General features: G+C 38.5%; 1 protein-coding gene across 5 annotated transcripts; it reads right to left on the bottom strand.

Moving 5' to 3' along the window:
• Nucleotides 1-50019: 50019 nt before the first annotated feature.
• Nucleotides 50020-139436, bottom strand: Flrt2 (fibronectin leucine rich transmembrane protein 2). 5 transcript variants are annotated; one of them, XM_005321296.4, is made up of 2 exons: nt 138916-139436; nt 50020-57443 (listed from the first exon to the last, which is right to left on the bottom strand). In XM_005321296.4, exon 2 carries the CDS (start codon nt 57049-57051, stop codon nt 55069-55071), a length of 1983 nt encoding a protein of 660 aa, XP_005321353.1. In that variant the 5' UTR covers nt 57052-57443; nt 138916-139436; the 3' UTR covers nt 50020-55068. The 5 variants fall into 5 exon arrangements, with proteins under 5 accessions (XP_005321353.1, XP_005321352.1, XP_077906784.1 ...); XM_005321295.4 differs by having other exon boundaries at nt 138937-139436; XM_078050658.1 differs by having other exon boundaries at nt 139247-139436.
• Between the last annotated feature and the right edge of the window lie 4743 nt (nt 139437-144179).

The raw sequence follows: 144179 nt of genomic DNA, 5'->3' as shown, positions 1-144179 counted from the left end.
CATATTCACAAACCCTATTAGTATCTCTTCAAATTTCATAATATTTTGAATTTTAGAAAAATAATTCTGTACATAAGGCAAACATTCAATTCAGTGGGATTTGGAGCAAAAATTCTAAACATACACATTAATGTATCTGTAACAAAATAGACAAAGACCCCCCACTACGGGATAAATAAAGACCACCTCTAGCTTTATGACTGCTAATGACAGATTTTACTCACAGCTGAATTTTATGTTCAGAAATTTCTATTTCTATGGCTTTTTGGATTTTGGAATTCTCAGAAATCGATAACCTGGATTCATTAAGTCCTATTTGTTGTTTTTGCAAAATCCACAGAGGTTCCATTTTGAAAAACTTGTATTAAGTGTCTTCATGGGTATATTGTATAACTAGTAGGAGAGAATGAGCAACAACAAAAATTAATAACTGGCAATTCATCAAAATTAAAAACTGTTCTGCATCAAAGAACACTGTAAAGAGAATTAAAGACAATCCCTCAAAATGGGGGGAAACACTTACCAATCACATATGTGTTCAGTAAGTGTGTGTTTAGTATATGTGTGTAAATCAGTGTACAGAGTTTACTGCAGTGAAGGGCAATTTCTACATGATGCCTACCGACCAAAAAACACATTTGGCTTTACTCCTGCTCTCTGTCTACCAAGCTGTGTGTATGCTTTGAATCCTCATTTAGAGAAGATGGTGGCTATAACACCCTACAAAATGTATATCCAAGCAAGCTCTGCTCTATGTAGGTCTGTTCCTCCTACTTGAACTATGCTAGGTTATCTGTTAGTCCTTGTTGTTAGACTTAATTTTTAAATCTAATTTCTGTGTTACCTGCTGTCAAGGGCTTTTTTCTTTGGATGCTTTTACTTCTCAACTACATTCTTCTTGGAGCCTGTAACGTTTAGAATGCATGTAACCTCCCAGTTTTACTGTGCTTCTTGCCCATTCTGTTAGATGGTTACAAAACTCAGTTTGTTTTAGTAGTAATTTTCTGAGTGTACAGATGGATTTGGTGTGAGTAAGCTCACAGACCAGTATCCAATGTCCAATGAGAAAAAGTGGCCCTGGGTCTTGTGATTGTTGTCCGGATCATGAGTCAGTGCTCATGTGGACACAATGAGAAAAGTGTGAATTTTCAACCATTTCTCAGGTGGCACTGTCTCACCAACAGCCAGGTCAAAACCAGGTCAAAACCCAGGTCAATTTCTTTCTTTTTTTTTTTTTTCCACTAGATCCAGTTACCTTAAAATCACTAAAAATGTTTCCATAATACCAGCATTTATAGTTTAGATACATTTGAATGATGTCAAATTTCACAAATTAACTATTTGTGAAATTATAATGATTAAGAGAATAAACCCACATTTTAATATATGGATTGCATTTCAACTTAAAGATTTAGGAGGATGTGACTTTGGGCAAATTACCAATTTTTGCAATTATTTCTGTCAACCTAAAAAACAATATCACTTGTTCTAATGATAGCTTGGGTGTTTGAAATTTTATAAGTGCTGAAAAAATGAAAATGGAAATTTTCATAAATCATTTTTAAGAGCCTATTTTCTCTCATCAGAGAGATAAATTATCAGATGTTAATACAGTTCTTTCTGAAAGTCCCGGCAGCATCAATTTACTCTGAAGAAATCATCACTTCTGTAGATAGAAAGCATCATATCACTCTCAAATGACAATAGAAAACCTCTATTGATTTGGCTTCATTTTGCTACTGGTGATTCAGACACTTGAATCACCTTAATTACATTTCCACTGAAGACATAGGAAGAACGCAGAGGAGGCAGGAGCTGGATTCAAGAAGAATCTACTTTCTGAACACCAGCCATTGTGGCACATACCATGGCTGAAACCACACAATTCACATCAATGAATTCAATAGATTTGTCTCTGTAAAACACATCTGTGAATCCTAGTGCAGGTGTTTGATAGGTTTCTTTCCACTAATGAAATCTGCATGGAATGACAAAAAAAAATATTTTAAAAATTTTAAAAAAACTGCCTGAAGGTTTTGGGTTTACTGGTCAAATAGTCAAGGAGAGGCTAAGGACAATATGTCTATTTTATCTCATGTCCTATTCAAGTATCCCTTTAAGGAACTGAATTAAAGTATACCTTTAAGGAATTGAATATGTACTAGGAAAGAAACTTAAATCTCCACACAAAATTTAATTTCCTTCCTAGCACATATTTTCAGTTCCTAAAAGAGATACTTAAATTCTGTTCAACTGTGAGCAAGCTGTTTTCTAAATTATTTTAACAACTGTCAGTATTATTTCTTAATATAGTTTTATGCTATTGTCGAATTGATGTCCTTCATCCCCTTAAAATACCTCCAAAAAGCAAAAATAATTGTCAAACAAGTGCATGAATGAAGCTTGAGGAATACCTTCCACTTTTTGGACACAGAACTGTCATCACACCCTTCCAAAACACATTTTCACCTGCAAACACACACTCATGCATTCATCAAACTCATTTCTTGAAATGCTCTTGATAGCATTCATTCCACTTTAGACCACCTGTCAAAACAACCATTTAATTAGGTTAAGCTGTCTGGCTTTGTGAAAAGGTTTACTGTACTCAGTTGTCCCTACCATAAAATTAATAGTTTGACCAACTTCTAAGGAGATGGATTTTGCACTCGTGAAAGTCAAATTAAATCCACCTTTGCCAAATGGGGGAAACTAGTGTGTCTGAAACTTTGAAAGCAGCACTTCATTTATTATAATCTTTCTAGCGCCAAAGTACAAATTAGGTAGAACTGCAGCTGCAAGAAAGCCCAGGTTACAGCATACTGCTCTTGTGACCCTTTTAGTAGGCTATGCAGCTACAAGATGATGAACAGAGAGAATGAACCAAAGTCAGCACTGCCGAACCTCTGACCAAATTTGCAATAAGCAACCAATCATTCATTAAATCAATACTTCACAGACTCACATATTATACAGACTAGTGACTGCACATCATTTCCAGACCACAGCTCTGACAATATTTTCCAGGAATGAGGTTTGTTTCATTACTAAAACTCTGGAGAATAAAACTTGTTTTTTAAAAGGCTTATAGTTTTATTCAGGTCTTGCTAAAACTCCTTTTGGGTCAACATTCTTTAGTGGAATAGACAAGGAAATAATACTGAAAGCTATTCACTCCTGAAGACAGAGTGACTTGGAGTTTGGGTTTGGAATTTTGTTTTTCCCTCAACACATTGTATTCGTGGGTCCTTTATTGACTTGAAGATAAAATTGATTCATGATGCCAATTATTATTTAAAGTGTGTCAAGTTTTAAGAACTCTTAGGCGGGACTCAAGAGGGTCAGTAGAATTAATTAAGACAAACACTCTGCTATTTTACTAGAGTCAAAGGGACTCATCAGACAAGTTACAAAAGCACTATGTTTTTCCTTAAAACCTAGGAAGGTAAGAATTCAGTTGAGACAAAGATTTATTTATTGGTTATGCTCTCTTAACCTTTCATTTTTCTTCATTATGCAAATATAGGTGTTACTCTTGTTACTAAAACTAAATATGGTAATTATCTGCAATAATAGTTTTATTGAGTGTACTAGAAATAAAGAAACCAGATTTCTTGTTTCTTCCATTGGTTTTCCTAGATGGAGAATCATAAGGCAGTCATTCTTCCCTGAAGAGACTCCTATGATTTCTCCTTATCTACAAGTGTGATATTAAAAGGCCAGGAGCTCAGGAAGGAGATGTTTCTGTGGCTGTCCATAGTATCACACAATGTCTCTAAAACTAATTTTTTAAAAAAGCTCTTAATAACATTATTTTTAATGTTTCATTTACTAATGAATAACAATAAAGCAATTTCTGATATAACATGACATTTTAGTTTACAACAGTTCAAACTGAATCTAATAGAAAACATAATAAAATCATCAGATTATTTAACTACAATGAGCAAGTTTGGAATAAATAGGGGAAAATCATCAAAAGCAATTCCGACAAGTTTTATAGAAAAAGGAGCAAAGATATAAGTGGATATTGGACTAAAATGCAGTTAGAAGATAAATCAGCGAAAAAAATAGCCTCACATAGGAGTGACACAAGAAAGAGAAAAATTACATTAAATCAATATAGGTACAAACTATTAAGAAACGTGTGCACTGTCAAAAATATTCTATAGTAAACTAGATTTATGAATGAATAAGTGGAGTTTGAAAATAATACCTCCTATATTCTTATTTATAAAACATCCATGCTGTGCTTTCTATCTGGTACACTTCTGTGCTTTTTAAATGGGTAAATACATATGAATCACCCTGTAACTCTTCATATGACTTATCCTATGAAGCTGTAATCATTTTTTTTTTGGAGGGAGGGTACAGGAGATGGAACTCAAGGATGCTCAACCACTGAATCATATCCCCAGTACTATTTTGTGTTTTTTATATAGTGGCAGGGTCTCACTGAGTTGCTTAGCACCTTGCTTTTGTTAAGGCTGGCTTTGAACACACCATCCTCCTGCCTCAGCCTCCCAAGCCACTGAGATGACAGACATGTGCCACTGCACCTTGATACAAAGGAACCATGATGTCCAAGAATCATAGCTGGTAAACAATAAAGCCAAGATGTGAAATCACAATCTTGATTAAAGAGACCTTATGCTTGATTTTCATGGCATGCTGTAATGACCTTGGATAAGATAGCACCAAAGAATGACAACCTCTGTTGCATTTGGATTTCCAGTTTTCCCAGCACCATTTGTTGAAGAAGCTATCTCTTCTCCAATGCATGTTTTTGGCAACTTTGTCTAATATAAGATAATTGTGGGTTAGTCTCTGTGTCCTCTATTCTATACTATTGGTCGACCAGTCTGTTTTGGTGCCAATACCATGCTGGTTTTGTTACTATTGCTCTGTAGTATAATTTAAGGTCTGGTGTAGTGATGCCACCTGCTTCACTCTTCCTGCTATTCTGAGTCTCTTATTTTTTCAGGTGAATTTTATAACCGATTTTTCTATTTCTATGAGGAATGTCATTAAATCTGTATAGTGCTTTTGGTAGTATAGTCATTTTGATAATATTAATTAAACCCCTATCTCTCATCATGTACAAAACTCAACTCAAAATGGATCAAGAATCTAGGAATAAAACCAAAGACCCTGCATCTAATAGAAGAAAAAGTAGTGTCATCTCCATCATGTGTAATCTCCATCATGGGGGATTAGGCCCCAAGTTCCTTAATAAGACTCTTTTGGAGCAAGAATTAAAATCAAGAATTAATAAATGGGATGGACTCAAACTAAGAAGTTTCTTCTCAGCAAAAGAAACAATCTGTGAAGTGAATAGAGAGCCTACATCTTGGAAGCAAATCTTTATCACTCACACATCAGATAGAGCACTAATCTCTAGCATATATAAAGAACTCAAAAAGCTAAGCACAAAAAAAGTCAACAAATGGGCCAAAGACCTGAATAGACACTTCTTAGAAGATGATATACAATCCATCAACAAATATATGAAAAAGTGTTCATCATTGCTAGCAATAATAGAAATGCAAATCAAAACTACTTTAAGATTTCATCTCACTCAGGTCAGAATGGCAGCTATTAAGAAGACAACCAACAATAAGTGTTGGCAAGGATGTAGGGAAAATGGTACACTTGTCCACTGCTGGTGGGACTGCAAATTGGTACAGCCAATATGGAAAGCAGTATGGAGATTTCTTGGAAAATTGGGAATGAAATCATCATTTGACCCAGCTATTCCTCTCCTCAGTCTATACCCAAAGGATTTAAAAACAGCATACTACAGGGACACAGCCACATCAATATTTATAGCTGCACAATTCAAAATAGCTAAACTGTGGAACCAACCTAGATGCCCTTCAATAGATGAACAGATAAAAAATGTGGCATATATACACAATGGAATATTATTCGGCAATAAAAGAGAATAAAATCATGACATTTGCAGGTAAATGGATGGAGTTGGAGAATATAAGGCTAAGTGAAGTTATCCAATCCCAAAAGCCAAATGCTGAATGTTTTCTCTGATATAAGGAGGGTGATTCACAGTAAGGTTAGGGAGGGGGAGCATGGGAGGAATAGATAGACTCTAGTTATGGGAGGGAAGGGAGGGGGCATGGGATTAGAAATGATGGTGAAATGTGATGGATGTTATTATCCAAAGTATATTTATGAAGACACTAATTGGTGTGAATATACTTTGTATACAACCAGAGATATGAAAAATTATACTCTCTCTATATAATAAGAATTGTAATGCATTCCACTGTCATATATAAATAAAAAAGAATGGCAAACTCTTCTCCTAATTTAGAATCTAACAGTATGTTGAGACATATAATGTGTTTATGCTTTGTAAAAGACCTTTGAGACCATATTGATCAATAGAAGATGAGAGAAGTAGGCTATATGAGGAAGATGAGAAGATAAGCATCAATAAAAAGCTACAGAAAATGGTGATTCAAAGCTCTGGAAAAACCATTAAATATGTTTTAATACAGGAAACAAAAAATGTAAAATAATTTCCATATTTCTAACAATATAGGTTTTTCATAATGTTACAGGAGAACTCAAAAATAGAAAATCAAGGACATGAACTATTTTTAGACAATCTTCATTAATAAAATTAAATGAGGTGTCTACATATTATATGTTTCCACTAATTCTGATAATATTTTCATCTCTGGCTATGAAAATGAGCCACAGGTATTACTTTAACAAACATGCATGAAAAATCTACAAATAGAAAATGATTCTGCCTCAAATTCCACGAGAGGTTAGAGAAAAATAAGATTCAAAATGGCATGGAAATTTTAGTGTAGTTTCAAACAACAAGTTTCCTTTGCTTCATACATATGCATTTTTTGAACATTCATTTTTAACTTTATTTTTGATCGACACTAAATGATTATACATATTTATGGGTTACAGTGTGATATCTCAATACATGTGTACAATGTGCATAATCATATCAGGACATTTCACATATGTATTGCTACAGACATGATCATTTCTTTGTGGTCAGACATTCAAAATCATATTATCTAGCTAATTTATATAGGCAACAAATTATTGTGAATTATGTTCACTCTACTGTGCTATAAAATAACTAATTTCTCTTGGGATTTTTGTGAACATTAACCACCTTCTGCCTTCCCCACCCTTTCCAACCTCTGAATACCACTATTCCACTCTCCATTTCCATGAGCTCAAGTGTGCTTAGCTTCTGCATATTAGTGAGACCATGTGGTATTTGCCATTGTGTACCTGCCTTATTTCATGTATTATAATGTCCTCCAGGTGAATCCATGTTGCCACAAATGACAGAATTTCCTTATTTTATAACTGCGTAATATTCTATTGTGGATATATGCCACATTTTCTTAAATTTTGTTACCCACTGATGGATACTTAGGTTGATTCCACATCTTAGCTGTTCTCAATAGTGCAAAAAAAAAAAAACAAATTTTCTTAACATACCAATTAACTGTCCTTTCGATAATACTATGATGACTCATGTGGTAGTTTTATTTTTAATGTTTTTGAGGAACATCCATAATGGCTGTACTAATTTACATGATTTGGTTTGCTTTACAATTGCCAGAAATATTCTGAATTTTTCTATAAAAATGGAATTTTAGTCTATAGGTTTAGGCATGCACATTCAATTTGGTTGAACAAAAGAAACTTCAGAGCTTTTGAATTTAAATAAGAAATTTAAATTTAGGACATACACAATCCTTGTTTTGTTTGTTTGTTTTTTCAGAATAATTCTTATTGTTGCATAATATCTAAACTTCCTGGATGCATTCAGTGAAACTTTACTAGTTGCTACCTCCCAAATGTTGTGATAACTAAAAATAGCTCCCATAAATTTCCAAATGCAGCTACAAGGTGGTTTCTCCCTGTGTTAGCTTTCTATTGTTGTGACACAACATCTGAGATAAACAACTGAAAAGGTGGAAATATTTATTTTGGCTCACAGTTTCGGACATTTCAGTCCATGGTCACTTGAGCCTCTGTTGCTTTGGGCCTGTGGTAGTACATTATATCGTGGTGGGAATACATAGTGGAGTCAATGCTCACCCCACAGTGGCCAGGAGGTAAAGCATAAGAAGTCGTGAGATTTCTATCCCAAAGACCTGACTTCTTTCCACTAGGCTCCGTCTTCTAAAGGTTCCACCACCTCCCAGAAGCACCAGCAACTGAACATCCAGCCTTCCACACATGAGCCTTTGGGGAACATGCTACATCCAAATCACAGCCCTCCCTCAGTGAGTTTGATGATTTAAGACCTTGCACACAGAAGCATCAAAACGAAACTTCATTTAATCAAGTGGAATTGATTAAATAAAAAAATTTAAAAAGAAAATAATCTCCTTTTTTGACAATATGTATAATTAGACTGATGATGTATTTTTGAAAATAATAAAGATAAGCTTTCACTAAATAAAATAAATGAATTTTCATTTCTGCTTTTAGGCCATTGTCCACAATGAGAATATAGGAGAAATCATGCAATATATGGGCAATATAGAATTTTTCTTTCAATTTCACTGTAACAAATATAAATGCTAATGAAAATCTTACATGATGTCTAAACTAGGAATAAAATGAGAACAGACTGTGTGTATCAAACAAACAGACTATGTATTGGGGAAATACACTCTGAAACTTAAATTCTGGTTCTTATAGTCAAGAACACAAGTTTTCAAACAGAAATTCATGTTTGAATCCTACCAAAATATAAGGAGTGCCATGGAGCAAACTGAAAATTATTGCACTGAATTGAAGTCACGTTGTTCTTTATAAAATCATATTTCTATTTCTCACTAGCTACCTATACCTAGTGTTTCTGGAAAGAAGAGCATGATTTTGTTTAGTAAAATATTAACATTTCCCAAAAAACGACATGTTTAAGGGTTTGTTTCACAAAGGTTTTTTATTGGAAATATTCTGCTCTATGTGATATATTAAATGAAGTTTATTAAGATAGAATAGACAGTTGAATAAACAGCTAGGTAGATGTGCGTATGCATGTATGCCAATGCATATAATATACATGCAGTATAAATGCACAGTTCTGCACATGTGATAAGACAGAGTAAGAACAAAAGAGTGTATTCTAGGTTACTTCAAAGGCTAAAGCCAGACTTTACAAAATTATGATAATAGCTAGAATTTATCAAGAACTCTTCATATTTGATAGGCTCTATTCCAATAATATTCATACATTAACATTAATCAATGTATATACTCATAAGAATTTTTTAAAAGGGGGAGAGAGAGAGAGAAAGAGAGAGAGAGAGAGAGAGAGAGAGAGAGAGAGAGAACGAATCTTTTTTTTTTTTTTTTGTAGATGGACACAACACAATGCCTTTTATTTTTATGTGGTGCTGAGAATCGAACCTGGGTCCAGCCCATGCTAAGCGAGTGCTCTACCACTGAGCCAAAATCCCAGCCCTACCCATAAGAATTTTAAGATACAGATATTATTTTATCAGCATGCCTATCTTAAGAAACTCCAAAATAAAGATTTAAGTGCCAAGATTTTAATTCAAGCCTTTTGCTATGGTTTAGATCTGAAATATCCCCTCAAAGCTCATGTCTTGAAAGCATGATCCCCAATCCAGCAGGGTTCAGAGCTGGGACTTTTAGGCAATGGTTAGAGCTCTGACCTCAACAGTGGATTAATCTGTTTGCCAAATTTATCACTGATAGCTAAAGGAACTCTTGGATGGTAACTACAGGTCAGGTGGGGCATATCTGGAGGAAGTAGGACATTGTGTCATGACCTTGGACTCTATCTGTCTTTGGATCCTCAGGTTCCCTCACTCCTCTCTCTCTGCCAGGCTCTCACAAGTTCAGAAGTTTCCTTTAACTGTGTTATTCCACCATGCTTGTTCTTCCTTAAAGTCAGCAGATCATGGCCTGAACTCTCTGAAACTATAATCCAATATTAAATCTTTTTCTCCTCTAAGTTGTTCTTGTCAGGTATTTTGATCACAAGGATAAAAAAGTTGACTAACACAGCTGCAAAGTGTCCTCTTCTACACTAGAAGAGGAATAGCTTCCCTCTGCTATTTATCAAACATTAGTTCTCAGAACCATTCCACATATACATGATATACAGAACCTATGGCATCTAAGTTCAAGTTAAAGCCAAATGAGAAGGACCCTGCTTCATTCTTAACCCTGATATGGTAATGTGCCTTACAACTTGACACCAGATGCACCCCAGACTTTCAAGACCATTAAATTCTTTTGCCATAAACCATTTTGCAAAAACAGTGTTGCGTGAAACATGTTGTGAAAATGCTTCACAACTCTGCTTTTAAATAAAAATTTAAAATAAAGAGCATTAATAGGTCTTTTGCATTCTATATCTCACTCTTAAATTTTATCATCAATATTTGTGTTTTCAAGTATTTCATGAAAACCAAAGTTCATAAACTTATGAATCTGAAAATATTGATGGAATATATGTTTTATAATTACAAAACTGTGTTATAAGTATTTATACTTTAAACTCATTTACTATATCTTTTAAATACAAAAATCACCACAAAGATTCCCAATGACTTCAAAATTTTAAGTGATCCATGCTCAAAGTGGTATTTATTCTTTAAAAAATATTCAATGACACAATTATAATGGCTTTAGTGGAGATTAAATGAATGGATAAATTCAAATTTGTGCTTCTTTAATCAGCTTTGACCTTGCAGTACCTACATATGAAGTCAATATGTTAAAAATCAAACCGATTTTGAAGTACTCCACAATCTAGAAAAACATGATAAAATTTAATAATCTGAGATACATTTTAATGGATATGGTTATGAGAAGAGAGAGGAAGAAAGGGGTCAAACAATCTAGAAAAAAGGGTCCTACATACCCATTTTCAATATACCTCTCACATAAACTCCAAATGCTTTTATGTCTTAGACATAAACTCTAAAAAAATGCTTAAACTTTCCTGCCCTTAATTTTGTGCTTTTAAAACTTAAGTTTTAGAAAGACAATTGACTTTTCTCATGAACAATTTTGAAATACTTATTTCTTAAGTCAAATTCAGCAATTCTAGATGATTTTCATTCTAATGAGCATACATTATCAGTCAATCCATGAAAATTTATTAAGCACTTTCTATGTATCTAAAGCTATGCTGGAATTACAGCAGCGCATAAGTTTCACATGAAGCCCTTACCCATGCAGTTTTTACATTTTGCTGATTCCCATCTCTCATGGGCAGATAATTAAAAATGCTGAATTGAAATACATTCAGACATGCCTAAGTGATGCTCCAGACAACTCAAATTTTCTCAAGTATAACATGGTGAACATATGGCCTTCTGATATTAGGAACTGACATTTTTAAATTTTTTTCTAAAGCTAACTGGTGGTGTCGGCCTTACCAGAATTCACATTGTTTGCAGGTCTCTTCCCATCTGAGGACACAGAAAGATTAGATTTACACTTCCCTGACCTTGTAAATTTAAGTGTGATCATGGGACTTTTTAGTGAATTAAATGCCAGAGGGAAAGAGTGACAGATGCCGTTATCAGCAGAAACATCTTAGAGCTGGTATGTGATCTGTTGATAAGTTTTCCACCACTCCAGCATCATGAATCAAGCAAACTGAAATGCCACAAGATTATACAAAAGTTAAGTGGATAGTCACGCAGATCCTCTGAAGTCCTTCCATTAGTAGGAAAGTCACATTCTGTGTGAGCACTCACTGAACTATGGGTCTTTCCATAGCAAAACTTGGTCTCTCATGAGTGATGGAACTTGGAAAATTAACACCAAGCTCAGACTGGACTCGAGAAAATGAAGTTAAAGAGGAGGAGCCACTCAAAAATATCTTGTCTAATTAATCTCCAGAGCATGTCTACAGTCAGTTTTGATTTTATTTCCTATTAAAATATCCTGGAGATGGGGATATAGCTCAGTGGTAGAATGCTTACCTCGCATGTGTGGGAAATGGGTTCCTTCCTCAGCATATAAAATACATATAAATAAATAAATATCCTATTTCTTACTTCTTACCATATTGGTTTTTGCTATGTAAGAGGGAAAATTATATGGAATAATAAAGATATTTTTTTACCATAGACTATCTGTTGGAGATTATTTAATATTGATATATATCCAAAAGTAAACTTTCTGAAATTACATTCTTTGAGGACGTCTATGAATATTATCTAATATCTATTTTATTTTTATTTTTTTATTTTGTATGGGGGAAAATAAATTAAGTATTTTGAGCTCAGTTTTATTTCATCCTGAGTTTGGGTGGCACATAAAAATAATTATGAAACAGAAGACAATGCTAATACTGCTCTTGTAAGACTAACTCCACCTTCTGTAGGTCCCATGAATGCAGTGCTAACAGGTTGAGTGTGATATGTGGGATCTGAGACTGACAATCAGCTAGAAAACCAGGTGGACCTGCTGAAAGGATTGAATGTGAAAATCATTTCTCTCCCTTTAAGCAAATTCTGGCTAAAAGGGAACCCAACATTAGCACCCAAAACGACAAGGCAAAAATTTCTATCACCTCCTTCACTCCTTGGCTGGAACCACAGTCTGTCTTCCTTTCACACATCTTTTACGCACATGTATTGGAAAGTGTAACATTAATCCTCTCTGATCAGTATGTTACGGCCTATCGCTCTCTTGACTTTTTCTGCATAAAAATGGCCTTACTTGCCTAACTTATACCTTTCTTCCTACCGAGGGTTTATTTCCTGCTTATTTCTTACTGAATACACAATAAATTTCTCAAATTTTTTTTAAAACTCCCCTTATCATTTTTTTCATGAATCCCCATATCATTTTTTCAGTATCTACTTAGCAATTATTTTTTTATTTACTGTACATTTTAGACTCACTTTTGATTTTTGCTTTTTTAACGAAGGAAGCATTATTCTAACTTGTCTTATGTTTCATGTGCCAGTTACATGTCTTCCTAATGTACACACACACACAAAAAAAAAAAGTCTATGTAACCATAGAAATAGAATATGCTTTTACAGATGCTACCCACACTTTTGAGTACCTTAGAACACAATTATATAGCACATAATGTGGTGTTATCTCCACAGCAGGCATTTAAGAGTCTATTCGTGCTAATTTAGACTCTAAAAATATCCAAATTTTTTTTTCAAATTTCTACCTCTATTGATTTCATTTGTTTTGAATTAAAATCTTTTTACAAGTTAAAATGTATTTCATGCAAGTCAACGATAATTCTAAACTATATGAAGTAGAAAGTTAGATATTTACCACATAAAAACCACACATTCATAGGCTTTACTTTTTAATTGAAAACATGTAATGGCTGGTACAGCCAGGCGTTATTCAAAGCAACATTATCTTCTAGAGCCAAAAGAGGGGGCGGAAAACTCAAATGTCATCAAAGTACAAATGGATAAACAAAATGTGGTATCTACATACAATGGAGTACTGTATTAGCCTTATAGAAGGATGAAATTCTAATACATGCTATAACATGGATGAAACTTGATGACATTATGAAAGTGAAATGAGCCACACACAAGGACAAATATGGCATGGTTCCATTTATACAAGGAATCCAGAATATTCAAATTCATAGACATAGAAAATCAAATGGTGATTACCAAGAAGCAATAAAGAGTATTATTAATGACTCAATTTCTGTTAAGAATGATGAAAATGTTCTGGAGATGGATATACTAATGGTTGTACAACAATATGAACCTACTTAACAATATCAACTACTTAATGTCACTGAACTATATCCTTAAAAATGGCTAACATGGTAAATGCTGTTGTGTCTAGTTTGCTAGAATAAAAAATAAAATTTTTAAAAATATAATGCTTAATATCATGCTATATATGTTGAATGTCAGTGACCTACAAGTAACAGCTAGTAAATAATTAGTTCCTTACCTTTCATAGCAATGTCTTGCCATTTTTAAGCTTATATTGGTCATTTTTATTTATCCCAGTCTAATGGATACACTCTTTACAAATTTTTCTTGCATAATATTCTGAATTTACACCTATATAAGAACTAAAAAATCTATAAACCTCTGAACTTTTTCAAAGATTCTGATTATAAGTTAATCAGTTTAAGGTATCATTTTCTATAACTAAGTTCATTAACATCTTGTTACCAATGTCCTTGTGTTAAGTTTTACATTCATCCATCCAAACCCTTCAAAGAAGTAATTTTGTCATTGCCGTGAGAATATCTTGTTGAATTCAGCTTTAACAGTATCTGCAAAACACACTCCTAGAAATTTGTCCATTTTTATTCAAGGGAGAAATCATAAATTCCACATCAGGGGAACACATCCTTTCTATAGAATAAGGAGTCATTATTTCACATTGTTTTCCCCTCTTGCTAGTGGTCCCACCAACATTCATTGACCTCAGGTTCTGGAGTCTTTTTTACCTTATCTGAATCCATACAGAATAGACAGGAAATGCTTACACTTCTTAGAATTTACTTCCCCTTCTGAGAATGGAATCCAGGATTTTCCTTCAGAAATCCAACCCCACCTTCTAGCCTCCACTTCAGTCCGTTTGATTTTTGTATGAAAACTCCACCCCAGGATCCATGGGTAACATGTCACTCATAGCTAGCCATACTCTACCCTCCTGCCCACCACTGTGTTTCAATGGCCCAAATCTAGTCAATAAACTTATTTTATTAACTCAGCAAATTAATTCAGTGAAAGTACATCATAAAAAAATTTGTTAAACTCATTGGAAATAGAGAAAATCTTCCCTAAGAGTTGCTAAACTAGTATACTCTAAGCCAGACTTGGTAGTACCATATAAATAACATTTCTAGTCAAAGTCTTCCTGGGAAAGAAACTAAGTAGAAAAGCAGACCCCAGAAGATAGAAGTTTCTAGTTGACTATCTTTCAGAACCTAGACCCAGTTCTACTTTAACCTTGAACATTCATTTTTGAACAGTTCAATTACTTGAAATAGTATTTTCCTCTGTTTTTGCCTAAATAAAATTGTGAGGCAAGCGATGTGAAGTGTGTGTGGTGTGTGTGTGTGTGTGTGTGTGTGTGTGTGTTTTCTCTAAAAAGTGCAGATCTTTGTACCCCAGACTTTGGTTTATTGAATTAGAATCTCTGGGAAATGAGGACTGAGAATATGCAATATGTTATCATTCAATTGTCTAATAGTCACTGATATGAAATTTGTTTGTACCTGTCCATTTCCTTGTAGCATGTAGGATCCTAGAGTCTATTTTCATGCCTCATTCAAATTAATTACATGAATCCCTCACCTCTGCCTTCCTACTGTTTTGAAAATAAGCCTAACATTGATCTTGCCAATACGAAGAGTAACTACCATACCTTTGTATTTAATCAAAAGTTCAGGTCTTAGTCTGACTTGGCCCAGAAATTTCCCCCAGGAATCTTCTTCCTCAAAGAAAACGACATTCAACAATATTGAAACTGTAAAAACAGAAATTTAAAAGGGCCCTTAGCAATAATCCGAGCCTACTATGGATTCTTCAGTGCCTCCGTGTTGGTACTGTTAGGGATTCAGAGGATTCTTTGTGTCCTACGGCGAAGACATTCCAGTATTGTGAAAGAATTCTACAGTTGGAGCAGAAGGGGGCAACAAGCAATAAGAAGACAAATGCAATTCAAATGGATCCTGGACTGTTTTAATTGGCAGAAAATGAGAAGAAAATTTTTTTTAAAAAGTGCTAGTGTTTGCAATCTGGAGGACAAGAGTGAACATAATTGAAGTAGAGCTGGTTAGACAGTCCAGACAGTCTGGGTTCAAACGTGCTATGAACTGTAATTCCGTAGTCACATTGCTGGTGCCCAGTGGCTTTTCCCAGACTTCTGAGCTCTGGATGTTTCTTCCTGATTGTGCTCTGGTGGTCTGTTCGTTGGAGGTCTTTTTCTTCCCTTCAGTATGCTTTTTGACTTATTCTCCACTTCCCTGGTTGGTTCATTTACCCTAATTATGATTACCTGATAAAGAGTGGAGGTGACACTCCCAAACCACAAGTCCAAACAGTCCCATTAGGCAGGAAGCCCTGCCATTTGTGTGATTTAAAGAAAAAGGTGCATTTAACAGTGAAGGAACCAACACAGTCAGCCACAGACATTCCTTTCATCCCATCTATTTACTTCTCTTTGGTATCCAATATGATCTTCTAAGCAACAGGCAGTTATAAGAGCTAAATGATCCCCTGGTTTTTCAAATGGAAGTCAGATTTAGAAGGTGTTAGGTTTTCACAGAACAGCTAAATTCCTAGTTGTAAACTTTTCAATGATTAATCATGAAAGAGCTTTTTAAAAAGTAGTTCTTTTTGGAAGTATTAAATATCTACAGAGAATGTTTTGTTATTTAAAAATGTCTTAGAAAACACAGCATGGAAAACAGCTCATGAATTTAATTCTATGGCATCATTTTTTAAAAGACAGGTTAATAATAGAATGATATTGTCAAGAAAGATGGAATATTAAGAGTGTTTATGAATGTATGTTGCCGAATGAACATTCAGGGTTGATATTGAGATAAAATGCTGAGACTGGCAGAGCTTGAAAGAGAACAGTGAGCACAGCTGAGACCATTGATAGAGCACTTTGGACTCAACCACTCATGGTGCTATGTGCATGTTTAGGGATGGAAGGCCCTCAGCTGTTCCTCCACCCTGGACCAGAACTTGGGAATGAGTGGCTGGCTCTCTTCCAGTATGCTGGTGGTGAGGAGTTTCCTGCTTACTTATCTGAATCCTAGAACAGCTAAAAATGAAGTTCATCTCCTCTGATTTCATGGGGAGCCTCTTCCAAAGTGGAGAAATTAGAGATAGTCACGCTTTAAGGCTCCAAACACACACTTACTACCTTTCAACACATGTGCATGTTCATTGATTCTATTAGGAAGTTGATTTTTTTTCTTTGTGTTTTCTGACTTCATGAACATATGCATTACTTGAATTATAATATAACAGCATTCTTTGCTTTTGATGATGAAGTGGATACAATAGCCATGTCTTGCTAAAATAATCTCATCAACTCTATTTAGGATCATGTAAGCCACCTGCTAGTCCCTCAACAGCACAGCTATTATATGACAACGCAAGTGGGAGATTCAATTTCTGCATGTGCATGCACCTTGAGCTTCTCACTATTTGTACGAAATTCATGCTTCTTCCTATTTCCAGTTCAATTCCCTATTTTGATGAGGTTGATCCTTGTTTCACGATGTCTCCACATAGAGACATATGAAGTTCAACTTCCTTGGTAATTTCTCCTGCAGCTTTTTTTTGTTTTTATGCCTCCTGAATTTCCTAAGAACTGCATCATTGCTTTTTGTTTTCTTCTAAGAAAAGTTGAAAGTATGATATCTTTCAACAATAAAAGGGAAGTTGCAGTCAACAATTGGTCATGTCATTCTCTCCTCATAAAAAAAAGGGGACATTTGGTGAGCTATTATATACTAAGGGGTTGAATATGGACTACAAGTGTACTTTAAAATCTCCTTCAGATTATTAGATCCATGCTTTCTCTCTCCCAGATAGCATAGATAGTAGAGACCAGAGTCCTGTGAGCTTAGCAGATTTTGTCTAAGTGTGGCAAGAGGAGAGAGAAAACTTTCTTTAACTTAGAAAACTCAGTGAAACTTCAGAACTGTGATTTGGTTTCCAGAAACAAAATCAGGAATTGCAAAAGGAGATAATAATCTTGTCTCTTTCAACTGTGATTCACAAACTCTTATCTCTCCCACAAATATATCTCAAATGAAACTTTGAATGCAATGTTAGGAACTAAAATCAACCCATCTGTACCACTGCAGAGTGATCACAAACTTGGTTTGATGTAGTCAGACTTCAAGGTGATCAAAGTTAATAAAACTGGTCATGAGACATGGCCCATCTGGTAATTCTTGATAGTACCCATTGAGGGCATAACACTTCTGTGTCCCTCTTGCCAAAAATGCAAATCTGAATTCAATTGTAAGTGAACATCAGATAAACCAAAAATAAGGTAACAACTGTCTAGCCCTCTTCTAAAGGATGAAATTGTGAAAGACAACTAAGTTTAAAGGAAACAGAACAACCAGAAGCAACAGAGATTCCGGATTGAATCCTGGAACAGAAAGATACATGCTTGTGAAAGTCACTCTGTTCTGCTGACTACTGAATTGTATTTCTTCTTTGTTAATTTCTTAGTTTGGGTCATTACAACTATGGTTATGTAAGGATTTCATTATCTTTAAAAGCTTGGGAGTAGATACATAGGAGTTTTTGCACCCCGCTTGCAACTTGAATTTATTTCAAAATGAAAGTTATAAATTTTGCCAAGTTTAATAAAAGTTAATGATCACAACTGATCATATGAAACAAGATTACCCAGCAGAGTTAGAAAATAATTCATGGGGTTTAATCAGCTATCCTATTAAGCAGAGGATTATAGCCTGAAATGATTCAACAAGCAAACCTCCAAAAGTTGCCCAGCACAATACAGAGGAAGAGAATCAAGTTGGGGAAGACAGTCTTTGCCTTATAGGAGTATTATGCAAACAATACCAAAACCTAAACTCTTCCTTAAGAAAAAAGAGAGAGAAATATATTTGAAAATTTACAATAAGAAAACCACAGCAACGTAATTCAAATGTTTCCCAGTACAGCAAAAAATCATTTCAGATTTTTATCACTTATTAGGACTACTATTGGGAGGAGAAATTTTCAGTGCATTCAGAGGAGCCATTTAAAATGAATATATATTTATTGCAATGTGGCATGTGTAAAATTCTCATATGATATTCTAAAAGATTAATCACACCTTTCTTATAGTGGAGATTTTGACCTCTGTGTCATTTATGCACTCAAAGAACCACCATATGGGAAAGTGCTTTATATACCTTCAACTATGATAGCACTATGAAGCTATTTCCATTATTTTTATGTAACTGAGCTATATTCATGTTAGTGCATCCAAGGTAAAGTATTGTATCAAAATATTTAATTTGTATGTAGCATTTGTATGCCATTTATTTTATAGGGAAAAGTTTCCACTGAATTGTTCATGTGGAAAAATCTCCATGTTTCCAGAATCAACCTCAATACCTTCTCCAAGAAGTATTACTCATGTCCTAGAAGACAGTACACATTCTTCCAAGACCCTATTATTGTCCCTATGTTCATTTGTCAATCACAGACAAGACCCCATTGTACCACTGTTTTCTATTCCATGTACTTTTTCAGTAGACATTGACTGCTAACTGTAATGCCTAGTCCATTACATCACTTAATAAATATGTAAATAAATAATTCCACCTGTAAATCCAGGATTAAAATTGACTACCCAGAATGAATCACATAAAATGAGTAAAGTGATAAAAATTTGATTGTGACCTAAACCACGTTCATGGGGAATTGTTTATTTACATGCAGATAGGCTATAAAAAAGCAATTTGGGCATTGAAACCTTGAGGTCCAGATTTATTAACCACAGCAATCATAGAATATATGCTCCCCTGTCATTCTTCTTTGCTGTGGGCTAAAGCAAGTTGAATTTGTTTAAAAAAAAAAAAAAAACACCAAGACTCTCTAATGGCCCCCCAGCAATGAACATTTTGCATAAGGATTTACGGAACACTCAGCCTTCTCTCTGAATGAGATCTTTAAAGCACCATCAAGATCATACTGGTATTAGCAGAGCCTCTTCACTTTCCAGGTAGGTTGATGTGGGGAGGTTTTGTTCCATGGGTTGCCCAAAACACACATCTTTTATTTGTGTGCCTGTTGTCTGTCTTGGAAACCAGTGCCTGTAAAATGAAAGATTAATGAGCTCGTCTCTGCCCTGCTTTGGGCAATCACATCTATCCCTCATCCTTCTGTTTCCCCAGCCCTGACATTTAGCCTCTCCTTAGACTGCTATCTGATATTAAGGATTGCACTGGGTAATTTCCTCCAGCCAAAACAGGAGATTTAGAGGCACCGAGGAGTTCTGGAAATCTCTCCTGCATGTCACGAAAGCCTTCCTGTCCTGGCTTAACAGCCCAAGGGAGAGAAGAAATGAGTCACATTAGGGTGGTGGGGCTCTGCAAATAATAGGATCATAAGACCCACAGGAACAAAGAAGCTGGGTTTTCTTTGTGAGAATCACTATCATGACACCAGATAACTAACATTAGTTGGGATATTTCTTAAACCTTACTTGACTCACCTTACTTAATATGATATTAAGTTCAGCAGTCTAGTTTAAAAGAATTATTTCTTGAAAAAAAAAATAGCTGGTAATTGATATTCCTAACTCTTAACCTTGGCGGTAAAGAAGGTATTTTTGTTTTGTTTTGTTTTGTTTTAGGGCGAAGGTGTGGATGGGTTTTAGCTGACTTGAGCTTTTGTAATGCATGCACAGTATTTTCTTTATGTGCAGAAACCTTCAGGATCCTCTGTTCTTATCAAATGCCAGAGAAAGCAGCTCTACATATAAAAATTTATTATGTGACTTGCAACTGCCTTTCAGCTTATTGACACACACACACACACACACACACACACACACACACACTCTCTCTCTCTCTCTCTCTCTCTCTCTCTCTCTCTCTCTCTTTCTCTCCTTTTTCTTATATCACATAAACAGAACTTTGATCGAACTTTGCATGAGAGTCTACTTGATGAGTAAATTTTCTCCTGTGTTCTAGGCAAATAGAAGCTGGGAAACCTGAAGACACAGGATCTAACCTTAGGTACAATATTTCATCACCTTTGGGAAAAATCATTCAGCATCTTTGAGTCTCAAGTGTTGTTACTGGTAAAAATAGAAATAACACCCACTCCAAAAATCTTTGGTGAAGTTCAAATGAGATCCTACACTGGAAAGCCCTTTGGGAACTAAAATAGCATTGTACCACTCTTAGTGGCTATTGTCATTTCAGATTCACAAGTGCCCTTCTAGAATCTCCGTGTTTTCAAATGTCAGGATATTTTGAATTTTACTTTGTTTACTTAATTTTTTTTATGTGGTGCTAGGGATCGAACCCAGACCCTCACCTGTGCTAGGCAAGCGCTCTATCACTGAGCCACAACCCAGCAAGGGCTAGAATTAGGTTAGAATGATGTTGGTAGATTTCCAGGTGAGTGTTGGGGAAACTTAGAAGAATCCAGCTGATGGTATCACATTCACCAGGATATTTTGGATTTTAAAAAATAATTCAAGTGGCTGGGGTAGAGCTCAGTGGTACAGCAAGTGTCTAGCAGGGTTCCATCCCTTTGAGTTGCCACTGACAACTTACAGTGAAATCAATGAAAATAAAGTGATGCTAAATAAAGAATGTCTTCTGTAGCTCAGATTGATGAAATGCTTCCTGCCCCTCTCCTTGGTTTCCTTCATTTTAGGACAATTGTTCATGTACCAATGGTGGAGCATTTACTCCAGCAAAGAGGCCATCCGCCTTCTGCTTTCACTTTCCTCACCAAAGCATTGCTCCGTCTTCTGTTTAGACTTTTTGCCTCTATCCTCTATCATACATATAAAGCATTTCCAAATCGCCTTTCAAGGAAGCAGTTTGACATGCTAAATTAAACGGAGCTCCAGAGACGTTTGTTTTCAGCAGGAAAACAAACTCAACTAGACAAACAAAAAATGCCAAGCCCATCAGATCTTAAACCATATTTCTTTGTGTCTGCATGTTAAACGGCAATAATGTAAATGAATGGGAACTGCTTGGCGAGCTGTGAGAAAATAAGCTGCAAATTACAAAGCTGGTGAGTGAATGTTGAAATTGGTGGAATGTGATGATAACGCAATGGGTGGGGACCTGAGCCTTCATTAGAGATTCTCATTTCTCACTCATTTCATTCCCAGTTATAAAGTCCAGTGAAATGGATCTTAGTAATTGCAAAGTTGATTGCTACATCAGTTTAGGGGAAATGAAAACAGCTACTACTACTTCTCTCCCCTCCCCCCCTTCTCCCTTTCCCACTTTTCTGTTACATCCATAGTATTTTCAGAGAACTTTTCCAAACTATCAGAAGGATCAAACTCTTTAGTAATTTTGACATTTACTATGGTCTATGGGAGCTAGTGTAATTTTCTCTTTTAAAAAATGAGACATAATACCATCAACAGATGACAAATTAAAGCTGAAGCCTTGGTACTTAGGATATACAACTCTTCCTGCTGCTAAGAAATTTAAAGAAAGAAAGAAAGAAAAAGAAAATCTCTAGTTTTCTAAGTATCAACTCTTATCAGGAAACCAGAGAGGGCTGGGAGTTTATTGGATATTGCTGGTGTCAGGAAATAGACTACAAAACCTATCACATCACAGGTACTCATTAAACTGCATTCAAAGCTCTTTTTAAATTAAATTTATTACAATTTGATAACCACTTTAAGTAGATTTTATGGGATTGATCCAGTAGTCAGTTTTTCAAATTAAACCAGAGGAAACATCATGTTAGATGTTGACATCTGTTTCCTGTCATGCTCAGAAAGCACATAAAGAATTGGCTGGCTCATGGAAATCAAGGTACCGCTTAGGTTTTTCTCAAGAATGGCAAGATTTCAAAAAGACTGGCACAGGCCTCTTAAGGTCCATAAGGGAGGGGGGCGGGGAACAGGGAATAAACAAAGCTAGAGTTAGGGTTAGGGTTAGAACGATGTTGATAGATTTCCAGGTGAGTGTTGGGGAAACCTAGCAGAATCCAGCTAATGGTATCACATTCCCCAGGCCTGATTTCCACTCTGTATTTACAGGCTGGATCCCACTCTATATTCATAGTCAAGAAAAGCAAAGAAACATTTCCAAAAGAATGGCTATTGTAATAATAGTGGTGGATTGGACAAGGTCAGCTGATCAGTTTTTAGGACACAGTGAAGTTCCACAGGCTGTGTCTGACTTCATAGTCAAGCACAAGTGTTTCTTACTCCTTTGGTTTTCCCTGAATAGTGTAACTTTGACCTCTGCCACTTTGTTCTGTCTTGCCTGGGAGCAGCCTTCTTTTTATGAAAAATATGTCACCAAGAACATGTGATTCAGATTCATGTCCCAAATGTTGAGTATCTGTAATCCCACAGAGTCATGGTTTATTTTATGTACCAACTTGACAGGACCACCAGATGCTCATATAGTTGACTAAGAATTTCTCTGAGTGTGTCTGCAAAGGTGTTTCTGGATCAAATTAACATTTCAATTGGTGGAATGGGTGGGGGGTGCATAATCACTCTCCCTAATATGCACAGACCACATCTAATCAGTTGAAGGCCTGCATAAAACCAAAGGCTGAATAGAATAGAATTGCTCCTGCTTGAATGCTTGGGCTGAATCGCTGGTCTTTTCTGGGTTTTGGACTCAAACTGAAACATCAGTCCTTCTGTGTCTCAAGCCTGCCAACTTTTCTACTGAAATTTATGCTACTGATGTTTAATACTCAGACATTCAGATTTAGACTGGAATCTGGAATGACACTATTGGCTCTGCTGAGTTTGGACATTTCTGCCTCCATAACCATGAGAGCCAATTATTCCTTATGATTAGTGTCTACTTGTATTTGCAAAAATCTGTATGTAAGTCTATATGTATACATATTCTAAAGAGACACCTAATATAAATTAGATAAATAGCATAAATTATAAATGCATATATATATTGCATATAAGTGCATATATATATACACACACACATATATGTGTGTATATATATATATATATATATATATATATATATATATCCCATTGATTCTGTTTCTCTGAAGAACCCCAACATCTGATTAAAAATTTGGAATTAAATATGAGCTTCTTCTTTTTCTTTTTTTTTTGGGGGGGGGGCGGTGCTGGGAATTGAACTCAGGGCTTGTGCTTGCAAGGCAAGCACTCTAGCAACTGAATTATATCCCCAGCTTGTAAATGTGAGCTCTTAAGAGAGCATCGGTGGTATATGTTGAAAGACCATGTTTTATTATTGCTTTCAAAATTAAATGCTCACTATGAGTTTATATAATTATTTTGTGTATATATGTGTTGATAAACTCACAAAGAGATGCAAGAAATGAAAGGCAAACTGATGAGTCAGAGCCCTCATAATCTAATATTTCATAAAAGTCTCACCTCAGAACACTACTTTATTAGGAACTACATCTTCATCCCATGAGCTTTTGGGGGACACGTCAGATCCAAACCGTAACATAAATACATAAAATAGAAAGTCATTTGAGACCATTGTCAAAGTCGTTCTGTGAAGTGTGTGTGATAAAAAGCACCTATTGTAAAAGTGAGCTGTAAAAATGAAAGAAAACTAATGAAGTGAGAACATCAGATGCAGTTCCCCTTTTTCAAAAGGAGAATCTCTTTTATTAATCACCTTAGTCTCATTTATAGCAATAATTTGGTAGTTACATTCAGAAGAATTATCAAACAGGACATGTAATAATCAAACATTGATGTTCTTTATTTAATAGTGTTTTATAACTGGTTTATCCAAGTTGATAGAATGACCCATGGCAGACCAAAGTCAACCATTGTCTTGGCTTTTCTGATCCTCACCTAAACCCTCTCCATCATTTTGTGTTTTGATTCTTGATGCTTTACATATGTGCTTATTTGTCTTCTTCCCAAATCCTAGATAATCAGAAGCATAATCTCACATATCCCAACATAATCTGGTTAATAAGAAGATGGCTTGAACTCAGAGGCCCTGAGTCCGAATCTCATCTCCTTAGATCAGCAAACTTCAGTTTCTTCATCTGTCAAATAGTGTTGCTATCACATTCTTCCTACTGTGGATTTTATATGAGAATACATGTAATGCACATTACTATGCTTTAGAATGGCCTGGCCACAGGAACAGGTCCATAAATATTGATGTAATTATTTTTATAACACCTCGATCATTCTGCACAATACAATACAGCAATATGGTCAAAGGTTGATGGGTTTGAGGTTGCAAAGGGCTGGGTTGAAACCAGGCATAAGACTTTTCTAGCTGTAGAAATGCAGGCAAGACTTATCATGACAGGAGCAAGACATCCAGAACAAATGAGCAAATGAAGTTTGATGTTTGCAATATTCACTACACTCACTATTGGAAAATCCTCATCCATGCCTGCAATGACTGTGTCATTCTGCATTTAAAGTCTGTTTTCCCTTTTTATCTCAGTAGTCACAAGCAAGAGTTGATTTGCCTGTCACACCTCCTCCTTCCAAATCTCTGCTAGTAATGGTTGCTTTGGCAAAGACACAGCCTCCCAGGTGCAAGCAGAAAATTGCCTTATCCTTTGTGAATGAGCTTCTTTGTGTAAACAAAAGTAACAAGTGCTGAGAATGTCTCTCAGTGACAGAATCTACCTAAGCTACTCTGAAGGAGGGAGGGAGAGAAAGAAGGATGAGCTTTGCTACTGAGGACTTGGAAAGATTCTGAGTGGCACACCCTTCTCTATTATTCTCTTCCTGACTAAAACATTTTTTTATCATAATAATGGTGCTGAAAATTCCACCATTATGGCTGGGAGATCATATGGTACGAGTACTCAATTCATGTTACCATTCCAGTTCTCACAACATACTTTGTCCTTATTGAAAAGAATTTGCCAAAGAGCTATGGTAGCACCTCACAGACCCTAGGAAAGGGCAAGTGTGTGTGAAGAATCAAATAATTTTTTTCTTCATCTGATCTAAAAGCAATAAGTATTATCCTTTCAAAGTCCCCATACTGAACATTTGGTGTTAACTAGCCAGACTAGACCTTTGATTAACACTTCTATGAGAGAAGTATTATCATTAGTCCGTTGTGCAGATGAGAAAACTGAGTCAAGGAGAGGTCCAGTAATTTGCCCATACCAGTGATAAGAACCAGGCTTTGTTCCCTAATGCAGATCTTAGCACCTGAGTCTGGATTCTGCTATCTCTTACTGTGCTCTGTGTCACACTGCACTGTAAAGTTTACAAGATCATTTGCAACTAATATCTGATTATTCACTGATTTCCCATGCATTTTCCAAGCAGAGTGCTGTTTCACTTTGAAGGTCAAAGTCCATCAGGAAATGCCTGTTCTGATGGTTTTGATGCAGACACTAGCACCGTATGAAATTATTGGTGATATGAAACAGACAGCCCAGGGATTGAAAAGTATCCTAGACTTCCTTTTTTGCCTCCTTAATTCTTTAACCTTCAAGAAAAATGTATCCACATTTTCTGGGCTCTCAGAATTGTTCAAAGAGCAAAAGAAATCAAAGAGCAACTCAGAGGATACCAGGTTTCAGGGGGCATTTTGACTTTAAGACGCCACAAGGTGGGAGGCTTTACACTCATTTTCTGAGCTTGAGAACTTAAAATTTCTTTCTCCATCAGAACTTCATCTAATAAAACTACAGCCTCACACCCAAAGGAGTTCATTCCCTCTCCTTCTCCGACATGCCAGGAAGGAGTTTGCCTCCCCAATGCCAGCTGTTTCAGAGGCCTGGGGGCCTGCTTCACCTCTGGGGACATTAGCTTTAACCTTTCAATCTCTTTGATTTAATCATATAACCATGTAATTAAAATCTAATAGTCAAGTTTCAGGGGCAGGGAAGAGGCAAGGGCTGGGCCAGTTCCATTTAGCCCAAGCAGATGGCAGACACTGCTCCTGAAATAACATGCTCAGATTGCCTGTTGCTAACATTTGTGTAGAGTCCCTGTTAAACACACACAACAAAAAGGTACAGTCTGCATAAAGCAGGAGAGCTTCTTCACCTGCTTCCGTGAGATAAGGTGCAATGTATTTTTAATGCACGCTTTTATCTCTCCTTGGCAGTCAAGATGGTTTCCACGTGATAGCCAAGCCATAAGGCAAGCAAAGCTAATGGGTTTGATTTGTAGACAGCAGATGGACCCCCAGGTTCGAATTAATGCATTCTTTCTCTTCTGTTTCCTACAGCTTTTCAAATGTTGAGGAAGAGCTTTCAGGATTAAGTTTAAAGACACTTCTTCAATTTGTTTAGCTGTTGTTAATAGCCAGGTGTTCTTTCAACATCTGGTTGAAGTCTGTTTTATGATTGTGCCAGGAAGGCATCAGTACCATCTCCTACCTTGTTAAATTAACAATGTGTTCTCCAGGATATAGTAACTTAGAAGCTTCCATGCACTCTAAAACAGTATAAATTTTGTTGACAGAATGTGATAATATGAACTAAAATCTTGAAAATACCCAACTGGCCAATTTTACCACTTATTTGAAATATATAATCCAAAATAGGTATATATTATCTCATACGCGATACTAAAAACAATCATCTACATATCCTTACTTGACCCTGATTAAATACATGTTGGTAAATCCATAAGAGATTATTATATTTAAAAAGTATATTTCATAAAGAAAATGCTCAAGTAAGATTTAAGTGTATTATGTCAATTTTAAATTTTTTTAAAAAATATATGCATATATATATATACATATATTTATAACTGATATAATTACTTGGCTCTGGTTAGTGAGAATATGGCTAATTTTTTGTATCTATTTTTTGTGATTTTTCCAATAATAAGGATACATTAAAATTATCTATATAGAGAAACTTACTTACAAATCAACCCCATGGCATTTTCATAACTGTCATAAATCTGTTATTATTCATGAATCACAAACAAAAAAGCCAGTCTCTTCACTGCAGTCATTTTACCAGGAACTCAACAGGACACTTCTGACACAAATATAGATGGCAAGGAGTTATTTTTGCCAGTTTTTATTTTAATGCCCCATATATTTATGAAACAATTCTGATTTTTATCAGATGACCTTGAATCACAAGACAACAGATATCACTAACTCAATTATTACCAAGTAACATTGACTTGAGATGCCTTTGGAGATTGCATTTTTGAATCATATACTCTTAGCAACAAGAATGACAATGAAGATAGTCTCTTTTAATTGAATTTGAAGGAAAACAGGCAGTTTTCTACATTTCCCTCATTTATTTCTTAGAAAGCTGGCTACTTACCTGAGTCTCCATGTTTCTAATAGCAACATGCACGGAAGATTCCTACACATAGACTTAGCCTCAAAAACATTCTGCAACACAGGCCAGGAACAGAGCTTCAGAGAGCACAAAGGTTAAATGACTCAATCAAAGCACTCTGTGGCTGAGCTCTTAATGAAGTCCATGTCTCTGCATCTCAGAGCAGGCTCTCTCCAAGGTGGCTTTGGTGAAGGGCACACAGTCTCTGAATTTCTTTCAGGTTCTTCTAGGAAAATGAAGTCAGGTTGAGAAGCACTGTGCAGAAAGCTAATAGGTACTCTAGCAGAAGTATTTTTAGCTTTGCTAGAAGTTTTTCATTAAACCAAAATTGAGATTCTAGAGATCACTTGCCAGAGTGTTTGGTTTAAATACTTTTACAGAGCATCCTCAGTGACCTGCATAGAACCTCTAATATTCTTCATCCATGCATTACTAGCCAAATGACACTCTTTTGATGCTCCTGGAAGATTAGTCATCTAGGATGACCAAACTTTTGGTCATCTGCTACTTTTTCAAGTCATGTTATTCTCTTTGTGTGTAGGGTTTGCAACTTTGCTCAAAACATTGCATTTGCATATGTGGAAGTATCTTCAGCCACACTATCTAAGCCATACTCCCAAGCGGAAAAAACTTAAATTGTTTAAAAAAATGTATTCTGAGTTTAGATGCAAAACCATGAATATCTGGAGCTTATGTGATGCCTTGTAGGTAATGGCCACTACCCCAGCCATTGCATATCAGCTGACTTTGGTCACAAACTTGATTTTTCCTTAATTATTTTTCTATGCTTAAAGGCAACTTATATTCACAGCACAAATTATGATATTCCCAGCATAGAACAAATTAAAAGGCTAGAAATTCCACAGCTTCACAGTTAAATGATTTTTCAGTATTATTACATTGAATAATGGCCAAACATATAATATTAACTTCTCTTTCTATTGTTAAAAAGGGATTTTCAAAGGAGAAATTTTTTAAAATAATAAAGGGAAGTCATTAGTTATTTTCTAGATTTTTATAAATCACTGAAAATATTCTTATTCTTTTAAGCTATTATATATTTATTCTGAACAGCTTAACTAATATAGCTAAATAAGAATAAATGCAATGTGTTTAAATACCCCAGTTGACCTTCTAATCAGGGAGATTATGTTTAAGCTGCAGACTAAAAAACAGTCATAACTTCAATATTATAAAAGTTTTATAATATTTTGTTAGGTTTTATTTTTTTAAAAAGATGGATTTTTTATTTAATCAGATTAAGAACATTATAAGAAAAATTTCAAGAAAAAAATCTGTATCTCCAAAATATGTAAATACCACTTCAAGATGAAAAAGGCAAATTGCTTCTCAAGAAAAACTCACCTTGGAAATTCCTTAATTTAAAGAATGCATGTCAGGAAGTAAAAGTCTTTCTTCAACTTATTCAAAAAATTGCTCTACCACGTTGATGTTCCTGAGCAGCAGTAACATATTGCAATATATCTAAAGCATCTCACAGTATTATTTAAAGATTCTCCAAATAATTTATCAATTCAAATCATTAAAGCAGCCTCTGAGATGATAAAGTTACCAAAAGTAGAATTTTAATTGACTTTAAATAATATGCTTAGGAAAGAATCTTCAACAACATCAAATATACTTTTAAAAAAAACTTTGTTTTGCTTCATGTCAAAGGAATATTTGTTGCTCTCAGATCATTAATTTCTTTGCAAGTTGAGTTAATAAGAACTATCTGATCTATAGCATTCTCTTAGTGCTGTCTTGAATTCCATATTTAATACAGAAACTTTTGTAGATGTGGTAGCTCCCAGAGCCAGTAGGAAAGCATATGTAAGGGGGCAGGTGATGATCATCAATAATGTTTTTGAAGTTTCTTTTATTGTTCAGGAAAATGAGAAAGTGTTGATTAATTTTAGACCTTAAGTCAAATATGCATCCTGAGATTTTCAGGATTAGAAATATAACATATATCTTCCAAATCAGTTGAAGGAAGAAACAAAACCAATACATAAGAGACATAATTTGAGCATAGAGACATAGAATGGCTAAATAATAGCAGGAAGAGAATAATATGAAAATATTGACCAAAATTAAGTAAATCAATAACAATCAAAATGTGTTTAGAATAACTTAACAAAATTCATCTTTCTGAAAAATGAAGCAAGTCACACTTAATTATAGAGGGGATATCTCACCAAAACATATGCTTATAATAAAAATCTACCCATTTTATAACATAGAGTCAAAATATAAGACACAAATGGCAGAAATATATATGTATGTATATACATACATACTCACAACACATCATACCAATAAGCAGGCCAAAAATTAAAAAAAATGGAAGAGATAAAGTCAGGTAACATTAACTTAATATAATGGAGTTATATAGAATTCTGTAAACAACCACTTGTAAAAAGCACTAATTTCAAGCAAATGACCAATCAAATCAGAGCAATTAACAAGAACAAAAAATGTTATTTTCCACCAAAAAATAATGCTAATTAAGTCCTTTGACTTAAGTGAAAATAAATTGGAAATAATTAATAAAATATACCTATAATACAAAAAAAGAAAAAAAGAGAGAGAAACTTGTAGACCTTCTCCTAAATAAGTCTTGACTAATTAATCACCTGTCATCAATTGAATTAGAAAAGTTTTAAAGGTGAATATTCATTTAAAATTAGATAAATAGGGGCTGGGGATGTGGCTCAAGCTGTAATGTGCTCGCCTGGCATGCGCGGGGTGCTGGGTTTGATCTTCAGCACTACATTAAAAAAAAAATAAAATAAAATAAAGATGTTGTGTCACCAAAAACTAAAAAATAAATATAAAAAATTCTCTCTCTTTAAAAAAAATAAAAAGTAAATAAAATTAGATAAATATTTTGAGAGGCAGCTACATTAGTACACAAAGAGAAATTCATAGTTTTACATTAAAAAAACAAAATTAGTGCTGGGGTTGTGGTTCAGTGTCAGAGTGCTTGCTTCACATGCGTGGAACACTGGGTTCCATCCTCAGCACCACATAAATAAATAAAATAAAGGTATTTTATTTATCTATAATTATAAAAAAAGAAAAACAAAATTTTAAAAATTTACAGACTGTAACAAGCTGAAATTTACTATTTAGTATATGCATAAAACCTGAGTCAATAGGTTAAGAATGAACAGATAATAAGTAAGTAAAAAGAAGCTTAAATACAACAGATAAAAAGAAGCTTAAATGAACTCAAATCAAAATAAAATTAGATGCCATTTTCACCCCCAAAATAGATATACATTTAAATATTTACAATAGAAAACAGCAAGGATATGAACATGAGAATTTTCATATATTTCTGATAGCAAAGAAAATTGGTACATTCTGGAATATCTAGTTTGACAATATCTAGTTAAGCTAAAATGAAAAATTAATTTTCAATCTAAAAATCCAAATCCTAGATATATGGTAAGGGAATTTTCATATATAACATAAGCAAACACTGAAATATTGTTCATGCAAAGAGAGTTTAGAATCCTGAAAAAACTAAAACAGCTGAATGTTCATCCATATGATAAAGTAAAATTAAAAACCCTATTTATTTATACAATAAAATAACAAACTGTACTGAAAATGAATAAATTAAAGAAATGTGAGTACATTTTAAAAATTAAGCATAAAAGAACAAAATAAAGATTTATAAATGTTTAAAACCATTTATGTATAAATTTAAATGATATAAAACAATGACATACTGAACATAATAAATACTTCAGAAGCAAAAGAGAATAGTATGATGTAATTTTTGATATGAATAAAATTCTGAAACAAATTGATAACAGCTGATTGATGGGTACATGAATATTTCTTTTATTACTGTTTTTAGTTTTTGGTGTGATTAAAATACTTCTTAATAAAAATGAAAATAAATACAACAGGAATTGGGTAAACTCAAATAAATAAATGATAAGGCAGTAAAATCTATAATCACCTAGGACAGAATTACTACTACTTATTCAGAATATAACAAAGAATTCTATACCTGTGTGAGACATACAATAAGAAAACAACAGCGCAATTGTATTTGTTCAAACATTATCTTCTTTGAAGCTATTGACACAACTCAAGTAAAGATAAAATGAAAACACCCAACATTAACACAAAAATATTAATCATATAAAGGTCATGAAATTTTGTAATGAGAAAAATGATAAACAATGTAACAAATTTCAGTATAAAAGAATTTGCCTTAAAATCCTTTGCCTAAAATTAGTATGATAAAAACAGCCTTCTGGTTTTGACTCTGAGCTTTTTGTTTGTTAGAATCAGTTTGTCATTATCCTTGTATATTATTCAAAATTTAATCCAATATATTCTGTGTCACTGGTAACAAATGTGGTTAAGGAGTTCATCTGACAAAACATTTCGTACAATTCTGAATTACGTTCTGCCTCAAGACACACATATCCATCTTGGATCCTGATTATCCTCTTGATTTTCAAATTATTAAGGCTCATAAACCAAAAGACCAATGGCTTCAGGCAAGTTCTTCCAAAGAGCTATTAAATCATGAAAATTTGGGTCAAATGATTTCTATTCAAGTACATTGTTATCTAGAATAAATATATTGGGGCTTTCTAGAGGAAACTGTAGAATAAAAATCGAGTATTTCGTCTATTCCCAGGTTCTTAGATCACTTCTAAAAGTATACATGTATATTTATGATTCTGCAATCAGATTGTAGGGCATTCTGTTGCATATGCAGGGTATTATGTTGCATTGAGGTAACAGACATGTTCTCAGGAACAATATCAAAATTTCCCCAGAGCTTTGGAATTTTTATTGATATCTGTTATGGAGCATTTCCTGCAAAAGACAGTGGTGTAAATTCCAAGGAAGTGGTGAATTAGAAAGTCAAATTCTTTGCCTGCTTGCACATGGTTAGAATCCATTCATTCAAAAACATTTTACTTAGGTCCTCTTATATGTTGAACACGATGTCAGGGTCCAGTAAACAAACACATTCATGGACCTGACAGGGAGATAGACTTGGAACACACAGAGAAAAATGACCACTTAGAGTTGGTATCCTTAGTGCTTTTGTGCAGGTAGTTAAGGAGGCAGAACATCTTATTGTATCTAGTTCAGAAAATAAAATCTACCTTAGGCATTTAGGGAAATTATACACCTGGAAAATCAGAGGAAGAATTAAAGGCGCAAAGAAAGGTGACTGCCAATGGAAGTTTTAGGTTCAAAAGCCTATTTCAAAGATTGCTGTCCTTCGTAAGTCAGGAAAACACAGCTTCATTGCGCAGCCACGATCCCCACATCAAACACTCTTGATACTCATGTATCAGACAGCCTACTAACTGAAGCTATGCTGGAAGGATGGATCTGTCCCTTTTTGTCTTCGAAAATATGTAAGTGTATTTAAAGGTGACACCTTATTCCCACCCAGACCTTCAGCACCGAAGAAGAAGTCAAGGCGGTGTGGGAAATAATGTCGGGGCTCACAGATTGCTTAGTTTGGAATTGCATCCAGGATAGGGAGTGAGCTCGGGGTACCAAGTGATTATATCCAGGACAGCGCACTCTTAGACGACTCAAGACTTGTAACCTCATCAAAAAACAAACACCACTCTAGTTGACTAATATATAACAACTCTCCCTTTTGCAAAGAGATGTGTTTAGCACACTGTCATAGTTTCTATCTGGGATGTTCCTCAAAGTCCCAAGTTTGAAGATTTGGTTCCCAATGCAGCAATGTTCAGAGGTGGGGCTTTGGGGACTTGATTGGATCATGACGGCTCTGACATCTTCAGTGCATTACTCTATTGATAGCTGAATGAACTACTGGGAGGAGGTGAAAACTATAGGTGACAGGGTATGGTTAGAAGAAGTAAGGCACTAGGAGTGTGCCCTAGAAGGTCACTTCTTGTCCCGCCCACTTCCTCTGTCCCTTTCTCTCTTTCTGCTGTCCAGCTGCTATGAGCTGAGCAGCTTTCCACCACCCCACCCTTCTACACAGCAAATGGATGCTGAACCACAGGCAGAGAGCTCTAAAACCATGAGACAACATAAATCTTTCTTCCTTTAAGTTGTTCTCACCAGGTAGTTAGATCACATTAAGGAAAAGCTGATTAACATAGACTCCTTTTATCCTCTTTCTATTCCATTTTGCTTTTGACAGCAGCCTGCACTGTGACTGGTTATAGGTTTTGCCCAGTAGAAGGACACAAATTTTCATACCAAGGAGACTTTACTGCTAATGATCCTGCCTCTGTTAGGATCTTCTGTGTAATTGGACATTTCTAAAAAGTTGAAGAAATTAGAGGTGCTCCTGTAGAACCCTCTTTGTTCCACATATACAAATCCTCATCTGTGTAGAAACAACTCTATTCTCCTTAATAACAGGATGGATTCTGCCAGCTAATGTAGGTAACTTCTTTGTCTCTGGGTTCAGGGTCATGGAAAGACTAAATTATTCAGTGGTAATTTTAGTGTTCAAAGGAGGGGCATTGTTCCTTTGAGTACTAAGACGGAATCTAACACTTCTCCAGTTCAGATAGATGGAGAACTAAATATTATAAGTGATGCCCAGATAAAAAAATGAGTGTTGCCTCTTCCAGTACCACATCTTGGCTTTCAAAAGTATCTAAATAGTCATATGTTATATTGTCATATGTTACAACATTAAGTTCTGTAGCAGAGAACAAGAAAACAAAGTTTATAAGATGTGCTCAGTAAATTATATCTATGAAATACAGTAAGAATAGATAAAACAAGTATGTGCTTTGCATAATGAATATAGAAAAAAAAGCCAAGAGATGCCTAACATTCATAATATACTAAATATACATGAGGTACATGAGGCACCCAACATTCTTCATACATTAAATCCAAATGAACAATACAAGGTACTCAAAATATATGAAGGTATATAGCTCAACCACACATTAGTGAAAACCATCCCAAACACATATTCCCTCTGTAAATAGCAGATATCTGTAAAAAGCAAATAAATTCCATACTTGTTCGTCTAGTGATTAAAATGCTATATCTTGGCCAGGTGTGTATGCATGTCTCCCAGTGATCCCCAGTCAAGTGTATCAGTTCTAGGCCAATTTCATCTCTTAGGGCATGGTCTTAAACCTCATCTAATGTCCTCATAGCTGTGCTATCAGAAGAGAAGGCTGATTCAGTTAAGAGTCAAAACCTATAAATAGTCTTAACTGAAGATTCAGGTACTATAGTCCATCCAGCCCACATTCATCCTTTTCTAAAAAGAGTGTAAACCTACCTCTTCTTTCCCTTAAGTCTCATGATTTGTTTTTTTTTAAGAGAGAGAGAGAAGAAAGAGAGAGAGAGAGATTTTTTTAATATTTATTTTTCAGTTTTCGGTGGACACACATCTTTATTTTTTATGTGGTGCTAAGGATTGAACCCAGCATCCGGTCCATGCCAGGCGAGTGTGTTACTGCTTGAGCCACATCCCCAGCCCATCATGATTTGTTTTGAATTGATCCAATAAGTCACATGATTTGAACATCTTAATCTGGTCTATGAACCTCTCTGTGCAATAGCTTCTGGAATTGATTAAGGTAATTTCCATATGCCATTTAATGATGGGGGGCAGATTACCATGTATTATTCAATAATTGAGATCATTTTATTCTGAATAAGAGTCCACTTTAGTAATCCATTTTACTGTTTTAAAAGTCAAGTTGCCATTTTTTATTGCTGCATAGTACTCCATTGTGTATAGATGCCACATTTTTTTTTTATCCATTCATCTATTGAAGGGCATCTGGGTTGGTTCCACAGTCTAGCTATTGTGAACAGGGAAATGGATGGCACTAGAGGAGATTATGCTTAGTGAAGCTAGTCAATCCCTAAAAAACAAATACCAAATGTCTTCTTTGATATAATGAGAGCAACTATGAACAGAGCAGGGAGGAAGAGCAGGAAGAAAAGATTAACATTAAACAGAGACATGAGGTGGGAGGGAAAGGGAGAGAAAAGGGAAATTGCATGGAAATGAAGGGAGACCCTCATTGCTATACAAAATTACATATAAGAGGTTGTGAGGGGAATAGGAAAATAAACAAGGAGAGAAATGAATTGCAGTAGATGGGGTAGAGAGAGAAGATGGGAGGGGAGGGGAGGGGGATAGTAGGGGATAGGAAAGGTAGCAGAATACAACAATTACTAATTGGGCATTATGTAAAATTGTGGATGTGTAACCGACGTGATTCTGCAATTTGCATTTGGGGTAAAATTGGGAGTTCATAACCCACTTCAGTCTATTGTATGAAATATGATATGTCAAGAGCTTTGTAATGTTGTGAACAACCAATAAAAAATAAATAAATAAATAAATAAATAAATGTATGTCAACTTGCTTCAGGCAGTTTGTAGCACATGATAAGACCAGTAAATCCTACTGGCTGGAGTCCATCTTCTCTATCATTTTGATGCAAATAAATCCACTGTTCTATGTTGTAAAGCAATATTGTATGGATCACTCTGTCAGTTTTCCATTACTGTAACAAAATATCTGAGACAATCAACTTTTAAAGAAAACAGGGTTATTTGGGAGTCATAGTTTTGGATATTCAATCCATTATACATTTGGCTTCATTGTTTTCAGACCTGAGGCAAGGAAGCACATCATGACTGTAAATACATGATTGAACAAAACCATTCACTTCATGACCAGGAGGCCGAAGAAATAAAAAGGAAAATACTGGAGCCCTTGGAATCCCCTTCAAGATCCACCACCAAATCTTTCCACTAAGCCTCACTTAAAGTTTCTACCATCTTCCAATAGTGCCAAGTTAGGGACCAAGCCTTTAATACACAGACCTAACCCTAACCTGAACCCGAACCCTAACCCTAACTCTAATTCGTATTTAATGAGGTCATGAGAATTGGGCCTCAATGATAACATTATTGGCTTTATAAGAAGAGGAAGAGATACCTGAGCTAGCAAGCATGCTCTGTATTACCATGCGATGCCCTTGCCATGTAATGATGCAATAAAATGGTTCCTCACCAGATGCCACCACGATGTTCTTTGTCTTTCTAGACTCCAGAATTGTAAACTAAACATTCATTGTTTATAAATGACCTTATCTTAGGTATTTTGTTATAGCAAGAGAAAACAAACTAACCCCAAAATTTGTTGAAGGTGAAACTATTCTGTTAGTGTTCTTTGCTTATTGAGATTAAAATATTTTTCTAGATTGATTACTCCATATGAGATGTCACAATTCAGTTGATTTTGTTCCAGTAAAAAGCATAACTTCAACAAAGTAGCAACTGGAGTCAACATCTGAGCAGTCTTATCTTGATCTGCTATTCTCCAGAATAGCCAACTTCTTCGTGAATCAAAGATGCAAGACAAATAGGGATATCCTAGAAGCATCTCCTCCCAAACCTAAAGTCTGGAAATTTGGTGAGTGATGGGGATATTCTCTGATGATAACTAGTCACTCTTCAATGTGCCAAACCTGGGTCTTTTCTCAGTTATTCATTTCAGGCACAATTTAAATGAACTGAACATCTACTTTATTCATACGGTTGTGATAAGCAATTATGCAGTCTTTGAAAATATGTTCAACTATTTTCCTATTACTGTACTCTTGACACTTGTGATGAAAGCCATCTCCACCCTGTAAGTGGTGTTAGTATGGAAATTTGTCCTTTGTCACTCCAGAATTCCATCACTCCCACTTAAATAGAATACCCATTTTGAGGGCCATAGACATACCTTCATTTCTGTCAAAGAAAAATAGGATCCTTATGAATTTATTGATGAACACATTGGTGAAAGAATTACCCTTCAGAATCTTTTGGGAACTTTATTAAATAATAAAATAAGTCACATGATAAGCTATTCTAATGTTCCTAGTACACTATTATGGACTGCATATTTGTATCCCCTCAAAGTTCATATGTTGAAATTCTAACCTGTAATAGCATAGCATTTGGAGATGGAGTTTTTGGGAGGTAATTAGGCCACAAGGGTTGATTTCTTATTATCATATTAGTGCTTTATATGAAGGGATTAATAGAAACTCCCTTTTATGAGCTCTCTCTCTCCCTCCCCCTCTCTATTTCTGGGATATAGCATGAAGGCAGTTGTCTACAATCTAGGAAGTGGCCCTCATTAGACACCAAATCTCTGGGCACCTGATCTTCTTCTTTCCAGCTCCCAGAATTGTGAGAAATAAATGTTTTTGTTTAAGCCACCCCATACCCAGTGTATTGTATTATTGATATAGTAGCCTGAACTAATTTTCCCCATAAGTCTCAGATTCTATGATATGCCAAGAAATTTCTTGCATCTCAACTTCATTTAGTGTGGGCCGCCATTGAGTCCAGATTTCACTCACTCAATTTCCAAAGCAGAACAATGATAAACATTCTGAATTTGGGGGTGAGCACACTGACTGAAGAATCTCATACACACAGAGGAATTGGTTAACTTGGTACCATCTATGATTTTTTTTTCCTACATGGTGCAACTCTCTTCAAAGGCATTGCCATTGATATCTTCTGGGTTTCTAATAATAAAATAACAAACTTGCCATTTTCTGTTGTTTTAGCCTTTTCTTCCTGGGTCACACTCTGCATTGGATCCTCTACTAACACAGAGAGAACCAATTCTAAACCTAGAGCTGGATGGGCGGTGAGGGGAGCTGGTACTTCTCGTCCACTTGCTACCTTAGGTGAGTTAGTCTCTAAGAATGCAACCTACGCATCAAGGATGAAGGGCATCTGCTGGTGTAAAAGTTCAGTGAATTTCTCAGTTCAGTCTAAATCCATGTAGCATTCCTACTCTAATTATCTGGACTTCTCTTCTTTGTTAATCGATACCCTAACTTTCATGGAGTAGTCCTAGTAAGGCTCTGAATCAGCCACATTACAATTCAGCAACAAACAATATCAGACACTCTGTGCAAGTTTTTGTTTGTTAGTTCTTTTCTGACAGAAGCTCTGCAACTATAAGCGAAAAGATATTAAAAGTTAGTCATAGATGTTCCTTGGCTATCAAAATCTTGGCTTGAATAGCTCATTCATTGCAGGTAACCTCAGATAATAATTTCAGCAATACTTTTTTGTTCACTGCAAGCCATAAATTACCAATGATCCATGATGCACTGGCAGAATTATTCAACTAGGTTAGACAACGAATACCAAATGTATATTCTTTAGTAAATAAACCTGCAACCAGTTTTAGTGCCAAATACTTCTTACAATAAGATATTTAAAAAAGAAAGCAGAAATAATCTAATAATCTTGATTATTTCAAGCAAGAAAGGTTTTAATACAAGTATTATATGTGCATATGACTGGGGAAAGGACTGGGGGAAGAAATATCAAGGGCTATTTCTTAAGCTGTCACACCCAAGAACATACTGCTATGACCTTTGTCCAGAGATCATGTGTCTCCTGACCTCAGACCCTGAACATTGATCATTGCTAGGCCTGACTGTTTCTTGAGCCCAAGTCCAAATATTGACAGGAAGATAGCCCCAGTTCATCTCTGCTCTGAAAATTTGTACATGTGCATATAACTGGCAAAGCATAATTAATACGTAGAACACAAATGTAAAGCAGTGTGGAGAATGCAGTTCTTTCCAGAAAGGAAGGTATACAGAAGTAATTAGAAATAATTCATACAAATAAGCTATATCTGGGGCTTTGCCTAAAATCTTGACTTTTGCAGCATGCCACCCCATCATTAAATAGCATGATTTCTCCTTAATCCCCGGAGGCTGTTATGTTTTTAAAAGCCCTTCTCTTTTGTTAGATTTCATCTTAGAAGGTTTTAGCAGAAATAAGTCACAAACTAAATACTTTGTGGGAGTTATTAGAACAATTGCCACCCACATTATGGAGAACTGCACTAGATGTAGTACACACTTTATATGCATTTAAACTCATTTTGTACTTATACCAAATCTGCAAGGAAAATGTGTGCCTACAATTTCTGCAACTTGGCAAAGGTCATCTAGCTAGTGGAAAGACAGGACAGGATTTCCATACAGACAACTCAGCCATACTGCAGAAAAGCCCATGGGAGGATCTGCACGTTAGATATGTTTGTTTGCACTAAGCACTCCAGCTATTCAGGAGGGAGAAGAGGAGGTAGCTTCCAATGACATGTTTGCTAGAATGGTTTGAGCAGTTTCCTAACATCTAGTCAAGGCACTTAAATCTCTTTGCAGCAATGCTAAATTCTAGTACAGGGCATAGAGCCTAACCAGTACAAATCTAGTACACATATACAGCCATGGTAATATCACATGGGGACATTTATTGTAGCTCAGTGGTTGAGCTGTTGCCTTGCATGAATGAGGCACTGGGTTCGATCCTCAGCACCATGTAAAAATAAATAAAATAAAATAAAGATATTATGTTCATCCACAGCTAAAAAAAATATTTTTTAAAAACCAGGCAATTTGTGGCAGCAAATAGCTCTATAATGGCAGAGACTTTAGAGAACTTAGTCATTCTAGTTACTATTACTATAATCATTAAATTACTCTGTCTCTCCTTATTTGCTTCTGAAGAAAAGAATTTCAGACACTTTCCCAAGAAATAATCAATTAAAAAAACAAAGACCTTCAAGGATATCTAATACTATACAGATTTTGGTAACTAAATTTTACTTCACAAGGGAATCTTGGCCACAGTCGCTAATAAAGTAGTAATTGCGTGATTCGAAATGTAGTGAGCAAGTTGGAAAGTTCATTACTCCACTGAAGGTCTCATTGTCCTGAACAAAGTGTTCAGGTTGTTCATTTCAAGATTTCCTTTGTTTTATCTGCAAGTTCATGGAAAATTCCACATGAGTTAAGTAGTCAGGTAACTACAAGAAATCTAATAGTGAAGTCGTGTGGTACAGTTAGGGAAGCAAAAGGATTTGAAATCCTCAGCCCTGTGCTTCAAATCTCACTCCATTTCTTACTGTAAAATCTTAGTGTTTCCAGCGGCTTCAAATTTCCTATCTTTAAAATGGGTGATGCACTTGACAGCAGTTAAAGAGTCTATACATCAAAATTCTATTAACCCATACTCCCTCCCGTTTTGGCCCAAACCACATTCATGTGCATCATTTAAATTCATAGAACTAAAAGAACAATGAGGGATTATAACATGAAGTTATTTTTTACTTAACTTGGCTCACTATGTAAAGAAACCCTTTGGGCTCCATCTCACACTTTTGCATAATTATTGTTCAATCTCTGTTGAAATTTAAGACAGCTTGAGCAGAAGTGTGAAGGAGGATGTGGCAGGTTGGGTCCCAAGGAAGCAGACTCAGAAACAGAGATTAGCACCCAGGAGGGAAGGCTTGACTAACACCCCTGTGAAAGGCAGGGAAAGGAAGCAGGACCAGATGGAGGGAGAAGTCAGTCATGAAAAGATCCCAAGGAAGCCTCAACTGAGCCATCAGGAAGATGACATGGGCCCTTGGGGCTAATCTGAGCTGGTGTAAACTTCCCGTCCTACCTACCACCACATCCATCAGTCATCCAGAAAGAGTGTTCTGGGAAGAGTACAAACCTGATGAAATGCTCTGTTCAGCCTGAGCAATGTCCAAGGGAGCAACAGAAGGAGGCTTTCGAGCAGTGGCACTTCAGCATATCTGGGCAGGCCAAACATACAGGCAAAGTCGGCTGTCCTTGATGGTACCCTGAATTTGGGATTTCCCTTGGGATCTCTTCCTCCAAATGTCTCATGCTCAAGATTCTTCCATTTCTCCTTTGTTCATACTCCGTTGTCTTTTGCCCTTTATTGGTGACTGTTGTAACTGAATAAACCACACAGTGCCGACTCCCATCACTCCCATCAAGAAGGGGAACTGTTCCCTTCTTGAAAATCTAGGTAACAAGTATGTATATTTTGGTGATGGCATCAAAGAAATATGGGTCAGAGTGGGCATTGTAAGCAGAAGGGAGGACAACAGAGCTAAGATTCAGAATGACAGAGAATTCATGGTCCCTTTAAATGATACTGCTTTCACTGGTCCTTTTTAGAGGTAGTGTTAACTTTACAACATGAAAAATTTGAAGAAGCATGTGCCCTACCAGCTCTTCCAGACACATTCAGAGATACTTCAAAGGAATCTATTATGTTTTAAATCTGACTTGAAGTCACATGATAGATGAGCATACAAGATATGTCAGTAATACTCAAAGCCGCATCACTCCTGGTCATAGGAGAAGACAACTCTCTCTTTGGAAGGTCTCAGGGAATAGCAGACTGAGATGCTTACTCTACAGAAGCACAGAAAAGATCTTAGTTCTATCATAAGTGATGGCAGTGGAAAAGAAAGTTGCATGAAGTGAACTAAGGTGACGACTCTATATTAATAGACACTGTGCTGGTAGCCAAAAATGAATGCTCACACCAACACTATAGGAGGTGTTTTTATTATATATTTTTAAAGATATAAAACCAAACACTAAAGAGGCAAAGTTATACATCTGGGAAACACAGTTGGTAAGTGAACAAGTAAGTCCACATGAGAACAACTCCAAGGCCATTGCTATTTCCACTATGTTGTATGCCATGGTGAATCTTGAATAACTTTTCATGACAATGGTGAGAGTTTCTAGAACTTGGAGGGCTAATGTTATAAACTACTTGTTAATTCGCTTGGTAATTCCTTGTTCTGCAGATAATCTTTTCATATCTTCTGCATTATACCTGATTATTTAAATTTTTGTTCATGCCACAAATGATTTTTATGTATAAAGTGTTTATTCATGCGTCCACAAAATATATTGTTTATGTTTGGTTAAAAAGTTAGGTCATTTCACAATTTACTTGCCCACACTTCTGTCACCATCTTGTATAACATATTTGTATATTTTTTATTTTTTATTGTTTTTGTCTTACTTGTTAAAAGGTTAACAGTTTTGTATAAACTTTTTATTTAGGTCTTTTTCTCTTCCTTGTGTGCTTGTTGCTTACATTTCAGGTTATATTGGCTTTTCAAAATAGACTTGATTCATACTAATTCTTTCATTAGTGATAAGTTATTTCAAAAACATGTCCTTTGAAATTTTGATTTTCTCACTCTATGAAAAAATAGTTGAGATTAATAATTATGTGTTTTTTTCTCCCAGGTGACTTGATTTCCCTGAAGTTAAGCAGTACTGGTGACTTATTGAATTTCTTGGTAGAGCTTGATTGTTTGTAACAAAAATATAATTAAATACTTTTATCTGACTTATTTTGATAAACTCCTTTTAAAATACTATTTTGGTCCTTTTTTAGAGGTAGCATAATATTTATATAAATTTTTAAGAAAATAATCATTTTGCTAATTTTGTTACACTTTTTAAAATTTCTTTTACCGAATTAATGAAATTTTTAAAATTTTATAACAAGGGGCTAATTAATAAGAAAAATAATAGCTTGTAAAAGAATAGATAATAGTACTTCAATTTGAGTCCCAAGGATTACTTTCCAATTATATAATTAAAAGCCATCAATTGAAAATATCAATAATTAGGCTATTATAAATTATTGGAAAGGCTGTATTATATAAACATCCTTAATAAAACAATGTTTCATTGTTATATTCAGGTGTATGATATGATGAAAAAAAGTGTATATTGGAATCTATTCTTAGGCAACTATTTAAAAGTCTAAACATTTTGAAATTAACAACCCATTGTTATCTGTTAAGCAGTGTTTTATAAATGTATTAAAGATGTTGGAAATAAAAAATTATCTAATTGTCCTAAAAACTCATTCTCTAATTTTTTAAGATCATATTTGTACATTTTTTTTAATTCAGAGAAAGAAGTGTCTGAGTCAGTGTGAAATTGTGTTCTACTTCATCCCAAATATACCACACTTAACACTTAATATTTTCCTGGGTGTTCTCATAATTCCTATGCTTTTGAATATTTAATGTTTAATAGCTAGTACATAAAAGGCTTGCAAAGGTTGAAGATATATTCAATGTTCTAAGAAACAATTCTGCCTTATATAATTTTATTGTAAGGGATTCTGTGATCATTTTTATTGACATAAAGTATTTTATGAATATCCCTACTTGCTAATATAGTTTTCATTTCCCTGTTATGGGGAAAGGTATTTGAATTAAAAAGGAGTTTTGTTTCTTTCCACTTGCTACCAGTCCTGTTCATCTGTCATTTTTCAACCATAATGGGTTTCAATAAATGCATCATTGAAGACTTGACATATATAACTTCACTAATCCTTAGATATATTAATACCTCATTTCACCTAGGAGAAAACTGAGCCTTAGCATCATAAAATAAGACCACATAGGTACAAAACCACAGTTCTTCTTGACTCTATAGCTCCTCCTTTCCATGATCATGCATGTGACTTCCCAAACATGTCTAGTTTCAGGTTGTAATAACTAGTGTGAAGCATTTTGACTTTATAATAAAGTCAATGAAGCTGAGTTCGTGAATATTCCTACTATCTATTCAGTACAAATCTTCTTGAATTTTACAAGAACACAGGACACAAATCAGCTCAATAAACAAAAATTCAACTTCCTAGAAAACTAAGAAGTATGAAACAGAATTTAAAGTCCCAACAGACCTAATAAACTAACTAAACTTATAAACTTAGACTAATAAACTAACTCAACTAAACTCCCACATTTTTGACAAAAGGAACAAGCCAGAGAGCTAAATTATATTACCCAACATCAAAGAGAGAGCTGAGCTATGCAACCGAACTTTTTATACACCAATTCTGAATATTTTCACATAGTCGCTGACATGTATTCAACGCTTGGGGGTGTGCCAGCTATTGTGCTGTGCTGTTATTATGGAGGTATTATTGTTATTCCCTATTTAAAGACAAGAAAACTAAAGCATAAACGTTCTCAACACCCAAGGTTAGCGTGAGCTGGAGCAGTGATTTAAATCAAGTTCTAGGCATGTTTGATCCCAGAATTAAAGAGACCTGTCAGGTTTGAATGATATGCCTTCCCATCTAATAGGCGATGGTCCTATAGACACTGCCACCCTCTGTCCAATATGGTTGACTTCAACTGCAAAGCAATTCACTTCCTTGTTCCCCTTATCTCAGAAATAATAGTGAATCATGCTATTTTCCAACTAATGAGGGCTGATATTGAAAATATTTTTCAATAGAAACAGCTGGGGGCCAACCAATCAAAACAGACACTCCTCCAAACAGAACAGAGATTGGCTATAGACCACAGAATGCTGCTCTCCATTTATACTTGACAAATAAATACTCTGAAACCAATTAAACTGTGCAGTTAAGGACTAGAAGAGAAAATACTATTCCCCTCAGAATCCAGATATCTGAATTTCTACATTTATTGAGCAAGAGAAAGACAGAAAAATAAGGGGAATGGATGCTAATACAGACCACAATGACTGAGCTGCTTTAAGACTATTTTAACTCCCACAAACAGAAAGTGTGCAGGTAATAAAAGACAACATGATCTAGCTGAAGAGGATGTATGCTTCTTCATTACCAGATTACAAAATTAAGAATGGAACTATTGAAAAAAGCTACTGCAAAACAGGTGGTAGACTATAACATCTGCTTTGCATACTATAACATCTGCTTTGCATAGCCACAAAAATATTCTTCCTTTTGGTTGCTACCATGCCCACTGTGCAAGGTGCACTTACATGCCATGGTTGGTGGTATTATAGAATGAACCAACATCATGTCATTTAAAATTATAGATTTGGGAGGTGGAGGTCCTGGGTTTCATCACCAGCACTGAAAAAAATAAGTAAATAAATAAGATAATAGATTTTGGGGAGGGAGTGGGTACTGGGAATTGAACTCGGGCACTCAACTACTAAGCCACATCCCCAGCCCTATTTTGGATTTTATTTAGAGACAGTCTCTCACTGAGTTGCTTAGAACCTCGCTGTTGCCAAGGATGGCTTTGAACTTGTGATCATCTGCCTCAGCCTCCTGAGCCACTGGGATTACAAGATTACAGATTTTGGGAACAGAAATTTATTTCCCTGACTTTAAAAAATGTTTTGGTTTTCTACCCTCTGCTCAACAGTCATTCTCAGGGTCCTTTGGTACTCCCAATTCTTGAGCTGATTTTCCACAATAACCAAACCTATGTGTGCTCTGCAGATTAGAGAGGAATGATACTGTATTACAAAGGAGTTTGTTTTCTTTCTGTTCAACGAAGCTGTTCAATGGTCCCATTCATGAGACAAGAACGTGCTGCCGTTCTGTTATCATGTGGCACCTCACTTTCCTTACCTCTTCCTTAGCAAAAATAAAAAATAAAAATAATAGAGAAAATGAAAAACTGTCAGACTTGTTTTGGTAATTATTGTGCACAGTTATGTGGAGTTTTGGAAGCTAACTACCTTTAAATAAAAAAAAAAAAAACAACCTATACATAACTCTGATCTTAATACTCAAGAAGTTGACTTCCATGTTAAAAAGGTGACACTATGACACCATGTGTTTCTGAATTTGTCCTGTATGGAAAATACATCATGTTCATGTTATTTATGCGATGCTTCTCAGCATCAGATACTAGGCCAACCTCGCTCCATGCCTTTTATTTTTCCAGTCACCATGTGTTCAACATCATCGATCTCATTTATGGGAAAGGGAACTGATAATATTGAAGTGTAAGTCAATGCCAAAGTGAATTGTGTCTGGTCAGTTGCAGGGGCAAGTTTCCAAAGTAAATGTGAGTGAACTCAAGCGTGAGCTCTTCCTAACCACCCCTCTCCACTGCCTCCTGTAGGGGCTGTTATTTCTAGGACACACTATTCATTCCCAAATAGGATCACACAATGGGGACCTCTAAATGACACATGCTGCATTTTTATGTAGGCTATGGCAGTGAATAATAACTGTCTCTTTTGATTTTGCTGATGGAAACAAAAGAAACATCTCTCTCTGCTTTTTACATGTGAAGAATTCGTTTTGACTAACTAACTGTCAACATTTCTGACTTTATGTCTACCCATGCTTTGAGACTTTTCATGATGGTGACACTTTTTTTTTTTTTTTTACAAGGTGAATTTGTAAAGACACCTCTTTACGTGCCTTTCTGCAAACTGGCTCAGAGTTTTCAGGTTGTTCGTAACACATAAAAAGTAAGTTCTTCGCATTACTTCGGTAGCTCACTCTGCTCATCCCGTAGGTGTAGACACATCCCGATTCCTTCTAAAGCTTTCGAATCACACAAATGTGTGACCATCACATAAGCACAAACCCCAAACTTCTTTAAGATACATAATATGTAAAACTTCTTTAAGATACATCATATGAGTCATTTTTAGAAAATATGTTTTTTTTTTCCTTCTTGTAAAGTACACATTGGGGTGTTTAAATGATCCCACATAATTCAGAATTCCACAGATCTCAGAGGTTTTTTTAAAGTCACTTCACCCAAAGTGACTAGTGGGGGTGGCTGGTCTTCTAAAAGGGATTGGGCACTTTGCTCAGCATAGCATGAGGTGAAACAATCGATAGATACATTCCTCACCTCCAGGCCACCCAGAGTGTGAGTATGAAGTAAGCCCATAGAAAATTAAAATATGTAGGTGCTAAAAAAAATTCTGAAGTGATATTAACTGCATGGGGGGAGGGCTTGCTAAAATTGGCAGGTGAGGTTGAAACGGTTTTTCAAGGGGCATGTTTGACCTATATCTAAAATGAGCATGTCCCCAGGCAAAGGAGAATGTCAGATGATATTCCTTGAGTGAATGTACAGCACTCGTGATGGCTGCGAGACAAACTAAAAGCTTTCTGTGAATGTTCATTGTAAATGTAAGTCTTGTCTAGAGAATGTAACGAAGGTAGAGGCAGGACAGGTAAGGCATGCCAGGGAGCAGTTTGCATTCAGATGTGTCACACAAGGTGTTAAAATTCTATCTTGCAAGTGATGGTAATAGGATATTCTGAAAGCAAGACATCACATGCATCCAGTTTTAATAGATTTTCCTCTGTCCCAGGATGCAGGAAGGGCTAAAGTGGGAAAAGACTAAAGTCAGGAAACAGAGAAATCATACTTGAGAGGCCAAGGCAAGTGCTGAATCCTTGGTGGATTATTTAAACCAACATGTAAATGTTTGATGGAAGCATAGCTCAAGGGCTGCCTGGGCCACATGTGGAATATGTGGCTTCTAGGATGGATTTTGTTGATGCAGTTTAACTCCCCTGAAAAATTCTCTTATTCAGCCCCCAGACGTACCTAGCCCCAGTAAATATTTGCAGAATGAAAATAAAAGCAAACGAATAAAGGCCCATGTATTCAATGTAGGCATTTTAACCACATCTGAGCCAGCAGATGTTATATTTGATTCAAAGAAGACGGACCCAATATGGAGGTTTTTCATATCCCGGAAATCATAAGAGTCCTCCAAACATACACTGAAATTTTCACTTTGTTTAGACTTTGTACCAAGAGAGTAAATAAGTGGTATTATCATTGGGTATGCATGTTAAAAAGACATCTGGTTTGAGATATATCATTAAAAGTTCTGTGTCCTTAACTTTCAACACAACTCAAGAAAATAAAGCCCCAATAATATCTCCCAAAGCACTCCTTCTTTATTTGTACCACAGTGAGTATAAATCCTGAAGTCAGGGTCCTTCAGCTCTAACAAATTCTGACGTAAGTGCATCTTCAGCAGGATGTACGGTATACTTGGGGCAACCTCTCAAGTATGAAACAAATGATTACTCAAGTTGTCTCATAGTTCCATCTCTCTGTGGGTGGAGACATATTTTGTTTCCACCTGAAACCTTCAAATCGAGCATGAGGGCATTACACATTCAGAAAAAAAAAAAGGAATTTCTATAAAAAACTGGAATGAATGAAAAAGAGCTTTAAAAGCCAAGTATTTTTTGAGGTTTTCCCAGTGTTTCCTTGACTAGTCATAAAGAATAACTAATATTGCACCCTCGGAGAGAAATTATAGTTCCATATTCATATATCTTTAAACACTGACTAAGAATTTATCCCAAAGGCCAGTCTTAAGGCCATTCAATTTAGGGAAACTGCTAAATGTCCATGGAGACCTGCCTGGGGTTAGTTCCTGACTGTGCCATTTGCAGTATTTGTGGCTATGGACCAATCATTTAATGTCCCTGGGGCTGAGTTTTAAAATCTGAAAAATTAAGAGACCATACTTTACATGTTATTTTAATGACTAAATGCAAATGTGTATCAAAGCATTTTGGTTACATACTTTTGGATACATAGGTGCTTGATAATTGTCAGGTGCCATTATTATTCAAGATTAATTTTCCATTCTGGTGCATAATAGAGATCCAAGAGTTTGCATGTGTAATTACAAAATACAGTTCCTAATGTTTCAATTACTTTTACTTGGCATACATTTGAAAACTTTATTTGAAATTAGTTCTGATTTTGTCAATTTGATGTCACTTTGCATCACATATTAAAAGCAAAGATCAACCTATAAGGTAGATGCACCATCCACCTTCCCAACAGGTAGGAATCTATCTCTCTCTCATTATCCTGGACATGCTGCTAGTTAAGTAAAAAGAATGGCAGGTGATTGTATGTGTTCTGTGACATGAGGGCATCAGGCAAAAAATAAATTACAAAATCCATGTGTTCTTTACTTGGCAGAGTCTCATTTTTCTCTGAATTCTCAATAGAACCTAACAATACTATACATAGTAGATGAGGGGTAGGTAAATGCACTGGATGAACAGAAATATCTATGGACATGGTGGAGTAGAACTCGGGCTTGATTTGGCTAGCACTGCATTTGTTCTATGAAGCCTCTGAACTCAGCCTGGGGCCTGGAACAGAGGAGCAGGACCTTCATAAATTCTTTTAAATGAAAGTTACTCCTTGGCTAAGGGATCTAGTCTCCATACAGTAATGTCTTAACACTTGGCAAAACCAACCAAGAATAAAAAGGACATTAATTTACATAAAATATTCCCAGTGTAATAGGAGTCACCGATTACCACTCTCTTTCGTAGTTCATTTTCCAGCAGAGGTTCTACAAATAAGTGATACTAGTTAACTGAAATGTCAAAATTTTATTTCCTGATTCAATCTCTGTCAAATACATCAGTGGTGAAAATGGCCAAGAAGGTTAGGGAAAGGGGTTCTGGAACATTCCATGAGACTAATCCAGAATATCCAGAATTGAACTTGAACAGACACATTTTCATGAGTGTCCCATAGAAAAAGTATAGGTGATGAGCTCTGAGCGATTCTGAAGGAGAAAAGTACCATGAGGATTCTTAAAGAAAACTGACATTCAAACCCAATAGTGCACGTTAAGAGCAGATTATGAGGGAGAAGACTATTCTGACTGGATAACTACATTGTCATTATCTACCTCCTAAACAACATCATTTTCACAAACATAAAACAATACGCTCTGTATATGTGAGTATATGTTAAGGATACTTGTGAGAACACAAAATTTAGTTGGGAAATAGGAAAGAACATGAGGCTTTCACTAAACCCCTCACACACAAAAAAAAGAATCAAATGGCCCTTACACAAACGAGTTGTCTGCATGGTCGGAGAATGTGAAAATCCTATTACCTCTTCCATTCCTCCTTCCTCTTTTGCATTAACAATACAAGTACTGGCTGTATCCCAATGAACTGAGTAGATAAACACAATGTGGTTTTCTTTTAAAATAAGCCTTTACTGAACATATCAACAAGGTACTGTATATAGCGTGGAGTGAAGTTTGTAGTTAACAGAGTGTGTGACACGGTAGGTCTCAAGAGGATGTGGGATGCAGAATCTTCCAGCTCCTGGAAGTTCCTGGTCAGAGAGAACACGCTTCACACAAACCAGAAGCAAATCGACAAATGATTCAAACAATAACAAGTCATCAGATCGATTTCAGTGGATAGATCAGTCCTACAGGGGACAAGCAGTGCTGGTGACTCACCGTGCCTCAACTGATTACAAGTCTTACATCCTATGGACGCCTTCACAAATGCCCTCAGGTCTATGTGTATGCACGCACATGCATACTTCATACTGATTAAAAATGCCTGTCACAATGGCCTTGCTTTGTGCTCTTTGCGTGGGTGTGCAGTGAGAAAAAAAGAAATATAGCAAAAGAAGATTTGTTATAACAGCATCATCATCTGTGTAAAACACATTTTCCCCACAGCCAGAGAAAAGCATCCCCCATTGCCAGCAATTGTCTTTCAACCTTGCAGAGGGAACCAAAGAAGGATGTGAGCTACAGCTTCCTAACTTTAGTGTTTTGACATAAATAAAAGAGCATCAGGCAATATTTGACAAGATCAAGAACTGGAAGCTGTTCTGTGTATGTATCTTTTCCCTGTTGGGTACTCTTCTGCTTTGCTGTTCTGTGAATCTGAAAAGGAAAGTTATGAGCATGGGTGCTATTGTCATGCTCTAAAGTAAAGTGTAGTCTCCTTATTAGAGTTAGAGAAAAGTGCCATAAACAAAGACACTGAATGAAATGAGCCACTTCACAGTCAAATGTTGCAATGGACACTGCAGCTGGGTTTGCTGATCAAGTGAGGCACCTGCTCCCTGTGGACCACAAAGCTGCCCTGTGTTCTAAGTGGGAGCCTTGCTCACAACATGAAGAGAAGGAAGTTCTGACATGGTGAAATGGCTAAGACCATTATGATCAGCACTAGTAGGAAATGGAGCTGTGCTATGCACTACTTCAATAAGACTTTTTACCAGATCGGTCACATCTTAATTTTTGTTTGTAACTTGGGGGGAAAATATCTAATATAGTTTCAGTGAACATCTGGATAATTAGAAATTGCATCTTTTTTTCCCTAACACAAGAGATCGTTTTCCACCTTGTGCAAGGAAAATAGGGAACATCCTTGTGGTCTCTGCCTGTGAATGTCCCATGTGATGTGTGGGCAGTGCATCTGAGAGTGTTTGAGTGAAGCCCAAGGTCTCTCCATGATCAAAACATGTCCTCAAACAAGCAGATATGAGCAACTACCCAGGGTATGAATACCTGTTGATAATATTGTGTGACCATGGCTATGCCTTCTCCTTCTGAAATGTCCTCTGTACTGTGACATATTTCTGCACTCTGACAAGGCTGGATACTATCTGAGATCATCGCAGCTGGTGAGCATCAAGCTCTCTATAAGCCAGTGGACCTGGTCTTGGCCTGCACCCTTAACCTTGACTAATCACCTCAAAATACAAAATGACTAAACCAAAAGAGGAGAAAATACAGAGCAGATGTATCTGCAGATCGTACTCTGATGATGAAACAAGCCAGTGAAAGCATAATCCATCAGTGACGGTCATTCAACAATTTTTGTAAGATGCCTGAGATTTTACAGATTTTATGATGTACTTTCCATCCTGGTATAGGTGAGAGCCCCAGTTATGTTATTATAAATGGCAGGCTGATTGTAGTCGTAGCACTCTTGGTCATGATGTGCACAAGATCAAAATAAATCCTGTAACTAGATTTTCGCTCTTCAGTAGAGAAAATTCTGTCAGATCACCCTAACCATTTCACAGGACTAGATCTCCACTGTGCCACTTAAACCTGAAATAATTCTGTAAAATCCCCAAAGATATTACAAGAACCTCTCCATTCTTGTTCTTCCTGATCCAAAGCAAAGAGGTCTCAACAGCCAAAATTCCCACTGGGAGTTAAACATACAATACCAATAAATGAGAATGGTTTTGTGGATAACAGAAATAAAAGCCCTCAAAAGCCAGAGTACCATCATTTGAACAAACAGTTTTATCTACATAGCCAAGGGGAAGAGGCCAGTGGAAGGACATTATCCAGTTAAGTACAAAAAAAACCCCACGACAACGTCCTGATTTTAGTTAGCTTACTATTACACTGGTCACCTTCGCAGGTTGTCTTATCCCTTCACGGTATGGACCTATCTTTAAAAACACAACAGCGAAGACCCTCTAGCTAACAGACTAAAACGGAAACCAGAGTCACTTCAGAATTAATTTAAATTAATTCATAGCTAAATTCAGCTCTATTGACTGCACAGTTTCAAGTCTTGTGTCTACAACATTCTAGCTTCAGTTATATGTTCTGCTTATTCTGAGGGATGAGGGAGATTAAAACATATAAGTCAGGGTATATCGTTAAGGAAAATAAAGCTCTTACTATAAAGAAAAACTTGCATAGCGTTTTATACCTAAACTTTTACAAAGACGCATCACAGTTTTATTTTGCTTAAAAAGACAGAGAAAGCAAGATGAGTGTGACATTTACTTCATGAGTCCCTAAAATAATGGCCAGTGGTAACAGAAATCTACCACGCAGTGAAATGCCTAGACACGATCTTCCAAAATAATTTTCCAAGGATGCACTTTCTTTCAGATAATGCATGTGATCTATAGCCCTTCTACATCTAAGGAGTGGTGAAGATTAGAGTAAATGGTACGTGCTTGCTGAAGATGGACGTTGCTTCAAAAACATTTAGGATTAAGTGCAGATATCCCTCTCTATTCTATGCCCTCTGCTTGCTGCCCTGCTCTGCCAACATTCGGGGAAGCTCTTCTTCTCTGACTTGTTCATTTTTCATCGGTGGTCTTACAGAAGATTTACCATCCCTCCACAATTCCCAATTGGAGGAACTTCCACAATCGAAAAAGAACACATGAAATTTCAAGTGTTGAACGGGATCAAAGTCGGTCCGAGATGGAAACCTGGTATTGCTTTTAAAAATACGCATTCTTTTGGCCAGCTTTGATGTGTCCTTATAGAATTATTAGCAGTGAGAATTAATATGCATTTTAAAACATGTAAGTACATAAAGATATTTTGTGCAACCAGGACTGGCATTCATAATTCTCTTTGAAATACTGAGCAGAGGGGGACAAACAAAGGTGGCATAAACAACTTAATTACAAAAATAGATGCGAAATGATTGGAAGACAAGAATTTGAGAGGGGATAAAGGTATTAATTCAAGCTATTTCAACATGATACTAATAAAGTCAGTTGATAGAGTGTCATGGAACACTGATCAGTTGCTTTTGTCTAAATAGTATCAGTAATTTTTAAATAAGAAGTTGTTTTAATATATTTTAAACACTTTTTTTCTCATTGGTCTAAATATCATGTTGATATAGCCTCAGTGAAACTACCCAAATAATTCTCATTATCAAAAATAATTCCATTCAATATAATTCTTCCCATTATTTTATTAGGCTCTTCTAAAAAAGTATTCTAGAATATATCTCTGTTGAATGTGATTCAACCTGACATATGATTTGAATAGTGACACTTTTTAAGGGATTTTTTTTTTCTTGCTAGGACTGATCATACCGGTCCCTGAAGATGACTGAAATCATACTCAAGTCTCTAACTCTGTTATCACATAGGGCCAGGGAAGCATGAAGAGTGATTTTTAAGCTCCCACTCAGAAAGCCACCCCTGGGTTCTAAGGTCTTTTCAAATTGGCTCTTGATTTTCTAGATTGTGTCAGGCTGGGTTTACTTATCTCACAGGAACCGGCTTCCTTTTGATGCTTTCTAAACTTCCTGCACTGGGTCAACTCAGGGTAACTACCTCCTTTCTTACTTCATGGATTTTTTTTTTTTAACTTTTCTTCCGGACCAGGAGGCATAGAAATAGCATGAGAACATCTCAGCCATTTCTTGCTTTACCCATTATTCTTCTTACCCCGAGGAGTCCATATGAATATGCCCTTTCATCTGACCATCAGCTGTCGGAAAGGAATTTATCCTGACAGCTACCACAGCAAAGTGGTTAATGTGCATCATAAGGAAGAATCACTCTTTCTTCTGCCTCGGCGCTAGGTTCTCATTGTACAACCCCGTACAGTACTTCAGCAACTATTTTTTTTTTTTTAAGATTTAAAAAGCAAAGAGTTACAAAACTGTTTGTAATTAACTTGAAATAGAAAAGATAGCACTTTTTTTTTAAATCCCATTATATAGTACACCGTATAAATTACAGAGTATTCAAATGCACAAATGCATCTGTGTAACATTTATCAAATGTGATCTGCGTGTCTATGTGCACACACGTGTGTGTTCTCAAAGAGTTCGGCTGTTCGCCTTCCTAACAACGCTGGACCTCTGGTTGTTACGTGTGGCAGTGCTCCAGGTCTGGCACGCTGCTGTTGCAGTATCTCATGTTATTGGGGATATGGCAGTCTGTGTAATTAATGCCCCCGTTTGGGGTGTAAATGGGCTGCAGTCTGAAATCTCCTTTAAGGAGCTGATCGTTATTTAAGGAGACGATCTGAAAGCTGGTTTCCGTCATCTCCAGGATGGAGTTGTCCTTCTTGGTGCCTGCCTCGCAATAGTCATCTTTCCGACGGCCCCGGTTGTATTTCCACTTCTGTGAGGTGTAGCGCCCCTTTTTGTGCATGTGCCAGCAGAAGACACTGAGCAAGACCACGAGCACGAATATCACTGCACCCCCGATCAAACCCGCCAGCAGAAAAGGGGAGCCCATGCTGTGGGATGTCGTCTGCTCATGGCTCGAAGCGGTGTTGCTGCCGTTGTTCAAATAGGAGGCAAGGGTGGTGGCCTCCGAGCAGACGGTGTCTTCTGCGGCACGGTAGTTAAAAGCATCCAGTGGCACTAAGCAAATCCGATAAGTGGATCTGGGCTCCAAATTAACCAGGCTCAGGTGTTGCTTCTCCCCACTGACGATGCGCTCCTGAACGATGCCCCCCACCAGGCTGTGGCCCATCTTCACCCACGTGAGTTTGTATGCCATCACAGTAAAGAGAGACAGCCAGCTGACCTGGATGGAAGTATCATTCACAAAGTGGATGGACAGCTGGATCCGCTCAGATATAGGTGGAGTCGCTCTTTCTCTACCATCCCAGTCAGGAACGGTGGGAAGTTTCGATGTAGTGGGAGCTGGAGGTGTGTAGCTTCTGCTAGGGGTTGGAACAGAGAGAGTGGGAGGCTGCGTCGTTGGAGAAATCGTACTTGGGGCCGGGGTCAAGAGAGGCTGGCCAGGGGTGGTGGTGGGACACGACAGAAGATTCATATTCAGCTCCCTGACAGCCATCCCCCGGACTTGTTCAGGACCTTGGCACATGAAACCCCGGACGTTGAGAGATGAAGGGATATATTTGAGCCATTCGGTGACCCATTTAATACTGCAGTCACAAAACCACGGGTTATTCCGAGCAGTGAGCTGCTTCAAGTTGGAGAGATTATCAAAGACCCCTTGAGTCAACTTCCTCAGTTGGTTGTTGGATATGTCCAGCCGTTCCAGCTTCCGGAGGTTGGAGAAGGCCGTCAGAGGGATGTGGTTAATCTGGTTGTCCTGCAGATACAGCCTGATGAGATGCGTACCTGGCAGATCAGGAGGGGGATAGGAGAGCGAATTACGGACTATGGAAAATTCCTTGAGCTTGGTGAGATGGCTGAAGGTGCCCTCGGCAATGCCCTTGTTCGTCAAGAGATTCCCGTCCACGATCAGACGCTCCAAGCTTGTGAGGTTCTGAAAGGCCATGTCTGAAATCACGGCGATCCGGTTTTCATCGACTCTCAGCTCTTGCAGGTCCACAGGAAGCCCGACAGGCACGCTGCTCAGGTGGTTCTTGGACAGAAACAACAACTTGAGGCTAACAGCCTCCCGGAAGGCCCCATCCTCCACCCCCACCGTGGAGATGGAGTTGTCATCCAGGTGCAGCTCTTCAAGCTTCAGAAGCTGGGCAAGGGCAGCACGTGAAATGGTCTGAATGTTGTTTTCCTGCAAATGGAGAACTCGGACGTTCTTGGGAAGGTTCATGGGGAATTCATCCAGTTGGTTGCCATAAAGGTAGACCGTGTGCACTGACTGTACATTGTGCAGCTCTGCAGGAAATCCAGCATTATTAATTTGGTTGTTGTGGAGGTAGAGTACGGTTACGCCCTCCGGGATCCCAAGAGGCACTGAGGTCAAGCTTCGCTCGTTACAGTAGACAAAGTTCCTGTCGCAGCGGCACACGCTAGGGCAGGCCAGGAGTTTTGACACTTGTGAGTAGAGCCCTAGGGAAAGGATAAGCCAAGATTTCAGGAAAAAAGCCCCATGGCTGGGCCACTTTGTGGTCTGCAGGCCCATTTCTGAAGAACAGAAAGAAAATACAATGTGGTGGGGAAAACAAAAATTTAAAAAAAAAAAAATATATATATATATATAATCAGCAAAATCAAAATGACGGGACAGGTTCTGTCAAAGTCCAGAATTCCAGCTACAGGAAATGTCCCGAGGGCATCGGTGAAAGAACCTTTCTGATGTCTCTGGTCTTATCAGCCTGTATGGCCCTCTTTGCTGTTGTCCTCCATGTGCAAAAGACTTCAATAGGGAGAATTCTCTATGCAGGCAGCAGGTGAGGCCACGTTATCTGCGGGGTCTACACAGCCAGAGTGGGTGGACAGAACTCCTGTCCTCTGATGGAGGTCAGGCCAGGGCTGATGGACCTGTGGACTTCTTGGTTAAGCACAATCTGTGATCTGTTGTAGGGAAGAAAAGAGAAGAGAGTCAGTTAACGGTAGTTATATAAGAAGTACTGATATGCCAACAAACCTTTCAAAAATAGCAAGTTTGGGACTAGCATATATTTTAGCTAACCAGTATTTAGTTGGAAAAATATTTAAGAAAACAATGAAATATCTTTAAAAGGAAACTCTTATTATCAATCGTACTGTGAACTCTGCATCCCAATCAGTACCTTCTCTTAAATATCTATGTGCATATATATATATATATGATATATATATATCATATATATATATATATCAGCAAAATCAAAATAACGGGACAGGTTCTGTCAAAGTGCAACAGACACACAGTCAACATACAGGATTGGTGAATGATTATCATTTCCAAATCCTATTGATCAATCTTACTACAAGATGGAGTTGGGCACTAAGGGAAAAAATGTGAAGCCCTCCAGAGTTATAAATCTTCAAAATGCAAAATGGGGAGTAAGTCATTTTAAAAAATGCACCCTTATTAAAAATTCTTCCAAATGCACTGTGTTTCCAAATACATTTATCATATAATGATAACTCATAAATGATGTAGCTATAGCTTTGTATGTTTCCATCTCCTGTTAAAATGCATCTTGAAATTCTAATATGAAAGCTTACTTCTGCTTAGTGGAGAATTCTAGAGAATGCAATGAAAAGGTTAGAATAAAACATTAATAGAGATTACTCATTATATTACCACTCAGAGATAACTGATAAGTTTCTTTCTTTTGCCTAAGAATTCACATAACATCATTGGAATCATTATTTACCTTCCTGCTTCTTACCTAACAATTTGCCATGATCACATTCCATGTCATTAAAAACCCATGCATCCTTTCCATCTGACACAGATGAACTAGTGCAGGGATAATGCACAGATGCACACATGAAGGCAGAGAAAAGACTTCTCTTTTCTTCCCCGATTCTTGCCTCTCTTCTTTTGTCTTCCTCCCAAATAGCTCCCACTTGAGTTACCAAGGAGACTGTCCAAACTCCAATCTATGACACATTTCCACCACCCGCCTCCGTTGGGACCTCCAGGTATGCATGAGCTCTGCCACTGTGATTCCTTTAAGAGTTGCCAGGCTCATGATTGAGAATAAAAGACTTTCCAATATCACCTACCTCCTGCCTGTGAGTGCTTTTCTTTTCATTTTTTTTTGAAGGACTTTCAGCAAATTATGAAATGAGAGAAGACATAATGGAGGAAGGAAAGGCAATCCAGGGCTAGCAAGCATGCCTTCCTGCTCCAGAATGTGTTCCATTTGTTTTTAGATTACAGAGGTAAAGAAGTTAATTGAAAGGTGCCAGATTTGATTTCCCTACAAAATAAGCTAACATGACAGAACATGGAGACTGCAAGTCCTCTAATTTTCAACAAGATACAGAGATCGAAATAACTTATATCTAAAAGCACAGAGGGTCTATTTGTAACTGTTCCCTCAGCTATCTTTAGAAATATAATTAAAAAAGAAAAAAAAGTATTGTAAATGTTATTTCAGTGTCAAGGATACTGTGAATTTGTTCTATCATTTAAAAGATGGTAAACCATATAAAAACGCCTTTGATGATCAGAAATGATAAATTCATTTTTGACTGCTTATTAAAAAAAAGGGGGGAGAGGCTATTTCTTTCCAGGCAAAAGCAGAAAGATATGATGCTTTATTTAAAATGAAGTGGTACTTATAAATGTGTTTTGCCACTGAAAGGGAGCCATTCTCTCCAGAAGAAATCTCTACATGGTTAAAGAATAGTTTATACAACAGAGAGTAGCACAGGAAAACAGAGTTTGATGCCATCACCTCTATGCCATCCCTATCTCAGGTGTCACAGTATCCCAATGATTCCTAATGTCTTGCTCCTCAAGTATGGTGTGTGGTCCAGCAGCAGGAGTCTGACCTGGGAAGCTGGTAGAAATGCAGAACCTCAGGGCAGAATGCAGTTTAGCAAGAACGGTGGGTAGGCACGTTAGTATTGGAGAAATACTGCCCTAAACACAGAGATGTCTTAATTATTCATGGTTTAATTTATTACATGTTAAATAAAATGCAGGAGTATATCAAACGACTTCTGTGAGCCAAGTAGAGGTAGAAGAGACACGAATCAGTTCCATCTCAAGGAGATGGCCTCAGATTATATCTTATATATAAATTAGATCTTCTAGGTAGAGAATCACAATGACTAGCTATGCCATTTGACCTCAGTGGAAAATATTTATCTCAATGACAAACTTGGCTATCTAATAGGACCTTAAACACTTATTTGTAATCAGAACAGCCTACCTTTATGAAGTAATTAGGTATACCTGCTCTTCAGGTGAAAAGAAAGCCTAAAAACCTAGAATGTAATATGTCTGAGTATTGTGTTCATCTGGAATCTTCAAAATGTGACAGGAGCACTCTGTTCTTACTTTCAGTTCAGAGGATGGCTACTGTTATATTCCCTAGGTAAGAAAAACAGCTGCAATGTTTAGAAGTTCCTAGGTAAAAAGAACAGACACTTTAAAATCATGGTCTCCCCATCTGAAAAATGAGAAAAAAGAGTTGCTAATTCATAGCACTGTTGAGAGAGTTAATCGAGAGTTTTGAAAAGCTTGTCTAGTGCCTTCAGGTGGCAAAAATACAATAAACACAAACCAGTATCTCTATGTAATTGTCATTATTAATGATATCTATGAACTCCAATATGTAGAACAAAATGATACCACTTTTGACCTGTCAAATTCTATGTGCCTTCTCCTACTGCAGGGTTTCATAGTCTTTACACTGATGACATTTTGGAACACATAATTCTTTGTTGTGGGGCCGTGGTGTGCATCCAAAAATGTTTTCTTCATCTTACCAGTGCCTCAGAAGGTTAGCATCGTTATTGCTAATTTTCTAAGGGAAATCAAAGGTAAGTTTTTAATAAGCGTAACCTAAAAATGTTCACTGTGGTGGATACTAATAAGCAATGATTTTTTCATTTATTTATTCCATCCATATTTACTGGGCACTAGAATGGGCAGCTGAATATAGGGCAGAGCCAGTGTGATTTTAAGCCTCATGAGGGTTAAAATTGTAGAGAAGGGAGAGACTTGGGTATAAAGGGAATGACAGCACCGTGGAAAGAGTTTTAATCCAGCTGATGGGGGACCAAGAATAAACAAAATTAATTGTTCCAGGTGGAGGACTCTCTCAGTGTAGATGTGAAGGATAGAAGTCTCAAGCCAAGGAGCCATTCAAAGGGTGTTGCACACAGATCAAGCTGCTTGATACTTGAATCAAGAGTTGAAACCCAGCTCAGTCCAGAGAAGGAACAAAACTTCACCAACCAGAAAGCACTCTCCCCAGCTCTTGGTTAGCTTCTCCCAGAGTACCGCACTTCTAAAAGATAATAAACAAACCCATACTTTAAAATCATTAGAAATGTATAAGTCTTTAACTACTGGGATAAAAATGGCTTTGTAAGATGGATTTGAAATATTGAGACAGAATGATTTTATTTTCCCCAGTTTGTTTGAATGTGTACTGAATATGTTCCCTCTACAAGAAACCAGAGATAATGAAGTATAGCGAAATGGAAAGTGTTAGATAAAAACAGAAATTTTCATTTAAAGTCCACAATACAGTTTCAAAAGCCTGCATATAAACCAACACATTACAAATGCTCTTTGGGGACAAAGAGAGAGCCTGGCCCTACCAGTCTCTTAAAGATGACAGTAACAGCAGCAGCTTTTCCAAGCTATTTTACCTTAATTTAACTCTTTTCATAGGAACTGAGATTTAAGCACACAAATCATGTAAAAGCTTTATGCAAAGTGTTTCTCCTGGTGTTACCTAAGAAGTTCGTTCTCTCTCTCTCTCTCTCTCTCTCTCTCTCTCTCTCTCTCTCTCTCTTTCTTTCTTTTTCTTTTTTTTCTTAATTAGTTCCAGAAGCCTGTATTCTAGGAGCGCTTAATAAATCCAGACTATAAAAATCAAGGTAGAGAAAATAAGAGTTGTCAATAAGCACTGCCAATCACATAACACAACCACACTAGGACAAACCTAATAAAATCTTAATGGGCTCAGCATTGACGGGATGGTGACAAGATAGCACTGGGCACGAAGTGATAGGAATGAGAAAGCTCAGATGAAGAGGGTTTCTCCCAGAAAAGTGTCCTGGGGTCAGGTCCTACTACTAGAGATTCTGGTGTTAAGCAATTTGTGTTTAAAATCGCACCCATTCAGCTACAGATTTCATAAGCCTAACTACACGACGAACGTCCCTGATAGGATCTGGAAACATGAAAGCAATTTATAGATCTCGTGCACATTTCCACATTCCTGAGGGTAGGTTATAAATACTGTTTTGTATGACAATCTGAGAGCTCTGGAGTCAGCTGGCCAAGATGTGGGGATTAGCAAAGGAATCTAGGGAGTATAACAATAGCCACCTCTGAATTGAAACCATTTTTTCCATCTCATTCACTGGACCAAGACCCCTGAAGTTTCTCATTAGACAAATATTTTTGTTTGCAGAGAGAAAGGAGGGAAGTGGGAAAGGAGGAGAGAAGGAGGAAAGAAAAGAAAGGAAATACTTTATATAGTTGACAATTACCTGGCTCCACTCAGTCTAGTATTAAAATCAAACCTCACCCCAGCCCTCAAAAAAAAAAAAAGAAAAAAAAAATCTGTCTGACAACACATTTGAAGGATTATCCTCATGCGGTTTCCAATTGGCTCAAGTAATGGAGATATGATTAGAGCAAACAACCACTGTTATAAAACGTCAAATGCACACATTCAAGGGCACATTCACTATTGCCACGACATGCTTCAACCCAGGAGAGAGCTACCACGGACTAAAATCTGTAACTGCTAGACAATGGCCTCTTTCCTTATCGACTACCACCCACATGTAGGTTTGCTCCAGAAGGTAGAATGACCAGTTAACTTGATGCCAGAAAGCAATTCCTGATAGTAATCCCTGGCTGGGTAGCTGGTTCCCAAATATAGTTTTAAAGAGAGAGAGAGAGAGAAGAATTGAAAGAATGCTAACAGAATACAAAAGGACATGCCCCATAAAGGATGAACTTCCTATAGCTCCTATCTACATACTTTTAATCCACTTCAAAGAGAGGCTGTTCAACTCTAACATTCATTCATCTGCTTAAACAGTAACACCTCATGTTTCAGAGCAAAGTTCTAATTTGTTAAGGTTCTTGATAAAAGATTTTTTTTTCCCCTCATTATTTGGTACTGTGGCTGCCCAACCCTGTGGCCCATCAAACTACAATGGGAAGGTGGGGCAAAATGGAGTTTTCTGGGAACCCTCTGCAGATCCTGGTTGAAGAGATCTGCTCAGGAGGCTGGGCAGGAGTGTCCCTGTCAACCTTCCCCAGGTAAGCCTGAAGATCATCACTTGAGGCTTCATCCATCTGGGCCTCTCCCCATCAGAAATGCTTTGTGGAGACCCAGACAACTGGTCCTTCTCCCTCGCCCATCACACAACCATGTGGGTGGTGGCTGGGGTCAAAGAAAGAGAAGACGTTGGGAGTCCATGAGAATTTGCAACAATCTCATCTCATCCACTAACAGCAGGATGATGACACCTGGTTTCACCTCTGGCACCTCACTTTCTTCATCTCAAGGAGGTAATAATCAGCTGCTCTTACAGAACTGTTGAAAGAGAGGATACCAAGTATGTACACTGATGAGGATTAAGTGCAAAACAAACTAACAAACTGGCTTAAGAGAGGCAGAGAGGAGCTGGACATGACGGTGCAGGACTTGTCATCCCCAAGACAGGAGGCTGAGGCACAAGGATTCTAAGTTCAAGGACAGCCTGAGCATCCTGTCTCCTAAAAAAATAAAATAAAATAAATTCAAAAAAACAGAGGGGGCTGCTGGTTGCTGGTGACGTGGCTCAGTGACAAAGTACCTCCAGGTTCAAACTCCAGTAACAAGAAAGCAGGGGTTGTGTGTAGAGAGGATTCTGTGAGTGACAGATGGGCTCTGGGGAAGATGAGGGACAGACAACCTGAGAGGCATTTCATTTACCAATCCTATTAACTTGGACACATGACTTCACCTCTCTGACTACCCATTTAAAATGGAGAAATTAATAGTATCAATCTGTTATGGTTGTTGTCAGGCTACAAATCACTCAGAATATTGCAGAACCCAGTCAGTATGTTGGTCATTCCTACTACGTGTTTTAAACAATAACAGCAACTCTTCCTGCACAAGTAGTATTTGTCCCTGGTTCGGTAGAGTTGCTTCTGCTGAATTCATCTCATTTTCCTTTCCCTTTCATCTGCTGAAAGCTCTTTCCTTGAGTGATACACACAACTCTTCCCATCTGTCAATGCTGCAAATGTGTGGACACAATTCTCAGGTCAATCAGTGAAAAAGTGACAGGCTGGGACCAGAAGGTAGGCATGGGCTGCAGAGCCTGTCTCCATACTCCAACCGCCTCTTGTCATGCTCCACACAGGCAGAGGCGGGTCAGCATTTGCTCTTGGTTATTTCCCCAGAGCCCACAGCAGCCCTCGGCAGGCATTTAAGAACTGTTTGTGGAATAAACGAACGAATCAAAGAATGCTCTTCAGATGATTCCTCTGTTTGAAGAGGCAGTCTGTAAAAACTCTTCAACATCTTCAATCCAAGGTCCCACAAGAAATCACTGAGATGATATTTCATAACAGCTTTCACAGGTGTTAAGCTATTCTAACCTATGTGGACAGATTGAAGGACAGAGAAGCAGATGGATGAAGGGTCTCTAAACATAAAGAAATTAATGATCTTGGTAAAAGGCACAGAATATGCTACTAGGAAATCACTCTATTTACTACAGTAATAGATTTACTTTCAAAGTAATATCAGGTTCAATGCTCTCGTTAACCTACAGTGTTTCTGAAATGGGTCACTCTGAACCATGACTACAAACTAGGTTTGATGAGAGGCCGGTCAATACCTATCGCTTCAGTTCTATGATGGCTGTGAGCTAAAATCAGAAAGTCTTTGTGGTCTACCACAAAATATATGTATTTCTGCTCACATAATATCAATTGCTTCTAAATATTTACATAAATTCAGGGTAGCAGTTCAACTGAGATTTAATTGCATAGCATTTTACCATTCCACACGGTTAGAATCAATATAAAATAGGGCAGTGTCTTTGAGAGCTATAAAAACACTTACCAAAAAAAATAAATAAACGGAATCCAAAAATATAAACATGGCCTATTTCCCCCCACCAAAATATCACACCACATATGTAATGTACGAATGAAACAGAAAAGCTTTCATCTCCTTTCACAAGGAGAACGCAGATTCCAGTCGGCAATATTGATCAGGCACACGAAATGAAATTAAATAGTATTTCCAGGTGAGTTATCTGGTTTTGAGTCTGAAAAATGAAAAATTCATTGCTTAAGCCTATTTTGGTATCAGAGAGATGGCTCGGAATGTAAATGGTATAAAATTTCCTCCCTGCATAAATAGACTTTTACAATGCACCTTCTCATCTTCAGGACACCTGTCATGCTGAGGTGTCAGGCTATGTTCAGGGGACTATTTCTGGATTTTGGAAATGAGAAGGGAAAGAAACAGAAGAGAGATTATTATTTCTTATCCTTGACCCTCTCATTGTCTCAAGGACGCTTTCTTCCCCAGAACGTGACAAGACATGGGTTAAGAGCAAATCATTTCTAAAGCTTAAAATAAAACCCCAGATGAGTTGCAACACTTTTATAACCAGGATAGCTACACAACGCACAGAAGAAACGATTCAACGGAAAATATAAAAAATACACGGCACATTTTTAAAAGCCACTTTTTAAAAAAAACTATACTGGGTGGCTTTTCTCATGTGAATAAATTTTGAGGTATGTCTCCAAACACAGAAGAGTCTAAACATACGAGAAAATTCTTCTTTAGGTTTATAGAGAGTCAGAGCTCTGCTCTCATTTATGGACACTTCGGATTCCAAACCTTACTCCAACACCAAAAGCTTGTGTCTGTATTTCCATTTTCAACCATTTAAATTTTTGTTTAAAAAAAAATATGGGGGGGCGTAAAGGCATTTATTTAGTCATTTGGTTATTTATTTATAAAAAGACAACCACAATGTGACTCAGTGCATGCCACCCGGGTCCATGTGCATATAACTGCCACCAGAGGGAGGCAACACTGTGGAAAGGTGACTCCAATCTCTGTCTCTCTCTCTGTGTCTCTGTCTCTTTCTCTCTCTCTCTCAAATACACACACACACGAAAATAGTTTTGATTCATTTTCCATATTTTTTAATGACTGAATGTTTGGGCTGCAATATTTATGGGTAAATAAAATAAAACCCAAGTCTAAAAGAGCAAAGGAGAGTGTGGGATAACCTAGATCTAACCTCAAGACAGGGTGAGATTTTTACATGTGTGAAATGAGACTCGTGTATTCATCCTTCCTCAGCTATGCTCCTAGGCCTGTCTGAAAGGCAGGCCCACCTGGCCCTGGGGAGTAGGGTAGATGGTCTATGAAGGTTTATCTCGTAAATCATGGCATCCATTGGCAGCCCTGTTCTCTGAGACAAAACCCAGGTGACAACAAAAGACACAGGTCAAGAGCAAGACTTGTGAGTGGACAAGGGCTTCTTCGTGTGCTGTCATTTCCCAATGGACCTCCACATCCTCAAAAACCTTTCCTTGCCAGTTCTCGGATGCTTAAAATACTGTAATTACAAAGCAAATAATTTAAATGAGTATGCTACCCTCCCCACAGAGGCAAATGTTTCTGGCAGCCATTCCAAATCAAGTGAAGCACCACGTCAGACTTTTCCTTAAAGCGAGTGTTTCTCAATCATTCCTTAGTTGTGGAGTGGCCACTGTACGATGAAAAGTTGAATGAGAGATGAAATCGCTACAAATCAACAAGGAAGGGGATATGTCCAGAAAGCAAAAAAGTAAAATCAAATAAAAACTACCAACTAGTACCAGCATGGAGGAGACGAAGTGTGGTGGAGAACAGCTGGAGAGAGATGTGGGAGCACTCAGACACGGTGGCCATGGGTGGCACCTTAGAGAACGGGATTCCAAATGCATAAGGAGTTGTTGAGAATGGGGATCCAGGGTTGGGGGTGAGCAGTGCATGGCCAGACAGGCTACCTTCTATCACTGTCCAGGCCGAGGTAGGAGCAGGCAGGAAGAGCTTGGCTGCCTTCAGGCCTGAATGAAAAAGTAACTGGAAATCAGGAGAGAGTGGGGTACAGACCCAGGGCCCAGAGTTCTAAAAGATCTGAACTTGCAAGGCCTCAGGGCATTGGGAGACCAAGTGGACTTTATTCTCAGGGCAACGGGAAGCCTGCAGGGAAATACACTGGGGCAAAGAGAGGATGTGGAGAGAAAGTGCATTTCAAGAATCGGCCCGAAAGTGTGCAGGAGAGACCTAGAGATGCTCTCGAGGAAAGGAAGTAACGATGAGGCAGAAAGGGAAAGATTACTGAGAAGAGTCTGGAGAGGAAAAGCAGCTCCAAAAATCTGTCAGAATTCTCTCTTCAGTGTCCTGTTTCACCCCCACACATTTCTTTTTTCCAGCCTTCTCAAATTCTTTTTGGAAATAAGATGATGTATAAATAATAAATAAAAAAAAAAGAAACACAGCTTTGAGTAATCAAGGACTTTGATGACAAAGTGAGGTACCCATGCTGTGTAACGACAGCCATGGCATTAATTAGAAGGGTCTTCCCCTTTCTATGCTGAGCACTGAAGCCTGCCACCCTGCTTAGCCGGACGTACCTTCTGCTGGGGAACGCACAGGCCACCCTGCTGTTCCCTAGCAAGTAAATTGGTCTCTACTTATAAATTATTCTATGTGGTAAAGCTGTGGCCTCTTCTTCAGACATTCTGTGCATAGCCTGGAAAACAACCTTAATTCACTAATAACCCTCGGGACCCTAGTGATAAGGAAAGTCCTAGTGCAACCCAGGTTGGATGTGTTTCTTGATGACTGCCTGGGTTGTGCTATCTGACCTGAACAGGGGATACGAGCTGTTCCTGGTCTCTGCAGGTGAGGCTGGGCCCCTCTCAACTGGTGCAGGGCCCCACTCATGCTCTGCTTCTACCCCTGACCTGCTTATGGGCTTCTGGAACCACGTCCGCCCTCTTGAGTGCAGAAACAGTAAGTATTCAGGACCAGAACTTAATGAAGCAAATTCCCAGTGAAATGGCCCCTTCAATTAACTACCTTTTGAATCCCAGTGGGAAAGGAAGAGACTTGGAACCAGTTTCCCTGGCTCAGCAACTTTTTCATGCAGAACTTGCTGAAGTTAGGAATATTTATTTATTTATTTTGGTACCAGGGACTGAACCCAAGGGCGTTTAACCACTGAGCAACATCCCTAGCCCTTTTTATTGTTTTGAGACAAGGTCTCCATAAGTTCTTAAGGCCTTGCTAAATTGTTGAAGTTGGTCTCACTCGAAATCCACCTGCCTCAGCCTCCTGAGTGGGTGGGATTACTGTGCTGGCGATATATATAGTTTGGAAATATTAAAGTCACACCTGTCTGACTTTCCAGGACTTCCTGAGAGGCAGATTAGTCACAGTATAAGAACTACACAGACTTTTAAATTAATTTTTAAGGAAGATTTATAGTTAATGAAGAATTAGATCTATAGTGGATCTTCTCATATATTCTTATCATACATTCCTGCAAATGTTTGGGGCAGGTCTGCTGATGGTGGTAGCTCTTTGCATTATTATGAGACCTGCCTACATAGAGAAAATAATTAAATGTGGTCATTTGCTATGGCACTGTAAGCTAACAACCTGAGATACTGCTGCCTTCATACTACAGTAGGAAAAATGTAAAATACGGAACACAAGAGCAAGGCGTGCCGCCACTAGTAATAGAAGCTGACTAAGAAAGAGTCCCCTGACATCCAAGTCTGATAGCAAGATTGCAGAACAAACTCACCTGTAAACGGAGGGACAGCATCCTTCTGGACGGGGGCTATCCATCTGGGGCCTAACTTCAGCTTCTAGGCTTCCCCAAAAGTCTCTTATACTTGGACCTGAAAATTTTCTTTTCTAAAGTGCTGTGGTCCCACCCTAAACAGTTTTAAGAATCCACCCACCTCGTATTTTTCAAGCCAATCAATAATGACTTCATAGCTCCAAAGACAATCTGAGTTAGTCAGCTTTGTGTTGCTATGACCAAAATTACCCAATAATAATAATATTTATAGGGTTACCCAAAGAACTCAATGGGTTGGCCAATCCCAGACACATGGTGTGGTACATTTCACAGTGTCCCATGACACTCAGCTATTATTATTCTTACTCCCATAGGGTAGTTCAATGGCATTGACTTTCAAATATTTTCCATTTTTCCTCTCCAAGAAGTGACTTATGTACATTTTTTTCTGATTATATTTAAGTAGTAGGGAAGGACATGAACAACATCATAAGTCTAAGTGTTTTTTCTCCTTTCTCCAAGAATCAATGGAAGGGTTCACCTTCCCTTTGGTCCCTTTCATCTGCCCCTGCTTCCTGCCTGCCATGAGGTGAGCAGATCTTCCTTGGTGGCATCCTTTGGACATGATGTTCTGCCTCACCTTGGAACCAGAGTAATGAAGTCAGATGACCATGGACTGAGACTCTGGATATTGCCATTTTAGTATGAAACTAAGGTATCATATGTTTAAGTAGCTTTCCTAAGATTAATGAGTTTAATTAGCAGAAAGCTTCTTGCCATTCCACTTATTCAGTACACCAGAAAGTATTATGCTGCCATCCCCTGGGTGAAACAAGCAAACTGTGACTCATGGGCATCAGTGGCTGCCAAGGCATCTCAACATATCTCTTGACTATGCTTCCCCAGCAACCCAAACCTACAATGTCACTTGTGCTTTTCTCCTGTCACAGAATCTGAACAAAAATTTTGTTAAAATAAATAAATAAATAAATAAATAAATAAAATAAAGGTGCAAAAGGGAAATGCAAACCCAGTTGCATGGTTTAGAAAAACACATTAATGTTAAGTCAATGTCACTGGCAAATTGGGGGTTTGGAAGGAAAAGGACAGGGCTAAACCTTAAAAATCCTATATTTCAATATGAAAGAAAACTGGAAATCAGTTGACACATTTAAAGGGGAAAACAACGTTAATCCAATAGTGGCTCCATGTGCCGACCAGCGTCTGAGTCCTACATCAAAAAACTGGCCAACCAGTGTCCAATTAGATGTGATTTTTGCGTTATTATTTGTTATTTTTATAATCTTTTAATTGAACTCAAGTAACTTCCAATTATGTCTGATGTCAGATAAGTAGTATATTACAGAAGCTTTCAAACACAGTTTGTCATAATTCTATCAGGCCTAAAACCTGGAAAATTTGAGACTCACGGAAGCAAAAAGTAATGCCAAAGCAGTGTCTACCGTGCAATGGAGAAAGACACGGTGACGGATGGAAATCAGGTCTTGATCTTTAACTGTATTTCTGAGTTATCAAAAGTAAAATGCAGCAGAGAGTAAACAAAACTAGAGGCTCCCTGAGAGGTCTTCAGGGAAAGTGTGTGTGGGGGGGGGCGGGGGGGGGCAGAAAGGCCTGGAAGATTGAAAAGCTCAGCTGAAGTCTTCCATATTCAGGCACCTCTGACTACCTGAATTATTTATCAGGTTCACTGAAGTTAAGCCACCAAGGGCAATGAATTCTTAGTGAATTCTCTGGGTCTTCTCATGTGACCTGTGGTGATTATGAACTCTGTGTGTCAAAGAGTCACCTCAGGGCTCAAGGCACTGATAGCCAGATTAGGCCAGGAGGACTCTATTGTCTTTCCAGTTTCGTCCCTAATCCCCCCATTCCAGGCCTCTGCACACACACACAGCAGGAAAGACTATTTTCCCCCTCATTTTCTAAACTCTCTTTGAAGGTATTTCTTTGTGCTGCTTTGAACTGCAGCTATTTAGAGCAATTTAGTTTATCTGCATCATTTTATTGCCTCTACCATTAGTCCAATTTCAAAACCAATATGAACTATAAAAAATTTTTTTTTCTTCTGAGATTTAAAAATAATCCCTAGCCTTATTTATATAGCTCATTTTTTTCCTCTTTCTTGGTAGAGTTTTCCACTATTTCACAATTTCTTTGCTCACATCAATTTGCGGAAACAAAGGTGGCCCACCGCAATCATTTGTCTTTCAATTGTAATCCACCATGAATACTAATGTTGAAGACATGTGTAGGTGGTGAGAGGTCAAGAGAAGTCAAAGTTATGCTCTTGAAAAATTCAAGAGCCTGTGAAAAATTTACTGTATTTTTGTAAATAAAATTCCCACATTGGAGAGCATTATCGGGCAACATCAAAACATGCAGAAAACACAAGAAATAAGATATAAGTAAAAGAAAATCTGAGTAGGCGTTAGGAAATCATGATTTTCATGGAACTCCTGAATGCTCCATGAATGCAGAGATGTCACTTAACTGTCCTGGGTACCATGTCACCAAGTCACCCTATCTGAAAGGAGATGAATGGATACTACCTCAGCTCCTTTCCAATTTTAAAATGTGGCAACTGTCCAATCCATCCCATCCCCCACAACAACACAACACTCAACAGAAATTGGTTTTGAAACTTAATGAGACAGGGAGGACTAATTTATGTAGGATGAAATTTTTCATTTCATCAAAACAAGGAAGATAGTGATAGACCTGAGTTTCCAAGAAAGCAGTACATTTAACACAGTCCAAATGGCCCTATCAAGACACAAGGAAAAGTTGCTCTGTGTTACTCAGAAATATATATAATTTTAATCTCTGGCCTTTTTTTCCCTTCTTAAGTCAGGTCTTAATTACCTGCCAGGATAGGACAAAAGCAAAAGCATTGAAGAGGGAATCACATCGCTCTCAGAAGCTGCTTAGTCTGTTCTTATCTTGTCCTCATGCAGAAAGCTTCACTCAGCCTTCAGTAATGAGACAGGGCCTTTCTTTTTAGAATGGTTTTTGTGGATATCAGTTGTTCAGTCAATCCCATTATTCTAGAAAGTATTATGACACAGAATTTTTTTTTTTAATTTGTTTTCCCTTAATACTTGGTGCCTAGAACGTCAACGTTCTTCTTCCCTGCAGACATAAAGGGGCCTTTGTCTCCTGTTTCTGGCACTTGCATCAGTGCAATACGGACCAGTTTCTAAGTGAGGCTGTACAGAGCCTGTGTGGGTACCAAGCACCTCCAGGGAATTCAGAGATTAATCAATCCATGTCCTTGCCTTCAGGAGAGAGGAAGACAAGGATAACAGCACAATGGAAGACCAAGGCAGAAGGTCATCAATGCCATAAAGGTGCATTGACAAAATTCTACACAGGTACAAAACCCAGAGCAGCACTATTTAGGGATATCTCAAAGACCTGGAGAGAAAGCTGCTTCTGAGATAAGCTTCATCCACAGTTTTCACACACCCCATAGAGTTGCAAAGAAGACAGCTATCCACAGACAGACAGACAAACACACACACACACCCCATCTATAAAACACCCTAGAGAGAGATGGTCATTCACTCAGAGTTATGGCAGATTTCTCCATGATGTTATCTTCCAAACGGTTATTAGTTTCACTGGAAACAGAAACAAAAGGTCCCCACTCAGAATCCACATGCATGAAAGGACACACCATCCATCTGCGACATCTTAAGCAACTTGTTTCCTAAGTTGCCAGACCCATTCAGTTAACAGAGCAAAAGTCACTCATGTGGAGGTACAGATGCTAAAGCAAAATGACATCCTTTTCATTTCACTCTTCGTAATAATTGAAACTTTTGCCAAATCACAATTCTCTGTACTGAGTGCAGAGTTCCATTAAGCTCCTCTCTTTGAAAGCTGGAACTTGGCTTTGAACAAACCCGGACGAAGACAAAGAAAGCACAGAATGTAATCAATCCTGATTCTCTGATTTGTTCTCTAAGCTACAGGGTGCTTTAATGAAATCGGAAGTACCATCTCGCTTTCCAATCCAGAAGCTGGGCAGAGAGAAGAGCCAGTTACACACCAGGAACTCTCCTGCAATGCTAAGTCCACCTGCAACAAAAGGACTTTTGAGCAAGATGCTTACTTTGAGAAACTAGAATAAATATATCATCCTTTGAAAAAGCAGTTTTGTCAGGAGAAAGAAAATAATTATATATGTATTTTTATGTAAAATACATATGTATTTATTGTGCATTTATAGGGTGTGTGTGTCTATAAATATATATGCAAATGTGTTTACAGCCACAATACATCTTCACTACTCTTTAATATGAATACTAAGTGATACATTTTATCCACATGTTTAGATATGGTTGAAAATATTTATTATGAAAAAGCCCTTTCCTCTATATACATTCAGAAGCATAAGCATTATTTGTAGTAGACAATGAACTCTTCCTCTTGACTTCCAGGAACAACCAGTGGTAGTACCTGGTATTCAAAACATTGTCCTCAAAAAAAAAAAAAAAAAATCTTCCGTTTCTGAATACTATATGGCAATCTTCATCTAGTACTCTTAGCCACCCACATTTCTGAGGCTTTACCAATGATAATGCTAATCATAATCATTAAAGAGCTAAATGTTTGCACAAAATTTAATATTCTTCAATGTATCTCATTTGATACCTCATAACAGCTCTCTTAGGCAAGTGTGGTCATTGATTCCACTTTATAAATAACAAAACGGAGTCCAGGGAGTGCCAAGCTTGTTTAGACAGCAGGCAGCAGAGCTGGGCTTTGGATCGAGAAGGTCCTTTAGACTTTTTCTCCCCAGGATCCTGCAGCCTGCCATTCACTACCAGCTGGAGCAATCTGCTATCTTCCATTATCCACCAGCCTGCAGTCTCCCCCAAGGAATTGGTGGTGTTGGGCATGATTTTAGTCATGGAAGTGTGGCTTTGCTCCAGAACCTCTTTATTAGGATCATGCTGTCATTGGAAGTTCAAAGGGCCTTGTAAGCAATGCTGATGAACAGGCTCAACAGTGGTCTGAGTCCACAGCCCTGAGGGATGTGGACTCCTTGCCTACTGCCCACCCAGGGCCACATCCTGCCAGTGGGACTCTTCCACATGCAGCATTCCCTCCCTCAGCCCCATCCCATGCTTTAGTACTGCGGCTCCCCACCTGCATCACCACTGGCTTCCTGTACCTCAGTCCTTGCCTGTCATTAGCTGGACTTTCCCTTTCTGAGGTTAACCCTTTGCCCCTTGGTAAACACTCTCCCACCCAACTGCCTACTCTGGGACATGGATTTCATTTGGTTTTGAATTCCATGACTCAAGAGTACTTTTTAAATATAAAACAAGAGTAATATCTCTCTTTCTGACTGATAAAAGATTAGTCATTCAATGAACATCCACTAAGCCCTTAAGAGTGGATAAAACCCACAGCATGATGCATAGTCACAAAGAACTGACCTCAGATCAGCTCTTCTCCTGACAAAGAGGGTCAGATCTTGGCCATTCTAGAAACTCCTTCCAAGAACCGGCCCTTCACCAAGCTTGCACTCCACTTTTCTCTTTGTTTTCATGTAAGTTACAGTGTCTCTAGTTCTTATTCTTTGGCTCCGTCTAATCCAGTTTACACCATTCAGACATACACATTGATTTCATAACACAAAATCTTATGGTCTCACTCAGCCTTGTCTTCCTCCTCTTTGGCTTCCGTGCAAGAACTGACACTCTTGACCACTTTTTTTCTTTTCCCTAAACTCTCCCTAGTGTTAACATTCCTATTAACCTTCTGATCACATCTATGTGCTTCCCAACTCCTATGTGTACATAGTTTTATTCCCATGCACCTTTTCTTCAAGATATGATTAAATGCTACTACTTTAATCTTACAGAACTGAATCCAAAAATGTTAACCCAATTACAGTTTTTGATCAGAAATGTAGTCTTACATTTCCAAACCCATGGATTCTGACAGCTAGCCATCCATCTGGAACTTCAAACCAAATCTCTCAGACTCTTCTGGCTTCTGATTCTCACTAATGACACTGACATTCTCTCAGTTACCCATACTAAATTCTTCTTATCAGCCAAGTGAATCCTTCCTGAGGTCAGTTCTCCCTGTACAGCATCTCTCCTATGCCTCCCTCTTTTGACTCTTACTGCAAACCCATAAAGAGGCTAAACTGCACCTACCCTATAACTCTTTGTCTCCAGTCTCTCTTACCCAGAACTATTGGCAATATCTACTGGCAGATTTGAAACTACTACCATGCCCATGATTGTACTGTCCTACTATAAACTGTTACGTCTATTGCCTGTGGTAATAATATGATTTCTACTTTTTTCCCCCCTGCAGTCTCTTTTCATCTGGATCTTGGATTTAAATTCCAGATGTAATACCGACTATCTGTGTGACTGACAGTAAATTACTTAATGTTCTCATGACCTAGCTACCTCATCTTAAAATACACATAGGATTTGTTAATCAGCAAAAGAAAAATGAAGGAAGGAAGAAAAGAGAGTAAAGGAGAGGAGAAGAGAGATACAGATGGACACAGGGGCAGGCAAAGGAAGGAAGGAAGGTAGAAAGGAGGAGGAGGGAAGGAAGATGAAGGAAAGGAAGAGAGGGAAAGAGAAAAGGTGAAAAGGAAAAGGGAAGAGACAGGTAGAAGAAAGGATTAAGCTGAATGACTAAAGTGCAGCTTTACAAGTTTGTTGTGTGTGTTACACAAAATTATTATTTATTTGGTCCAGTATAGGATGGAGAGAAATGAGCAAGCTTTATAGTTAGTAAAACCCATGATCAATTCCTGAATATTCTAATAAGCACTTGTGGTGACAAGCCATTTAACTTTACTGAGCCACTGTTTTCTCTAAGTGGGAAAGGCAATACCTGTCTTCCAAGGTTACCTTAACAATTAGGAACAGGAACATGTATCTCTGGGGTCCATGTACCGCAGGGCCCTCCTTAGGACTGTTCTTGAGATTGGCATAGGGAGGTAGCAGACAAAGCATGGCCATCTCTGTCCCTGGAAAACACCTGTATCCTATTCAGCCAAGAGTGTTTGCACTTATTGCACTAATCTTTTTTTTTAAAAAAAAGTCAGTCAAAAAACAAAGCACCACATTTCTCATTACAACTTAATGCAGAGCTATACAGAATATGCTTTATAAACCTACATTATGCATGAATACCAGGACGAGGAAAACCTTGGATTCCAGAACCCTGGATCTCTGTCTGCATGCTCACTAACTAGATGTGTGGCTATTTCATCTCTCTGGTTTGAGTATTAAAACTGTACCAGGAAGAAGAGAGTTGTTATGATGTCTAAGGTCTTCTTCAGCTTGAGAATGCCATAGTCCCAGGGACCATGCACTGTCAGGTCAACAGAGAAGCAGTCCTAAGACATGGAGAAGCTATGAGGAATGGACATCACATGAAGTGTTTGTGAAGATGTTAGAGAGGACCAAATTTCCCAAATGTCCTTCTAGTATCTGGTATCACTCATGCAACCAAAAACTACTTGAACATTTAATTTAGAATTCCTATATAACTCTTTAATCAGTAAAAGAACCTGTTAAATTCCAAGATGAACAAAATGCAGTCAAGACTCCTAGGTGCAAACACTCCTTCTGCCATTAATGAGCTGTGGGCGAACATTTAGCAAATCGTTTAACATCTCTAATGCAAAATTTCCTTACCAGGTAGTTGTAAAGATTAAATGAGCTCACTTATGCACAGCTTTTCCTTAGTGAATGGCCTGAATGGAGTAAATGCTCAATAAAAGTTAATCATTATTTTTATTATTAGATTTGGGCTGTGTCTAAATGCAGTGGCTTAACAGTTTTGAGTGGAACAACTGAAGTAAAATAGTGATAGGTGTAGACATGGCATTAGAAGAAATTTTGAAACTGAGATGATCAATTCCATTGAGTTTCCAACTGCAGACAATTGTATTTATAACTATAAATAAATCAGCTTTGCTGGTGCAAACAAAAATGCCACTAGAATATATCATCTCTGAAGTTCCATTCAGTTGTAACATGTTTCTATATATAATTTCAAGCCACACGGCAGCACAATTCACCAATGTCTTCAGATTTCTGCAGAAATAGAAATGATTGAATGAAGAGAAGCATGATGATGTCTCTGCGAACAGACTGAATTTCTCCCAAGTTGTTTCAAATCCACTAAGTGTCTTAAAATCATTGCATTTTGTTACTTCCAGTATCAAGCTCCTACCTAAGATAGTATAGATTTAAGAAAATAAGTTTGAAGACTGATTTTTGCTATTTAGGAAATACAGCCAACAAAATTTAGTAGAAGAAATTAAACAAATGTATAATGATACCTATGTGATATTTTTCTTCAAAAAGAAATCAAATATCTCTGAATGGCTTTGTGAAAGAAAGAGAGAGAGAGATAAAGGGAAAGAAGAAACCTATTCCCAGTGTGTGAGAACTGGCCACTAAATTTGGAAGGTGCTATAAGACAAAGAGAGAGTCAATGCAACTTATAAGGGACTTATTGGGTAAGAGTGTGTCTTGAGTGACAGCAGGATAGTTGGACTCAGTACCCCAAGGCAGGACAAAGTGATTTATATGGCAAGCTACACCAAAGTGGACTGTGGCCAACTGGATCATACCTTGCCTTTTCTGCAAACTATTGATATGTTCAAATATCAGTTAGGAAACAGTTTGGCCATCAGTGGCTACTATAAAATGCTCAATTGGCTATCTTAATGACTTTGCTTGTCGTACAGGGTTAAGGGTATTATTAGAGTCATCTGCAAGGCAAAATGGCAACCAAAATGGTGGCTACAGCCAATATGTCAAACTGGGTCCTTACTTGCTCATTCATCTCACTTAGTTACATACTCCTCTAAATTCATAAGGGAATATGTACTCAGAAATATCTATGAGTGTGCACATGCACACATATATAAATGTACTTCTGCCTAGTTAATATTTCTCTTCATTTTTCTTTCATGCTCTGACACATTCTCTCTCATTTTCCAGCTCCTTGATCTGCATTTTTTCCTTATTATATTTTAATTGACTTTTTATATTAAATTTTGCTTATAAGAAGGATTTTTTGAGTTCTAAAGAACCGAAGTAGTCATACCCTTGCCGCATGTTGTATTTAATTTGACCCTAATGTGGTTAACAAATTTTGGCCTTGCTTGTTATATTTTGTTTTCTAATTAAAACAACAAAATATAATAAGAGCACAGATAAAAATAATAAAAAAGAAGAAATCGTTTCTGCCATTCAAGCATTCTGATTTCACCTTGACTTTCTCTATCATGAGACTCCATCATTTTTCAATGTTTGCTTGCTTTCTGAGAATCAGATCTTTGAAGCCATATGCCATTTCCCAGCCTGGCATTCTCATTATCATTTAAAGTGCACTTAAAATCAATTGAAAGTCAACACACCACATAACAAGGCACAGTTAACCTGTCCTGATCTGTGCATGTGCAGAGGAACTGCTCACAGGGGGAACATCCCAATTTTCCCCAGCACCACGGTGGTAGACAGACAGATTTTAAATAGTGCAAATTATTTTTTAAAAAAATAAATTAATTTAAAAAACACCTCTGGAAAAATGATGAGTTTAATTGCACTGGAGTTTCAAAATCCGAAATTCTTTTACCCGTGCACTGAACAAACCCAGAAAATAAATTCTCACATTAAAATCCTTTTTATACATTATAAAAGCAGAAACAGTCACTTCAAAACCAGCCCATCTCATATTACTGCCCAACTTCTGTGTGGTCCAGGAGTCTGAAAGGCGTAACATGACAATTAGTGAACCAAGGCACTGCTGCTTTTCAAAAAGAAAACAAGATGATGTGAAAAGCGTGTCCGACTGTGTTCATATGTACAAAGAAAGGCCTGATTCATCTGAAGCTTCTTGTGAAGATGAGGCCTGGTAGGTATTTCATGGACCCCACCTAAATTCATGAGGACAGTTTCTCTGTCCTCTCCAGATCTGGAAGAGATGATAAAGGTTTAGAGGAGCCTGCTTCCTAGCCCCCCAGGGTGATGCAGCCTCCTTGCCTTGTATGTTTGTATTTTGGACACCAGTATTTTAAAAGGCTCTTCCTAGACAGTCAAAAAATGAACTGTAATTTCCTGAGAGATGTAGCCACAAACCTGTCCAAATAGGAATGAAAATGAGCCCGATTCCAACTGCAAAAATTTAGGAAATACAGCCAGCAAAATCTAGTAGAACAAATTAAACAAATGTGTAATGGTGTCTATAGGATATTTTTCTTCAAAAAGAAATCAAATATCTCCAAATGGCTTTGTGAAAAGACCTGCAAAACTATTTCACAGAACTTGCAGGGCTGGACTCCAAGGAACAGCCCAAAGAACAGGATCCCCTCTTGCCAGTCAACTGGACCATTGCAATGGAACTCATGGAACCCAGAAAACATCCAAATGCATTGGTGAAGACAAGAAAGCACAGCAAACCTAAAATGGCCTTGTTTTCCCACTGGGCCTGTTTCTTGTTACTAAGAGCTTATTCTTGTATGGAAAGAGCTATGGACTTTACTTCCAGGCCCTTCCGTATTAGGACTTCAAAGAAAATTTTTAATATTAATCCTATTGGTGCCCTTTGAACATGATAGGCACTTATACCTTGGATAAAAGCAGGACATTAATTCCTAAGCTCTTTTCATATAGACTTCAAAAGGTTCTTTCTTCCCTATCTATGAAAGGAATCCATGATTTCTTATGGCTACGTGTATATACACAAGCACAAATAAACATGCATACAGACATATATTTGAAAAATATTCATACCAACCACTGAGCATCTTCTCAATGCCAGGCAACCTTGTCAGGATTTTTTTATACCTTATTACTAATCCTTACAGAATTCATGTAGGCCATTGTTACTAATCTGTTTTTGAGATGTTTTTAATACTAAAATTGAGAAAAGTAAAATCATTTGCTTAACTTAAAACAAACTGTAAACATCATCACTTGATCCTAGGATTATGTGACTCCCCAAACCCAGGAACTTTGTAATCTGTAACAGGCATCTCCAATTAGCTAATGACTATGGGTACATATGGAACTATTAAGAAAACTTTAGTTCTTATGAGGATTATAGGGGGGAAGTTACCAAAAGTTTTCTAAGAACCTACTGATTTACAAGGATTTAATGGGTGTAATGAATGGCTGTGTGGGGACAGTTTTAAATAGCCATGGTCAAGCTAAACATTATTTGAGACATTTGAGCTGAAACTTGCAGAAGGAAGCAGAGCATACATATCTCAGAGGAGAGTTGTTAAATGAAGCTATACTCACATGCATAAAACCACAGTCACACACACACACACACACCCCACAAATTACCAGACTTCCCAAACTTTAAGGATCAAGGTCTGTTTTTCTCCTCCTCTTCCCCTTCACTGAAGGCAAATCTGAAACATAAGTAGGACCTAGGCAAGACCCCTGCTCCCTGACAATCACTCCATCACCATCACAATCTGTGGTTCCAGTCACCTGCTCAAGGGCTGCTTCCTGTTACAGACCTAAAGCATTCCTTAAGTTCAAAGCCCTGCCTCTTGATAGGCCTAGGTATGTCTGTGGAGTCTCTTCTCCATTATTCCTTCCTGCACTCCACCCTGAATCAGCTGGTTTGTACACTTCTACTCTCCACAGGCACCTTTCCTGGGCTTATTCTGGTTCCAAGTTAGTAGTCAACATAGCTTTTTTGAGGGCTCTTTAGTATTAGAAGACCTCCTCCAATCGACATAAGTTATTTTTCACATTTCTCTGCAGAGAAGCCCTGAGGAATCCAAAGGAAGGAAGCCATGTTGGTGGTAAGAGGCAGTGGGGCTGGAGTTGGGGGCAGGGCACCCAAACCCATGTGCTTCCAAGCACAGGATGGAGACCAAACTCTTCCCACCTGGCCTGCTGTCATGTTCTGAGCTGTTAGAACTGCATATCTTGGTCATGTCAAGACAGACATTAGCTGTTTTATCACCTGATGGTGAATGACCTGGGCTTACCAACTTCCATTTGAGTTTTCTGTAGAAACTGCATTAAAGAGCTTAAGGTAGAGTCAACTCATAAAAATAAATGTCCAGAAGGCCACAATCTGATTGAACTTAAAAAACTCATTACTCTAGAAAATTCTCATTTTCCCTTAGGCAAAAACTAATTATGCTCATTCATGTCAGGTGCAATTCCATTACTTGATGTATTATTACTTAAGTAACAACATTTAAATATCAGGTACTTAGTGTATATTAAATATTATAAAGTCATATTGTTATTAATAAATTCGTAAACAAAGTAACAAATACTTCAACCCAAATATTCTAAGTAAGCTGACAAATGACAGGATCCTATTAGAAGTGACGAGAAATTATAAAAATATAATTTTAAAAATGAGATGTTAATTACTTAAGACCCAGTGCAAAGTTATTTCATGAAAAGGGGGTGGGAGAGGCTCAAGTAACTAAGAGCCATTCCAACAACATTAAACAACCAAAAGGAATAGTTCAGAGTTGACAATGACGTACAGTCCAGAAGCTATAAAATGTTATTTACTGGTGCCCAGGTATACTATAAATACCCACCAATTCCCCTTGGTTCCTGTCCTTAGAAACTACATGACACATTTAAAGTCCTACTGGCACTTACTGATTTTGGCTCAACACATTTTAATCTTATCAAACCAACAGGGTTTCAATTATACTTAAAAGACACACTATATGAAAAAAAGCCTTAAATAACCCTCCAGATATGCTGCCGGGAAGGAGTTACCAGAAAGTGTTTATGCATCATGTGCAAGAGTTTAGCTTTGTGGAATTTCAGAAGCAATGTAGACCTGGGCACACAGGCAAAGGAGAAAAATATGAAAATATCAGGAAAGTCTAAAAACTCAAGTGATGAACCCCTTAAAAGCCAGTTATTCTAAAAAAAGTAGTTAATCTAGAAATAATACACAAACATCTAATCAAGTATATTTTCTTTTTTCTTCTGTATTTAACTTTAATGTCCTTTTTTAAAAAGTGTAATCTAGTGACAATTATTTAATCCAAGTAGAAAATGTTACTTGTATCTAGGTGTGAACTATGTTTCACCATCCAACCACCAATTTGAAAATATTACATAAAACATTTATGTGATTGGGAAATGACATGGAATGCCTACACAGACGGCCCTGTACTCATGGGACTGACCTCCTGGTACACTGTCCATCTCCAGAATGCTCCAGAATGCTCTGCATGACATTCTACATGAACTGCTACAGAATTCACGTGGTTCCAGGTTTCAACAGAGCAGGTAATACCAGTACCCCTTTACAGGCACCATTTATTCTTACAGCTGATGTATTGTATCACTAAACAGAAGGTTCTATTACCTACCTGCCTGATGAGAAAGAAAGGGACAGTGGAGATCTCACTTATAGTGTGTTCCACAATTGGCAGCCCAACTGCCACCTGCTGGGAGATGCCATCAATGAAATGCAATGACCCAGAAGGAGGAGCTCTGTCCTTCCTTCTTTGGAGTTATTTTTTCTTTTCTATCATCACAAGATCTATATTGATAAAAATTTAAAAATTAGAAAAACAGTTTTATCTTGTTTCTTGGAACAGTTTTACAAAAATATTTTTTCATCATATCACATCTATTTTAAGACCCATTTCAGGCAGGGTGAAATCAACTAACACATAAAGCAATTCCTAATTTGACACTTTTTAAATCAAGTGATAATTTACTTTGCTGCCTTCAATCAATTTAGTGGAGTGAGTTATTCATTTTTCGACTGTTATGTGTGTTTAAAACAATAAGGTAAATCTATATTAAAGTTATATGGCAGTCTCTGTAATCATAATGTCCCTTTATTCCTCATGTCAGGATTGAGCTCATGAAATATTTATTAAGCAATAAAAAATGCTATATATTTACCAGACAAAATTCCACATCACTTACAATTAGGTAGCCATATATGCCTGTCACTCAATAAACTAAGAGCAATTAAGAAGAAACATTTAGTTGCTATAATCCTAGATATATTAAGATTTGCTTTATTCTCCACTAGACTTATGTACTAATTGGCAAAAACAATTTAGTAGCTATTTTTCAGACTTAAGGTATTGGAATTCCTGGCATTTATTTACCTACTTCACATTTACAAGTGCACAGCATGAACCTGCTCTAGCACTCCTGGGGTAAGAAGTGGAATGTGTTCTTCTCCTGCCATCTTCAAAAGCTGAACTTTTTCCTATTGTCGACTTTCTAATTGTCACAGAAGAATGCACCTCACACATAAGGACTCTGGAAAAGGGTAAGATGTGTCCTCGGTTTCTTAAATGAATGAATGTCACCAACATCAAGTCACCTCTGATGTATGCTTTCATTAAGTTTTTCTACAGTGATTTTTGTATTTACCTCCTCAGTGAGTCTAAGGCCTAAGAAAGTGACCACCACCTAGAAAACAGAAGCCACCCTCAGAAAAGTTGGCTCAGAACAGCCTTCCCTTGCTACCTTCTGGCTTCCTTCTTGCAATGTTTTAAGGCTAAATGGACTACTTCATCTCCAAATTAACTTCAATGAACAATGTTTTCTTTTTCAAAAACAGTATTTACACTTTGCTGCACTGGACACCTCAGAATTCCTTTCAAAGTATTTTTCAGTTAACATCCCTATTACTCTCCAAAGTCAAGAGTAGGGGGTGTTACAGTAGAAGGATGGTCCTTAATTACTCAAAATGGAAAACAGCAGAAGCTTTACAAATGATTCATTGACTTGCTCAAGGCCACTCTGCACTTTGGAGGGAACAGTGATCAGAAGTCTAACTCAGAGCACTTGTGACTAGGGCATACCCCAGGCATAAAAGCAGGGAGGGTACAGAAGTGAGTAATTCAAGAAGTGCTTACTACAGGATTGCATGTGATCCTGTGCCAACGCTACTGCCTTAACTACACAGACCTCTACACACTCTTTCATTGAATACACCTACAAGAGGGAAAGGGAGATCTTTATCAATGCACTTATCATCAACATTAGTGATTGGCTTCTGAAGTGCTAAAACTCAGAAGAAAGACATAAAGGGACAAGAAATTACACACAGTTAACTACACACAGGTTAGACAAAGAGTTCAGTGAATGAAATTAGTCTAGAACATTCCCAAGTTCTGTCATCTAGCTTGTGCAGTGGTTTTCTGTGAGGGTAATTTTACCTCCCAATCCCCATCCCAAAGAATTGAATCCTGTACACTGCTTTGGTAGCCATGACCTGTGCTGTGACTATCATTTAGTGGGCAAAGACATTGGAGGCTGCAAAATCTTCCGTTCACAGCACAGAAGCCCACAAGGAAAACCAAAAGGTCAGTAGGGTTGCTATTAAGGAACCCTGAACTAGTGGTAGGATTTTGACAAGATAATGAATTTCTGGAAGATCAAGTCTCTTTTATCAGTATAATGCTACCAATAAAACAGTACCTACCTTTAAAGGTAGGTGAGGATACTTTAAAAGATAACTCAAAGCCAAGTACTTCATCCAGTTACTGTTAGGCTTCTTGGATTGAAGTATTTTTATTATTTTTAACAGTAATAATGGGATGTCTTACACTTAACGACCTATCTGGAGAGGCTACAAAAATAAGCACTCGTTTTAAGTTTATAAAGTTAAGAAATATAAAATTCAGTGCTCAGGAATCATACTTGATTCATTTTAGAATATTTTATTTGAATCTCTTTACAACCAATTAGAAAGAAAGCACCAATAAAAGCAATCCCCCAGAACAGTTCCTTATCATTTACCATGCAAGAGTTCCAGGTATCTTACTAAAGGGTGATTAAAACAATACAGCATTGTGGATAATGCATAAACAGGAAAAAAATTATGTTGAAAAAGGATGTTAAGCTCATTATCATATTAATATCATCTTTGAAATATGAGCTCTTGGTCTAGGGCTGAGTTTTTATTTAGTCCTAAGGGTCTTGACTGGATTCATTTAAACTGTCGACTGTGACCACATCTAAAAAGGTTGTTTGCATTTCTCTGCTGAACTTGTGGCAGGGTTTGAGTAAGAGTAAAGTGTTCTCTTGGGAAAAAAAAAAAAAGTCATGGTCAAGTCCTTTAATTTGTTGAAATAGTTGGCTTGAGGAGCATCCTGTAAGAGCAACCTAGGAATCCAATGTGTTTTTCTGCTTTAGATGGTGGGGAGAGCCAGAAACCACAAGATTATACATTCAATGTGCAAACAAAACAAATTGAGAAGATATCGGACAGCTGGCGTAGCCTTCCACAGGAATTCTTTGGAAAGACTGGCACGCTGGTATCTGCTGTCGGTGCCAATTAGAGTGGCCATGATGGGCTTGGCCTTTCTGTTGATATTACTTTACTGTATTTCATTCCTTAGCCAGCTACAAACTAGATGACAAAGCAGCTTTCAAGGCTAAAGTTTAATTGTGCCCACTTCCTGAATTGCTGAAAGAATGTGAGTGTGCGTGTGCATGTCTATCATTTTGAAACCAAAGTAAAAGTCAGCTTCCTCCTTTGATGGCAAAAAGTAAAAAGCAATCACAACACCCTCGTCTAATATACAGGTGAGGGACCAAATATCAAATTACATCCTGGTTCCATAAAATAGAGTAGACTTCCCTATAGCCAAGGTGGAGAATACTGGTCTACAAAGGCAAACCAGAGAACATTAATACATGAACAAATCCATTACTTTTACACTGGCATGCTCCCTACTCATTTTTTTTGCAGGGGGGGGGGGTTCACAGAAGCCCCAGGACAACTAGCTCACCTACTGTGTCAACCTTTTGGATGTGAACTTCCTCCCTGTTACTTTGAAAAACATTATAGCCACATGGTTCCAATAATGGAATCATTACCAACTGATTTCATATAGACCATGCCATGACAATCTGACAGATATTAAAGCTTCAACTGCTAAAATATCAGCTAAACCAAGAGAGGCTTTTTATTTTTTCCTCCTCACAACTGTATATTTTTTATATAAAATTTTTCATATTTCTTTGTACATATCAAAATACCATATTTTCAACTTCTAAACTATGAAAAAAAAATGCATACATAAATTGTATAGATAAGTTTTATCAGGACTATGAAACATCAGCTTTGAATAGCATTTCTGTTTTTAGAAATTTTATTGTATTATAGTAATAATACTTAACATGATATCTACAATCAATAATTTTTTAAGTGTTCAATAAGGTATTTTAACTATAGGCACAATATTGTATAACAAATCTATAAGACCTGTTCATCTTTCATAAATGAAACTTTATTGTGCCTGACTGAGCATTATTTCTGACACCAACATTTTTAACACAGTAAGCAGAGAATATAAAACTTGGTCTAATTTTCTTCATCTTTAAATAGGGTAAACTGCATATCATAGAGTTTTTGTATTAATTAGTCATATATTTTTGTCTAATATATATTTTACATATATATGTGTGCATGTGTGTGTGTGTGTGTGTGTGTGAATATATAATGCTACCATTTGGATGTAAGATGTCATCAAAAAGCTTATGTGTGAGATAATGCAAGAATGTTCAGAGGAGAAATGATTGGGTTGTAAGGATCTTAACCCAATTAATGATTTAATCCCCTGATAGGGATTAACTGAGTGGTAACTAGAGTGGTAGGGTGTGGTTGGAGAAAGTAGGATTGGGGCATAGCTTTGAGGTATATATTTGTATGTGGCAAGTGGAATCTCTCTGCTTCTGATCATCATATGTGAAAGAACGATCAAGGCTTGCCATCAGAGAAAATGCCCGTTTATTGAGGAACAGCTCTGCATATTTATAGAGCCAGGGGTGATTTGACAGTTATGACAGTTTAATGGTTGAAAGGTTTGACAGTTGGCATGGGGTGCTTTTTGATTGGTGGGTAAGGATCATGTGAGCCAGCAGGGCTAGTCTGATTGGTGGGTAAGGATCATGTGAGCCAGCAGGGCTCACCAGTGGACGGCTCTTCTTGGGGGATGGGGAAGTTAGTGTTTGGAGCCCAGGCGACTCCCAACAATATGAGCCACTTCCTCCACTACTGTCTTCTGCCATGATGTTCTGCCTCCCATAAAGCCCGCCTTCTTTGGATGGAGGGAAACTTCTGAAACCATAGCCATGAAATAAACTTTTCTTCCTTAAAACTGTCTAGTCAGATCTTTTAGCCACAGCAGCAAAACTTCTGACTAAAGCATATAACGTGTGTATGAGCACATATGAGTTTATCTATTATATATACATTGATTATGTATACATTTATTATGTATATACAATAGATATTCAGGTACATCAGTTACATACTTTAATTAAATATACTTATGCATTTTGATCATTAGAATCAATGCCATGGAGGTAAATTTAACAAGATATCTGCTATGATCATCATTGACAACAGCAGAAATGAAGCCCAGCTACTCCTGCAGGGCATTAGGAAGGGGACAGTAAGCACTTATCTCTGCTTTCCTGGCCCTTCAGCTAGACCTTCCACGTTTCAGGAAGAAATCCAAGGATGCATGCACAGCTTTCTCTCTTTTACCAAACCTCTTGCTAAATATTAAGTTAAAAAAAAAATCAACCATCTTCATTTTCTAAAAACTACACTGTAGCATCAAGAACCCTAACTAATACATTAAGAGAAATATACTACATAATGAAGTACACTTTTGTCCATATTACATGCTTGTGTAATAAACACTCAGTGACCTTCTGAGTGCTAAAGTCACAAAAGATGGTTCTTTAACCCTTTCCCTTTGGATTTTCCAAATTATCCACAGTAAATCTGGCTTACAGATTTAGAAATAAAAAGGTTAATTAGAAACAAAAAGGTTCACATTCTTAAAGTGGGGACAATTTTAGTGTTCCATTTTAACTGAATAATATTAACAATATTATTATTTATTAATAATAATATTATTATTAATAAATATTATTATTATTATTAAAATAACATTTTAACAGTATAATATTTATATTATACTGTACTTATGCTTACTGCCCTGATAAATGACAGTCTGGAATAAACCAAACCTGAAGGAGATTAGTAAGAGAAATAACACCTCTGAGCAAATAACTTTTTCTCTTTCAGGCCAGAGGGCAGATATTCAACTCAGTTGGACCTGGGGAGAGAGGGCTGCCCAAGAGAGAGGCCCATGCAGTGTTGATGACAGAGGACTGAAAGGCAGCATCTCCCTTAATCTCACCTCATCTCCTATGTAGCTACTGGGGCCACCCTTTCACTCCGAAGAAAACCAGGGCTCCAAGTCACACAGCCGGTCAGGAGCAGCCTTGGAATGCCAATCACATCGCTTGGCACTAAGCTAAATGTCTTTTCACCATGCCACGGAGGCCCTCCCTGCCTCTTGCCTTTGCTTAGCCTTCTTACATCTTTATTCATTGCCTGGATCTTGCCCCCCCCAGCCACCCCCACCCCAGGCCTTTTGGATGCTCAGTGAAAACTGAGCAGGAGGACAAAAGCCTCCTATGGCTCGCGCACAGAAGGCCTGACTAAGGTAGGGCCAAGGAGGCCTGATCCCACCAGCGCTCTGGCAGAAGCGCAGCTGCAGACGTGCACAACAGTGCCACAAGGCTCATAAAGCAGCTTTCAGCCCACTTAGAAGCCTGTGCGTGGGCATCTGCAGCAGCCACCAGCTCCTGCACAGTGAGGAATTCTCTGCTGACCCAGGCAGGGTCCTGGAGCCCAGAGAAGAATGCCCGTCCTCTGTGGCTCTGGAGGGCATATTGTCATGTCCTGAAAGACAGGAAGCAGAGAGAGAACTGCAGAACGTCAAAGGAAGAACTTGCCCCACTGTTTCGCATCACCCTATGCAGCTTTAGAGAAATACAAATATAAGGCCAGTAGAAGAAAGGCCTTTTACAGCTTTCATTGGTCCCTGCATTTTTCTCATTTTTACTTTTCGGCATTTTTTTTTTTAGTGTAATTTCTTTTGCTAATTATTTAAACAAGGAAATAAGTACCGTGTCCTGAGTCAACATTATGCAGCCTGGTACGTGTACATTCCACTCGGAACAGGCATTTTCTAGTCCTGTGCAAACATTAATCAACTCACTCGTTCATGTTGGGAGACAAGTACTAAGGAGCCCTAGTTCACCAGTGCTTAGAGAGGTTAAGACAATAGAGAATTTAATTGCAGGGACTTTCCACGCCTTGCAATTCACTGACAAGGGAGTGGGGGAGTCCATATTCCCTAAAGGATAAACAAATAAATCCTATTGCAAGAATAAAGACAGTCCACTGCAAAACAGGAGTCTATAGATAACAGAAACTGGTGCCAATCACCAGCTCTTCTTAAAATATCCATATAACCATTGTCAGATTGTGATTAGCCAGATTCTCAGGAGGTTCCTGCTTTCCTCTCCAGAATAGGACAATCAACATGCAGCACTTGATGTTATATAGAGTGAGTTATAGTTCCTTCCTTAAACAATGTCTTGAAGGAGGCCAGAAGCTGTACTTCTGACTTCACCCCAGGGCTGTCCTGGGCTGTGTTCCGACTATCCATCTCTCCAAGGCATCTGTGGCCCAATTCTAGGAGCACACGAGACTTCAAGCAACTGTTGCCAAAGTAGGAGTGTTTGCTCCTAAACTTCACTGCGTTAAACCACATTTGAATTCTGTTCATGGGACACAGTGTCCATCCAATGCTCAATAGATTAACTCCTTGGTAGCTATGAGAAGGGACACTCTGGCTGCTCCCTGCTCTCCTTTACTAGGAGCAAGGACTCTGGTGGGATGAGGAAAGTTTCATTAATGTCTGAGTCAACAAAAGGGTATTCTTGTGCCTTACCTGTGCTTTTGTAAGTATCTTGATATAGCATAAAAAAATGAAGGTGGACACCACAGACTATGCACACCCCTTAAATATATACTTCTAGAAGTCCTGGGAGAGACCATCTAACCCACCAGACTTGATCCTTGCCAGTCATTTTCAGGGTCCTATGGACATTATCCTTCAATGCTTTTCTGAAACAGTTCCTTCACAAGGACAATTTCATTCCTCACATGGTATTTTCCCTAGGTTGTTTTTTTTTTTTTTTCTTTCCATTTCAGATAAGGGCAGGAAGGAAGAGCAGACAGGTTGCTTAGCTTTAACCTCCAGACTCGCGAAATGAAAAGACGAGGTAGAAAATTATACACATGAATGGCCAAAACCTTAAAATACATCTAACATGCACAAAATCCTACAAAACGATGTCTTTTTTAAGTCACTACTTAACAGCCCTTAAAATTAGGTGTTTTCCTCCTGCATTAATAATAAAAAATAGCTAGAATTTATTGAGCATGTTCTCCGCAGAGTGAATCTACACATGAATATCTCATGGCACTCCTAGGAGGACCACTTAGGATGGGACTAATTATTATTCTCTTTATTCATATCACAGTATGATTATAGCAGCGACAGTCTCAGTTCATGGAGCTCCAAGCTATGTGACAGGCATCTGGTTTAAAGTGTCTTCATTTAACCCAGGCAGCAGCAGTATGGAATGTGTTCTTCAGTTATTCCCGATACAACCTGTGCTTTTGTAAGTATCTTGATATAGCATAAAAAATGAAGGTGCACCCCGAGAGGATGAATGTCTTACTCAAACATCTATCCATGTAAATGCCAGAATTTAAACTCAGACTGGCCTCATTCTAGACTACTTAATCACTCTATTTTACTGCCTCAAACACACACAAATGAAAATCAGTGAGTGAGGTTGAAAAAGATCTCTTAAGAGTTTTTGAGGAAATAACTTTGGCCTTTTTCTTAGGTCCCCACTTCAAGCTTTCTGCCCCTTCCATAGAGATTCCCAAATGAATCAAACCACAACTATGCCTTACAAGCACATGCACGTCATCATATAATCCTAAGGTCAAATTTCATATCTATCAAAATAATGCTCATACAGCTATTTTTAAATTTTTATTTGTTCTTTTTCGTTATACATGACAGTAGATTGTATTTTGACATATCATACATAACATAAAGTATAACTTGCCATTTTTGTGGTTGTACGTGATGTGGACTCATGGCTACTGAACAGGATTATGACAAAAATATGTTTCTTTTGCCTTACCTCCAATCTGCAGGATCTAAGAACTGGGCCTATATATACATTTAACCCATGCATCATACAGACTGGAGAGTAGTAGCTGTTATTAGAGGAACCTGCCATCAGAGGTAATGTTTGTGAATTAAGACCAAACCACATCCATGTTTGCAGGTACAGCTGCCAGCCATAACCAACACTGCATCCTTCAAAAGCTGTGACCCAAACTGAAATGAAATGACACAGAATCACATGTGTCATGCGTCCTTCACCGTGGGCAGAATATATGAAGCAATAAGACTGAAAAGTGACCTCAGATATGAGACCATTTTCTACTCAAGTGAAATGTGGGAAAAGAACCTTGGGGCAACCAGTCTCTTAAGCTCCATAAATAAATACACTCTTTTCTTTACTCAAAGTAAAAAAAAATATATATTTCATTGTTTAATATCCATTTCTATAAATTTAAAAATTATAAGTATCATTTAAAAAAAAAAGAACTTGGTAAGAATGTGTGTCATGTCACCATGTTGCGAGGAAAATTTAATTTTCCATTCCAGAAGGAAACAGAAGTCTGTATTGTGGAATCGATCTCCATGGTAATCTTATGGTACCAGTGTCTGAGGATGTCCATGAAGAAAAGCTGTGACCTGAGGGAAGGATCAACGTCAGAGCTACTCCAAGGAGTGGAGACGTGGTCGCGTTTCCTAAATTGACCTAGGACTCCGTGGTGCTGTCAAGCTATTACTTTCCTCTCTTCGACCACCACTAAATAAGAGGCCAGTCTTCTCCGGGGCTAAGTGGCATCCTGTAATGAGCCATGGGAAGCCACAGGCTTGTCATTCAGAGCACTGCTAGCTCTGTTCCAGAATCTGGAATACTGAGCAACTGCTGCTGCCTCCAGACCATCTCCAAATAAATGAGAGGTTGATTTGCATAGGACACATTTCCATTTTATTCATCTTCTGCCCAAATCTAGATCAGGATGTTTTAATACCATCCCACGGTGGGAGGTCGCACAAATTTAAATGGCATTCCTGGTCAACAGTGGGTTTCAGAATTGAGTTTATACTTGAAATTAAAAGCTGAAACTAGAGAAACACAGAGACAGATAATCAGACAGACAAAAAGGCCAGCAATGGGATAAACACGGAAGCCATGGAATCATCACCAGGCCTTCTGTCTCTGAGGATTAGCTAGAAAGCCTCTGTATTTAGGGAGTGTCTGTGATGTACACCAAGCACTTCATTTGCATTTCCCCATTTAATCTTTAAAAGGACCTAGAAGTGAGGGTTTTCAAGATACTCTAAAACGTAGACACAGGATTCAAAGGAGGTAGTTGTCTGGCTCTGAACCCATTTCCTCTACTCCCAGGAGACCTGCTTTCCACTGATCGGCCATTCTCTGACATTAGCCCTTCACATAACAAGAATGTGTCCTGATACTTGTAAACAAAAACTTCAGCAACTCATCAGCCTTTGAGCGTTTTCCTCTCTGGACATTAAAAAGACTGAGACAAATCATTACCTTAAACTCCAGTGAGAAATTCATGTAAGTATGACTATCTCTTTCTACTAATAAATGGGCTCAATGCCATGATAACAGTATCATTTAAAAATGCACATGTATGAGCACACACACACACAACCATGTATTTCTTGAGCAAACATAATCCCATTAGAAGGCAAAAATAAAATTACTTCTGAAAATGCTGCAAGAATCTTGCAACACCAACAGCACCTTCCCTGGCTCATTAATTCTGGCCTCAATTTGTTGCTGTCAGGCAGATGGGCCATACCGTCCAGCAGACACCCACCTGCTATTAGGCCCAGTGTGCCTGGCATCTTGACATTCTATTGATTCCTGTCCAAAGCTTATGTAAAAAAGACAGTTCCGAGTCCAAAAGAAATTTCAGCTACAAATACTCTGGGAGAAATCCAAACAAGTAAAAACAGAAAGATAGACAAGATGCAAATTTCAGTGTCAAAACTGAGACAACCCAAACCAGACGGGTGCATGTTCAAGGACGAATCTACAAATGACGCAGGCATCCTCTTTTGACACCCACTTATTTCAGGAAATCCCAATGTCCTACATATGGGATGCCCACCCCCTCCCAATCTGGAGTAGCAGTTACATATTCACAGAGAAGTATTCAAAGTTATTCCAGTGGTGCTGTTTTTAAAGCCTATAAATTTCTGCCCTTTAAACACTGATACCTTTTTAGTAGAAATCTGCCTTGCCATAAAAACAGCAATGATAATGACAAAGGCTTTAAGTTATGGTGCACTTGGGATGAACCAGAAATGGGGTAAAGTCCTTCAGAATACCATGTCCTTTAATCTTCAAAACAACCCTATGAGATAAAAGAGTTTTATTTCCATTTTACAGATAAGAAAAATTGGGGCTCTAAGAGGCAAAGTAATTTGATTCAAGTAGCTAGAAAATGAGATCCTAAGAAAGAGCGTATCAGAATTCATTTGTACGTTTTGTGACACTTCTGAGTCCTTCCTTACCCCAAACAACCTCAGCCTAAATGAAACAGTATCTGTCCAACTTCTAAATCATGGCACCCATACCTCTGGTGGGCCCTGGTCCTCACAGTCAACTCTGTATGAATAAGATGGCTCTGGAGGGTTCTTAAAAGCCAGACCTATTCTTTTCTTTACTTGAGGCAAGAGAAGACATTCATTTAAAAATTAAAAAATAAATATATATTTAAAAAAGGAGAAGAAGAAACCTGCAATCCCATGGAGTCCACAAGTCTATTTAACCCTGACTCCTCCCTTCCATCATTCCACTCCCACCATCCCACTGCACAGCTCCCACCAAATTCAAAGATAGCTTTTGGGGGTAGAAAGAGCAATAAAGTTAAGTCAAGTCAGCTGGAAGGAGGATTTATCAACAGGGGAGGGTGGAAGAAGAGCAGAGGTTCCTTGCAGTTATCTCAAAACAGGAGTTCAAAGTATCTTCCCAAAGCTGATTTCTATCAGGGCTGCTGGGGCGGATCAGAAGATATGAGGTTCCAAGTTGGAGGAATGCATGAGCTTCTACTGCTCAGATGCTTCTCTAGCTTATGAGGCGACTGCAGGTTTTGAAGAGCTAGTTTGAGTTTGATGCATATGGAAACCCATCCATGAGTCCATCAGATTCAATTTATCCATACCATGGCAGAGCATCAGTATTGGACCCTCCCACAGAGATCTTTGACCCTGTGCATTTCTATAATTTCAAGCAATACTCTATTTGCTCAAGAATGCCCCTAGATGAGCTACGTAAAGTAAATATGAAATAATCAGAAAGTTCCTTTCTGTAGGTTTGCTATACTTCTGACGCCCATTCTCTCCACATTGCCAGTGTGTCTATTTTCTTTGCCCGTATCAGGGGTTGGAGGTTTCTGCCTGGGAGTCAGATCAATGCTTCCTTGCCTCCATTCTGCAGCTGATTTACAAGCTGACTTTTTCCGAGACAGCCACTTAGGCATCCATTCTCGGTTTATCATCCATCGGTTATCATTGTTACTGCTGCCATTATTATTCCAATGATTATAGACTTATAAAGATGTTCTCCTCTGATAATAATGTTTGCAATATGCTTTTACACTGCCTAGTTAATATAGCGTGCCTGTGATTTGGGTCCTGGCACAAGTCACCAGAGCTGCTGCAGTAGAATGTTTAGCAGCATTAGGAATGGCTATGTGTAGAACTGGGGACGGGGAACCAAAACAGGTGTCAACGTACTTTTTGAAACAACAGATTGGGTAACCTTTTGTGCACAGATGACAACAAAAAGGGAGTACAGAATACAACATTAAAAACCTCTGGCCCTCTCCCCACTTGACTCATTTTAACAAACTCTCCAAGGACAGCCACGGCCATTTGCTGCATGAAGGCCAAAGTCTGCCCTTGACCTTCTCATGTAACCCAACTGCCAGTACAGGAAGTAACATACATTCTGAAGGTCAGGAATGATCCTTAAAGGCTAATGAACAGCCTAAAAGAGAATACACATCTAGAAAGGAGAACACGAAAGGGGAGCCTGGTTTCAGGGAATTAATTCATGCATCTCCTCTTTAACAACAGCAGCAAAGAGCTTGTGACTGGATTCTTCCTCTTCACAAACGCACTCAAATTCAGTGCCAACAGGAGTTTTGTGACAGCACTGCAGGGGGATATGGATTCATACGTCACTTAAAATGAATCATTTCACTTCCTCTCCTCCATTTTTATACATATTGACAAAATATAAAAATATATTCTCAAAAAAAATCAATTTGGTTTTGTAGTGTTTTCCTGAAGCAGCAAAAGTAGCCATCAGAATTATAAGGTGTGATGGCCTTCGAATAATTATTTAAATAGTGTCATCCACAATGGAATTCCATAGGCCCCAGATTCTCCAACCTAGGACGAAAAATGTAAGTGGTAACACATTCTGGCTATCTCTTCATTTATTTTAAGATTTGAATTTCCATTTTATTTTTAACAAGAGCTTCACAGTTCACTGACAAATGTCCTGAACTATATTTAGAGAAATAATCATACTTAAGATCAGCAGCACACATGAGTAGAGCTGGCTTTCCACTTTTTCCAAACAGAAACACAAAACATTTGGGGGTTGTCTGAATTTCATGTAAAATATCTGTGTTTTTCAGCAGAATTACTGTTTCCCCCACAGTCCTCTTGCAGGTACGATGGAATACTTTCAAAGTATATATCTACAAAGTCTTTTCTCCAATGCAATAAAGAATTTCCACAATCAAGCCAAGCAATTAGTTTCGCTATGGAGAGCTGTGAACGTGAAATGAGTCTGAAAACAAAAAAACACAAAGGACAAATATCTTGTTAAACTACCCCAAAAGGTACAGCCTGCTTGTCCTACCATTGAATTGGGAATTAAAATTTTTTCAAAACTGAAAACCACTGTCTCTGGCTTTCCTTAAAGGGATGCTAGAGGCAAGCAATCTGCTGATTATTTTTCAAAGAGAAGGTGTTGGAAGCTCTTAATAATATGCAAAGTTTCAAGTTTGCAAGCATCAAACATAAAACAATGGAAATATTTTAGTACTTTATCAATGTAAGCCACTCTTTCTACTGTTGGGAGACAGCAAATACTGTGGGGCAAATTAGAATGTTTCTGCTTCAATGACCAAATTGAGGGAAATAGGCAAATACTTGGAGGCAATGGAAGATAACTATAGTAAAAAAAAACCAAAAAAACAAAAACCACATAGTTCTTGAAAGGAAAGTAAGAAAACACACATTAATTAAAGTAGCATCAAATAAAAAAAAAACAAAAAACAAATAACAGTGTTTGGTCAAGAATCTCATGTTCTTAGGCTGCATCTGTCGGTCATATTTTCAACTATAGCAGGTTATGAATAAAGGAAGATTGTTTTACCTAGTGGTTGGTCCTGGTGAGTTCCATGGTAGATCATTAATCAGAGGAAACATGACATATGAACAAACAGGTCTGTAAATTATGTCTTAACAAGTCAGTGCAATAAGCATCCTTACTGGTACTGGAATATGCCTCACAAACAGTTGCAAAGACAAGGAGGAATTAAAGTTTTACAGAGGTCCTGAAAGGTCATGGCCCTCCCAGACCCTGCTGGTCACTAAACATGCATTACTTGCTTTAACTTTCTGTGCAGTGGGGTCTAGGCCAAGTGCCGTGTCTTTAGAGGGGAACATGTGACACTGGGAAGTGAAGGCCTGTAGCTGCATATACTGGCTAGACGGTGGCCACAATGCTAGGCCCTTTTCTGTTCTCCTTCCTGAACACTCACTCTGCAGCTCCTATGCAGGGATGGAAAACAGTACAGTCCAAGGCAGGATCTTCAATGCTCACTGTAAAAACTGTTAGTTTGGGGTCTCTAGGATCCAAATTGTTCATCTCCCATTACTCCACTTAGCTCCCTTTGCACAGGATTACCCCGGCAAGTTCTAAAGCACAGGGTGATTTTATTTCCCCAGTTCCAGACCAACTTGTGTCTACTAAAAAAGGAAAGTAAATTTGAGGACATTCTTTTTGAGAAACAGGACCCATTACTGTGCTCTAAAACAATACCTTAAGGGGGAAGACGAAAAAGGTAGATAATAACTATTGAGTTTGAAGAAATCTTTAAATAAGAGAGAATGAAACTGTCATCGGCCCCAGAAAGTGAGGCATGGAGTTCTAAGTCTCAGAGTCCTCTATTCCATGTATCCATATTCCCCAGTAAAGAAGCCAGTGGTAGCAGATATAAGCATTCAGCATTTCATGCAAAATAACCTAGGTCCTGCTTTAGACATTAAGATTGTGTGTGGGATGATCTGGGTCCAAGTTTCTCAACTGTAGTGAAACTGTAAAAATGGGGGGGATAGGAGCTGAGAGTCAATAACCTCAGACTAAGGTGAAGTTGGGTAAGGACAGATGGACTATCTCCTTGCCTGTCACACCCACTTATTTCAGGCTGCATCCCAGAATCTGCCATTTTCACAAGATAATTGTGCCTATTAAGTGCACATAAAATCATAGCTGATAACTTATTAACTAAAAGCCAAAGAGAAACTATTGGCTTATCTAATGGCCACAGGCTTTTTCTGCAGGGTGAGTTCATAATAAGTGTGAGTGGTACCCAGAGATCAATTTAAGTAGAAATGAATTCCAGTGTTGTTGGTGCTGACCTGGTTTGCTCTTGAACAATGGCCAATGACTTTGTTTTCTACATTGCCCAGTATTGTTCTGGGTGTTTTTTTTTTTTTTCCTTCAAAGGAGACTGAGGAGGTACAATTCAACAACCATGGAAAATATGCCATTTAGAATAATAACTATGTAAGAAGACAAAAAAATTGGCCAATAGGGAGGTCTTAGATTCCTTATAAACTTCGCATGAAACTAAAATTTTGCTTTTTAGGAGAAGGTGATTGTAGCCACAAGAGAAAAGATTTCCATATGAAGGGATGGCTTAATAAGTCAAGTGGCTAAATTCCTTTGCATTCTTAAAAAAAAAAAAAACCTTCTATTTATTTAAGGAATAAAAGTGAATGCTTCCTTGGCACCATGCAGCAGAAAGGGACAAAAAAGAATGAAAGATAAAAAAAGAACCTCCAAATTTCTTATATAATCGTTCTCAAAAGGACTCAGGATACATGCTCACAGGCAGGTCTTCAAACCTCTTTGTCTCAGGATCCTTGTTGACCTCTTGGCATTACTACTAACTAGTAAAAGAACCAAGATTTTCCTGACTCTGTAGTATAAAGGTTGCAGATAAAGTGAGATATAATTATTGCATGGGACATATGTACGCAAAAAAATAACTCATTATCAAAAATTCAATTGTAATTGGGCATGCTTTATTTTATTTATTAAATCTACTCACCCTCATAAGAGAACAATCAAACTGTTATGAACAAGTATTGGATGAACTATTTTTGAGCTGACTGGTGGTGCAACCCAGAGGTCCTCATCTACTTGGAACCCTTTGAAAATGCAAATTAGCAGACCCTCCCCCTAGAGATCAGGTCTCTGATGGGCCAAACATCACTATGTTTATAGTCCTGAGAACAACTGTTGTAACCCAGAATAATTTTTTTTTAAAAAATGAGGAAGACATAGTAAGCCAGATTTCTCTGATGAGTCAAATCATTCCATTAGGGCTTTAGAAGACTTAAATCTAAAGACAGTATAACTTGGGAATGTCAAAACGAGATAATATGAACCCAAATACTGGGTGAGAAAATACCATGGTGTTCTTTACCATCTAGATGAGAACATTGGTGGAGGTGGTGGTGGTGGTGTTGGGTGGGTGGGGGAGTCGTCCTATCTAAACCAGCAATCCAGAAGAACAAGAATAGAACCTCCCTCGGACACCCAATGCCAGAAATCTCCCTGTGCTATCACTGTTCAAAAATCCCCCTGACATCCTGCTTCTGGAACAGCTGAAAGAGTTGGCACACCCAGCAGAAGGAGCAAGGCATTCTTCTGTGCTGAGCTAAAGTGCTAACTCCTTGAGGACAAAGGGACTGTCCAATCAGCCTGGCATAAAGAAATCCATTTCTGAGTCTGAGTCAGGAATTACCTCCACAGATGTAAATGGCTTCTTCATTTTATCAGCAAATGCTAAGACGACATTAAAAGCGAATCCAGAAAAATATAACTGTACCCTAATGAAAATAAAACTCTATTGCTTCTTGATCCCAAGGGTGTGTGTTGTGTATTTGAACATGCAACATGGAGAGTGGGGGAGGGCATGCCTCCTATTCTTTCCATCAGCAGAGTGTCTTCCCTGTGTCTGGCCATTTAAAATAACTCACCACCTACCTCTCCATTAAAAATGGATAAAAATGACCCTCCTAGAGGTTCTGGTTGACAATTCTGGGTGGCCACCTATTAGTTTCAAAGAGCCATATGATAGCTAGCCAAATAGAGGTGTACACACACACACACACACACACACACACACACAAACACACAAAAAGATTATCCGTGACAAGGCTGGCCAAGGACTGGACAGCTGATACAGCAGCAACAGCATGCATTCTGGAGGAATTCAGCACAGGCAAAAGAACGAGTGATAAAAGCTCTCAAGAGCTGCTCACACCTGTGTTCAAATTGAAGCTCTACCTTGAGTGGCCATGAGATCCTGGGCAGGCTGCTAAAACCCCCTGAGCACCTTAGTTATCTGTGAGAGTAAATAAACAAATATGCACGAAGCTCCTACCACCTGGCATGGCATGTAGCTCACTAAATGGAAAGGGAGACAAGCAAGAGGGTGCATTTCTGTGACCCCAAAGGGTTATTAGTCGGTAGCTCTACATTTACCAGTCCTTATGAATAAATTGACTCCATGAGTACCTGTGTGGAGAAGGAAAGAACAGCAAGACCTACTGTCTGTACATACTTGTCCTACAATCAATTAATCAGTGCATACTTATGAACAACCCCTGCCGTGAACATGGGCTGATTATGTAGATGATGCCCAAAAATTCTAACGCATCCTGCCCTGCTCTCCATATCTTGGTTGAAGAGATAAAGCATGCCCATTTGAGAAGTCAACAAAAATGATAGTTCAGTATCAACTAAGAAAAGACAGCCTAACAAACAAATGGCAGTTCCTGAGAAGTAGCCAGAAGTGGTAGAGCTGATAAAGACTAGGGTAAAGGACCTTCCATGAGTTATGGCAGTTGGAGAATTCTTCATGGAAGATAAGCCACTTGAGACTGGCCCTGAAAGAGAAGGATTTAGATAAACAGAGAAGAGGAAATCCTGGGCTTAGGGTACAAGTAAAGCTACCAAAATGAGGACACAAAGGACTAAGTGATGACACAGGGCTATACAGTACATTATCCACGGTTTTTTACCAGCTCTGAATGCCAGGCACAGGAGTTGGATCGCTGCTGTCTGCTTTCTAACCGTTAAACAATAACAGTGACTATTCTCAAGGCTCTACCCCAAAATATTTGGGGCTGCATAGATATATGAGAGCTAAGTCTATATGAGAAAGTCGATAAACTGAAAATCATTCCCGGCCCCCAAACAACATAAACACTCTCACACTTCTAGTTCACTGAACCACAAAAAAATAAAAGGTTTCTTGACACATGGTTTACATCACTATGTGGGAAACTGGTGCCACAAAGAGTTTTGGCAAGCCGAATCATGACACCCTTGATAAGGAAGGAAGGTGCTAACTGTGTTTTCAGACATCAAAGGCACAAGGAGTCAGACAGGAGAAGCTGCCCGTTGCTCTGCCCCTGCTCCCAGCCCACCTGTTAGAAGTCCTCCCACACCATCCTGGGGACAATGTCAAGGAAATACTCGATACCAGTGGAACAATGATTGCATTTGATTCTATTCATTGGACTTAATCGTCGATACAGTCTTGTATCCATGGAAGAAAAGAGGCTAGAGATCAACAACTTCTCTCTCATGCCCCCAACCACCCCTTGTTGTCCATTATGTACAGAGAAGTGAAATGTCCTAATAGTTATTATTTAGCCACCTAATTCCTCCCACTCCACAGCCTTCTCATGGTGAAGTATGCTGGTTTCTGAAATTAATATGTAGAAGGTAATACTTTCTAGAATATAAATATAATGTGGCAGACCCTAGGTTAAGATCATGGGGCCCTTAATGCAAACTTCTCTTCTACAGAAACACAGTAGCAGATGGCCTTCTGTGCTGAAGTAAAGGATATCCATCTTAAACCATCGAGGAAAAGAGATGAAGAAAAAAAGCCCAGGTTCAAATCCTTATAATGTCACCACAGCCCAAGATCCCCTGCTATCACTTGACATCACCCAAGAACAATACTAGAGAATCATAAATAGACCTGTTCTTAAGAGACAGTCCTGACAGAGAATAAAAGCAAGAGATGCTATATAGTATAGACACCAAAAAAAAAAAAGAAAGAAAGAAAAGTTTAGTGGTGTGTTATATTAAGCTACTAGAGATGTTTTCAAAGAAGAAATGAGAATTTAAGGGAAAACACAAACATAAAGAACTCATTAAAACCATGGACTTCACTTTGCTCCTTCAGTATCTGTACAAATTGCAGCACACCAATGCCATGTTTTAAATAATTGATCTCTAAATGTGAAATAGTTTGCTTACTTGCAATAATACTGTGTTCGGATTGAGGTAAGAAAGCACAACTAGGAATTCTAATGCCTAAACTGAAAAACAAGTTGAATTATTATAGGTACAGTTTTCACATGTATTTCCTGAATTATTGACAGTATCCTCACACAGATTCCAACCTGGAGTAGGAATCTGAAATGTATACAAACCAAGGTCTTCCACGTTTATACTCAATGCAAACTTGGAGAAAGAACAAGAGAACATCTTTGAAGGAGCCAGGATATAATTTATGTGTCAAAATGACAACTCTACCCTCCTGGGTGACAGTTGTCAATACCGGAAGCTGGAGAGGGAGGATGGCAGAAATACGCAGTCTCATCTGGCATGAAAGCTTGTCACTTTCCATTCTTGATTTTCTCTAAGGTTGAAAGATGATATGCCCATTTGGAGAACTACTGTTTAAAAAAGTCCTGGAATAGACCAAGTGGGCACAGTAATTTCTTATAAATACCACTAAGACTGTCACTTTTAATTAACATGATCCTAAAATTCGATCCGGCCAAAATGTTTAAAAGAAAACAGCTGGGTCATGACAACTCTAGTGATCCTATTGATTGCTAATGCAAAATCCCTCCAAAAGCACAGGAAAAAAAATGCCTCAATAACATTATTTCAAGATTGGTATTCTGCCATTGTCTCTTCATGGGTTAGCAAGATACATATATATATATTTTTTTTAGTAGCTCTGATAAAACCCAAACAAGCTGTGGTTACCAAAGAAGCTGAAGACAAAATAAACCTCATCTGAAAATCTCAAAATGCACTCCTCACTGTGACCAGCTGCAGACTTTTTCATATAACTCGTAAAGCACTAAAGGCTACTTGTCACAAACTTTTATCTCCGAGGACCTAGGTGAAGCGACGGGATGGTGGCGACTGCTGCACAAAATCACCTCTCATCCTTGTTCTTCTCATCCTGCCCTGGTTCTACAGCCCCAGGACAGAGGACATCACTCCAACTATGCCCTCCATGCTACTCTCAGTGCCACGTCCTGGTCAGCCAAAGGAACCAATGGAGCTTAAATTTCCCCTTCATTCCAGGTCAGGCTGGAAAAAGAAAGCCGGCATTGACAGCGGTAGCCTTGACAATGGCTGTTCAGTTGCCAAGGATGTGGGGGTAAGGACAGAACTGCTTTGGGAAGACACGCTCCCTCCTTTCTAGGAGAAATCCAAGAATAGTGGTCAAAGGCAAAACAGTAATCACCTGCAGCAGGTGCAGAGCCCTGCTTCCCCCCCACCGAGCCCTCACTGGTTTGTCACATTGCCTAATAAGTCCACCACTACATTGCCCTGTGTTTCAGCGAAGGGTTGCAACTGCTGGGAAATTGCTGTTAAATGTTACTATCTATTATAAAAGGATTTAAAAATCAATTCGTATAATAGCTAGGATTTCTAGAATAAATAGATTGAACTACAAATCTATAGTGTCAATAGGACACTAGGGCAAACGGGAGATGGAACAAATGAGATGTAGGGAGGGGTGACTAATACATACTGGTCACTGTTGTAGACACTTTACAATTGTCCCTTAGTATCTTTGGGGAATTGTTTCCAGGAAAATCCAACACCCAAACCGAAGGATGCTCAGCCTTTTATATAAAGTAGTGTTGTATTTGCATGTAATTCCTGTACATCCTCTTCAGATCATCATGAGATGACTTATAATACTAAATACAATGCAAATGCTATGTAAATAGTTGCTACACAATATTTATTCAGGGATAATGACAAGAAAAAAATCTATACATGTTCAATGGAGACATAATTTTTCCATTATTTTTGATCCACACAGAAGCCATGGATGTGGAGGACAGACCACACCCAGTCCATTAACCTCTGAAGTTGGTAATGACTTCTCCACTTTACAAACTGTGAAACTGGGTTCCAAAAAGATAAGCAATTGAGAGGAAAAAGCTCAGATCCCAAGGATAGGAGGAGAGAAAAAATAAGTGGGCTTCACACTGAGGTGTCTTCATTAACTGGGGTGAGGAAAGTATAGTATGGGGACACTGGTCTCTGAGAAACTCCATGGAAACACAAGGTGATAAGGTGATAGAAGGGCAGAGGAAGGAGGTAAAGATGATGTGAAATTCAACACCGTCTCTTGTGCCACTTGGTCCAGAGCTGCTCTGGACTTCTGAAAGAGAACATATCTGTAATTATAATCCCCATCTACCTTATGTAACAGAATGAAAATTAAATTCACTCAGAATCAATGAAAAGATTGTCTAGCTCTGACTGTTCTCTTGGTATTACGCCTCACACAAGGTCTTATAATTTCAGTGTTCTTCTCTTAACAATAAGCCCTTTAGCTGGGCAAGCAGGGAAGAGCACGCTGGCCATTCAGTGGCCACTGTGATGTACCTACAGCAGGATTACATCAAAGTTACTGTGCCTCAGAGGTCCCTGCTGGGCACGGCAGCCTCCCTCCTACACTCAGTAAGGTGCTGTAAATAGAAGGCAGCACCTCCCATTCCTTCACTACCTCATTTTTCTTTGTCCCCTCCTGAAACAGGGGAAGGAGCATATACTTAAGGAACTCACCACAAGAGAACAGAAGGGCTAATTTCCAAAACAGGAGTCGGGCTGCTTGCTAGTGTTACCATCATACCTTGTAAGAGGAGGGTGGGTCACATGGTATATAGGAAGAGTAGATCACGGCACACATCCCTCAGTTCTCTGTGGGGTACAAATCCCTTTAAAGGCCATGTGCTAGAACCTGTTCTAAGCCATTTACAGAGGCAGAGAACCAAAGAAACACGGCCAAACTCTTAAACAGTTAAGTAGCACAGCCCAGATATGACTCCATATTCCATGCTCTTAACTGACATAATATGGCAATAGGGCAAGCACACATGTGTGCACACACACAAACATGTGAGGTATATGGTTTCCTACAAAGTTCCATCTTGGTCCAGCAATGAAATCCAAAGGGAATAAAATAAACCTAGAAGTTCCAAATACTCATGGAGCTTCTGTTATGTGCAGGTATCACACAACAGCTAGGGTACCACTGTTCCAAACCCTGCGCAGGTATCCACAGAGTTCTGAGGACACATCAAGATGTGACAGCTAAACTGGGATGGTTTCAACCATCTCTGTAAAGTCAAATCTACCATGCTGCTTCTGATTTTTGCATGTGTTTATATGTGCCTGTTCCAACTCCAGTCCCTTTGAAAACATTACCACTGAGTATAAGCATTAACACATTCATCATTTAAACAGGTGCTAACAGACACATCCTTCCTCAGTTTTTAGTGACACTGCGTGAATCATAAGAAATACTGTACAACCTGTGGAAACTATTTTCATTACCTTTAGTCATTATCCAAATATCTATTACTGTTTGAAAGCTCTGCTCTGTATTCCCTTCCTCTGGCAAAATTAAGCCGCTTTCTCATCATGACTAATTCACAAATGACCAAACAGGAAAACATTTATGCTTGTTCCACTCCTAGGGAGCTGACCCATAAAAGGGATATGTTCCCTTTTTTCATGCCAAAGATTTGATAGTATCCAACAATGAGACTCCTTTTCAGTCCCTGGGTGACATTTTATTTCTTTGAAAACAGGCTGGGAATATAGACTTTGTATATTCCCCCACCCTACCTACCTACCCCTTCCATCTCTCTCTCTCTCTCTCTCTCTCTCTCTCTCTCTCTCTCTCTCTCTCTCTCTCTCTCTCTAAGACTGCTCCTTTAGGGCAAGACTTGAGATTTTTTCCAGAGTTATCTTACGGGCTGAAAAACCAGAATGATTTTCTCTATGCCATTCATACCTTTTTATTCCTGGAGAATAGCCCTGATTTGTCTTAAATGAAATAATAATCTGTCCCGTCTCCATTTTTCCCAATGAAACCTTCCCCTCTACATGTCTACAGACTAAAGAGCCATCCATGATATTTGTCTTCCGGGGTACTTCAGGCCACAACACTTAGGCTTTTCCCTCCTAACCCATGAAGACACTACAGTTAGTTGGCTCATGTGCCTTCTTGAGGTCCTCAATTGGAGTGAACTGGACCAAATACAATTAATGAAGATGACTCTCTATCCAGGTATAAGCTACTTTGTCCTCCAATCTCTGATACATACACCTGGCACAGTAGTATTCCACATTTCCCTATATTTGTCCCTTTCCTGTACCAATCTACCTGTTAGCATGTTATAGAATTGGCAGAGGACTAAGACCTATATCTTTCTTGTTTCAATGATTGACAGGGGATCTTTCAAAACTAGATGCATTGTGCATATTCATCTCTACTCAACTCATTACTTGAGCAGTTGAATTTTTTTGTCTAGCAGACTAACAAAGTAATGCCTTTCCCTCTCAAGATAAGGCCTGATAGTATGTATTTTATAATAAATTTCATTCCAGGTTCCAAGGTCCTGTGGATTCAATCCGTGTGAACATATCAGTGTCACTTCAAGCAAGTTTTCCCTCATGGCTTGCGACTGCTCTTTCAATGTAAAAGGCTTTTTGTGCTATTTCTAAGGATCTTTCAAGCACAACAACCTAAAACAGCAACTTGTATTTTAAAAGTTAACCACCTTTATTTTAAAACCAATAACCACATTGTCAAGCTTATATATCTTAATATGTTGCCTTGTTATTTGGTTCCTGAAATCATTGGAAAATTAGCTAATTAACTAAATTAAATATTACTAACCTTGCATGTAATAGAGCCGCAGTACTACTACTCTGAATTAAGGAAGTACCAGGATTCCAGAGAGGATAGAATGACTCTGAATAGCTACATTAAGGTCATTATTTCTACACTCAGTCTGTTAAAAAAAACTGCAGGATTCACCAGCCTCATATCTACATTTTAACTTAAAACAAGCCTGACAGATTTCTTATGAGAAAAGTAATAGCACATCAGCGATGCTATGACAAAAGCTGTTTGTAGGACTCCGTGCATACTGAGGTTATTAACATCAGTCTATGCAAAACCAACATGTGACACTCCAGGCTGCATATCATTTGAGTCCGGAAGACTTTCATTACCCTCATTCAGAAGAACAAAAACAAAACCATAATGAATTTTTTAAAATTCTCTTTCGTAAGATCCCTAAAAAGATTGGTCGTGACACAAATGGAAATATAAGTTAAAATAAGAATTTAGAATTCCTGTGGCTTTGTACTTCAGTTATTCTATGTGCCATCTTACAAGACTGGTATAGTTTATATCTCCACTACTTACTCACTATCACAGAAATGGTAACAGGGTCTAGAATTAAATCAGTGGTCACGTGATAAATACGTATCCCTCCTCTTATTACAAAATTAATATCATGCATTCAAAAGTTTCCCTTTGAATATTACAAAGATTAGATGCAACCTATCAATTCATGAATTGGGATCCTCTTTAATGTTGAAGAAGCAATATTTTTTTAAAAAATCCCAAAGACTGATTGAATCATAAAATTAAATTATTTGCTATTTGGTAAGGTCAGGATTGCACACGAGAACTAATCCATGACTATCCTGGGAATATTAGAAAATATTTTAATGAAATAAAAATAAATAAACAAATTGCAAAATACTATATAAATATAAGACAAGAAACCACATGAAACATGGCTTAATATATGAACTACCCCCAAAGAATCAGAGTAATTATCACTACCAGGATTCACATGTGAATAGAGCTCTTCAACTTGCAAATCTCTTTTAGATATTGTCCCACATCACTACAAAAAGCCTTTGAGATCAGTGCCATTAGAATCCTCACAGATGAAACAGCTGATCTGAGAGGATGCATAGCTACATCACTTAAGAACTACTGCATTAAATTATACACCATTTGTTTTAATCATAATAGGTACAGTGGCATTTTTCTATGTTAGCAAGATATAGAAATGACATAGAAAATGGTTTTTAAGACAGAATCTTACTTTCAAATTCTATTAATGTTATTTGTGAGTCTGATACACACCAGAGAAAGCCTTTTTGCTAACATCAGAATGTTTTTCAGAGATCCTCCAAGTATATTTGGACTGGTTTTGATTGGTCCAGTGGAGATGTCATTACTTATGTTTTTAATTACCTAAATAATTCTATAACTAGTGATTTTTTTTCCTTCTGTTTGTACTCATTTGTACCAAAATAAGGGAAACCAGTCTGGTCCTTCTTTTAACAATCTCAAATTGCTACTTGACATATGGGTTAAAGATTGCTAAAGCTTCTAAACTGATAGCCAATTTAAGGCATTCCATGCAGTAGTCATGCAAGTTACAAGTAGTCACTTACTAAATCAGTTAGCGAGGTACGAGAAAAATGCCATCTGGCTGTAATACTCGCCATGTTAAGACTGAGAAGAGCAGGTAGCCAAATTTCACTTTGGTTTCTGCCTTATAAACGCTGCAAGTAGAGTCACTAAAGGAGGAAACTACATGTATATCCTATATTTCCCTTACTAAAGTCTCCTCAGGTACAAACAGCGCCAATGCCCTGATTGTCCATTCAAGAGCCAAATGTAGGACTTACTTTTAGTTTTTTGGCATGGGGGGACTGAACTCAAGGGAACTTAACCACTGAGCCATATCTCCAGCCCTTTTATATATTTTATTTAGAGACAGCGTTTTCTGAGGCTGGCTTTGAACTCATAATCTTCCTGCCGCAGCTTCCCAAGCCTCTGGGTTTACAGGGGTGTGCCACCATGTAAGGCAGGATTTGCTTCTCTAAGGGTCTTTTTTTTTTTTTTTTTTTTTTTTTTTTTTTTTTTTTAAAGAGAGAGTGAGAGAGAGGGGGGCACAGAGAGAGAGAAAGAGAATTTTAACATTTATTTATTTTTTCTTAATTCTCGGCGGACACAACATCACTGTTGGTATGCGGTGCTGCTGGGGATCGAACCCGGGCCGCACGCATGCTAGGCGAGCGCGCTACCGCTTGAGCCACATCCCCAGCCCCCTCTAAGGGTCTTTTCATGCTAGGGCTTTTCCATGTGTCAATGTCACCTCTCTTTTCACTCCAGTATCTTCACCAGGATTAGAGACCACCATCATCCACTGAGGTAAGCAAGGACAACAGACCTTCCCATCATCTCTGCCCAGGAGGCGATGGATGTAATACCTGAGAGAAGTCTGTCCTGCCATTTTTTTTGTTTTGTTTCTCAAGATCACTTAAAGTTCTAGTGTTCAGGGATAATAAAAGATCTGAACCATGTCAGTCACAAAAAGGAGAGCAAGGACTTGATGCAATTGGTGTTACACGGCAGAGATCATGCAGTCAGGTGCACCTCCTTTCTTGATTGTGTGGCCCTGCTGACCACACAATGGTTACAGGCCCTTCTGTAACCTGGGAACTACTGTAGTAATTTATTAGACTTCTGTAAAAATTAAATTGATTAAGAAAACAGTATTCAGGAAAAACTCTAATTCTCAAAAATAAAGTGTTCCTTTTAAGGGATAGATGTCCCACAGAACCTTCTAATGCCTATGACTATGTAAGAATAAAAATATTTTAAAACGTATTTGTTTAATTATGTATTTTCACATTTAACACTGTGAAAACAGCCTTGGAAGAGTGGAACAAGAAACCCAATACCTGGTCCACAGTGCTTCACAATCACCTCTGGTTCTCTGGGACTCAAGAGCCTTGTCTCTTGCTGTAGGGTTCTGTTACAGTCCATTGATTTCTTACACAAAGGATAAAATTTCCTTTGCTTAATTTCATTGGGTATTTCCCCTGGGTCACTGTGACCAATTATGTTCTTTGTTGTTTATACTGTTGAGCCATCGACAGATTTCATTTTGAAGAACATGATGCAATCACGTGATGGTATTCTTTCCTGTTATTGAACCGTTGTGGCCTGAATAATGTTCCAAAGTACAGGAAAATAATTGATGCTCATGAGCATCATGGACTCTAAGGCAATTACCAAATAAATAACATAACTCAAGTCTGGATTCCAAAAGAAAATTCAGGTGGGATATAACTCAAGTCTGGATTCCAAAAGAAAATTCAGGTGGGAGAAGGAGAGATTTGGGACTAGATCAAGTGGCTGCCATTATCTACCCTTCCACTCCCTCTGATATTGAAAGCATCTCACTGGTCCTTGGAATAAGTCCCTGAGTTGGTATGGTTAACTTCAATGTACAGTGGAGGAGACTGCAGCTTTTTTTTTTTTTTTTTTGGAAAGCCAAAAAACCTGAATTAGGTCTTCACACTCCATAAGTGGCAGACACTGAACTCCAACTTGAGTCAATGTCAATGGCCAAATATTGAAAACCAAAGAAATTCAAATGTTTTACAGCACGTTTCAATTACTTTTGATTTACATTTCAACAATATCTATGTCTATGAAAATGAAATGTCTTTTTGGAGTTGCATGAACTCAAGAAGCTGATCATGTGTGTGATATGCAACTTCCAGAGGCAAGTGACGCCTTCCCTCCCATAAACATTCCTACTCTTCCTGGTGTGTACAAGGTCCTGGGTTCGATCCCTGGCACCACAGGTAAGTAAGCAAACAAATTTGTTTTTTCAATAGCTGTTATCTGCTCTTATTCTAAGTTATTCAATTGGCTATCAACATTCTATTTCAGTAGATAACCTGTATTTACTCCATTTTAAAAGTACAAATATGTTCAGAACACCAACATTTGGCATGGGTGATAGTCATATTCACAGTAGTGAGAATGAGCCTCCAACTTATCTTGAAACCAGCTTCTTCATTAAGAATGCTTAAAGATAGAAAAGAACTATGTAACCAAAGTGGCCCACGGGTGAAGATGGGGAGCTCTGAAATTTTAGGGACACTGAAGCCAAACACTGACAATAACAAAATACAAAGATAATTACTACAACAGAAAATTAAGGACAACTTTACCAAAGGCTGGGGCTGTCAGAAGAATGGATCACTTTCAAACATCATTATTATACACTTTAAAATAAGGGCAATTGGATATTGTATTTGGAGAAGTTTCTGGTATGATTCTATTTTACTTCATTCCTACTTTGACAGTGAACTGTGATTTAGTGTGATGGCAACAGCCAATCTGCAACTCTTCTGATTCTCGACATCATCATCTGCTGTGATATGGGAGGGAGAACACCCCGGCAGGCAGGAGTCATGCATCAAGGCTGTCTATCACCTACCTTCTAGAGCTCTGAGAGTGCTCTCGGGTATTCCTCCACTTGTCCTGGAAGTGCATTTCATACCCTAACAGACGGCCCCATTAAACAAGTGTCCCTGACAGTCTCTTTGAAAATGAAGACAAAGAAATGCAGAATAAAATTAAGTTGACTAGAATAATACACATCCTTATTCCTTACAGTACATTGACAATGGCTGACAAATTCCTAGTGGATATAATCTCCCAGAATATGCACAGTAACGTTTTACAGCAACATAAACCGAGATTGTAAGAAACCTTGATAAATGGCACCTTTCCCACCCCAGGCTGTGCTCTCCTCCCTCAAGTTACATGTACAGCTCCCATTACCATCAAACAGCAGAGAATTACACCCTGCTCAGGAGACAGCTTCTGAAGCTGGGAAGATGTTATAAAGCAGTATTCAAATCATGGGGTGGTAGAACACAAACAGGCTATACAGAATGGATTATCGTTTGGAGGCAAAGAAATATACATAGTGCAACCGAAAGGTATGAGGTATTCATTGGGGGGGGGGGGGAGACTTAGTGTCCTGCATACTGACAGTGAGCTGTTAACAAGGTGAAATTACCAAATATTGGTGCATCTTGGGGCTTGCCTTTTCTGTTTGGGGAATTATGATAATATGACAAGGTTATCGTTATAATTAGGAGAGTAATTAAAGTAACAGAGTAATTGCTCTTCTGCATCTTTTTCTTAGTCAAGAAGATCTAATTGTAGGAAAAAAAGGAGAGAAAGGAACATTCTTCATATATAAATTTAAAATTTCTCCCAAGTATCACAGAACCCAAAAGCAGGAAGACCAGCTACATTGGCACACAGCTCCTGCCTTTTTTTTTTTTTTTTTGTAAGCAGCTACCAGTCCCTGTATCTATAGGTTCTACATGTGACTGTCCCTATATCTATAGGTTCTTCATGTGACTGTGTGAGGACTCTTATCCTTGGTGGCATGGTATCATTTCTAATCCCGGTACCTTCAGTTGTGTTTCTTCTTCCTGTTCTGGGCTTAGTTTCAGTTAATTGTGTGCTCACCCCTTCTCACCTACAGAAATGAGGACAAAAACACCTGGTTTGTAGGAGCAAACAAGCAAGAATTTTAAAATTAAAAAAAATATATATATATTTTTTCAGAGGCAGACAGACAAGTTACATCCAGCATTCAGCAGAAATACTTTGAAGAATGGAAATGAGGAAGCAGCATTAAGAGATTGGTTGAAATTCCTAGGTGGGGGAAATTCCTAGGAGGCCTTGCAGAGATGAGAGGAAGTCAACATTTTGCTTCAGGTCTGTGAGCTTCCTGAGACAGATCATCAGAAGTGAAAGTGATCCAGGCAGGCTCAGGAGAACCACTGACCAGATGCTGCTACTGCCACCAGGGTCCTGGAGTCTGAGATCTCACGTGCAACCCAAGTCTCACCTCAGGCAGTCAGGGAAAATGAGTCCCATGGTCCTATGAAAGTGACACTATCTCCATGAGACTCCCTGTCTTTCCTGAAAAATGATGATAACAATGATTGCTGAACTGAGGTTAAATGGGGAAAGGAGATGAATGGACTTTATAAACAGCAACACACACAAAGCTATATGAATGTATATATATGCAGGATTATATACATTCATATGGGCATATATACATATGCAAATGTACCACATAAAACATACTAAATGTAATCTTGTCTACAAACCACTACAGTTAAAGTCCCTGACTCCGTTGACTCTGGGCATGAGAACAGTGCATTTTAACAACAGCTGAACTCCTTGGAAACAAGAAGAATTACTATTCATTTTAGTGTGAATAAAATGAATATTTTATTATTCACTTAGCTCACCTGATGTACTTTTCTACTGCTTATCTGTTTTGCTCATCTGTGTTCCTGTAACAAGGAAGGATCAACTCAAAGGTTGCCACCTCCTGAAGTCTGTCCATAGTTCCTGAGAAAAAAAAAGCCTCACTTCTGCTCTGCTCCTAGGTGGCTGTGAGCACATCTCCACCATCACAGCTTATGATCTCTACTCCCATCTGGATCCACCACAAAGATCCACCTAAGAACAGGGGGCTAATTCTCCTGCACCACTGCATCCCTACAAAGAGCACCTATGTGTATTCAGTGAACACGTGTGAACAGGGCCAAATAATGAATTATTCTGCACGAATAACTGCAACAGTGTGTGCATCTGTTTTTATATGCATGTGCACACATTCATGTGTACACTTGTGCCTCTATGTATATTTGCCCATGTAAATCTATTTTAAATATATTTTTTTATGATTAGGATGCTAAATTCCTAGGAAGCCACCAGACACCTTGGAGTTATCCGATTCAGGGAAAGCTATGCAAATAACCAGTTCCTTTATTTTAGAATACATTATTTCCCAAAGGTTATTATCTGCTCCAGCAATAGCAGCATCGCAACAATCACTCTAAAGCAACACTGTGTCAGATATGCATGATACAAAAGCATTCTAAAAACAAAATGTTGATCTAGAAAGGAATCATGTAACAGGAACTCCCAGGTGAATAAACACCTCCAGCCGCAGGAATGGCTGTTCTTCATCCGAGCAATTGCACCTTCCCTTCTCTTTTGTGATGTGATTTTAAACTGAAAGCATTAGGTAGCAGGGAGCACTGTAATTAAAGCTTCAAACAGAAAATGATTGAAGAAACCCTGAAAGAGGCTTCTTCTTTGAAACTGCATTTCAATTCTCCCCGTGTCTCTAGAAGAAAAATGCTTCTGACAGTCTATATTTTACTGCTGTTTCATTTAATAATGCATATTGACATTTATCCAGGAACATCAGCCCTTGCTTTTACTTCTCATTCTAAATCAGCTAAGCACCTGCTCATTCCCATGATTGAGTCTTCCCTCCCCCCACCTACCCAGTTTGTTTTCTCTATGTATTTTTATTTATGTAGTTTAAAATTTACTTTTGAAGAAAAGATAAAGCTTGCAGGGTGAAAACACAAATTCCCCTGAAATACTGAAATATAACTCTGGGGTCAAATGAGAGCCCTCTTTGCCTCTTGTTCTGATTACAAAATAAAAAATGTCCACAGAACTCAATAGAAAGCACACACAACACATGTTATGTGTAGACACACATGCAGAGGCACATATGATTCCAAGGGCCACCCAGAACATATTAAGGCTTCCTGAACCTACAATATGTTCCTAAGGCAAGCTCAGAGATGCTTTCTATGGAAGTCCATTACATGCTTTATTTCCTAGAAAGGATCCAAGCTATTTCTACAATCGGTTCTCATTGTAATATGAACAAGTGATATAAACAAAGTGTGCTTCTTTTGTTTTTGTTTTTATACTTTATACCAGTCCATGTAGGAATATCACCCAGTCTATCTTTCCACTTCTGGAAATCTAGGTGCCTTGCATGAAATACCTCACATTTATAATATACACTTAGGGAAAGAATAATTCAAGAAGATTTATTCATCACTTCAATACTCAGTTAGGTGCTACAGAGGTACTACAAGATGAATATGATATGAACCTTGCTCTCAAGGCATTTGTAAACTAGTAACACAGCTACCTCATTAAAAAATGCTTTAAAGAAAGAACACTGAAAATTAGTCACAGTTTTAAGCTTCTACTCCAGTAAGAGAATCTGTGTTTTTTGTTTGTTTGTTTTATTCATAACTTTGTTTACCAGATAAATCACAAACAGCACAGAAATTTTGCTAGGAAAGCAGTATTTTTAACTGATTATAATAGCTATTACTAATTGTGCATGTACCCTGTGCCAGGCACATTCTATGTGCTAACTCAATTTAATACCATCCACAGCTCTATGAGGTAGGCATCATTACCATCTCCATGCTCTAAATGAGAAAACGTGTCTAATGTAATCCAGTGTGTGGAAGAGATTTGAACCCAGGGAGTCTGGCTCCTGGAACACTGTAGTCATATTCTACAACTGCCATTAGGCAGGGGTGCATCCAGGCACAGCACAGCACACACAGTAGTCTGGGATGGAAGTGACTTCGCCTGCAGGGACACACTTCATCTCCAGGATATGATTCTATTTTTAAAGCTGAAACATTTTTAGCAAAAGAATTTTACACTAACTTTTTTGAAATTAACAGAGCACTGCTTGTATATGAAGTTCGGGAAAAGAAAAGAGGGCATTCAGGATGTAGGCTAGAGCCTCTCAAAAGGGAAGCCAACAATCTAAGGGAAAGCTCCTTTCAGGAAAATTGCTGTGGCACAGGCACACACTCTGCTAAGCTCATTTCCCAACCTCCCAGTGGGTGAATCCTGCAGATGAAATCTATACAGCTGTCCCCAGGACGTGAAACATGGAAAACTTTTTTAATGTCTAGACAGCATGGCTTATTATCATGGCTTTGATATTATTTTAATAGAATCATCTGTATATTCTACAGTTTTATGTAAGTATAAAAATCTATATTCATAAGATAGGATTTACTAAATAAATAGCAAATTTCTTATTTCTACTTATATTGTACTGACATCTCATCGCTAGAAAATATAAACATGTATGCCTCTTAATTTTTATTTCTTCCTCTTATTCTTGCAAGTATTTTCTAGTTGGCTTTCTTTCAGTTTTATTCTCTCCTTAATTATATTCATTTTAAGATTTCGGATGGGGGGAACAGTTTTATTGTGCAGATTTGTCACATCATCTAGGAATCCAGGGATATTCTGACACACGGACTAGTTTATTTCTGAATGCCCAGCAAGATTATCAGGCTTGATAACTTCTGGCGGCCCCCGCACTCAAATTCTAGATCTCTAGGAAAATTTGAGGTGGAAAACTAACTTTCACTAAGTCATCACTTTAAATATTCCCTTTTTGCCTTCCAATAAATACTCTTTTTCACCAAGAGTAAAATCAAATTTCTAACCTGCATACCAAGTCCTAAAGGACCAAAATAATACTATAAGAATGGTAACTATTTTCCATTAGACAAGCATTACTAGATGATGTTAAAGGTCTTGAATTCATACGTTAATTCTGTGGGTGTGACACATACCCAAGGGGTGAGAGTATGTGACTCTGGCATGTAAAAAATGCCTCCCGTGGCCCTGCAGGACAGCAAACCAACACCTTAGCCACAGGAAAAGAGGACCTTAGAGTCAGACTGTAATTGGTAGAGATATGGAACTGCTCTCTTAACAAGGTCAAGTATATTGAAATTCAAAGTAGTAATTCTATTTTCTTATTCAGAAAGGAATAACCAAAGACAGGTAGCCACTGCTTTGATTAGATTAAAAATCGCATCTCAAATTCACAGCATTAGGGCAGGCATTGTGGCTCAGGGATAGAGCACTTGCCTAGTACATGTAAGGCACTGGTTTCAATCCTCAGCAGCACATAAAAATTAATTAATTAATTAATTAATTAATTAATTAATTAATTAAGTCCATCTACAACTAAAAAAATATTAAAATAAAAATCAACAATATTAATCATTTTGGTCAATGAATTAAAATTTACAGATAATGTATCAAGTAGACCTAACACAACTAAAGAGGAGCCAGCTACAACCCTTGCTAGTGAACTGAATTAGCAGTCAGATGGAACAACAGAGTTTGCTTTAAGAAAGGAACACAGGATTCAAAACAGGTATAAAAAACACACAGAAAAGATCTGGTAGGACCCAGAGTCATCTACAGGCCACTGGCACACTTTAAAAAAAAAAAAAAAAAGGAAAAGAAAATGTTGAACATTCTAGATCAAAATTTCTTAGGTGTATCAAAAGGTTAAAAAATGAAATATACTTCCAATCTGGATTAAGGTATCTTCAGCCTACAACAATTCGCTGAGAAAAAAAAAACTGTCTTCTACAATATATTTTGCAAGATGACAGTTTTCTAGATCCATCGGGAGTACCACTAAACTAACACTAAAACTTTCTGATATTTGGAACATCAATAAATACTTGATGATGCCTGTCTCCATCACGAATCTATTTTACTTAAATATATATGGTGTCCTACAGAGTATCAAAAAGCTCTATTCTGTCCTGTGTTAAGCTCTTTAAAATAAAGAACAAAATAAGATACTTCTCCTTTCTTTTCCCTGAAGATAAAAAGGGAGGCTTTGCTTTATATATCTAATGAGATTGTATTTCCAATTCAAACCCTCAAAATCACATTTGACAATATCTACACTACCCTGTAGGCTAAAGAACACAAAATCTCTTCCATTGCTATAGTAGTTTGAATAACTGTGCTGAGGACATAGTCTGAGTTGAGTTTTAATGCACCGTGAAACTCAACTGTAACATGATTTGTTTCAATAGCACACAGACTATCCTTCTCCAAAATTACAATGACAATAAACACCAAACACAACAACATACTACTTATAATCACCTACTAGATGTAAGCTGAAATATTTTTCCCCTTTCTTCATTCCCCAATCCTTCAATTCATAAATATTTGTTGAATCCTGACTATAGTCCCCATTGCAGATAGGATCTGCAAATAAAAGTCAGAATGTGACATCCATCATCCTCAAGGGTTTCAACAAGAGTAAATGGCCTTATATAATATTCGTGGTATAGCCCTCCTGAAAAAGAGAGGGCATGTGAATAATCAGGGAAGGGGGGCCAGACATTTAAAAGTCGTCTACTATTAAATACCCTCATCTGCATTCTACGATTTGATCATCCCATCTTGTCCTCATTCATGTGTCCTGGCCAATAAACCTGCACTCTTCACTGAATCCTTTTCCTCCATCTGAATGCTGCAAGAAAGACCTGGGAGCACATTGTGACCACAACTAATACAGACACCCAGACAGCCTTACCTGATCAAAAGAAAAGAGCCAACAGGCGGGGGAGGTGGCTGCTCTCTCAGTATTCCCAGCCTTATTCGCTTGTATCTGTTTTGCCTGAACCTCTTTAATTCACATAATTCCTATTGTTAAAATTCAATGCAGGAGCCCTATGTTGGACACTGCATTAAACAATACCATTCTTCCTGCAGTCTTCTAAAACTAGACCCTGGATGTCAGGCTGGTAAATTTTTCAGAGCCTTAATACAGTGGCAGAAGCGTCAGATAGATGAGGAACAAGACTCATTAGTTACAGCAGCTTAGGTGTCTCAGGAGGATTTCAGGAATATCTCCCTCACATAAAAGGTGCCATAATCAGCCTTTCAAATCCTGCCATAAACCCAAAGGCCTCTTGTGTCTTACCTGAATGCACCTGAAAACCCCATGCTACACAGAATCATCAATGTTATCATCCTCAAACTGCTGAGTTCCTACAGGGACTATTTTTGTCTTTGAGAAGGCCTTTGGGATATTCCAAGATCAGCCATGACGGCCTGTACTTTGGGGAGCCTTGATGAGTATGATTTAGGCTCTTGGGTAATAATATAGGACCATGTCAATGTCAATAGCTTTCTGAGAAAATCAGTGATACTCTCACTTTTTTTCTGAACAAGCCGTGTTGGAGAAACTGTCACTGTCTGTCAAGCAGTGAACAGTACCCGGCACTCCGTTAAGGCTTCTTGTGGTGTACATCATTTAATCCTCAGGGCAAGTCTTTAAAGTGGTTTATCATGGCTATGCTCACCGTACAGATGAGAAAATTGAGGCTTATGTCAATTATTTGTCAAAGCCACACCGTCCTGAAGCAGTAAAATCAGCTGCAGACCTGAGTAGACCAAATCCAGGGTCAAGCCCCTAAACAGTAATTTCAGCTCCCTAGATTCTGAGACTCAGGGAGGTACTGGAACTGCCTGCCTTGAAGAAACTGAGATCCACAGTTAAATAATTTAACAATGTCAAAGATTTCTTAGAGGCAGCACAAAAAAACCAGAATTCAGCACTCCTGCCCACCATACTGTTGACTTTCTCAGAATCACATTGTTTGAGCAATTCAATTCCTGGCCACAAGGTTGATACGCTGTCTATTTGGTACACAGCTACAAAACACAGGAAGGAAATAGGTTACCTTCAGCAAATAGGTTAATGATATACGCCCTACCTACTGCAGTAGACAAGAAAGTAAAATGACATAAGCAAAATGAAATTATAAGAAACAAAAGAAATATGAGTTATGAAAACCAGTTTCTACCTCTAAGTTTCTCACTGTGTGGCTATGTTTTCTCATTGGTAATGGTTGAATTAAGTCTTTAGTTATCTCACCAGGATCCATTATAACCTTAAATAAAATGTATCTTCACAGTATTTCAGAGCAGAATCCCCATGCATATTGATTAAATCCATGCATCCATCCATACATGTGTTCATTCATCCATTCATTTATTAAAGAACTTAGGATACAGTGTTAATTAGCCAAATAATATATTGTTGTTGGTATATATATATATAAGATCCTACTGTTCGGAATACTTGGCAGATCTTCTTTCATCTAACCTTTATGGGGTCTCTATAATGTATAAAAATCTTCATTTTACAGGAAAGTACATAAAACACATACTTTGCTCAAGTTTTCAGAGTTAGGTAGGAGCTGAAATTCACATCTGGCCCACTAAATTCTAACATGGGTGTGTGCTAGAGAGTCCATCTACCAAGAGTTGTGTTTAGATTTGCCAAGGGCCACGGCCACAGGTCTTACTTCTCCTGGCCCCTCCTATTATGCAGGAGAAATGAAGGTGACACTGGAGCAGCTGTTGTTATCACTTGGGCTTTCAAGAGTTAAATGATAGAGTAATGTGAAAAAAATGTTCATTTTTTAAAAAATGAATTATCAATAAATACCCTTTATTGAGAAATACAAGCTTATATATACAGAAAGAAAATGCTAACAGATTATTTTCTTTCTTTTTTTTTTTTTTTTGGTACTGCAGAATGAACCCAGGAATGCTTAGCCACTGAGCCCCTTCCCCAGCCCTGTTTATTTTTTTATTTTGAGTTTTGAGACAGGGTTTTGCTACATTGCTTAGGGCCTCACTAAGTTGCTGAGGTTGGCTTTGAACTTTCGGTTCTCCTGACTCAACCTCCCAAGCCACTGGGATTACAGGTGTGTGCCACCATGCCCAGCTAAAAGGTTATTTCTACCATTACCATGGCTGGGTTTTTCCAAGTTCCCCCCTCCAGGCCCCCAGCTGGTTTCCTAATCTTTCCAGACAATCCTTTTTCTTTTATTACTTCAATAATGACAAAGCAGCCCCATTTACCACCTTTCACCAATACCAATTGCCACTCCACCACCATCGAGGTTCTCCTAATTTCAAAGAGAGAAGTAAACAGGGTATGAAGATTGGATATGAAGATTAGATCGCATCATATTTGTATTAGAAGTTCTGATAAAAAGGTGAATCAGAATCCAATCCAAACTGCTGGTTAAACAAAACTGGAAATTCATCACTAGATTTCATTATCTGCAATTATCTTCAGAATTATCTTAAGGAGAAGAATTACTTTAGGGAGAATTATCTGAATACTGATTGTTTCAGAAATCTATTGGCTATATATTTTCATAGAAATCCCATTAATGATTTAGCAGTATTGAATTAAGGAACAAGAGGGGCAGAGGCAGCCAACCTGCTTTGAATACTTGTCATGAGAAGGCCAAATTACAACTAAACCATCAGATAATCATTCTTGTTATTTTAAAGATTGATGATGTAAGAAATGCTGAAATGTTCCATTGAAACCCCTTCCAGATTTTGAAAGTACATCAAATTAGATCAATCCTTCCAAGAAAAAAATTAATATATACACATATAGATGCACACATATAGATGCATAATCAAGTATTAGCTCTAATACCGTTTTTGATTTTTTTTTTAAAGTATGTTCTATAGATCCTTCTTTATCTTCTAACATTTAACTTCCAGATTGTGGATAAACCTTTAAACTGAAATCTAGGTAAAGTCTAAAAGCACCAAGCACCAGAAAAGAAGTCTAAATATATAGAATTCTGAATGACTACAGAGCTTGAACATGGAAAAATAGTCAGAACTTTAAGTGATATTAATATTATGCAGAAAAGGAAAAAATATTCATTGGCTGAATACAATTACACTGATCCTTCATGCTAAATGAGGAGAAATGTGCCCCACATCACATCACATTTCCCCACGGGGAGCTGGAGGGAACCGAGTTACTCATCTTGCCTTCTTGGCTTCCCTTTTTGCACTGGTTCCCGTGCTGTCATCTACCTGTTTCCTAATAGACGTTCCCTAAGGTTCTCGAGTAAATGTTCATTCTTAGAAGCTCCTACTTGAGAATTCCACCCAGTGGAAAAACACTCACAGCATTGTCCCCGCAGAATATATCATGAATGTTGCTATTTTCTCAGAGTGACAACCTGAAACCTAGTAGAAAAAAAAAAAACACTCTTTTCTTCTGCTGAGAAACCAGCTTCCTGTACAGGTGGTTGTTCTGAAGAGCACTTTGTTTGGGTAATTCCTTCCCAGTAATTCCTGGTCTCCACAGTATTTGAGGTGAAGAGACTCATGACAAGATTCCTCTTTCCCAGAAAGAGAAGTGATATTAAGAGTCCTTCAACAGTGAGTGTATTCAGTGAGACAGAGTGGTGACTGTTTCCAAGGTGACTGCTTCCTCTGAGACCCCAAAATTAGTATTGTTACGGATTAATTAGACAGGATATACTGTGGCCCCGGAGACACATCCTTTGGGGGAAAATGTTAACAATCTTACAAAACCACCTTATCAAGAGCTGTTCACAAGGCCCAGCCCTCATGTTGTTTCAAGTTGAATGGCGAAGGCTATGGTACACAGGTACTCATACCAGTACTCTAGATGTGTGCCAGATGTCACATATCCTACATGTCATAATCATCGTGTATTTTTTTCTCTCCACAAAAATGGAAAAAGTAGACCCCTAAAATGAAGCAACATGCTAAAGTCATGCTAAGCTCTTGAGGCAGAACCAGGATTCAAATCCAGTCTAAATCCAAACTCCCCATGTCTTCATAGAGAGCTCTCTTTTTATTATGGAGATAATTAAAAGCATGTGATTATTGCATTTGTCCAAACATCCAGATGTCTTCAAAGATTCTAGCAAGCGGCAGTCTATGGTTTTGCAATATCACAAGCATCTCTTTCAGAATAAACTGCCACACCACTAATTTTGGCTATCAAGGCTTGGTTATAAGAATCCAATTCAACATAATCAAGTTCTAATGCCTCTGATTATTTCTATTTGCTTTTGCCTAGAGGCCTGGAAAGAGTACAGGTCTTACAAATATAAACAGCGGGCTCATGATGCTGTTGGAACGTTCTACCTTCCTGTTTTCAAAGCAAGAGACCGCGCTGCTTGCAGAGAGTATTCCATGGAGAGAACAAAGGAAACTTCTTCTATTAGATCATCTGGAAAAATCATATGTATGGGGGTTATTTGTGCAAACTTTGTGAATATTAATTTGTTCAACATTTAAAGCTTGAGAGGAACAAGTCTACACAAGGAGGGACATGCCTTGTACTGTACTGGAGGTTTCACTGAGGCAGGTTAGGTTCAGTCATGTGAGTTCATTTCAGCAAGGCCTTTGCTCTAAATGAGCTCAGCCACCTAGCAAAAGCAAAGCATTCGGGGGAAATGTAGACCCACACTGAGCCTACAATAAACATAAAGGTAAGCACACACCCTAAATCGAGTTCAGAAGAGAAGAGAGTAGATAAAGCTTTCTTTGGAAAGAGTAGAGAAAGCTTCAGGCTTAGATGTTTAGACTTGACCACATGAGGAATGGAGAGTGATGCTAACACAGGAAAAGGAAAGACTCAGGTAACCAGCGTATAGGTCAGAGGTGGAGAGACGAAAGGGATCGCGACTAGCTTTCAATACAATGGCCACAGTGGGACAAATGTGAAAAGGCAAGAAAGACAGAATTTCTTCAAAATGCATGAATGGGACAAATGAAGAAGAATGAGAGGGAGTGAGAAAGACAACTTGAAGCGGTGGTTGGAGCAACCTGTCTTGTTCTGTAAGAAATGTGAGTTGAGCTTGAGGGCAACTTCATTGAGAATGAATAGTTCAATCTTAAACACTCTGACACTGAGGTCCAGAAAATCCAAGTGAGTTCAGCACTAGAAATTGGGGAGAGAAGAGAGACACCACACCCCAGACTTACCTTCTGCAGATGCATGTGGTCTAGACAAACCTAGCCGTTAGTTCAAGCAGGAGCAACACTGGCATGTCAGGTTTCTCTCACATTGTCTGACCATTTTCCAGCTACAAAGTCTAGCGAATGTTTTGATTCTATGCAGTACATGCCGGTAGACAGAAACACCACAGAATTTCCCATCAGTCCCAACAGAGCTGGTGTTTCCATGGGGTGGTAGAGCTGGCTATGGACCCCCTCTCTAAACTGCTCCTGTACCTGGGAACTCACTGCCGTCACAAACAACCCTACACTAAACCCATGGACTCATTAAATGAATCCAGACTGAACCAGGTCGGAAATGGACCACAATCACCGCATGACAGATAATGGGGATGTGGTAACAAAGGAACCTAGAAGTGACAGAAACTACATGTCACCTCAGGGAAATGAAGAAGTTAAGGAATGGATCATTTAATTTCGGCAGTATTATTAATTTTTATACATAAATACCATGGGCAAATAAGTGGAGGGTTTTAATTGCAATGCCGAAGTTAAAAAGAAAAACAACTTTTGTAGGTGCAACGATGAGTATGTTGGTAGAAAGTCAAAAACCAAGGGATGGTCAAAAATCCATTTCAAGTTGGGCTTGGTGGTACACATCTTTAATCCCAGGGGCTTGGCAGGCTGAGGCTGGAGGATCATAAGTTCAAAGCAACTTAGGGAGACCCTGTCTCACAATGAAAAATAAAAAGTGCTGGGATGTGGTGAAAAGTCCCTAGGTTCAATCTCTAGTACTCCCCCAACCAAAAAAAAAAAAAAATCTACTTCAATAAGGCAAAAACGTGAAGGTTCATGCCATGCTTATTTTCAAACCATCAATGTGAAACAAGCCTTTCCCAGTCCATGCCTGGGTCGTTTTTCACCCAATAGAAGTCTACCGCCTAAGCAATTACATAGATATTGAAGCAGTGAATCAGGCTATTTATAACACTGCCAATTCTCCATTATTCCCAGACTCCCTCAGAGGCTACATGCTTTCTGCTATTATCTGCCCTCTGGTCATTTCGCTGTCCATTATCACCTCCACAGGGAAAAAGGGGCGAATCTCAAATCAATCCATTTAACTATGTATTAGTGTTGCTGGGAAAAGGGTGAGGGAAAATAATGGTGAATTGCCTCTATTATAAATGTAGTCCTTGATCACTACGCTTTACCCACAGACTCTCATTTCTGTTGAAAATGTGCTTTTATTTTCAATTTAGGGGTTCTTTTCACTATTTCCACTTTACAGAAAGACATTAAAGAGACTCAAGAATATTCGTTCACTCCAAAATGGCAAAGGCTTCATGATGGCACCTTAGATAGTTATCTACTAGAAAAGTGAAATATGGAAGGTGGATATCATTGAGTAGCTTTCCACTCATAATAACTAAACAGTGAGCCATCCGTTCTGGATTCCATTTTTAACTCAAAGACAAATGACAGTTGATGTTACAAACGATGTGGGGCTCATTCATCAAGTAAAAATAATTAATAATAACTATAAAATAAGATAAGCAACCCCAGGCAATCTAGTTCAGTTTTCCTGTGTGTAGAATGGGACTATTCCTGGTATTTAACAACAGAACCCACTTCACAGGGGTTTTATGAAGATTTAAATGTGGTAATGTAAATGAACTGCATAAGCAGCACTCTAAAAAAAACCTGTACACAATCAATACCATTATTATTAACCATTATCTTTGTTATTATCCTTATTGATCCTCTGGATGAGAATGTAGCTTTGCTAATACTTGGTGTCATTCAAGACAGAAGAGCACATTGTTTCTAAACAGTATCACACAATCAGCATTAAAAATCCGGGGGGTGTGAGCCCCAGTTTTGAAAGATAAGTGGTTTCTCGAACACCATCTCAGGTGTTAGTCCCTGTCTTTCCTGCTATAGTAGAGAGTGATGACAACGTATGGACAGCCAAGGAAAGGCATATCAAAATACACTCTACCCTCTTCTATACATTTACACACTGAAAATTTTGCTGAAAAACAAAAGAGGGGGACTGAGATGTGTTTCAGTGGTGCTCACCACCTACACCACCTACACAGAGGCCATCTCTGTCCATTAATTGATAATTCACCATGAGAGTAGCCAAGTTGTTAGAATTGACTTTTGGTCCTCATGAAGGACCTAAAGCCCAGCTGCTGTCACCATCATGATTAACGGTTAAATCATATTAAACTACATAAATTTAGAATGTACCATAACCTTCTTAATGCCCTTCAATTTGCTCTCATGAAGACTAATGAATGCATCCTTCTCTGTGGAGACAGAGCGATTAAGGAGTTGGGATTTCTAGTCTTCTTTTCTCTTCCTTGGAGGATCCTGGCTCCTCAGAGATCTCCATCAGGAAAAGAATATGCCTAAGTAAAATAAGCGAAATAAAAACAAAGAGTACAACAGAAAAAGCAAATGCACCCATTTTCACAAGTTTTTGCTTTGCTCTCTTCAATTTTGCCAAGGCAGATTCATAAAATTAAAGCTACGATTAAATATTTAAAATTTAAATTTTAAAGTCTGTAGAAGGGGGAAAAATACATCTGTGTGACCATCTACTTAGCTGACAGTTTTACTTGGTGCCAAGAAAGATAGAACATGAAGCAAAATTATCTCTTCTTTACACAGATCTATCCAGTGTGGCATGTGAATTATCTCATGCATGGTTTGGATTGGGTTAACCAGCAGGCATTTCTGTACTAAAATATATAGAGTAAGGCAGAAAGGTAGTAACTACATTTCTTCCTCTTGGGCAACTCATCTGTAGTGATGCAAAAGCACTTCTGAGGAAGCAGTCCCTCTCCCTAGACTATGAACAGCTTGTCTTCATAGCTGGGCTGGTTGGATTACACATTTATTCATTCAATTACATTTTATGCAGACCGTGGTGCAATGGGCACATCTGTTAGCACCAGAGAGACAGAATAAGTCAAAGTTCATGGAGTCTAGTGGGAGAAACAGACATGTAAACAGATACATTAGAGGACAACATGAACAGGAAACCAACCAAGATTTACAGAGAGTGCTGTAGAAGCCCAGAAGAGGAGTGGTTCCTTCTGACTGGGAAGGAAGGTGGTATCCATGTGGGACTTAAAAGAAAAATATTTTGCCAGAAGGAGTTCATGTTCTATGGAAAGAATAAAAGGCATGGGAAAGGCTAAGAATTAAGAGAGTCATGCCTTACCATCTTTGGGATGTGGGTGCACTAGAGGGAACAGGACTTTAAAAACAATGTCTGAGGGCTAGCTTGAGATTGAGACAGTCAAAGATCTCACATGACAGGACACACATCTGGATAACTTTATCCATAAGGACAGGGCATCCAAGATGCAAGTGACTGAAGAACATTATGTAATTTGCATTTTTTTTGTTCTTTTAAGGAAATTGGGAATGCAAGAACATTATGATAGTTTTGGGGGTTCCCAATAGTGGGGAGACCAAACAGGAGACTGTGGTTGCCAAGAGTGAAGCAGCCCTGAGAGCTGGCTCCTCTGCAGGTTCTTTTCTAGAAGACTAGAGTTAAATTGAGCAATATTTCTTAAGTGGCAAAATACACCCACAATTTACTCCGAGAAATTCATAAGTGACTTTCAACTAGATGATTATAAAACCACTGAATCTCTAGTTCCAGAGAAATATTCTAAAAATTATACAGGTCAGTGATTCCTGATCTCAGAACTTTCGAGAATCCACATTCCTGGGCTCCACGATAGCCTTAGTAAGTCAACATCTCCAGGTAGGGACCTGGAACCTGTATTTTTAACCATCTCTTCCTGTTAATTCACATAAATGAATGAACTCTGTAGAAGGGGGATTGCAGTCTGACCCATCAGGATTCTTGATAAGCAGGGATAAGGGTTTTTACAAGAGTATCCCAAATACCTAGCACAAGGCTTAGCTTGGTAAGGACTAAACCTTTGTCAAATCCTCAGCTACAAGCTCAAGACTTGAACGGATGTCTGCCTGGCATTCCTTGGAGACTGAGGTTATTAGAATGGAGTTTTAAATTCCATTGCTGTCAGCACTACTGGACTTGTTCCTTACCTATTTGGGTAAAAGAAATGTTTTTTTTAAAAAAAGAAAAAAAAAACATTTCCCAAAGAATTTTAATCTCTCTTACATTTTCTAAAGTAGCAAAACAAGGTCTTATTGTTTTATGTTGGGTTGAATGTTGGTTCAGAAGCTACTTACTAAGATGTTAACAGCTTATAAAGTATACTCAAGTGCCTGCTTCTTGTTGTTCCAATTTGATTAATTATATGTATTTATATTACATTATATATTATGTGATCTTAACAGGAAAAGCTACTGTATTTGCCAACTTGGAGGTCTGGGGCATGCCTAACCTCGTAATAAATAACATTTCTACATCAAAAAATTTACAGATTCACAATGTAAAAAAATAAAAAATACATTAACTTCAAGTATTGACTAGAGTGCAGAAATTAAACTAATGCATACATGAAATTATAAGGATAAATCAAAATTGTGCATTTGACCAGTGCATCTAGCACTGTACTTGTTCAGAAGTGTTTGCTGCAGACATAGTAAGAAGCTCCTTTACTGAAATTAATTGAAAATTACCTTCTGCAAGAAAATACTTCCACACTGGGCTGATGGAATACCCAGTCGCATCATTCCAACTCTATCGTCTATCATTACCCAAGCAAGGTACAATCATTCTGTAAGGACAGAATAAGTGTTAAGTAAGCGTAACAATAATTTATGCATTAATCTACAATAAAATATCCTCATGACTCTGCCAAGTGAATTGTGTGAGGCAAGGTGTTTAAAATTCACTTTGATAAACATCTTTGTACTTTGGCAGAGACGTCATAACCACAGCTCACTATGCTCTGAGTCCCAGTCTAGACATAGGACTCCTTGCAGGCTTCAGGCACTGGTCATCAGCATTAGGTACATTTCTGCGAGTTATAGTGCATGGGGACAAACCTCTTAATTAACAACAATTGTGCTTTCAGGGAACAAAAAAGTCCAAGTTAGGCAGATCCTTGCTGACCTCGCTTTCTGAATCCCCTCCTGAGAGGAGCCTTGTTTCCATCCTCCCCTACCTCATGCATGCCAAGCCAGCGCTCTACTGCTGAGCTACAGCCCCAGCCATGCCTACTTTCTATTTGAAATGGCAAAGACTAAGAGACATTTAAATTGGGGGTCCTGTTTATAAAATGAAATAGACTTCCAGCTAGCACTGGAACCTGGAGGATCCCTCTTCAAAGGCAGAGTTCTTTGCACTAATCCTGTGAATTCCTGGCACACTATCAGTGTTGATGTCTTCAATCATGTATGAAACTGCCACGGAATTAGGTTTTGTGTCTCCTCACTGCTCAGCAGCCTCCTGCTCACTATGTGCAGACTCTCCTGTCTAGCCCAGGTCATCCATGACTGGAGTCCCTGCCTGGTGCATGCTAAGTGCCACACATGGTCTCTTCAATGAAAGCCGAAGCTCTCTTCACCATGTGGTGTATGGCTCCCAATTCTACAAGAAGGACATCTCCAACACGAGGACCAGGCTCCTCACACAAAAGTATCATTTCTGATATAACTTCATGTTTTTCTCCATTTACATTGCCTACAGCCTATTTAGAGGAAAAAATCTTCAATTAAAATTTGGCTTATTTCATTATTTTATGACAAGCAAGGAGATGTGGGCTAAATTAGCAGCACCTCTGTTTGGGGTCAAACAGCAGTCCCTCCTCATAGTACTGAACTCTTGGATTTGTGCATTTCAAAGATATACACACATACTATTTCCCCAAACAGTTGCCTACAGATTCTTCTCACTTCATTGGGTAGAACTCTTCAAAGTAATAGAAACACTGTCTTTTAAAAAATATTATCATAGCATTCAACACTGGTGGAACAAAAGGAACTTAGATTAATTTGACCAAACTCTGTAATTTTCCATGTTAAAATGTATTTCTATGGCCATGCACTTTACAACGTATTACAAAAAAAAATTAGTTAACTTGAAAAAGAAAAGCAAGCTTCAGAACTTTGGCAAATAGCAAATCAGAAATGGTAAAGAACACTGTTAATTACAGATTTATATTTCAAATTACTGAGTAAACATGCATTCTGACCAAGAATCATGATCTAATCATGATCATATATTTTATAAATTCACATTTTACAAGTGCATGTGTTTCTGAAGCCTTCAACAAAACAACAATAAAATAATTAAAAACTAACATTTACAAACACTTCAATATAAGCAAATTAGCAACGTTAAGCAAGACTACATTTGGAACACTCAAAATTAAAAATGTCTCAGATCTGACAATTGTAAAAATACAACTGAACAAAATACACAGAAATAAATTGTAAAGAATTGGGCTACCAGGATTTAGTGACAGTAACAACATCAAAATAAGGCCTAGCTTTGGCATATATGTTGGAATTATAATAAATCTTATCTTTCCATTTACTGCTAAATGAAATGAAAGAAATTTGCCAAAGTGGTGGTCTTTTGGTACTAGTCTGGTTTATTTTGCAAGATAATTTTTTTTTTAATCATCATAGTTTCTACTAATGACACTGCTTTTACAAAAGGTAACTTGAATGGCTAAAGTTCAAACTTGGTCAAAAAGAAAAATAAGCTTCAGGGAATGTTAATGGTTTGATTCAAAATAAGATCCTCCATGAAATCCATCCTTGACGAATTTGGTTTCCATCAACAAGCCAAAGCTTCAAGAAGGAAAGTTTGGCCCTTGAACTCAACTCACCCTAATTGCCCTTTATCCTTGGAAAGGATGCCTGCAACAAAATAGAGCAAACTCGCAGAAGGAGAGTACCCAGCATTGAATGAATAGAAAAAAAAAAAAATGATGCCAAGGGCCACCAGACAAGTTACAAATTGAGGAAAACACCACCCACAAGAACAAAAGCTCCTGAAGGGCAAGTACTGGGTTGAGGTTATAATCCTAATTAGATAAAGCTGAGCCTGTTTTAGCACAAGACAATCACGGAATGATAAACACCATCAACCTGAATGAGGCCTGCTTTTGAGAATAAGAGTTTGCATTGTTACTAAGGCATTTTCACACACATTAATCTTATTTGACCCTCAACAACTCTGTTGAACTCTGCAAAGGGGAAATTAAGTCTCCTGGAGATTAAGCAATTCATACAAGGTCGAATAAAGGAAGGATGTGCTGACATGAAAATGCAGATTTTCTTTTCTTTCCTCTAAAACAATTTCCTATTTTTCCCTCCTCACCAATGTGAATCTACAATCTGCATACGTGGTAAAAATGGGAGTTCATAACCCGCTTGAATCAAATGTAAGAAATATGATATGTCAACAGCATTGAAATGTTTTGAACAACCAATTAAAAAAAAAGTCAAATACCTGCATCATAAAATTATTCAGAAGAGGCAAACCTGTATTCTAATATAAAATACAATGTTTGAGAAAGAGTTAAATGCTACTATTTTTAAATCTAAACATTTCTATGATTGCAATATTTTCTACTATTTTAATAAAAGTAGCCAACTCTGATTCTTTGGGGTAAGTATATAAAGAATGAAGCTTTTTTCCAGAGGCTTGGAAGGCTGAGGCAGGAGGATCCCAAATTCAAAGTCAGGCTCAGCAATTTATGAGGCCCTAAGCAACTGAGCAAGACCTTGTCTCAAAAAAAAAAAGTAATAATAATAAAATAAAATAAAAAGGGCTGGGGATGTGGCTCAGTGGTTAAGCACTCCTGGGTTCAATCTTCCGTACAAAAAAAAAAAAAAAGAATGAAACTTCTAAACTGTAAAACTGTATCTTGAGAACTCTATATCTTTGTAATAAAAAAGTAAAATAAGTGTTAGTTATCAAAGTCTGTGCAGTCAGATAGCCCTTAGCTTCTTTGTGGCTCCAGCAACCCAGTTGGAAGTCAGGCAGATAGGGCTTTCTTGTACCAACTCACAGAGTCAAATGGAAGATATAAGTGAAGTTGCTTGTGTGAGAAGTGGAAAACATAAGCACTGGGTTATAAAGAGTATATGAAAGTATTTTTAAATCTGTCTTAAAAAGAGTTCCCTGGAACCTCTGTGGCCCATACTTATCCAAACTATTTGCCTTCATCTCTCACCTCCCCTTTATCTAATATATATGTCACGAATTACAATTCATCTTCTCTTTATCCCATGTTGTGGTTAAGAATCACAATTCCCTGCATTATTTCTGTCTAATTATTTGAGTCCAACTGTGGGAGCAAAGTAGGAGAGAAAACTAGCACAGAGACTGTTTTGACACTGGAGTCTCATGAAAGTGACACTCCTAGGCAGCTGGGGCTGAGAGTGACACCAACATGTGAACCTATTTCAGGACTGATATGTGTTCAGTGTTTTCCATCCAGCCACATGACCTCTGGTGACTTCAATGGACAGTCTATTCGTGAACTGATTTTAGGAACTTCTGCTCTTTTACTCCCCTTTAAAGGTAGTTTCAGTGTTCTGAGGCCTAATAGCATCTATGAACTTTGGGACCTGATATTTTTCAGTGGGTTTAAATCCCAAAGCCCTCAGGTTCTTAAAAGGTTCATATGGGAGATTCTTTTATCTGTATCTTGAAAGCTCTAATAAAGGGAACTGAAATACAACAATATGAGCTGTGGACTGAGGAGAACAGAAGACCTTTTTCCAAGTTTCTTGCACATTCCCTTAAAAGCAACCTGAGAAGAAAGTAAGGGAAAAAATAAAAAATGTTAAAAAAAAATTCAGATCTAATGAACACCTAATGGTTAGCAGCTCCACAGATTTATTTTGTGAATGCCTCAAAAAAGGGCTGAGATCTTTAACCATTAAGCTGCCAGAAAAAGTATGGCCTTCCTAGGTATTAGCAGAATAAGTGAGCAGTGTTTGAGAACCATGAATGTGGCCTTTTGACTTCCCAAATTATATCAGGATTTTTTTCTTTGACCTTCCCTTACTGCAGATCGGTAACAATGACACTGCTTTGTTCAGGTGAATCGGGACACATGGCACTACACACTTTTGCAGAAACACATCCCACATTAAATTAAGTTAGAGGCGGTATTTGAAAAATAAATAAATAATGGAGTTCCAATTCACTGCAAATGGTACGGGAGGCCAGTAAGTGGGAAGCCTGCAAGAGAAGGACTTCTTTTAGAAAGATGTTTTACAGGACTTTTTCTGCATCATTAACTCCTCTGGAATCCTGAACATAGCATGATGAATTTCCCTAAAAAGTAGCTACTGTTTAATTTTCAATCACTTCAAAGAGCCACAGTAGAAGGAATCAAAGAAAACCAAAAAGACCAGTGGATGAGAAATTCACCAAGGGAGGAGGGGGGAAATAAAGTTTCTAACAGATTTTGACCATGTACTCAAAATACCACTGATTATTTTGGTAATACAGTGTTTTACTGTTTCACCCGACTGAAATAAGTCTCTGTATTCATCAGAACACAGGATATTTTTATTACAATATTTGTGTCATAGCCCTTAAAAAAGGAACATACTTAAAAATTTGAAGAGAATTTTTGTCTGAAAATGGCTTTTGGGGTGTGTGTGTGTGTGTGTGTGTGTGTGTGTGTGTGTACGTGCGCACGCATGCATGTGTGTGTGAGTGCATGCCTGTGTGTGTGAGTGTGCGATGTGCGCACGCACGCGTGTAAGTGTGCAATGTACGTGTGCACGTTACTATAAACAGATACTTAATTAGAGGTAGCTTATTACTGAAAGGAGCAACACTCCTGCTCCTCTCTCCAACAATATAGTCTTGGAAGAAAAATATAATTTCACAAAAGCAAAGAACTGTGGCAGGCAGGAAAGGCAAGAAAGTTGGCGGAGGTACTAGAAGGGTTGCTTAACTTCAATAATAACAATAATTGGTCTTTAAAAATGTCTTCTGCGTAAAAAACCTGCCCAAGGGAAAAGAAAGAAAACCTCCTAAAAATTCCATCTCCCCAAATACCACTACATCAAAAACCATCTGGAAAATGTCAGATAATGGTATCCGCCCACCCTAGAAATTCAGTAAACTTTGTCTTCAGCTAGCATTTAGAATAATCAACTAGAATTGAAAATTCGATCGGAAAACCCTCCAAAGACAAAGCAGGATTTGGAATCCGATTTTTAAAAGTCTCCTTAAAAGGACCATCTGTTTATAAATACTCTTCTCACACTCTACTTTGTCCTTGATCTGTACCACAAGTTCACAGCAGAAGCAGACTGAATTTAAAGACATACATACGGCTACTATGAAGTCTAGTTACCACATATATGTTCTGGGCTGGTCTCAAGTTTCCCTTGTTATGTAAGCACTTAGGGACAATAAAATTTCACTTATATGCAGCAGCACTGTGAGTCCCAAAACAACAGTCTACCCGGCCATACAATCCTCTTACTGGCAATGGACAGCACTAAGGTTTTATTTATGTTGATCATATTGTCAGTGCTCTATGGAATAACCATTTAGTGGACTCCGTATTAGTCCATCATATTTGTATTGCTGCTACTCAATATCATTAGCTATACTGAACTCTGTATTAGAAAAATCACATTAGAAAAACTGAAACATTCAGAAAGAACTAGGAAACGTGGGTTTCCTCCCCACATCTGCAGACTGAAGAGAAGAAGAAAAACAATGAGTATTCACTTCTCGCAGATAGAGGTCACTAATGGACTGGATTTGAATCACTGTGGCAGAAACCACATAGTTATTAAAGCAATCTAGTGAAAAATGAACTTGAATTAAAAATAAAGAAAAGATACCAAAAGACGATTATCCAGAAAGGTGTGACCTGAATTCAAATAATATTTCATCACCTTGACCTTTCTTGAATCTTCTAAACAGAGAGCAAAACCTAAAGCCGCTTGGCACCCTGGCAGTTTTTTAACTTCAGAAGCTGCTGATCGCAGAAGCAGCAATTCTTCCTGATAAAGTAAGGAGCTGAAGAGTCAAACTAGATTAGATGCTCACACTGAGTCTCTACAGAATAAGGCTCCAAGAATCAGACATACTTGAGCCTTTCCTGAAACCCCAGGTTCAAACTGGGAAAATATAAAGTTGATTTAGGGAGACACGTATAAATCCTAAATCAAACTCTCCAGCAAGCCAGAATATAAATGTAATAGGGCATCAGAGAGGGTTCAAATTAGATCCAGCCGGTTGAAGTCACACTAGGATAAGATCACATCAAGAAGCCTGGTATACAGGAAAAACCTGGGGACCCCAGGGTATATATCCCAGCATGTTGTAATTTGGGAATCTACTTTCTTTTGTTAAAAGCATCACCTGGAATTTCTAAAAATGCAATGAAACTATCAAAGTGCTAGGACACAGCAATTTTTTTTAAAACTAGCATTCTTTCTATGCTAGGTTTGTAATGGGTTCTGTTACAGTATACCTAGTCCAATTCTTTTTACAATTTCATATACCTACTGGCAGAGACATGGAATCATGTTTAAAATCCCATCTTCCAACCTCCCCCAGTCACAGATATTTGCAACTCAATGTGATAGTATGGTGCTGCAACTGTCATCAGTGATTATTAAAAAATTAGATAGTTTAACCCTATCTTGTTACAGGTTTTCCAGGAGAGCTGGAAGAGAAGTTGTGTTTTTCGGAGTAATAATATTTTGTGGGAAAAAGCAACTTTTCTTGGCATGTATATTTATCATCCAAACATTGATTCTCTTGCAATATGGTAACCTGCCGATCATCCCTATCTGGCACATGTTGCTTAGAGATTGAAATAATAATAATAATCCAGTTCTAACATTTCAGACACTGACCTAAATTTTTACATTCATACAACAACTAAATATATCCCTGGACAGATGCCAACCTACATTCTATTTACCTCAAATGTTTGGGGGATCCTTTCACTAGAGATTTAATAAGGTCATACCAGTTAAGTCTATAGACAATCTAAGTCACGATATGGGAGCTAGCCTTCATATTAGCTTTTGGCTGGGGGAAGTTAGACATAATAAATTTAGCAATAAGCCTGTAAGCAGTGGACATGCTCCAAAGCTCCCTGAAACCCTGTGTGATTAAAGAGCCTCCCAGCTGAATGGGGAGCAATAGCTCCCATTTAGAAGAGGCTTTGCATAGCAAATGCAGCATGTAAAGAAATCTAATCAGCACCTTGCACTCCTGCATTTACACGGATTTGTGCCTTGCACTTACTTGATTAGCTTACAGTAAGCTTTACATGAGATTCCCTCCATTAAAATTAATCAAAAGCTCGTAGAGACTGTTTTCCATTCAAAGGAGAAAGCATGATGAGTTTCCAGGTGAATTAATAATGATCATCATAATAAAGACGATAGCAGCAGCAAACGTTGAGGTGCTTTCCAACTCAAAACTCTATGGGGGGTTTGAAGTAGGCATTGAGAAGTTGGAGCTGGAATCTTTTGGCTCTGAAAATGAATGGCAGCTATTTTCTCAGCTTAAGTAAGGCCAGCCACTGTTCCAGAGACATGACTACCTTCTCTTGGGCCCACAGCCTCAGTGCACCCACGCGGCCACTCAATTCCCTGGCACCATCGTGCGTCAGGCCATTAAGAGGGGAGTGGGGGAAACTGGCCGCTCTGCAACCAGGAACCCTCTCCCTCTAAGACAGAGAGACAGACAGACAGCATACACACACACACACACACACACACACACACATACTGAAAATTCACATTTCCAAAAGCTAACCCATTTCATCTTAGCCCCCTCAATGAAAATGTGAGTTCTAAAGTTCCTATTATATGACGCCAGAAGGTGAATGGAAGAGGGGAGGACTCCAGGGATGTCAAAAGGGAAAGATTTTTTGCCTCTTTGCAGTCAATTTGCACACACCTCCCCATATTGGTTGTTCTGAGCAAGCAAAACCAAGCAGGCAAATTAGAGTGGGCTTGAATTTCTTTCTTTCTTTCTTTTTTTAAAGATGCTAAATAGGGGTGAGAGGGAGAGCGGGTCGGGGTAAGTGAAATCCATCAATCATTTCCCTGGATTGAGGAATACTAAAAGCCCCTGGATTCACTTTCCAGATTTCCAAAGAGCCATACAAGATGAGACACCATCTGGGGCTGAGGGTTATCATTCACTCCCAGGGGCATTTGCGCCTGGCACAGCTGCCCATCGGGCACATGTAAGATCCTAGCGCTAGGTACCCATCCCCGGCATCTTGAACTTCATCTCCCTCTCACTTTGACCCAAACCTGGCGAGCGCTAGGAAAGGGTCTGAGGGAAAGCAGAGGGGTACAGAAAGAGAAGGCTGGGGAAATGCTTTACCTGCGAAGGTTCTCGAGGTCTCCTTCCAACCCTGGTGGTAATCCCGCTCAGCGCTGCGCCCTCCCCAAGATCCAAACTTTTGCTTAGTCCTCCGGGTGGCGGCGGCGGCGACGGCGGAGGCTGCTGGAGCCGAGCCCTGTCGCCTGCAGCGTCGGGGCACGGGGGAGCGGAGGCCGGAGCCTCAGAGCGATGCGCGCCTCCCCGCAGCCTGTAGGCGCCCGGGCGCCCCACTCGCCTCGCTCGCTCTCGCCTACTTCCCCTACGGATGCGCGGCATCGTCTTCCCCCGTCCTCCGCCACCTCCGCCTCCAGGGCTCGGGCATGCCACTTTCTCTCGGCTCGGGCCGCCCTGGCTCCCGCCTCCTCTCCTCCTCTGCCTTCCTTCTCACTGCCTCGGCTAAGCCAAGGAACCCCGAAAAAAGTAGGGCGGGCGGTGAAAGCGGTGGAAAACGGCCAGGAGGCACCCGGACTCCTGGGAGACCGAGAACCCCGGGGGTCGGCGGAAGAGCCAGGCGGGCGCTCCTCCGACGCGTGTGTGCGGACTCCGCGGAACTGCGAGCGGATCTGCGCGGGGGCGGGCGCGGGGCTCGCTCCAAGTGCTGCGCCCGCCCAGCGCGGATGTGGAGGCTGCTCTGACCAAACTGCTGCCTCAATCTGAGGCGGTCTGGCTAATGTAGGCGCTGAGGCCTCCACCCCCACCCCTGCTGACACCCCCGGGAGATGTTTACAGTAATGAATTCGCGGGATCGCCTCCGCGGCTCCCGCGCTCCTCCTCTCCCTCCGTCCCTCGCGCTCTGGCGCGCTGTCCCCTCCTAAAGCCCTCTTTCACTCCCTCCCTTTCTCTTCCTCTCTCGCGGAGTCCCTCCCACTTTTCTGGTTTAAAGAATGCTGGGGAGGAGCGGCTGCTACCCAAAGCTTTCCAAGAGGCAAAGTCTGACTCGAATTTTAACCCTCTCCTTCCTGGAGAGAGTTCCAGAGCATTGGGGCTAACCCCGCGGATACCACCTTGACCCTGCACGCTGCCTCTGGGTTTTCTACGATGCACATGCCCTCCCTACCCACAGTTTTTAGAAATATTTCCAGCGTCTGAACCCTGAAAGGCGATTTCCCCCAAGTCGCCTAATGCTGTACTTCCAGGAGAGAGGATCTATTACTTTGATTCCGAGAAAGGATCGAAACCTGAGATTTGAGGGTAAAAATATAGCAAGCCTCTGAACCAAAATGGCGTTATTTCAAATGCAGGCAACCTTGATGATTTGCCCCACCCCCATCTCCACCCCATTACAGGTTCCTTCATTCCGGACCTTTTTAAACTTTAATTGGGGAATAAACTAGAGTTTGATATGACCATTTTAAACACCTCTACTTTCTCGTATTACCCTGGCTGCAGCTGGTGGGGTGGGAGTGGGTCAATTTCCCCACAGATTTCAGTGGACAGCCAAAATTCAGCCTCAAAGACTTTAGAGACAGACTGGACAGCAAAAGAAACCTAATTTGTATATAAATAGCATTTCCAATTCTCAATCTCTTTGCAAAGAGTAAGTAAAGAATAATCTGAGAAAACCGAGGGGTATGTCTTTTTCTTTGCGAGGTGCGGAACAGGGGACGGGATCTGGTTTGCTCTTCGTTTCATTGCTGCTCTTCCTGCCTCCAGTAAGTTGCTGTCATGTTTTAACAAGTCCGGAGAGAGGCTGAATCTGAACAGAAGAGGGAGAACGAGCCCGCGCCAAGCGCTGGGCTGCGCCTAGACGCGCTGTCAGTGAGGCCAAGGGAGATGCAATCCGCAAGTTTAACCCCGGACCAACACTCTAGGGATCCTCTTAGCTCCGTGGGCTCTGGAGTAGGACGGGGGCGGTGCCTGTAACCGGCTGGAGATGATTTCCGGACGCGCCCAGGCGAGACCGCACTCCCTGTCTTCAGTTCAAAGCCTGAGTCACTTGGCACCCCTTCTCCGATTGTTTTTATTTCCTTCGCATCCCTGTTGTGTCTACTGCCTTTATGTGTTTGAAAGCCTAAGTAAGGTTAAGACGACTTGGAGAAACGCCAGATTTGTCTCCTAAGCCACGCATGGACCCACCCAGGCACACGTTGACACACGCGCTCACACGTGCACACACACTCATACACACTACTCGAAAGCTTGAGCGCCTGTCGCTGTTCTGTTGTATCATGCAAAGGTGGCTAGAAAACGCTTGAACTTAGATATGCATAGCCTGTCCTCTACCCAAACTCCCAGAGTGTAACTAATAATTATCCAGGGGAGGAAGGGGAGAGGATGGTGGAGCTAATCACAGAGAAACAGTAAATGCCATCTTGCTGGGAGGTTCCTGGAGCAAAGCGCCAGAGACCACAGCAGCGGTGGCTTCAGTCTCCACCGGCAACTGTTTCACCTGCTCCAGGAGTTTTCCAGGAGTCAAGTGTGGATTCAATCCGCTCCAGTCACCCTGTTCCCCAGAGGGCTCCCTTATCCTCTTTAGTGCCTGGGTCTCAACTCGGCACCTTGATCTTGGGCCTAATTATCAAAGAAAGAGAAGTGACCATGCCGACTCTGAAAGAGCAGGGGAGAGCACTGGACTGGTCAGCGCGGCGGAAGGATCTTTCCAGGAGGTTGGGGCTCTAGCAGCGACCCGGTGGCAGCTTGCTAGGCCTTGCTTCAGCCACTCTATCGGTCTTCAGGTCCCTGCATTCAGCGCCTGGGGGCGTTACCCACCCCATCTCTGTGTCCAACGCAAGCGGCGCCAGAACGCGATCACAGTTCAGCTATTCTTGTGCCTGGAGTCTTCGCCACCCTTTCTTTCGCTTCAGGAAGGCGCAGTGGCCCCAGCTGAGTGACCGCCAGCCCCAGAGAACCAAAAGGGCTCAGGATAGACTCGGTTTGGGGAAAAGCAGCCCCTCTCCCCAAATGAAAAGAAAACGAATTAGTATCCGCTGCGTCTTAGCGGCTAAAGGATCTTGGATTGAGGGAATGGAGCGGGCTGGTGGCTTTAGATATAACCACTTGATAATAACGCTGGTAGCATTAAAAGTAGATGGAAAAGGAGGTTGTTAATCGTGGAAGTTAAGAGATTCTTTCTGACGAAATGGGAGGCTGTACTCCAGCAGGCTTAAGGGTCTGGCAATCCTCATTTAAGACCTATACATCCAGCAGGCAATCATTTTTGCTTTTTGACCCTGAGCCATTACAAAACTCCTTAAAGAAGGTGGATTGGACCTGCAGATAGACGTCCCTAAAGTCGGGAGCCTAATTTCTCTCCAGGTAAAGGAAAAAGTCTAGAATATCCCATCAGGGTGACTCCCTCCCCAGTTAAAAAATAAATATATCTTCCCCCAAAGAGCGTGACGCCCGCTTCGCGGCTGCTAGGGCGGCTATTAGAAACTTCACCTGGCACCGCAGTCTCTTTACCTGGCGGCCGAGTCTCCTCCCAGTGGGCTCATCCGAATCCGACAGGGTCAGGGAGGTGGAAAGGGAAGAAGCTGGCGCGGCAGCAGCAGGGCTCCCGGGGCATGGTATTGTTTTAGGGGTCGCCGCCGAGGTCCCTTCTGCCCATTGTTGAGAACTGCCACCCTGGTCCTGGGGCTCGGTGGACACTGTCGCGGGCGAGGAGGTGCCACCTCCCCGCCGCTAAACTCCCGGGTGGAAGGACCAGAAGCGCACCCCCAGCGGGGGAAGCTCAGCGCCTCGGCGCGAAGGTTGCGAGCACCACGATTGTTACCTCCGAGCGCTAGTTCCTCCGAGATGACAATGGATGATGCCCAACTCACAAGTGAAGGCGACAGGTTTTGAACGTACAACTAACTACAAGATACGCAGCCAGAGACTGTAGGCTTCTTTTCCCCTCCCCCAGCTCTGCCTCCTACCAGGGAGGGGACTAACTTAACCCTGTGTGCGCCCTGCACTCCCGGGAGAAGCTGGAATGGACTAGGAAACCGCAGGCGGCGGCTCCCAGGGCGAGAGCTTTGTTCACGTGCGTTTCCAGTGGGTGTGTTGCTGTCTAGGGGCACTCGCGTGGCAAGACGCCAGTGACGGGCTTCCAGCGCCAGACTCAGGGATGGGAAGGAGCCCTAGCATTTCATCCGGACCAGACCCAGCCCTCGGAATCTATTTTTTGCTTCCAGTTACCGGATTTATGGAAGTTGCCAGCAAAGTTGGGTTTTATTCCTCTACTTCTGTTCCCCGCCCCTCGTATTATTTCCTTCACTAGCTGAGCTTTGAAGATTTGGAACTCGTCGCTGATTCTAACTCTAGCTCCTAACTGTATTGCGTGTGCGAGACACTCTGGCCAAATTTAAATGAACCCTCAAGGAATGCTGCCTCCCACCCATCTAGAGCTGGAGTAAGACAAATGACAAATACTCAATAATGAAGACATACTCAAATAACGAGGATTAAGACACCAGAAGATTGTGAGGAAGAGATGAAGGAGATTGATTAGTTAATGGGGAAATGGGAATGAAGGAAGGAAGGAGATTAGAGAGAAAAAGAAAGGGGGAGAAGGGAAGGAATAGACACAGAGACAGAAGTTAGCCTTAGAAAGAAACAAATAGGGGAAATAAAAACAAGAATGACGATGCAAAAAAAAATTATCAAGGTCTCAGCCAGCACTGAAAGAGCAGGTCAGTGTTAAGCGCCAAGATTTTGAGCGCAATATTTTCCCAGCTGCTTTGGAAGAGGTGAAACAGAGAATATACCTCTGCCTTGCATTCAATAAACAGCTTTGACTAAGTGTTCTCAGCTCAAGAAATTCAGCGGAGTTGGAGGCCAGTCTTCTCTTGAAGACAGAATGCGAACAGACAAGAAAAAAATGTTGGCACAACGCTGCTCCGGTCACCGTCACACCCAAATGAGCCAGGACCTCAGGGAGCAACCTCAGATCCGCATTTGGACATCACCTCCTTCTGAGTTTCCGTTCTGGACTAAGGAAGATGCCTTTTAAAAAGTCTTCAGAGAGTAATCGTGGATCGTGCTGAAACTGAGTTATTTCAAAAGTGACAGAGTGCTTTTCCACTGGATAGATGTTCTAATTTCTCTCTGCAACATACCCAAGCCAGGGGAAATAGTAATAACCACTTCAAATGCCTCTCTGAGCTCTGCCAGCCCGGTGAGGCAGTGCGAGCCGCTTCCAGCCCTTACAGTGGAGAATTCCGTTGTAAATCCTTCTAGTTAGCCAAGGTGGCAGCAAAGCATAGGGATAGCTCCTTGGGCTCCAGAATCAACTAGAAAGTCCGCCTTTTAGGACATATACACATCTGCCAGCTTTTAAACATCCATTTTCCTATGTAAGTGTATATAAGAGCCTGCATGATGTCCTTCCTTTTAAATGTTGATCTGTGAGGGCCTTATGATGATTTCCCCTTTAAAAACAAATTTTTGTTTGAAAGCAAGATGGAACTCTTTACAGCTTTTACTTTCTCACTTTTGCTGCTGAAAAATGAATGAGCTGGAGAAGGGGGGAGGGGATGGTTTTAGAAGTACAGATATTGTATTTGCAATTACTGCTGTTTCTAAATCATAAGCAAACAATGTTATGACTGTGTTCTCCCTACAAGAGGCTATTGGTGCAGATGTGGTAATCAGGACAAAGAAAGATAAGTAGTGAAAAAAGATCACATCAAATTTGTGAAGAGAACCATTGTAAAAAAATTTTATTCATCTGACCTGAGTCAGCTTTAACAACATATGGCAATGTGACTAGAAGAAGCAAAATAATAGGGAATGTGATTCAGGGGATCTAAAGTGTAATAATTTTGCCAACTCAAAATTGTGATAATTATGTTATTTTTATTGATAAAATATCACTGATACATAATGATAGGGAGATGGAAGAGAAACAAATGACAATCTGGGAGATTAAAAAAGAAAACAAAAACAGAAGGATATCTCATTACTTATCCTGAAGAATTCAGTCCTTAATAGAGATTTCGTTTCAGTAGAAATCTTATTGCCACCTCAAAGTCTTTACCTTCCCTCAAGTGTTTCTTGTGTCATTCCCTATATATACACACACATCTTCAATGACCTGTCTTCTTAATACTTGACAAAAGCAAAAATAACACAGTATCTGTCTTCTAAAACCATGGTTGAAACTCCAGGCAGTGACAGTTTTGATCTTCTGTGTGTCCAGTTCTGAGCCTCTGCTTCTTCATTTACAAATGAACATTGACTATCCCTGTCCTATCAACCTCATAACATTATCCCAGAGTGAGCCAGCACAGGTGAAAATACTTTAGAAATGTCATGTGCTGCAGGGCATAGTGGCACACGCCTGTAATCCCAGTGGCTCTGAAGGCTGAGGCAGGAGGATCCCAAGTTCAAGACTAGGCTCAGCAATTTGGTGAGGCCCTAAGCAATTTAGCAAGACCCTGTCTCTAAATAAAATATAAAAAAGGGCTGGGGATATGGCTCCGTGACTGAGTTCCCTCAGGTTCAATCCCTGGTACCAAAAAAGAAAAAATAAATGTCATGAGCTATTGTTAATGTTATTATTATTGTATCACTTAGTCCCAGTCTTCAAAACATAGGCAAATTACACCAATCTAAGAAACCAACATTGGTGCATTGCTACTAAGCTCTGGTTTTTTTTCACCATTTTTCCTTTGATATCCTTTTCCTGTTCAGAATCCCATTAAGGACTCCATATTTCCTTTAGTCATCACATCTCCTGTGCTCTGAGATAGTTCCTTCATCTTCGCATTATGTCTTTTATGACCCTGAGAATTTTGAGAAGTTATGCTCAGGTACTTTCACAGAACATCTCTCGGCTTGGGTTTGTCATTCTCTCATGAATAGTGTCTAGTCATGGGCCTTGATGGGAGAACAGTAGGGGCGGGGTCCTACTCATCACACGCAGTCTTGGGTCACAGGTGATGTCAACACTCTTGAAGGCATTCTGCACCAGGTTTTTCTGCTGTGAAGCCATCTACCCTGGCCACACAATTCTTTGGATTCTCTGGAAATGAGCCACTAAATTCAGTCCACTCTCATGAATTTCGGATTTCTAAATAGCAAAATAAGCACCTACATGACTGGTAAACATACCAGATATAAAATTCTTTCAGCAAAAATCTCTCAGAAAAAAAAATTTCCTATTTAGAATTTAGTAAATTCTAAGGAAATCACTGAACGGTCTCCTCTGGTTACTTACGTTGAAACCATTTTCAACTAATCTGTTTTACAATTTTCAAATCCAGGCATTGTCCAAATCCTATTGATGCCTTTAGAAACGGCTGCTTCTTTTTCCTAACCCATTGCCATAGCTTTGGTTGGTTCAAAATTTCAACTTCCATGGGCACAAATGACATCCATCCCCTCCCATCCCTCTCTGCCTTTCACATTTTCCACTAATATACTGCTGATTCCGTTTTCTCTTAAAGTGGTATTTGCTCTCCACATGTTCATCTCTTAGCTAGATCTTAATGTCTTCTTAAATAATTGAGTTTATTTCACTTTTGTATTTTCCTAGTGTCCAGTACAACACTTTTCATCTGGTAGAAGCTTAAAGTATGATCATTGATTTCACAAACAAGCTTCTCTGGCAGGTAGAGAGGAATGTATTCTTTCTTCTAAGATGAGGACCACTGAAAGGAAATCCTTGGCTAATACAGTTTAGAAAATTAGCTTTTCTTCTCTTTTTTTTATGTGGTACTGAAAATCAAACCCAATACCTCACACATGCTAGGCAAGTACTCTACCACTGAGCTACTGTCCTAGCCCAACTTTTCCTCTCTTCAAGGAGTAGAAAGTACTCCTAATCTATGCCATCCTTTTGTGAGCGTGGCCTGATTCGCCTGAATCTGGGACTTTGGAATCATACCATTCTGATTTGGAAATGCCAAGCTACAGTTTATGGTTCATCCATCACCCAACCACATTTTTAGAAAATCCAAAACATGCAGCAGAAATTTGATGAATGGATTCAGTCGCTACCCTGTTAAAACTCTGTTTGGTGAAGACACAAATAATTGTATGCTCGCTATGGAAATACAATAATTTTGTTATGTTCAAAAGGACTATAGTGACATGAAACAAGTTCTCTCTAGAGAGAAGGCCTCATTCAAGTGATGATGAGGTTCTTTTGACAATTTACTGATTTTACAGGGGACTGGGAGGTATTATTTTTATATCTGGTCTTCTGCATACAGCAGCCCCAGCTACTGGGGTCTCCTGTCTCATGGAAAATTCTTTAGGCCAAGAATTGGAAAATCAGTATGTAAGCAATTGCTTCATTTCCCCAAGCCTCAGTTTCTTTGCCTTTCTGTGCAAGTTACAAGATGATTATGCGTGAACAAAAACAGAAGGTACATACTGACAGGAAACAAAAGCACGTTAAACCATGGAGATTTCCTCTTACATAAACCTGCCATTTGTTAAGCAGTTGCTCTCGGTTCAGAAGGGAAGCTTGGGAAAAAAAAGAAAACTTGATGCAAACATTCTCCAAGTGTAGTGGGTGGAAAAACTGAGGAAACTCCTTTAAAAAAAAAAAAGTATTAAAAAAGATGAATGATCTACCCAGGGGGGCTTGTTCAATGCTCTGTGCTGCTCTTATAGAAAATGTTACTGAATTTTCTGTATTGAACTATCATTCTGATGAAGAGAGGATATTTTAATCTGAGAAAACATTTAATTGAATGTATATATAAGATTCTGCA

This window comes from Ictidomys tridecemlineatus, chromosome 5 (genome assembly GCF_052094955.1).
Source record: "Ictidomys tridecemlineatus isolate mIctTri1 chromosome 5, mIctTri1.hap1, whole genome shotgun sequence".
NCBI lineage: Eukaryota > Metazoa > Chordata > Mammalia > Rodentia > Sciuridae > Ictidomys > Ictidomys tridecemlineatus.
This window is presented reverse-complemented; position numbering and strand designations above follow the sequence as displayed.

Coding starts and splice junctions, on each gene's coding strand:
- Flrt2 (XM_005321296.4), bottom strand. CDS start 57,051: ATGGGCCTGCAGACCACAAAGTGGCCCAGCCATGGGGCTTTTTTCCTG.